The 142,281-nt window shown below is 39.1% G+C and overlaps 10 protein-coding genes across 22 annotated transcripts in view; 9 read left to right on the top strand and 1 right to left on the bottom strand.

Annotated features, from left to right (window-relative positions):
- The first annotated feature begins 1,190 nt into the window (after positions 1-1,190).
- On the top strand, positions 1,191-3,153 carry LOC131307215 (uncharacterized). Its single transcript, XM_058333650.1, has 2 exons — positions 1,191-1,796; positions 2,856-3,153. The coding sequence occupies exons 1-2, from the start codon at positions 1,261-1,263 to the stop codon at positions 2,866-2,868; spliced, it is 549 nt and encodes a 182-aa protein (XP_058189633.1). The 5' UTR covers positions 1,191-1,260; the 3' UTR covers positions 2,869-3,153.
- Positions 3,154-30,537: 27,384 nt separating this feature from the next.
- Positions 30,538-51,419, top strand: LOC131307293 (ubiquitin C-terminal hydrolase 12-like). Of its 10 annotated transcripts, none has more exons than XM_058334425.1 (32): positions 30,538-30,782; positions 31,034-31,106; positions 32,141-32,285; positions 32,371-32,528; positions 35,746-36,011; positions 36,108-36,326; positions 36,408-36,516; positions 36,612-36,727; positions 37,727-37,825; positions 39,406-39,515; positions 40,928-41,002; positions 41,865-41,943; positions 42,060-42,206; positions 42,304-42,384; positions 42,477-42,596; positions 43,827-43,949; positions 44,630-44,707; positions 44,790-44,878; positions 45,087-45,195; positions 46,346-46,414; positions 46,491-46,601; positions 46,917-46,972; positions 47,119-47,296; positions 47,372-47,473; positions 47,567-47,638; positions 47,834-47,899; positions 48,248-48,313; positions 49,841-49,927; positions 50,083-50,196; positions 50,310-50,384; positions 50,481-50,567; positions 50,907-51,419. In XM_058334425.1, the coding sequence occupies exons 1-32, from the start codon at positions 30,753-30,755 to the stop codon at positions 50,946-50,948; spliced, it is 3,351 nt and encodes a 1,116-aa protein (XP_058190408.1). In that variant the 5' UTR covers positions 30,538-30,752; the 3' UTR covers positions 50,949-51,419. The 10 variants fall into 10 exon arrangements, with proteins under 10 accessions (XP_058190408.1, XP_058189736.1, XP_058189811.1 ...); XM_058333753.1 differs by having other exon boundaries at positions 30,539-30,782; positions 32,135-32,285; positions 50,077-50,196; XM_058333828.1 differs by having other exon boundaries at positions 30,539-30,782; positions 32,135-32,285; positions 50,080-50,196.
- A 12,686-nt stretch (positions 51,420-64,105) lies between these two features.
- Positions 64,106-67,033, top strand: LOC131307808 (protein SPA, chloroplastic). Its single transcript, XM_058334540.1, has 4 exons — positions 64,106-64,514; positions 65,048-65,084; positions 66,214-66,297; positions 66,766-67,033. The coding sequence occupies exons 1-4, from the start codon at positions 64,176-64,178 to the stop codon at positions 66,816-66,818; spliced, it is 513 nt and encodes a 170-aa protein (XP_058190523.1). The 5' UTR covers positions 64,106-64,175; the 3' UTR covers positions 66,819-67,033.
- Positions 67,034-68,723: 1,690 nt separating this feature from the next.
- On the top strand, positions 68,724-79,970 carry LOC131307885 (kinesin-like protein KIN-12E). The gene is made up of 22 exons (XM_058334653.1): positions 68,724-69,205; positions 70,070-70,225; positions 70,303-70,386; positions 70,679-70,798; positions 71,381-71,494; positions 71,621-71,713; positions 72,437-72,526; positions 72,644-72,714; positions 72,832-72,906; positions 73,053-73,140; positions 73,278-73,336; positions 73,649-73,712; positions 74,043-74,108; positions 74,953-75,111; positions 75,190-75,294; positions 75,528-75,763; positions 75,994-76,063; positions 76,187-76,243; positions 76,355-76,417; positions 76,993-77,046; positions 77,158-77,237; positions 77,698-79,970. Exons 1-22 carry the CDS (start codon positions 68,978-68,980, stop codon positions 79,565-79,567), a joined length of 4,002 nt encoding a protein of 1,333 aa, XP_058190636.1. The 5' UTR covers positions 68,724-68,977; the 3' UTR covers positions 79,568-79,970.
- Positions 79,971-80,921: 951 nt separating this feature from the next.
- LOC131307959 (histidine biosynthesis bifunctional protein hisIE, chloroplastic-like) lies at positions 80,922-85,023 on the top strand. Its single transcript, XM_058334768.1, has 5 exons — positions 80,922-81,570; positions 83,622-83,867; positions 83,947-84,042; positions 84,146-84,297; positions 84,518-85,023. Exons 1-5 carry the CDS (start codon positions 81,397-81,399, stop codon positions 84,714-84,716), a joined length of 867 nt encoding a protein of 288 aa, XP_058190751.1. The 5' UTR covers positions 80,922-81,396; the 3' UTR covers positions 84,717-85,023.
- A 2,476-nt stretch (positions 85,024-87,499) lies between these two features.
- Positions 87,500-95,817, top strand: LOC131308043 (outer envelope protein 61-like). 2 transcript variants are annotated; one of them, XM_058334890.1, is made up of 11 exons: positions 87,500-87,741; positions 89,361-89,591; positions 90,561-90,617; positions 90,779-90,907; positions 91,123-91,200; positions 91,317-91,387; positions 92,108-92,172; positions 92,251-92,464; positions 93,706-94,291; positions 94,743-94,886; positions 95,404-95,817. In XM_058334890.1, exons 1-11 carry the CDS (start codon positions 87,658-87,660, stop codon positions 95,548-95,550), a joined length of 1,806 nt encoding a protein of 601 aa, XP_058190873.1. In that variant the 5' UTR covers positions 87,500-87,657; the 3' UTR covers positions 95,551-95,817. The 2 variants fall into 2 exon arrangements, with proteins under 2 accessions (XP_058190873.1, XP_058190928.1); XM_058334945.1 differs by having other exon boundaries at positions 87,501-87,741; positions 92,108-92,157.
- Positions 95,818-110,141: 14,324 nt separating this feature from the next.
- LOC131308171 (uncharacterized) lies at positions 110,142-111,899 on the top strand. Its single transcript, XM_058335035.1, has one exon. The coding sequence runs from the start codon at positions 110,790-110,792 to the stop codon at positions 111,288-111,290; it is 501 nt and encodes a 166-aa protein (XP_058191018.1). The 5' UTR covers positions 110,142-110,789; the 3' UTR covers positions 111,291-111,899.
- A 6,163-nt stretch (positions 111,900-118,062) lies between these two features.
- Positions 118,063-126,734, top strand: LOC131308378 (E3 ubiquitin-protein ligase RHF2A). 2 transcript variants are annotated; one of them, XM_058335328.1, is made up of 9 exons: positions 118,063-118,336; positions 121,021-121,161; positions 121,238-121,284; positions 121,754-121,816; positions 121,916-122,024; positions 122,127-122,515; positions 122,682-122,786; positions 122,893-123,278; positions 126,457-126,734. In XM_058335328.1, exons 1-8 carry the CDS (start codon positions 118,331-118,333, stop codon positions 123,236-123,238), a joined length of 1,206 nt encoding a protein of 401 aa, XP_058191311.1. In that variant the 5' UTR covers positions 118,063-118,330; the 3' UTR covers positions 123,239-123,278; positions 126,457-126,734. The 2 variants fall into 2 exon arrangements, with proteins under 2 accessions (XP_058191311.1, XP_058191379.1); XM_058335396.1 differs by having other exon boundaries at positions 126,461-126,734.
- Positions 126,735-126,867: 133 nt separating this feature from the next.
- LOC131308239 (F-box/FBD/LRR-repeat protein At1g13780-like) lies at positions 126,868-132,097 on the top strand. Of its 2 annotated transcripts, none has more exons than XM_058335142.1 (4): positions 126,868-127,971; positions 129,625-130,572; positions 131,314-131,475; positions 131,550-132,097. In XM_058335142.1, the coding sequence occupies exons 2-4, from the start codon at positions 129,643-129,645 to the stop codon at positions 131,847-131,849; spliced, it is 1,392 nt and encodes a 463-aa protein (XP_058191125.1). In that variant the 5' UTR covers positions 126,868-127,971; positions 129,625-129,642; the 3' UTR covers positions 131,850-132,097. The 2 variants fall into 2 exon arrangements, with proteins under 2 accessions (XP_058191125.1, XP_058191207.1); XM_058335224.1 differs by lacking the exon at positions 126,868-127,971 and adding an exon at positions 128,501-128,649.
- Positions 132,098-138,708: 6,611 nt separating this feature from the next.
- LOC131308513 (protein STRICTOSIDINE SYNTHASE-LIKE 3-like) overlaps positions 138,709-142,281 on the bottom strand; it is a 4,679-nt gene continuing 1,106 nt past the window's right edge. The window contains exons 2-4 of the mRNA XM_058335481.1: positions 140,944-141,219; positions 140,409-140,576; positions 138,709-139,398 (exon numbers count right to left, since the gene is read on the bottom strand). Coding sequence (XP_058191464.1) covers positions 138,999-139,398; positions 140,409-140,576; positions 140,944-141,219 — 844 coding nt within the window. The 3' untranslated portion in view covers positions 138,709-138,998. The remainder of the gene's footprint in view (positions 139,399-140,408; positions 140,577-140,943; positions 141,220-142,281) is intronic.

Raw genomic sequence — 142,281 nt, forward strand, 5'->3', positions numbered from 1 at the left:
ATGCCAATATGCGGTGGAAAAAATATTCTAAACCAAAACACCGTCACGTATGCTATAGGAGGAGTTAATAATTTTTCCATGTCAAAACCACCCAAGGGCAGCCTGATCATTCCCATGCAAATTTGAGCTCTTCTTCTATTTATTCGAATAAATGGCCTGTCGACCCCATTTACCTGGATAAATTTGTTGCTCCTGGAATGTTGCTCGAAATCCATATCAGTGTGTTTATGGAGGGCCCTTTGGACCACGCTCAATTAGGAGTAGTTAATAATCTCTTCGTGCAATAGATAGTGTTCGAATTTATTTAACATGATGGACTTAACCCATTATTTTCCAATGTTATGATTATGATAATGGTGGGTTGAATGTTAGGATGCTTTTAATTAGCGGACTTGAATCCTTGCTCTAATTGGTCATTCAACGTACGGGAGAAAAAGACAAGTGGCTTAAAAAACCAATTTCTATGGAGTATATTTTTTCACATATAAAAGACTTTGATTTGGAATCCAATCTTATATTGTTGTATAGTAATGCTAAATTTGATATAAAAACGAACCACAATTCTATGAAAGTGACTGATTTGACTTTATAGTAGATCATAATATTTTGTCGTTATATGTCCTGTCAATCTAACAAGTAAATCAAATTTAAAATCAAGGTTCATGCCAAATAGTCTTTCTTCTTCTTCTTCTTTTATCACCAGCAGTTTTCTTACAATTACATAAATTTGGACATTTCGAATAGTAATATAATCCAACATCTTTCATAAACACTAATAAATCCAACTAAACCAAATCCAACTCTAAATAAATAGACAAAGTATTCAAGCAGAAAATGCAAGAATCCAACCCTTAGACCTCATACTGAGGTGCAAGAACTCTAGAACTGAGCTTGCCTCACTCATTAAGTCATTATGCTCTTGGTGTTTACTGTTTACTTTTATTAATGTAGTCTTTGATACACTACCTACTACTTTCGGTTTTTTTACTTTTAGCAAAGCAATGTAGCCACTCGACATAAACAGTAATTACGCCCCCCAAAGTAGTTCCATTGCAATTATTATTTTATTGCCATGGCGCATTGTAAGTTTCATACTAGTAATACATTGTATCAATTCCCCGTATGCACTGGCACGGAATTAACTCATCCACTAAAAAGGTATTCACGGATTTCATTCATCGCACATAGCTCATTGTTTCCCTTTCAGTGCGTGTAAGATGCGGCTCCGGCTGTGATGCCCCAGGGCGGTATTGGGGCATCATGCCCCCGTTTTTCTTGAAGCGTTGGATATTCCTCATTCAATCTCAATCATTCATTACGCCCCCCTCTCTCTCTCTCCTATTATCTTCTATACCGGTTGAAAAGAGCATTCGAAAGCCCTCAATTTTTTGGCAACCTCTCTCTCTATCTTCTCCCGCCTCACCACTGCCTCTGCCACGGCAAACGGCGACATTCACCACGAAGGCCCCGCTGGCGAACACAACATCCTCTACCGACGACCCGCCCTCCGATCTGGAATTCCGATCGTCACTCGACGATGCATGGTACACCGCTCGGGTGGTGCTCGAAGAAAGTACCAACACGCTCGTCGTGGAGTTCGACAACTTCTACGATTGGAATGACAAGAGGTTCTCCGCCACGGGCTTTCCAAGCGCCAAGGCCGTGGACAAGTTCCTCGGGAGAGTGCGGCCGCTGTCGCAGCAGTTGCAAGATGACCAGTGCTCCAGGGTCTTTGAAGGGATGACTGTCTGTGCGTTGTTCAAGTTTGAAAATGATGAGACGCCGTTGTTGAAGCGGTGAGTGAGTAAGTATAGGGCCTTTTATTTTCCCCTCATTTGATAAAGTTATACGACACGATTGTTGAAGCAGTGAGTGAGTTTTTGGCTTTTTTTGTTTTCCTTCATCTGAAAAACTTCTACGACACCGTCGTTTTCCTCATTTGAATATAAATATTTTCCTTCTCCGGCGTTATCATGCTTATTTGAATTTTAAATTGCGCATAGAGACATTGATGATTACTTGAAAGGCTACGTAGTTGGGTTTGTAATATCTGTGAGATGAAAAATCAAAAGTGCCTAATTGGAATCTGTAATCGAGTCCCAAATTAGAAGAGGGGAATTTTATGTTTTAGTGTATCCAGGGGGAATAGGAATGAGGAAGTTAAACAGGTTGTTAATATCTTGTTGAGGTATATTATTTTAAAAACCCCAATTTTCGTTGGTCAGTTTGAGCCGGAGATGGGTGGTAAGGAGGGAAACTATGATGATTGTGAAAGGGGAATTGGGTGAAGGTGAAGGACCATTGAGGAATGTTCAGGTGATTTCGGTTGGGAAAGAGTTTTCTTTGGACGAGAGTTAAATACATACGGATAAGGAATTGGTGATCTCTTTTCCGTTTGATCATTGCATGTTTTGGCATCGATTTCTGTAGCTTTCCGTATTGATGAATGATAAATTTTATTTGCAAATTGGAACCTTACATAACCATTTTGGAGTAGTAGTTTCTATTGCAAAGTTTGGAATTCACTTCACTTTCGTATGGTTTCTTCTTCAGAGTGTCTTCAAAAACTCATTAGTTTAGGTACCAATTTTAACCTGGATCATTCTTAGTCAATAGTTCTTCGATTCACCAATTGAAGTGTTTTCTATCGAACAAAAATCATCATTTTCATCATCACTTAATTAGTGGTAAATATTTCCATAATGCAAACATATTATGTTCATTGTTATCTTAATAAGCCAAAAATGAAATTATTGAGATAAATGAGATGTTCTCTTGCAACTATGTACCTAGTTTTTTTGCTTGGGCTGCCTCTTAGGTTTTATCAATACTGATGGGTTTTTTTTGGTTTACAGATTGCTCCTTTAGCGGAGTATCCCGTGGTTCTGCTTTGGGTTATGGACTATCAAGATCAACGTTGAATTTTTATTGTGGATTCTCCGTGCTGCAAGTTGAACTTTTTGTTTGGTTATCCATTTGTTTGGATACAATTTGTTGTCCATTTCTTTGTATACCGTGCTTCAATTTTTGGTTTTTCCCCTTGGCCTTGTTGTGTTTAAAGCCGCTAATTGTGAAATCGGCTTGCGAATATTGGATGTCTTATCACAAATACTGAATGTACTTACCACGAATAATGGATGCACTTACTTAAAACTGGACATACTTACCACAGACTTTGGAAGAAAGTAATGCCAACTGTTGGAGGTATTTACTATGGAAATGAACATACTTACCATGAATAGTGGATTTACTTACTTAAAACTGGACATACTTACCACACACTTTGGAAGAAAATCAACAGCTAGAGGTACTTATTATGGAAATGAACATATTTTCCACGACTACAAAATGTTTTTACAAATTTTACTTAAAGATGGACATACTTGCCACAGATTTTGGATAAATTAAATACATGTGGCTCTTTTTTTGGATGTTAATTGCCTCTCTTTTTGTTATGTGGTTCACGGAAATAAAAAATAAAAAATAAATAGATGTGGCTCTTTCTGTTGGATGTAAATTGCAAATTGGCGCATTTTTATTTGTATGGCTCATGTAGATAATCAAACTTGACATGCCTCGGTGGCCTTTTCCTTTTTCTTTTTTCTTTTTTTTTACCATTATTGATGATTTCGTGCCTTTGGTAAAATTTGAGTCAAGAAGTAAGAGCACCTTACAAGTGGTCAAAAACATCTTACTACTTGCAGTGGTGTGTCCAGGATTTTCACCCAGCGGTGACTCAAAAACATCGTACTACTTGCAGTGGTGTGTCCAGGATTTTCACCCAGCGGTGACAAAAATACAAAACTAAGAAAAATTTAACCCTGCACAGATAACTCAACCCCGACAATACTAAGAAAAATTAAATTTATATATATAAAAAAAATTAGTACATTTTTCAAACCCCGAGGGTTCGCAACCCTCTGAACATCATGTGCATCGGCCCAGACTACATGGTCATTGTTTCCATCCAACAAGGTAAGTATTAGTTGAAAACGTGGTAAGTTTGCGTCGAGAAGTAATAGCCCCAATTTTATGATGAGTAAACTCTTAATTCATAGCCTTACATTTGTTGCTCAAACATCGACAGTTATGAGGGTAAGTATAATTAAGTTTTGTGGTATCAATAGCCTTATTCTATGGTAAGCATCGCATTAGTGGCATATGTGTCTACCACGATATATTTAGTGGTAACAACTTCCATATATGGTGGTAAGTATTTTCATATATAGTGTTAAAGCAATTCTTTAGATTTGTTGAACCTATGAAATTGGCAGAAAAGTCTAAATATATGGTAGGTGTATCCTTTAGAAAAGGTAAGTATTAACAGAAACTCTGGCATGTTCACATTATTAAGTAACATCTGAATGTAATGGTAGTAAAAATCATCAGGTGTCTGGTACGTCTAACCTTATTCTGTGGTAAGTATGGTATTAATATCGAGTAGATATGCATTTGTGTAATATAGTGAATCATCGTCAACCGATACTACTGTTAACTACTATATCTATTAATGACATTGATCACTATCAATTTACATTAACCAATTCATTTTAGCCAATTGTATTAATGCTTATTGAATAAGACATTATGAATGAATAATTAGTGATTACTCTTACATTGCCCAATTATATAAATCACTTATTGATCACCGTCAATCAACACTATGTTAACTACTATATCTACTGATGACATTAATCACTATTAACATACATTAACAAATTCATTTTAGCCAATTGTATTAATGCTTATTGAATAAGACATTATGAATCAATAATTAGTGGTTACTTTTACATTATCCAATTATATAAATCACTCATTGATCAACGTCAACCCACACTATAGTTAACATCTATATCTACTAATGACATTGATCACTACCAACATACATTAACCAATTCATTTAACCCCATTGTATTCATGCGTATTGAATAGAGAGACATAATGAATTAATAATTAGTGGTTTCTATTACATTGTCCAATTATATAAATCACTCATTAATTAATCACTGTCAACTCACACTATTATTAACTACTATATCTACTAATGATATTGATCACTATCAACTAATTGAAAAGTCTAATATCAATTTAAGATATTAATCGTTAAAATAAATGTTAATTGATTGCAAAAATTAATTTAATTTTTTTCAATACCTAAATCTATTTGAATACTCTAATTAAATTAAATACTTTATCTTAAATCTATAAAAGGTCTTATTAAAAAATTATTTAATATTTGGTAAATTCACTGATTTAATATTATTATTATAATTATTGTATTAGTATGTGTTTAAATATAAATATTAATTTTAAATATCAAAAATAATAAATACATATTAACATTTCTCATTCAATATTCATTGATTTAAATACCATAAAATTTATAGCTATTTAAAAATAAATTATTTTATTTTCTTAATATAATTTGGAGATTATTATAATTTCATGGTTTTTATTTTTTGTTTTTCAAAAATTGTTCTAAGAAATATATACACACAATTTAAAATTTTTAACTACATTTATATTTGCACCTCATTTTTTATGTGTCCATTACATAATAGCTTAGGTAAAAGACAATTCAGAGTGGATTTAGTAATTAAAAAGTGGTGTGGTGTTATAAAATCCCAAAAAGTAAGAATTTTCCCGCATAAATTATGTGACCTGCTACCGGAATGACCAATCGACCATATTTTGTGGTAAGTATTTCCATAGTTCATGGTAAGTATTCTCATATTTTGTGGTAAGTATTGCCATATTTTGTGGTAAGTAAAAGTGGCGGAAAAACAGCAAAACCACCACTTTTTTTTGCAAAACCACCTTACCTTTTTACTCCGGTTTTGATTCAATGGCTCAGATTTATTAATTTTTGATCTAATGACTTAGATTTCATGGGGGCATGATGCCCCAATACCACATTGGGGCATCATAGAAAAATTGGTAAGATGCAGGCTTCAAGCTTTTGACTATTTTGATACTTGTATTATCAATATTTGAATACTTTTTGTTATCAATTGAAAAAAAAAAAACGTGCACTCTTTTTTTCTTTTTTTTTTGTTATTATTGCAATTCAAAACAACTACAGTAATTAAAGAAACAACTATAGGAATTAAAACTTTGAATTCATTCAAAAGGGTAAATTTCATGGATACCCCCTGAGGTTTGCCTTAACAATTAACCCTCGGTGGGTTTTATCTATGTTTCACAAACGCCATGAATCAATAACTATTTGTCTAGACGCTTGACGAGATGAGCCAAAAGTATGTATCTAAAATTCACTCTTTTTGATAATATAATGTAATAAAAACTATCAACTCTCACGTATTTTGAACTAAAATACTTTTTTATCCACTATAGGAGTTGTTTTGATAATAAAAAAAAAAGGTATAAATTAATAATAACTACTTGTTTTTTGTACTACATTTGATCAAAAAGGGTAAATTTATTATTCTTGGATTAAAAAAATTGAGAATCGAGAATTTCTAGTGATTATTCTATTATTAAAAAAAGGGTGAACTTGTCAATATAAGCCATTTTTTGCTAATTCCAACATGTGTTTAGTCGATGAGTTGCTGGTTTGGTTGAATATCTGTGAAGTGAACAACAAAGTCACAAGGGGTTTATAGTCATTTCTCATACATGAGGGGAGTACTTGTCACCAGGGCAAACATCAAGGGTGTCGGTGAAATTGCCCTTAAAAAACATGCAAATGCATACTTGGTTTTATTAAATTTATTCGGATAATAACAAAATTTAAGAAAATTTAAACGTAGTACGAGGCACGGTAACTCAACATCTCTATTATAAAACAGAAGGGTATGGAGACAAGTTGTTACAATGACTCAAATTTGTTTGATCCAATGGTTAATGTGTGCTCTCCAACTCTCTTAAGAAAGTGCCCACAATCTTTCAAATATTTCACAAGAATGCCATCTCTTATTTTTACCCAGCTTTTGTCGCTATCATAATAAAAAAAATTTCAACTCCAGTAGTCTAGGTTCTCTCTCTCTCCTGTCATCTTTCGAAACCCCACAGAGGTTTACAAATTCCGTCGGAAACTAGACCAAGAAATATTTCTTTCGATTATCAAAAAAAAAAAAAAATTTCCTTTGGGATTTTTGATTTATTTCGGCTCCTGTAGTCTGGGTTCTCTCTCTCTCCTGTCATCTTTCGAAACCCCACCGAGGTTTACAAATCCCGTCGGAAGCTAGACCAAGAAATATTTCTTTCGATTATCAAAAAAAATTAATAAATTCCTTTGGGATTTTTGATTTATTCCGGCAAAATTGGTTGAAGAAAGCTGCGTGAAAACTGGGCCAAGAAAGCTCCGTGAAAGCAAAGGTAATGGGTCTAACAAAGACACCATTTTTTGAAAGTCGTGTGAAACATTCCTTTGGGATTTTTAATTTTTTTTTTAGAGTTTTTGGTGTCTGTTTCTTTCTAGGGTGCAAGTAATGTTTAAATTTCGATCTAGTTGTTGTTTCGGATGAAATTTGTGTCTGTTTCGAGTGTTCAATAAATTTGGGTGGTTTTTTTGGTGTGGGTGGGTGGGTGTGTTATTAAATGTTACACATAATCGAGTTTTGTTATTTTGACTCCTCTTGACGTTCCATTTTGAATGATAGTTTAGTAGTGTAGTCCGCGCCTAGGTCTATGTGTTTTCAAACCCTTCTTTTTCTTTTTCTCCCGTCCTTTTTCTGTTATCATCAGGTTGTCTGTGCCTACATAGGTAGAAATTGATGTAAGTCTTGGCAGAAATTGAACTTCAGAATAGTAACTCCATTGGTACATAATTTTCAGCAAATTGAGCTAATTTCAATAAGGGTAGGTAGTGTTGTAAGCACGGGCAAGCACTATGCCTCCGGTGATCGCTTACACTGAGGTATTTCAACCAAAACCTGAGCTATCTATAGCTTTTTTCGATAGCCTATTTTTTTCTCGCGGTCCGAACGAATTTTTTTTTTACTCTTTATATGGTTAGTTTTATGGCGTTTGATAACTATTAGTGATTGAAGTTACATAGAGGTTTTTGGTTTCTAGGTTCTAATGAGTTCTTTCATTTTTGCAAATGGGTTCAATGTATGTGGTGGGGATCCATAGTAGTGCTATTTTAGCTTTTTTACTTAGTATTTACTGGGATTCCATAAGCAAATTGATAGTTCTTTATAACTAGCTTAAAAGTTTAGTTGAGGAAGTGCCGTAAGCACAGATAATTCTCTTTCATGCCACTAAGAACAGGATCACATACTACACACTAATGAAGTGATTTAATGTTTGAGACACTAGCTAGCAAGTGCCATAGACACGAGCAATTCCAACTGGGGTGCATAGTGCCTATGGATAAACACTAGTATACATTAAAAAGCAAGAGATTTTTACCTACATAAAAGTGAAACTTAGTTCCCATTAAGAATGAAATACTTAATTATCACTAGGTCAATTTTTACAAAAATACATTTATCATTAATGGAAGTGTCACTCTAAGGTTTTAGGGTATCCTAGGGTTTTAGGGTATCCTAGGATTTTAGGATACCATAGTGGATACCTTAGTACCTTTGGGTACCCTAAAATCTTAGGATACCCTATGATTTTAGAGTTTTAGGATACCCTAGGATTTTAGGGTTTAAGCTACCCTAGGGTTTAGGTTTAGGCAATTTCATAGGGGTTTTAAGGTGCATTTTTCTATTATAGAGTTTTAATAGTTTAAACACATTCATAGGATACCCTAGGGGTTTAGGCATTTTTATATGGTACTATAGGGTTTAGGCATTTTTATAGGGTACCATAGGGTTTGGGCATTTTTTTGGGTTTAGAGTTTTAGGCACTTTCATAGGATTTCAACGTTTCATTAATTATCTTGTGGGAATTACTTTCTATTTTTTGGACTTAGAGATAAAAAGCCCAAAAAAGAAACATGAGATATAAAACAAATTTTGAAGAGATTTGTGAAAAAAAAAATGATATTGTAGGTGTTATGGGACTATTATGCATTTAGAATTGGATAGGGACTTTAGGGTCATTCATGGCATTTTGGTTCCGATTTTTTTTCCCTATGATTTGGACGGTTCATACTTTATAGCTCGTTGACAATATTAAGCATGCCAAAAATCATGTTTATTGAAGATCAATTTATATATTTTTGGAACATATTTATTTGAAGAAAAATAAAATGATAAACTCGGTCTTAAATAAAATGATAAACTCAATCTTAACTCACTTAATCTCGGAAAATTTTTTGTTTAAAAGTATATGTCCAATTAACATGATTTTTATATGATTAATAATATTATCGATAAGCTCTAGATACCAATCATCTTTTAGCAGTTTAGATCAACAAAAAATATAAGAAGAACCCACACAGTGCTCTTTGGATTAAAAAGTGAACAAAAAACTAATAAGCAATTACATAAACATAGCTGATTAAAAAAATTACATAAACATGACACTGATATTGAGATTTACAAAGTTTTGTGGAAAAATGAAGAATAATCACAACATATTATTTAGACCAAAATACCCTTATTTTACAAAACTATGTTTTGAGACAACTCCTATCCAATTGAGAGACAAATAGTAATGTTTACGCAGAGTTTAGTGTTTTCCATGAGAATTGATTAGACCTTTCTTGTGAAAAAACTAAATGTTGGGAGAAGTAGACAATATCTAACAATGACTAGACCAATCATTCTCATTAGGATGTTAGTTAATTATTCGATTGAAGGTTCAAGTACAAGGGGATTTAGTGTTTTTATCCAAAGGTGCAAGTCAAATTTGAACAATGCATTAGAATTTTATGGTTGCAAAAATGAATTTTTCGCGTGGTTGACATGACTTTACCCTAACCAAATCAATCATTCCCATTGAAGTGCTCATTATCGAAGGAGCAAATAACTGTTACAAGGGGAATTTGTTCTTCCATTCTAAGCTGCTAGTCATCTTTCAACAGTGCATCATCGGTCCTTGGTGGGAAAAGTTAGTAATATTGACAAACTTGACATTAACTAGCCTGGTAATTCTCATTTAGAAGCTATTTATCTGATTAATGGACTAAGTAATCTGCACATAGAGAGCTAGTTGTTTTACTACAAGGCGGAAGTCATATTTGGACAATGTAGTAGATCGACCCAGGTGAAAATAAGGAATTATAGTTGACAAGACGTAAAACTGACTTGCCGAGTGCATTAAGGTGCTAGTTATAATTGATTAAAGAATCAAATAATTTTCCAAGGAGTTTTGTTGTTTTTACCATAAGCAGTAAGAAATAGATTGGTGGGCTAGAATGATATGAACAAATTATATGCAGTTATTGTTCCGCTTTTCCTTAGCCTCACTAATTCTCGACCTCTATGACATGTCGATGTAATTATTAACTCCTTCTACCATTGAAATATAATTTTTCCAAAATAAAAGGCTTCACTAATTGAAAGAACCTATCTTTTCAACAGTCTCGTGTTGGACTATAAAGGAGTGTTTGCGATAACTATAGACAAAGATTTTAGATTTTAACTTCAGATTCTGTTATATATTTCAGATTTCGAATTTTCGTACGAGTTGAGAAACCAGTTTACCACTTTTATTGCATATGCGAAATTATGAAATTTTGATTCATTTTTTGAAAATTTGCGTTTTAGAAATCCAAAAGCTACCCAAATCCAGTTTTGAATTTTTTTTCGAGAATTTCATTCATTTTTAACATTTCAAAATCTGTAGAATCCGAGGAACTGTTAATATTAGATTTGTAGGAAAGGTCAATAGGCGCGACGATTGACCGTTTGACTAGCCAATGAGCATATGACACGTGCACTCGTCCTCGCGGGGTTGACGATTTGACCATCGAACCTAGCTTGCCACGTGGCGCCTCAGTCGCGCGACATGTGGCCCCGCGCGTGGGAGCCATGCGCTACCCATAGCTTTGCAGCGTCCATGTAAAGGTCGCGAGCCTGCATTCCTCCTTTAAGGAGAGAGTTATATTCATTCAGGTGAATGCTTGGCGCGGTCCCAATCTAACGGAGACGATAGCGAGGTATAACCAAGACACCAATGACTTGCCCAGACTCCTATGTCTGCTCCGGCCTTTAGGCAGGACCCGAGGGGTCCTTTGAAGCTTGGCAGTGGTATTGACGCGACTGAACAGGTCACGACCTTGCCCTACAGGAATGAAGGGGATCTAGTGGCTTGGTGGCTGTAAAAGAAGAAGAGGGTCATCGCGAATAAGAGGATACGCATACTGTCATACTCGCGGTCATCGCGAGGGTAGTGACACCTCTAGGGATGGCATTCGGGGCAAACGGGGCGGATATTGGGTATTCCGTACCCGATACCCGAAACCGAAGTACCACCCATATCCGCCCCGATAACCGAACGGGGAGGAAACTGGGTAACCATAACCGAACCGAATGGATATCGGGTAGTAACCGAACCGAACGGATAACCGAAATCAAGCAAAAATACTGAATCTTTTTAATGAAGAAAAAACCTAATCCTACCAAGTTTATAGTGAATAACACCTTTTAATCAAGCAAAAATAACCTTGTAAACGAATAATTGACCTTTTCTTGACAAAAATCAAAAGACTAATACACCGTTGACAAAAATCAACTAAAATATTTCATTTTAGTTGGTTTTTCCACCAGTGAACCATTTTATACTCCAACATTCTCAATAGATAATAGCTACCAACATTCACAACAAAACACCAACTACATGCTGCCTGATATCAGTCCACAAAACAAATACAAAGCAAAGTAAAACTAATACAAAGTTCAGTCAATCCAGTAATTCCAGTCACCACATGCACACCAATCAGTCCAGCCAAAGTTGAAATAATACAAAGTTCAGTCACCACATCGCACTACATCACAAATCTTGAAATAATACAAAGTTCCATTTGCAGAATTAAGAGATAGAAAAATAGAATCAATTTTGATTTCCATCTTGAAATGCCAACTTCCATTTGTCGAGTTCATAACTGTTAAATTGAAGGGCAAAAAAAATGAATTAATATCAACAAAAAAAATTCAATTAATATGAGCAATATGTAATGTTAAAACCACGAGAGATGTAGGAGAAATGCCAATTACCTCACGAGTCACGCACGAATCCCCCGTTTCCGCATCATCTAATATAGTGGCGTACCCTGATGTTGATTCACCTAACAAATATAAAGTAAAAAATTCATAAGTACTAGTTTTAGTTTACTAAAGTAGAAAAATGCAAGATACTAAATTCATTACCTTTCATTTCGGCAGCCCACAACCAACTTTGAGCACACATCAAGGCTTCCATCGTGTCGGGATGAAGTCTACTACGATGTGGACTCACCAACCTACCACTCGTGCTAAATGCGGACTCAGAAGCAACCGTCGATACCGGAATAGCTAACAGATCCCTAGCCATGGCTTGCAAAATTGGATACTTGGGTTGATGTGATTTCCACCAATTCAAGACATCAAATCCCACGGATTTTGGCAAGACATCTTCCGACAAATAATGATCCAACTCCAATTTTGCAGTATCGATTGTCCTACTTCTCTTCGACTCCCTAAGCATGTAGACATCATACTTTGATAGTGACTCTTCATCAATGGAACTTGATTGGGAAGAAGAGTCACCAATACCCTCCATCATTGAACTAGGACATTGATACTCCTTAAGCAATTTATAACAAAGTGCACGAACTTTCTCAACTTCTTCCTTATAACTTGTTGGAAACAATAATTTAAAGTAGAATTCCAACACGTTGATCTTATACCTAGGATCCAACACAGCAGAAACCCCCACAACACCATTTACCACAGACCAATACTTGTCAAATTTTTCCACCATTCTTTTGGCCATTTCCCTAATCACCTGATTCTCAGAACGGAGCCAATCTCTTAATTCAAGTCTAATCTCACATATATTTGGAAAGCATTGATTAGTAGTGGGGTATTTAGTTCCAGAAAACAACTCTGTCACCTTAAAAAAAAATTTGAGCTTCTGACAAACATCTTTAGCAAACCCCCACTCACGTTCACTCGGTAAGGAATTATATTGAGCATCCTGTTTGCTTAAGCGAATGAACACATCCTTATAAAGTAGGGCTGTTTGAAGCATCAAGAATGTTGAATTCCACCTAGTTGCACAATCAAGTCCTAATTTCTTAGTACTAGTCACATTCAATTGGCGTACTGTTTCTTCAAATTTTTCGTCTCTTTTTTGTGATGCTGTCCAATAAGCTACGCTGTCCCGAATTTTCTCAATACCCACCTTGATAACATCCAACCCATCTTTAACAATAAGATTAAGAATGTGCGCACAACAACGCATATGAAATAAATCCCCACCCAACATGAGCGACGCACTATCAAGTTTGTCCCACAAAAGATCAATCATAGCATCATTGGTAGAGCAATTATCAACCGTTATACTTGAAATCTTCCTATCAATGTTCCAATCCATCAAACAATTCAACAATTGGTCACATAGAACTTCTTTTGTATGTGGACATGGCACATATATGAACCTAACATGCAACATTGATATTTAATTAAAAATAGAAAAATGAAGATTTACATTGCATAAAGGAATAAATATAGCGATATAAGTTAGAAATACCTCAAAATGCGACTTTGCAAAGTCCAAGAATCATCAATAAAATGCGCTGTGACAGCCATGAAGCCTTTCTTTTGATTACTTGAAGTCCACATGTCCGTTGTGATAGCTAATCTACTTGCATTACTCACCACCAAACTCATTGTCTTCCCCCTCTGGTACTCATAAATCTTAAATATTTCAGCTTTCATTGTGTTCCTACACGGCACCTTAAATAAAGGTTGAAGAGCATTTGAATACCTCCTAAATCCAACATGGTCCACAATTGAAAGGGGATACTCGTGCATGATTATGGCACTTGCAAGTTCTTTCCGTGCTGTCTCATGATCAAAACTATATGAAGTTAGTAGCGGAGGACGGTCTTTGTTCATAAAATTGTTTGTTAGAACTTGTTGCCTCATGTTATCCTTCTTTTGGTGTTTCCTTAAATAGTGTTCTTTCAAATGCGAAGTTCCATTCCTTGTTTCTCCAGAAATTTTTGTTCCACAATACTTGCAAATGGCCTTGAAAACCCCGTTAATTTTCACCCTATTATAGTGAGCCCAATAAGGACTCCTTAACCTTTTTCCACCATCATCATCATCATCGGATTTTCCTGATACAACTTCAACTTCATCAGTAGGATTGTCACTTGGATGAGTAGGATTGTCACTTGCATGGTTATCAAGAGGGGATGATGATGGCGCGGGGCTACCACTTGGTTGTGATGGTCCAGAACCATCAACCGGATTTGTTGACTGAGCACTCGAACCGATAGGTGATTCAGACATAATTAATCTAATCCTAAGAAAACACCAGCAGATTAAGACATGATTCAAGCTACAATTACAGATTTAAGCTGCAATTATAATTCAAGCTACAATCAGATCACAAACTAGTTAAGCAGACTAGAGGGGCTATGCCGCCGCCTCGTTCTCAACACAATTCTATGGGGTTATGCCACCGCCACGTTATATAACTAAAAGCAATAAAAGGCAATTGATGCTCAATTTAGCTTCGTTACACCTCAAGTCGAATTGGTGGCTCAGTTAGAGGTATCCGCTAAATTGAGTTCAATGTACGCAAAGGGAGCCATAATCAAACAAAGGGAGCACAAACAATGACTATTCATAAGAGAAAAAAAATAATCTTGATTCATCAGAAGTTGAACAGGTAAGCAAATTTATGCTCTCCTAGTACAAGGATCAAAGCTTCTATTTCTATTAGCATCCTGTCCCGTGAAAGATCATGAGCTACCCAAAATCTGACTAAAATCCTAAACCCCAATATTATCCAAACCCCAACTTCCATTTTTACTTCCAGCCAACACAATTGACACTAATTTCACAACCATATACCCATTAAAATCCTAAAATCTAATTAATTCAATGCCACAACCAGATACCCATCAAAATCAAGAATCAAAAAATAATTGGCGTTCTTGTGATGTATGTTGCGACCCTAATTTTATTGTTTCAACTATTTATTGCTTTTATAACTTGATTTTAAATTTTATTGGCCATTATTGCTTTTGATGTTCATACAATCCCTCCATGGAGGAAGTGTTCTTTATGTTGATGCTCTGCGAAACAAAATCACACGCGTATATGGTCTTCCTCAAACAAATAATATACGCCTCCATCTTTTAACCTTAATCACATTTTCTCTTTTGCTTTGTTCGATTCCAAAAAAAAATAAACAGTGGGCTTTTTTCCTTTTTGATAGTTTCAACAACCTTCAAGATATGTATATATATGATCATAGAAACCCCCCATGGAGGAATCAATTTGAAATCTGAACGAAAAATTGATTCACAATAAACGTTGTCATTTTTTTTTGTTGCTCTCATTATCAGTTATACAATTGAGTATGGTTTACATTCCCACGACAATTGGGAGGCCAAACAGAGCGATATGGAGGAGACCTTAGAAATAAATCTAGTGAGGTTGGACCAAAAGACTGTTGCAGTTGAAGTTTTAGTTTAGGGTTTAAATTCTAATCACATATATACCTCTAAAACACACTTTTCAAGCATATATACTTTGCAATTGTGTGACTTTCACAACCTATGTGGTTTACATGTCCACAACAACTGGGAGGTAAAACAGAGCAATATGAAAAAATAATCTAGTGACATCGGACCAAAAGACTGTTGCAGTAAATTCAAGCATATAGATTTGAAGCAGATTATATTTTCGAGCACGAGAGAGAGAGAGAGAGAGATAAACCAATGATAGCAGTCGACTGCGTCAACTGGGCTCTGAAGACTGGCGACTGCGGAGTGCGGACTATCCGACTGCTGCAATTGATTTCCTGAAAAAACCGAGAGTTGAGAGACAAGATCGAGAGAGAGAGAGAGAGAGAGAGAGAGAGAGAGAGAGAGAGAGAGAGATCTCACGATCGAGTTACAGTCGGCTGAGTCAATAGATCGTCGTAGCCTGCAAAAATAGAGTTACAGAGACATGAGAGTGTGCAATAGAGATTAGAGAGTCCAGATTGAGAGAGAGACTAAGAGAGATCGAGCGAGAGAGAGAGAGAGAGAGATCTCACGGAGTAGTCATTGCTCTGGAGCTGTGGAGTCGAGTCTGGTCTGGAAAGGCTCGAGAGGAATCAGGAGTGGCCGAGTGAATAGAGATTAGAGAGAGAGAGTCCAGATTGAGGGAGAGATTAAGAGAGATCGAGATTCGAGAGAGAGAAAGATCGAACAGAGCAGTCACTGCTCTGGTGGAGCTCTGGAGGTGGAGGCGAGTCTGGCCTCTGGAGAGTGGAGACTGCCGAGTGAAATGAAACCCTAAGTGGGAACTGGGAAGTGTGTATATATATATACAAGGGTATTTTTGTAAATACACAGTTTCGGTTCGGTTCGGGGAACGGTTCGGTTATTAGCTCCACCGTAACCGAACCGAACCCGTTCGGTTATCTTCCAACCTCCACCATATCCGCACCAACGGGGAATTTTTCGGTTATGGTTCGGGGAAAAAAAGCGGTTTCGATTCGGGTACCCATCGGTTCGGCCGAGATTGCCATCCCTAGACACCTCGGCGGTTAAGGGGGACAGAAGGGACACGTGTCATTTTATCAGCGCGCCACTTGGTGCCCGAGCATTAGCTCGTGTGGTCTATAAATATGAATGTCTCTTCACTGAATCCCAAACAGAAGAAAGATAGAGCATATTTGTGAACATTCCCTAGAGAGAGAAATTTGGTGAGCACTGATTTTAAAGGAGGTCTTATCCCCTTTCAGCTCTATTGTCTTTCCTCATGGGGATCTCTGGATTTGGCTCTCCACTGCCTACCCTCTTTGTTCACCCCTGCTCTTCTTCTTCCCCCTTCTAGATCACTCATCTCATTCCTTTCCATAGGTTATTCTAACCTCTCCGGCACATCTATTCTCTAAGGGGATATTTATCCACTCAGATTTCGGACCTATCCTACATTGGCGACTCTGCTAGGGAGGTTGTTTAGTTTATGGTTAGCTTAAGAAATGGTCTAGAAACACCAGCTGTTCAACAACCTTCAGATCGCACATCGGCGGCCATGGCAGAAAATCTGCCCAATACCGGGCCGATCTTGGCCCAGGGTGATGGGTCCTCTACTCAGGGAGGAGACACAAACATGGAGGTCCTCCAAGCTATTCGAGATGGACAGAATCAAATGATTGCTGCTCAGACTGCCCTTAGAGAGGCTATTACAACAGCTCTGCCTACAGCACCGGCGGTACCACCGGCAGTGTCGCTCGCTGTAGCCCAGCCGTCTCCTTCAGCAGCAGCAGCAAACGCCGCAGCAGCAGCAAACACAACAGCGGCAGTAGCAGTAGCAAATCCAGCAAACCCTGTTCAGAACCATGTCCAAAATCCCCCAAACCCCCAAATCGGTGGACCAGCCCCCGTTACAGGTACTAGTTCAGTCCACCAGCAGCCTCTCCAGGCCGAGAACAATGGCCAGTCTCAAAATCAATTCTTCACCGCAGCTGATGTGCAAGCCCTCCTACTCAAAGAAAAAACCAAAGCCACTCTTCCCTCCCCACCCAACCTTGATATACAACCCCCATATCCCATAGCCATTCTCTCTCTACCTTATCCAGAAGGATATACCCCACCTAAGTTCATTAAATTTGACAGAAAAAAGGGCAGCGCCCAAGAGCATGTGGTTCGCTTCATCGAAACACTTGGGGCCCATTCCGGTGACCATAACCTTCGCCTCCGTGAGTTCTCAAAATCCCTTACCTCATGAGCATACACCTGGTATGTGAATCTTAAGCCTTATTCGATCAAAACTTGGGAAGAAATGGTAAACAAGTTTTACACTAAGTTCTTCCAAGTTCGCGAAAAGGTCACTACCTTGTCCCTCATGAAGGAAACTCAACGTAACGGAGAGGATATCATTGACTACATCAAGCACTTCCAAGACAAAGCTGTGGACTGCCACGAGCCAATGGGCGAGTCACACTTAGTTAAAATATGCATTGACGGTATTCTGCGTGACTATCGCGTCTTCTTGGTGAACATTAAGATCCCGACCTTCTCAGCTCTCCTTGAGGCAACTTACAACCTGCGCCATACAGTGAAACCACCTTCCAAGGACAATTGGAAGTCTAACCGCACTATCATAGTCGCTACTGCCTCTTCCGCCCCACAGTCGCACAAGAGGCAGTGGGGTGGTAGCGAAGGTGGCGGTCACAAAAAATGAAGGGATAGAGAGCCAGCTGAGGCCCCAGAATATCCTTACAGTGTGGAAGAAGTGAAGGCGTTGGTGGAACAATGGGTCACCGACGGTGTACTCTGGTTGCCCGAGGTGGAGCACAAACCATCGCGGTAGGATCGCGAGAGTCCGAGGTACTGTGTTTACCATAGGCACATGAAGCACCCAATAAGTGATTGTTGGACTCTGAGAAGAATCTTCAAAAGAAAGCTGGAAGCCAATCAGTTGAGAGTTGGGGTCGGTCGCCCTAATGACGTGCGCGAACATCCCTACCCTGAGCACGAGCAGACCGTCCATATGGCTGCATGTTACAATTTATTTGCTGAAGGAGATGAGTACACGGATAAAGGAGTTTGTATGACTTCCTGTTATGATCACTTGGATGAAATTGCCTCTCACGAGCAGCCAAGGGTCATCCCCGACCCTGACGCTACAGTCAAGGTGTTACAGGGAAGCACTAAGTTCAAAGCGTTCTATGACGCGCTGGGCTTCACAGCCGCGGCTAGAACAGAAATCACCAAATCCATTGTGAACATCGCGGAAGCGCACCAGCAGGCGTGCATGGCTGCGGATGGCTCAGTGCCGCGAGCCATCCGAGAAGGAGCCAACTCCATCACCTTCTCCGACGCGGATCATCGCGTCGCATTTTCCCACAACAGGCCACTTTATGTGACAGCCCATGTCAAGGGGGTCGAGTTGAAGCGGGCCTTCCTAGACGGAGGAGCATCCATCAACATCATGCCACTAGCTACCTTCAAGAAGCTTGGAATACCAGAGAACCGAATTATGAAATCCTCTGTCGCGATCACTGGGTTCGGAGGAGATAAGAAGGGATCTCTGGGTTACGTTGTGGTAGACCTCGCGGTAAGCGCCATCTACGCTGCAATGAAGTTTCACATCATCGATGCATGGACGAACTACCATATTATCCTAGGGAGGAGCTGGATGCACAAGTATGCTGTGGTCTCGTCAAGCTATCATCAATGCATGAAAGGAATCTGGGCAGGAAAGAAGGTCACGGTAGCTGTGTCGGAAAAGCCTTTTGACACGGATGAGACGCACCTGCCCAATGCAGTCTATTTCTCCGAGATGGAAGAAGAAGTGGTGTCGGCTAAGCCTATAGGCATCAAGGTCCCAAGGTGGGAGAACATAAAGAACAGGGAAGAAGGGGTCGCGACCAAGCGACCCGCTGCGAAGGTGGCGTCAACAGTCCCGAGGAAAGTTATTAAGATCCAAGAGGGTGGCAAGACGGTGTACTGCTTATGATGGTGAGCGGGGGTAACGGTCCCTCGTGGGGTCGCCAGCCCCCACACTGTGATAGCAGTAGAAGTCGAGCCAGACTTGGTGGATAAGCCAGAGCCGGCACCGGAATGTATGCAAGATGGTCCTAGGCCGCAGCAAGAGGCCTTGGAAGAGATAAACCTGAGAGAAGGCGAAGGATCCCCACGGCCTATGTTTATAAGCAAGGCGTTCAGAGGAGAAACTCGAGAGAAACTAATTGAGTTATTGAGAAAGTACGCGGATGTCTTCGTGTGGCACTATGAAGAAATGCCCGAGCTAGACGAAGGCCTGGTTTCACACCACTTGGACGTGTTCCCCAACTCTAAGGTTGTGAAGCAAGGGCAATGGAAGTACAACCCAGAGTTAGAAGAGAAAATAAAGGAAGAAGTTGAAAAGTTGAGAAAAACGGGTTTTATAAAACCGATTCAGTATCCCTCATGGCTTGCCAACATTGTACCGGTGAAGAAGAAGAACGGGCAGATTAGGGTTTGCGTGGACTTTCGCGACCTTAACAAGGCATGCCATAAAGATGAGTTCCCACTCCCGCACGTAGATACATTGGTCAACGCTACTTCAGGTCACCAAATGTTCTCGTTTATGGATGGTTTTAGCGGATACAACCAGATAAAAATGGCCCCCGAGGATGTAGAGAAGGCAGCCTTTCGCACCCCTCTCGAAAAGTTCTACTATGTGGTGATGCCTTTCGGTCTGAAAAATGCAAGCGCCACTTACCAGCGCGTCATGACTGCAATTTTTCATGACTTAATGCACCACATAGTAAAAGACTATGTGGATGATTTGGTGGTCAAGTCAAAAGAGAGCGCTGATCATTTGAAGCACTTAGAAGAAGTGTTCAAGAGATGTAGAAAGTTTAACATGAAATCCGCTGAAATGTGCCTTTGGTGTGACAGCAGGAAAGTTTTTGGGGTTCTTGGTGCACAGGCACGGGATTGACGCAGATGAGACAAAGATAAGGTCCATCGCGGAGATGCCCACGCCGCATTTGCAACGGTCCCTCAAGCGCTTTCTCGGGAAGGTTTCTTACTTGCAGAGGTTCATCCCTGCACTAGCAGATATAATTGCGCTGTTCAGTGACCTGTTGAAGGGGAAGGCAGAGTTCAAATGGAGTGGCGAGCATAAAAAAGCCTTCGATAGCGTCAAGGCTACCTTAGCCTCGCCTCAAACCGTTATTGCACCACAACTAGGGAAGCCTCTCATCCTGTACCTAACATTGATGCTAAAATCCATCGAGGCACTCCTTGCTCAAGAGATAGAGGGGGTGGAGCGACCGGTGTATTACATTAGCCGGAAGATTCAAGGAGCGGAGGAGAGATACACCCTCGTAGAGCGACATTGCCTGGCCCTTGTATTCACGGCTCAGAAGTTGAGGCACTACTTCCTGGCATTTCCAGTACAGCTCGTCACTAAGAGCGACCCGGTGAGATACTTACTATCGCGACCAGCTCTATCCAGGAGGATCGCGAAATGGCTCCTGGCCTTGGCAGAATTCGAGATCACATGTGTTACCCCCCGAGCCATCAAGTGTCAAGCCTTAGTAGATCTCCTTGCACAATTTCCAAGCGGATAGTGTGAACCATTGGAAGAGGCGTTGCCAAGAGACGGTTTCGAAGCTCTAGCGGCCAGTCCAAGTGAAGCGTCATGGACGCTGAGCTTCGACGGGGCAGTAGGAGGGACACATGGTGGCGCAGATATTGTCCTTCAAAGTGATGAAGGGAAAAGAGAATACTTATCCTACAAGCTAGGCTTTGCATGCTCCAATAATGAAGCTGAATATGAGGCTCTAATCCTGGGGCTTTTAGCAGCAAGTTTTAAAGGAATTTCACGGTTGAAAATTGTGGGGGATTCAAAACTCATTGTTCTCCAAACATCAGGGGAATATGCGCTGAAAGAGCCCACCCTCGCGCCCTATAGGGCGACCGTACAAAAGTTAATGGGAAGGTTTGAGGCAATGGACATAATCTACAGGCCAAGATCAGACAACAGATTCCCGGATGCCCTCGCAACGCTGGGGGCAAAGACAGAATTTGACGAAGAAAAAGTGACGATTGAGATCATTGGAAAGGCAGAGCCATCATTCATAGATGGGCTCGAGACACACAGCGAGGGAGACTGGCGTGATTCCATCTTGAAGCAGTTGGTTTCCGAAAAAGGGAACCTGCCCATCGCGGAGGTGGCCCATTTTACCGTCCTACGCAGTGAGCTATACTACCGCGGACCTCAGGGGTGATTAGCGAGATGCGTAGGCCCCAGCGAAGCGAAGACCAAATTGCGTCAGATCCATGACAAAACTTGTGGCGAGAACGAGATCTCCTTATACCGCAGAGTTCAAAGACAGGGTTATTACTGGCCCAGCATGAAAGGACGTCGCGAAAGTCCTCCGCACTAGCCAAAAGTGCATGCTATACGCGGTGGAAGCAGAGTGTTGCCTCATGGAAGAGTTAGACTGGAGACAGGAGTACATTGATTTCCTTCGTGAAGGAGCGCTGCCCTTAGATCCAAAAGAAGCCATGAGGGTTCAACGCTGCTCTCAGCGCTACTTCCTAGAAGGGGGGCAACTCTGCCGACGCCCTTTAGACGGGATTCCCCTACGCTGTTTGTCTCGCGAAAAAGCTGAAGAAGTGTTATAGAAAGTCCACGAGGTGGAACATCAGGGTTGGAGGAAACTATATGAGCACTTCATCCATCTTGGGTATTTCTGGCCTACAATGGAAGTAGACTCGAAATGGCACGTGCGCAGGTGTGTGGCTTGTCAGAAATTTGGGAACCTAGTCCATGTGCCATCTGTGGAACTCCATTCCATTCGCGCCCTTTATCCGTTCCATACTTGGGCGATGGACTTAATTGGTCCCATACACCCGTCATTCAGAGGAAATCAGTGGATCTTGGTCGCTACTGAGATAAGCACGAAATGGGTAGAAGTGGTGAGCTTGCGCAAAGCTACTTGTGCGGCAGTTGCGAACTTCATTAAAGAAAACACCATTTCCCGCTTCGGTATACCCAAAGTTATCCTTTCAGATAATGGCACTCCCTTCATCAACAAGAACGTGAAGAAACTTCTAAAGTCATACTCAGTGAGTCACCTCACGTCGACTCCATACTATCCCCAAGGCAACGGTCAAGCCGAGGCAACCAACAAAACCCTTATCTATATCATCAGCAAGCTGCTAGACGAAAAAGGGGGAACATGGGCTAACCACATGGCGGTAGCACTATGGGCTTACAGGACCTCTCATCGCAAAGCCACGTGGGCTAGTCCTTTCAGTTTAGTCTACAGGGCAGAAACTGTCTTCCCCACGGAGTTAAGCATGCCATCCGCGAGGCTAGCCCTCGCGGCGGAGGTGACACATGAAGAAAGAAGGGCAGACCTGGAGGCCATAAAAGAAAGGAGGAACACTACCGCGAGGCATTAAGAGAAGTACTGGGAATCGGTAGCCAAGTATCACAAAAGAGAGGTGGTACCGCGAGCGTTTCAAGTTGGAGACTTAGTGTGAAAGTCTACAACCGCGGTCATGAGGGACCTGGAGTAACCGAAATTCACTCCGAGGTGGGAAGGTCCGTACGAGGTAATCAAGGCCAGTAACAGCGGCCACTATGAGTTAGCAAGGGTTAGTGATGGTTTTAAAATTGGTCCCATCAATGCTAAGTTTATTAAAATGTACTACCTATGATATAAGGGTATTTCTCACATTTTCAGTTTGGTATCGTCCATGCTATCCTTAGTTCGTTTATGAACAGTTTCCCTGTAAAGGATGGCAGACGAATCATGTAATGGACAATTAGTGGAAAACAAAGCGGCAGTTGTAATATCATCTAACTATGTTCCTAAAACATAGGCATATTACACGTAAAAAACTACTGCGAACATCCGACATTGTCATTAGATCACCCAAAAGTTACGACAAAAGTTGCTGCAAATGTTTCCCAAAGTCATTTCATTACAATACCTAAAACAAACAAAATTATCAACCAAAGATCTTCTTTAAGAAATGATCAATGTCGCAAAGGGGCACGTCAATGAGCCTCTCTCCAAGACAGGCTTCCTCAACCATGTGCTCATAAATCCTCTTTCGTTCTTCCGCAATCTCCTCAGCCGCGATCACCGCGTTCTGTGCTCTAACAAGAGCAGCACGAGCCTCCTCCAGGGCTACCTTTGCCCCCTCGTAACGCCTCCACAGTTTCTAATTCTCACGCATGATCCTTGCAGCGTCGAGCTCCTTGTACACCCACCAGATGTTAAACCCCAATTTGTCAAAGTTTTGGACGGTGTGCTCGATATCCTCGATCTGATTGAGGTCGAAATCATACACTCTTATGTCCTTGATACTCTGCAAGAAATGGTAGAGGCACTCGAGCTGCAGTCGGCCCATGGTCAGACTGTAGAGATCGCAAACCTTAAGGAATGTATAAGAGAAGCGGTCCCGGACAAAGGAGAGGAAAGAAGTCACCTCGTGGTTGAAACTGTAATACCCGAAGAAGGCCTTGTTCGAAAGTTCCTCCACCTCGTTGACCATAGATGGTTCCACCACTTGTACTTCAGAATCATCATCGGCCGCCGCATGCCCGCGGCTAGTATCGACTTCGACTTGTTGCTGCAAAACAGACTCCCCAGCCAGTAAAGAGCTACCCTCACTGACGCTGCCAGTAACATACCCCGCCTGCAGAGTCCTAAGAGATACCAAAGAATCGTCCTGCAAGTTCGCGAAGACCTCCGCGAAAGTCAGATTCATAAGGGCCACTGCCGCATCATGTGCTTGAAAATGCGTGGTAAGGTCGCCAGTAGGAGGAACGTTGACACATCTGCTGAAAAGGTCCAAGGCAGCCTTTACCGCCTCTCGGCGAGAAGGTTACGGAATGACGGCCTTCGACGCCAACTGGTTGATGTCGGGAATCGAAAGGAGCCCCTCCGTTGGAATCCTCCGGCGGGGTATCAGACCTGAAGTATCATCATCCTCTTCGTCTTCCTCAATTATGGGGTGCATTGTGTCCACACCCAAGTTCTCACCATCATCTCTGCCGCCATCGTGACCTTCGTTGCCATCACCACCATTTTCATCCTCAACGCCATCGCCTTCTCCACCATTACCCAGGTTTCCATCACCATTGTCATCATTGCTGTGGTCTTCATCATCACTATCCCCATCACTTTGGCCTCCCTCATTGCCATCGGCGTCACTGTCCTTAACTCCCTCACTATCGCGATCATCACTGCTTTTGGTGTTGCTATTAACTTCATCAGATTCCCCTTCAGCTAGATCAACAACCACCCTCTTGCCTGCGGCAACGGACGTGCCGCTTGGACTGGGTTGAGAGGCGCGAGGTAGTTTAAAAGATTGATTGAGCGGAACAGTGTCATCTATGCTGCTGTCAGAACCCCCCTCGCGAGCCTCTTCATCTTCCCTCTTTCTCTTGAGCTTGCTCAAAGGGGTATGTGTCACGACCCTGACCCGCCCCATGAGGTCTTAATCATGACAAATGCCAGTTATTTCTCACTAAGGCCAAATCACAAATCAAATATCATCTAAGCAAGCGATAATCAAAAGGGGCTAAACATAACAGCGGAAGCAAAAGACGACTTTTATTGCTAACAAACCAAAGTCTTACTTAGGTTTTACAAACCAAAAGATAAACCTCTCAGAGCAATGCTTACTTACAAACTCAAAAGCTAACAAACCATGTACAAAGCTAAGTGTCTACAAGCATAACTTCCTTTCTACAAGTTTCCAAAAAATACAACACGTCCAAAAAGGAAACACCATGCCACCCTACTCATCGCTTCCTGAAAGGTGGAAAAGAAAATTCATAAGCCAAAGCTCGTGTGAATGATTAATACTTAACTCACATGTCTTCCATGGACAATGCAAAATAATTTGATAATATTTCAAAACAAAGCACTCAAAAACATAAGCCAAATATAATGCACATTCCGTTATTCAAAATTCAAAAGCTACCGGGCGTCCCCGGTAGTGGATAAGCCAGACGTCTATGCAATATCCGAAAACACACACCAACCTCAAACACCCTTGCTAGCCATTAAGCTGTCCCCTAGCAAGACCGGACGTTGGGAATGCCATTAAATAGATTCGCAAATATTTCACAAATAGGTCTACCTTTTATTGTTATCCATGGAGTACATAATTTATAAAACATGTTCAATCAAGCTCGATAGGGAAAACAAGTTCAAAACCATGTGTTTAGGTATTAAATCACTCACCTCGGCTCTACGAACCACCCGAGCTTCCTAAAATATTTAGGCAATAAAAACATGATTAGATGATGCTAAACAAGCCTATTTTTAAGGTCTTAAGGTAGACATGTGAAGTTAGATAGCTAGCCCAAGAAAATAATCTCAGAAACTGCAGTTCCATAAACTTTAACGCAAAACTGACTTTGTACAAGAATAACTAAGACATGATCTTCATGCATTTTTTTGGGTCTACGAGTGTGGGTTCAAAATCAGAAATCGGATCGCAATTTCATCGCCCGAGCTCAAAATTATGGCCGTTTCCCTAACACGTGTCTGTGCAGTCAGCACAGTCCAAAAACTGCGCGCTACATGGTCTCGAATTTTTATAGAATTCAATACTTCAAATCTGATCCTGAAATTTTTACCATAGATAAAGGACTCATAGAGGAACTCTCTATAAAAATCTCATAATTTTTGGAGTCTAGAAACTGCCTCAAAAAAAATTCACAAAATCAGGACAGATACCAAATTTCTCAATTCTGCAGTTTTCCAGAAAATTACCCACTGTTCTTCCTGCGATTTTCGACTCTTAAACCCATCCAAACTACTTCTAACTCACATCAAAACCTCACTAATCATGCTCAACCTCATAGATATTGAAGAGCTACTCCAAGTACATCAATTCATGCATCAAAACAAGTTTTAAACATCAAATTCCAAGAAACAAGTAGAGTTCTAACCCAAAGCCAAATTTATCTTGTTCCAATCATCTAGAATATGAATTCAACCCATATGATGTGAAATTTAACATACAAATTATGGAATCGAGTAGGAGATGTAAGAATTACCAAATTAAATCTTCAATTTCAAGCCAAATAAGGTTTCCCCTAATTTTTCCCTTCCTCTTCTTCTTCTCTTTTTCCACCAATTCTATTTTTTTTTCTCTCTCTTTTTATGTTTTGATGATAAGAACAAAGAAAAAGGATGTAGAGGACTTGTTTTGTTTTGCTAGGCTAGGAAAAATTATTGTGTGTGTGTGTGTGCCATATGCCAACTTATGCTCCAATTTCATTTACCTAGCAAATTAAGCCCAATTTCACATATTAAGCCTTAAACATATCACATAATTAACTTAAACCATAATTAAAGACTAGGGGTATTACAATATGCTCCCCCCCTTCATACCTGAACGAAGAACCCGCGAAGCGAAGAAGAACATGTCAGAAAACAGCAATGAGACAATGGGAAAGCCAAAAGGGGAAGAGAAGCAGATCTCACCGGCAGACGCGACACTCGCAGGGGTCTCTTTGGAGCGAGAAGTCCTTGCCGCTCGAACGGGGGCACCCTAAGGAAAGAAGTGAGTTCAGGGATTACAGCAAATACAAATAGCAAATATCACTAGGAAGAAATAGAGAAATGTTGTCCCCAAGGCATACCTTCCATAGCCACTTCAGCTGAGGGTCTTGCTGTTACGAGGAGGCTTTTCCTTTGCTTTCGCACGAGTCACCCTTTGCGGAATTACAGTCGAAATTAGCTCCGCAATGGTAATACCACGGCTAGTCGCGGATGTGGTGCTTGTCGGAGCCCAGTAACTTTTCTTGCCACGCCATCCAGGTTGCCTCGATTTCGAGGACCTTACGGACACATCACGATGGTAAACGTCTAAGAGAGCTGGGATCTCAGGAACACCGCGAACATAGTTGATGAAAGAGTCGAGGTTGCGACGCCAAGCCAAGCGACCGTTAGCTGTAAAGAAAGTCTCCCGGTCGTTTCGCGGGAGTGTCACAATATTATAGCCCTCAGTCAATTCTTCCACGTGAGCCCTAGTGAAGCGGCGAAAACTCTCGACATAACCTCTTAGTGGCGGTGCTTGACCCGACGCGCCCTGATCATAGCCGAACTGCCGCGCCACCCTGTCGGGATGATACAACATCGAGCGCGTCCCTTCTGCACATAATGTGGGAAGAGAACACGGGCAAGCAGCAACAAAGGCAGCAAGGGCGGAAGCAGGGACGGCAACACCCGCAGTTTGAAAATCCACAACACGGTCATTTTCTGAGAAGAAACCGGTGGGAAGGGCACCCTCGACAGGCTCGGTGTAGGGTCGCGGAAAGAAGGCTCCAGCATTGTTGATGCATTTACCCCAAGGCTTGGTCGAACTTACCTCGCTCCACCTCATGATCCTGGGTTGCGGCTCGTCGCCTCCGCTGATGTCTGCGGGGGAGGGAGCGAGACTCGGGAAATGTTCAAAGCAGAAAGCCATCAGAACTGCGTGTGCACCACTGACACTACATCGTAGCGTCCCATTGACCTCTCGCTGTCGGTATGAACTTGATCTAGACGGTGGAAAAAAGAACCCAGAAAGAGAGGACCAAGAGGAATAAAGTCCCCTCTCGCGAGACTTACCGCGAGAGGGAAAACAGTATGGTTCAGTCCCTCATAAGGAAAGTCACGGACAACAAATAAGGACAATCAGTAAATGAGGAAACCTGCGAGATGAAGATCAGAATCATACATCTTTCCGTAGAACTCAGCAGCCTGTCCTGCAGGAGATGTAACCCCAGGAGGAGGCAAGTCTTTGAAGAAGTATCGTAACCAACAACCCCAAGATGTTTTGCCGGATTTTGGAGGGGCCCGCACGCGTCCCTCTTGATCAAAGCGAGACCCGTACTTACCTGCCTCTGTATACGCTCTCCTCAAGCGATCCACTAGTCTTGCGTCTGCCGGAGAAAGGTTTGAGGGGTCGAAAGCCACTGCCCCCCTCGTGCTCAATCGCATAAGTGCGGCCGTGTCCTGTAGGGTAGGGCCATAATCTCCCCAAGGAAACACAAAGGTGTGGGTGTCTTTACTCCACCGCAAAATCATACGATCGACGTTGGCATTGTTCTTTCGGATGTTCAACTCCGCCGAAAGGTGGATGGGCTCAAGGGCACGAGAAGCCCTAAGCGCATGCAATGAGTCTGGGTTACTCAGAACTGACTCCACCCAGTGGCCCCAATGGACCGGCGCCTGGGAAACGGCCTCGTAGTTGGTAAAACAACAAGGGATGTCCTCTCTCTCCACTCGAAACCTCAAGACGGAAGAGGGAGGGATCAGGGACCAGGGAGAGGATCTCCTCCGGGATCTCCGTCTCTGGAACGAAGTCCTCCACTTTCCGCCAGAACGAATCGCTCGAGCCACTGAGGTACGGCGCCCGACGCCACTCGTCCGCCGGGAGTGCTCGGGATGGAGGTCTGCATGATAGCCCTACTCCTTTGCTCTACATCGTCTCTCACCATCTCTAACAGAGAAGTATAGGTTTGTGAAAAGGAGGGAGAAGAGAGAGAGTTGCAGTCCGGAGGAGGAGGAAGAAGAAAGTTGGGACTTTTTGGTGGAAGAGAAAGAAGAGAAAAGATTTGATCTTTTGGATAGTGGTGTGATTTATGGCTAAGTGTGGGTATTTATATCCCAAGAGGGTCCCTCAAATCTCGAGAAAGGGATGCTATAAATTAAAGGGGTGTGATGGTTGCATAAATCCGAACCGTCCCAACCGTTACACGCGCGCATGACAGCGCGTGAGGCATACGCGCGTGGGGGGCAATTGTAGGAAAGGTCAATAGGCGTGACGGTTGACCGTTTGACTAGCCAATGAGCATGTGGCACGTGCACTCGTCCTCGTGGGGTTGACGATTTGACCAGCGAACCCTAGCTTGCCACGTGGCGCCTCAGTCACGCGACATGTGGCCCCGTGCGTGGGAGCCACGCGCTACCCATAGCTTTGTAGTGTCCATGTAAGGGTCGCGAGCCTGCATTCCTCCTTTAAGGAGAGAGTTATATTCATTCAGGTGGATGCTTGGCGCAGTCCCAATCTAACGGAGACGATAACGCGGTATAATCAAGACACCAATGACTTGCCAAGACTCTTATGTCTGCTCCGGCCTTTAGGCAGGACCCAAGGGGCCCCTTGAGGCTTGGCAGCGGTATTGGCGCGAAAAAACAAGTCACGACTTTGCCCTACGGGAATAAAAGGGATCTAGTGGCTTGGTGGCTGTAAAAGAAGAAGAGGGTCTCCGTGAATAAGAGGATACGCATACCGTCATACTCGCGGTCATCGCGAGGGTAGCGACACCTCGGCGGTCAGGGAGGACAGAAGGGACACGTGTCATTTTATCAGTGCGCCACTTGGTGCCTGAGCATTAGCTCGTGCGGTCTGTAAATATGAACGTCTCTTCACTGAATCCCAGACAGAAGAGAGATAGAGCATATTTGTGAACATTCCCTAGAGAGACAAAGTTTGTGAGCACTGATTTTAAAGGAGGGCTTATCCTCTTTCAGGGGCTCTATTGTCTTTCCTCTTGGGGATCTTCGGGTTTGGCTCTCCACTGCCTACCCTCTCTGTTCGCTCCTCTTCTTCTTCTTCATCCTTCTAGATCACTTCTCTCATTCCTTTCCATAGGCTATTCTAACCTCTCCGGCACATCTATTCTCTAAGGGGATATTTGTCCACTCAGATTTCGGACCTATCCTACAAGATTCTTTGGCAAACTTTCCAAAACTGATTTTTTTGACAAACTTTCCAAATCTCGCAAACACATACATATGTTCATTCATGTGATATTCACCATTTAAAAGTGTTTTTAATAGTAGTTCAAATTGTATAAAAATAAATGGTTGAGATGTAAGGCAAGAGAACTTTCTGCGGGTCTTACTAGAATTTACGCTCCTATTGCCCTGCCCGTTTCCCAATTAGTATTCCGCAAATACCCTTCCACCGAAAAAAAAAAAAGAAAAAAAAGAAAAAAAGAAGAAGAGAGAGACCAAGACCTTCCTGTGCCGACCCGGTTTCTGGCGATCTCTTTTGCACTTTTGCAAAAGTTTCCAAACCCTCTCTCTCTCTCTCTACAAGAACACTCTTTCGCTCCAAATTATCCTCAGCGCCCTCATACCAGATTAAAACGGTCAGGGTACTCCTCCCTTCGATACTCAGCTCGGGACGAAACCCTAATTCCTCCCCACCCATGACTGTCATGACTCCCGCCCCAATCGACGTACGTCGCCCGCCTCCCTCTCTCTCTCTCTCTCTCTCTCTCTCTCTGTGCATACGTATAAACAATCGTGGTTTCTTTTGCGTGCGTGCATATTATTATATTATTGTACGTATTTCAGTTGCTTTCGGACTGAAACATGTTGCGTGGGGATTCTAGGGTGCGTGTGATTGTGATCGTTAGGGTTTGGTTTGCAATTGGATCCAGAACTGTTTGTGACTATTTTTCCCTTCTTTTTTTTTCTTTTCTGGCAGCAGCAGCAAGAAGACGAGGAGATGCTCGTCCCGCACACGGATTTGGTGGTGGAGGGCCCCCAGCCCATGGAAGGTGATTATGCCACTGGTTTTATGTACAGATGCATGGACTATTTAGTTAGTATTTATGGTTTCTTTATTTGTGGGATTAATAAACAGGATGGTCTATCAATGGGGTGCGAACGAGCCAATTGTTCTGGGCAAGTGCTCGTAGACTTATCTTGTGTAAATTAAGTTGATTGCCTAGAGAATTAAAGGAAGGGAATGACATCAATTCTTAGGGACATTAGAAATTTGAATTCGGGGCTAAACTGGGATTAAACTGGGCAGGGGCAAACTAGGATCTTTTTTATTTGCAGGATGATGTTTGGAAATTGATGTAGTCCTGACTCTTTAACGTAATCGGAGAATCTGACTTTTAGAAATTATTGAGAGTATTGAGACTCGACATCAATGACAAGTGACTCCAACTCCGCGTGCTTTGTTGTTATTGCATGAGATACAATGAGCCATTGATCATGCGGTATTGCTTTGCTCTACTTTCAGAATCACTTATTTTATATTGAAAAGTAAGAAATAATCGTTATTCAGAACTTCAATTCAAAACTTCATTCAGAAAGTGAAGTATGAAGAATGGAACGTAGTGTACTCAGAAGAGTGAATATAGTCCGTACATTTTAATACGTGTGAAACTCTACGTACTTATGGTTTTAACAAAATTGTAAAAAGGAATACTGTATATTGTATAAGTGTTGTTTTGTTTAGTCACTTATTGTTTCCGATTTTCCTGTTTGGAGCTTGAAGCCTAGTTACCATAACCGACTAACCGAATAAGATAATCTCGTTTAGTTGATTTTATTGTCAACCCATACTGATAAGTTGTCAAACATATGATATAGATTTTCCATTATGTTTTTATATGGTAACCATAATGGAAGGTAGTCTAGCTGCAACATACTAGCAGACCAAAAAGTTTGTTCCAAGTTAGTGGATTCTAGTTTGTAAAAAGAAAGCAAGTAAAACTACATTGGGTTGCTTTAATGCATAGTTGATAAGAAGCATTTTGGTATCTGATTGTTTTGTTTTTTCAATAATCCTTAGCTGTAGCACAAGCAGAGACAGGTAATGCTGTTGACAATCAGCAAGCGGAGGATCCCCAAACATCGAGATTCACATGGACGATTGAGAACTTTTCTAGGTTGAATACAAAGAAGCTCTATTCTGAAACCTTTGTCGTTGGTGGTTATAGATGGTATCTTCTATCTCCTCGCCCTAATTGGTTATATTGTGTTTTTTATTTTCTGGCATCAATTGATCTCTTCGCATTATTTGGTCAGGCGTATTCTTATCTTTCCGAAGGGAAACAACGTCGAGCATTTGTCCATGTATTTGGATGTTGCAGATTCAGCAAATTTACCCTATGGGTGGAGTAGATATGCACAATTTAGCTTGGCCATTGTAAATCAAGTTCAGACCAAGTACTCAGTGAGAAAAGGTACTTTATTCGCCTCTGTTCTGCACTTGTTTTGAGCCCAATATGCAAATCTACTTATACATTAATTAACATGAAAATTAAAGTTCTGGTAAGTGGAATAAGCATGTTATCTATGGACTATGGTGTTATCCAACAACCTTTATTTTTCTTAGTAAATACTTTCATGGTTGTGGGATTCTCTCTAGCAGTCAGAAGTTATTAACCGTTCTTATGTCTTAGATATTATTAGTACTAGAGGCCGGGCACACATGATGCGTGTGCAGGTTGAAGATTGGATAGTTTGTCAAAAATTGATGAAACAAACAATAAGGAGGAAGCTATTGCGCATTTTCGACTTGCATACGCATTGCGTGTGCCTCGGCCTCTAGTCATAATAAAAGCAAACATTATTTTAGTTATTCATTTAGTTCCTTTTGTGATATACTCCCTCCGTCCCATTTTGATAGCCCCCTACGAAAAACGTGCAATTTTCGGATAAAAAATAAAGTACTTCCGTTCATAATTGTTTGATTTTCTTCGCACCAAATTAAAGAACTAATCGAGATCTTTAATTTGGTCTGAAGATACTCGAAAAGTGATCTACGAAACTAGTTTATTTTTGCACGTCTTTTAGTAGGGGACTATCAAAATGGGATGGCGGGAGTAGTACCTTTGCTATTTACAATGTTGTTACAGTTCCTGATAGTAACAAAAGCAAACAATTTAGAGCTTTTTTTTTTTGAGTAGTATTATGCATTTTTGAATTTTTTTTTGATAAGTAAATAATTAAATATAAAAAGGGATTGCCACCCAAATACAAAAAGAGGCCACAATACAAAAAGGCCCTATGCACTCCCCAAAGAGTGGAAAAGCTCAAACCAGTCTAAAAATTAGTCAAGAGATGGGATTACATTCTCTCTTGTCCCAACAATACAAACTATTCACCAAAAAACGTTTTAATCTAAACATGGGCTTTTCTACCCCCTCGAAACATCTGTAATTCCTTTCTCGCCATATAAACTACATTAAGCAAAAGAGGAATCATTGTCCAGAAGGCTCGCTTCCTTCTCTTTCCCACTCTAGCACCTTTCCAAGCAATTAATAGTTCCATCACACTCCTAGGCATGGTCCACTGCATACCAAACCAAGTAAGTACCAAAGTCCATAACTCCCACGCCATCTGACAATGAATAAGAAGGTGATTGATGTCTACGCATCCCTTTTACACATACAACACCAGTTCACAATAATTTGCTGCCTTCGGATCAAATTATCTGAAGTAAGGATCTTTCCTTTAGCCACGCACCATACAAAAAAACTCACCTTTAATGGTGCCGCCGTCGTCCAAATTGCTTGCCACGGAAAGGAAGAAGTAACCCTTCTACAAAGAGTTTGATAGTAAGATTTCACCCTGAAAGATCCTGATTTAGACAAACTCCGACGCATCTCGTTCTCACCTTCACCTATTCTTTGAATACCATACACTCTTGAAAGCAAAGTAATCAAAGCAACCTCCTCCCAATCGCACACTTCCCTACGCAAACGAATATCCCAAACTGGGGCCCATGCTGAAAATAGAGATAATCAAAGACGCTTGCATCTCTATCACAAGCCAACAAATAAATACTCGCGAAAGCCTCTCTCAAACTGACATCCCCACACCACAAATGCTTCCAAAATTTCACCCTAATCCCATCGCCAACCACCATATGAATATTTTTTTCAAAAGCATCCCAACCATTCATAATACCCCTCCAAAGGGCAACCCCGTAAGGCAGTCTCACATTAAGGGATGACCAATCTCCCCACCCACTACCGTACTAGGCTACTACAACTGTTCTCCACCATCTCTCCCTTTCACACGCAAATCTCCAAAGCCATTTGCTCAACAATGCTTGATTGAACAACTTTAGACGCCTCACACCCCAAACCCCCTTCTCTAATCGGAGCACAAACCGTATTCCAATCAACTAAATGATACTTGAATTCTTCCCCACGCCTTTCCAAAGAAAATCTCTTTGAATCTTCTCTAACCTTTTTGCAACCGAAACCGGGATAACAAACAAGGACATGAAATAAGTGGGAAGTTATTTAGCCTTACTTGGAAAATAAGAAAAAGGGAAAATGTTCTTTTAGTTCTGTAACTGAAGCTACACTAAAACTTCACTAAAAACTAAAAACAGTATGACACATGTAGGAAGCATGTAGACTACACAATGATGCCACAGAGGAAAAAAGGAAGCATGAATTAGGTGAAGTAAGACACATGTAGACTACACACAATGATGCCAAAGAGAAAAAAAAATGAAGCATGAATTAGGAAGTAAGAGTACGAAAAGAGGTAAAGTAAAGACCTGGCAAAAGGATTCTGCGAGGCCTAAGCCAAGAGGAGAAAGTGACTGGTGACTACATATATATGGTGTGTATATAGATTCGTTACGGAAGTACGTAAAAAGGTAGGAAGCCATACCTGTGCAAAATAGAAATTCGCAGGGTTTGCAGTGGGCAAGTGACAGGTTTTGTGGGTGAACGGGAAATTTCTGGGGGGAATGTGGGGTAATGGCAGTTGGCCCTGAATGATTTGAAAAGAGTCAAAAGACTGGTGTCAACTTTCATCTTACTCGAAAACACCATTCTAGGAGACTCAATACCCATGCTAAACATTTGTTGTTTACTGTTTGTAATTGCATAGGAAGATATCATATATGTAGCCTAAATTTCATGTAAAATTACTTTTCCAGCAATATTGTTTCCAATGAATGTGCTTCCTTGTTCAGCTCAGGGTATACATTCTACGGATCAACTTTTGGTTAGAAATTTAATTGAGTAGTCGGGAAAAGTGGGTTTAGTGTGCTGTGGCTTTCGGCCATTGGTAATGCATCCTGATCTTTCCACAAGAACACAGCAGTTTGGGATGTGGTAAAGAAAGTTTTGAGAAAAGATTGGCCACGTGGAAGAGATTTTTCTAAATTGGCTGCTGCCGCTATAATATATAATGCTCTTTCTTGTCTACCAAATTGCTTGGTGAGTCTCTTCACTCTGCCCATTTATGTGGCAAGGAGGTTGGAGAAACTGACAAGAATTTATTTGGGAAGTATTGGGAAAGAGTTGGAACTGTTTTGCAGACTATCCCAGTTTGTAGCCAGGTGTCGACTTCTGATGCATCCATACTGACAAAAATAATCTTTCTTGGATTTGAGCGGAATTTTATTACAACCTTTCATTCTGCATTCTGCAGACACTCAACACCAGTTCAATGCCCGGGAAAGTGATTGGGGTTTCACATCTTTTATGCCTCTTGGTGAACTGTATGATCATGGAAGAGGTTATCTTGTGAATGATACATGCATAATTGAAGCCGAGGTTGCTGTTCGTAGAGTTGTTGACTATTGGTCATATGACTCAAAGAAGGAGACTGGTTTTGTGGGATTGAAAAACCAAGGAGCAACTTGTTACATGAACTCTCTCCTCCAGACGCAATATCACATTCCTTACTTTAGGAAGGTTAGTTGTTGTCCTCCAACTTTGCATATAGCTGATTATACGTTATTTGTGTGAAGTTATTGAGAAAAGAAGATAATAATTTGGATTGTGTTTCAGGCCGTGTATCACATGCCCACAACTGAGAATGATTTACCCTCTGCAAGCATCCCTCTGGCTCTACAGAGTTTATTTTACAAGCTCCAATACAGTGATAGCAGTGTTGCAACAAAGGAGCTTACCAAATCCTTCGGATGGGACACATATGACTCTTTCTTGCAGCATGACGTGCAAGAACTTAATAGGGTTCTCTGCGAAAAGCTTGAAGACAAAATGAAGGTATGAAGCTTGAGTCCTGTATTTGGTTTCCTCTGAATTCTGGCACTTATTTCAACTCTGATTCATTCGATACTGCGACAGGGAACTGTTGTGGAGGGTACTATACAGCAGTTATTTGAAGGGCACCATATGAACTACATAGAATGCATCAATGTGGACTACAAATCTACTAGAAAGGAGTCATTTTATGGTAGTATTTCATTGATTTGCCAGTATTAGGATAGATAGATTTATGGTTATTCTTGTGCTTGCATCTAACAAGTTTTGTATGCCTGTGGATGGTAGACCTTCAGCTTGATGTCAAAGGTTGCCGTGATGTTTATGCATCCTTCGATAAGTATGTTGAGGTTGAACGTCTTGAAGGTGACAACAAGTATCACGCGGAACATCATGGCTTGCAGGTAGGTTGACATCTCCTTTTTGCTGGGGAGGGGTGCACTTGTAGTTAAAGCAAGACCATTTTTTTTGGGGGGTTAAGCAATGTGTATATCAAAAAAGGCGTACAAGGAAAATTGAAGAAGCTACATTACCTATACCTCAATCTGCTCAATAGACTTGGCTAAGTCTAGAAATTGGTTAGCAAAATACCTCCCAAGAACCAACATTTAGACAAAAAATAAAAAACTGTCAGTGTAAAAATGGGCTATTCAAAGCCATCAAATGCCCTTCTGTGGCATTCTCCTATTTGGTCCACATCAAAGCCGAAGGAACAGAAAGCAACACTTTTCGCTTGTTATTCTGGATGCTCCTAGGGAGTGCCTGCATCACACCAAACAAGCATCTGTTCAGATACTGTAATCCCCAAGTCACCTTTTCATGGGATACTTGTTTTGAGTAGGTCTAGGTGGTTGTTTTTTAGGGAATCCATCATTGGTAGGCAAAACTTTTGGTTGAGTTCCTGCTGCTGCCCGTTTTGTTTTGTGTTTCCGAATTGAATAAATCCTTTTCTTTTGAATTGAGAATTGGAACATTCAATCTGCTTAAAAAAATGATGTGAAACCGCATGTATACATGTCATAATGTAATACAAGAATCTGGCATACTATGGGATAGTTGCTGTTCAGTGACGTGAATACGTCATCAAAGTGGGAAGACACGTTTGCCTGCAGGGCAAGAGATGTAGGTCAAAGTTCCACCAACCGTAACATAGGATCTGCTAAGTCCGTCTGTTTGGACATGACCGTGACACGTCACATCAATCCCACTTTGAAAATGTATTCACGTCACATCATTGGTTATTTGACCTACAGGCAAATGTGTCTGCAGGCATAACCGTCTGTTTGGACATTACCGTTTTATTTTTTTATTGGTTATTTGATGTTACATCATCTCAATTTTGTGCTGTCATTCTTTCCTTCATCTCGGCTGAGAGTATCTTGCGTGTTGTTTGACCATTTCAGGATGCTAAAAAGGGTGTCTTATTCATTGATTTCCCTCCTGTCCTTCAACTTCAGCTGAAGCGGTTTGAATATGATTTTATGCGGGACACTATGGTTAAGGTCAGCAGTTTGAAAACAATTACCGTCCTGTTGCTTGCTTTTGGGTTTCTGCAGACTTAGGTATATGCTGTCTGTATACATGGTCTAGAATGAGAATACAATAGATCTTAAAGCTAAAAGGATTCTAACCTCGAGATAGAGTTTACCTGCATGCAAGCGCTTCTATTTTCAGTTTCTGCTTCTTTCCCTTCCGTTTTGTTAAAGAAAACTTTGAACACATCATTGTTTCACCACTGTCATGAATCATGATAATGGTTCTTCTAGCCCTGAATATGACTGGTTTGGTAAAGCTAAGTTTGTTGGAGTCATGGAATTTGGTAATTATGCGTCAATATGTGCGGAAAATAACGACTCGTAGTAGTCACCTTGTTCTTTCTTCTATCTTTCAATGGCGAATAAGTGAATTGTGTTAACGACTGATATTGTGTTATGTTCTTAATATGCATGTACGCATATGAAACTTGGATACGTGGATACGGTAAAATATATTAAATGAAGGGCTGTTGTGGCGAGGATATATTTAGGAAATTAATTAAGACGCTTCCAATTATTAGTCTTGTATCAAGCATAGCTTCTATGAGTAACTTAGGCTTGAGGGAGAGGGAGAGGGAGGGAGAGTATTCTTTGTGAATAGTGAAGCTTGATTTTTCGTACTTTGAGAGTGGAAGCTTGATTCTTCGTCAGAATGGATTCTTCGTCAGAATGGATTCTTCGTCAGAATGGATTCTTCATTGCTGGGTGTTGATTTCTTCAAGAGATTGAGAGTCTTTCAGTAACAGAACTAATTTTGTAGCCATTTGAAAAAGAAATGAGGGTTTCAATGGGTAGTGCATGTGATGTAAAATAAAACAGTTATGTACAAATTTGAACAACCCCCTTCCCCCCTGACGGAGACCAAATGCAGTGAAGAGCTGAAGATGTCATTCCCATATCAATGGCGCTTCTAGAACAGTGAACGAAAGATGTAATTAATTCAGATACTTTTTCCTGTATCTGACAAGTATCCGGCCATATCAGAGCATATCCATGTCTGTGTGAATATAACTACGCTATGTTCCATCACGCTCTTATACAATAATTTACTCCTTTTTTTGCTTCATAAATCACAGCATTTTCAGCGTTTTTTGGGTTACAAATTCATCCTTATTCTGGGCATTATAACCTTTAAAAAAGCTGTTGCAGTTGCCTTGTGCAAGTCTCATGAACTTCTGTTACTCTGTTACCTGTCAAATGCATTACTCTGCGGAGTACTGATGCAGTCTCATTTTTGTTTGACTCCATGTGTTATCGATGCTGACATCAGTAGAATACTGGTGCTGTATCATTGTTGTTAGTAGATAGTTGTCTACTTACATTGGCATACACCTTTCGATTTGTAATTTTTAGCCATCATCTAGATGACCTAGTAAAATCTGAGTTATCAAGTTACTGGCTATTGCTTTATACAACTCACGAATCTCTATTGCTTTATACAACTCACACGTCTCTGTTTTTGAGAGAAACTTCGGTTAGGGAATGAAACTAAACGGTTGATTTAAGTAATTTGGTAGTCATCATGTCTATTGGCTTCATGTCTACAGATTAATGACCGTTATGAGTTCCCTCTGCAACTTGATCTTGACCGAGAGGATGGCAAATACTTGTCACCGGATGCCAATAGGAATGTTCGAAACCTTTACACGCTTCACAGGTAATACAAATGTTAGTTATGCCATCTACTTTATAGTCAATAAATCACCTAGCTTAACTTGATAGCGGTAATTACATCTGTATCTTGCGTAGGTAATAGTTGTCTTTGATATGCTGTTATGATCGGTAAGTTTGCATGTTTTTCTTTCAACAAGGTTGAACTGTGACTCTATAATACATGTACATACAGGGCTTATATAGAGACTCTTTTCATCCTTGGACTTGTGGCATGTACGTAGTCGATGGACTATTCATGGGGGCCATGACGCATCATTTTATTCTGGTCACCTGATAATATTTATAATTTCTGTTGAACATCTGAATTGAAGCTTTAGTGATTTCCTAGTTCATATTCTTGTTTATAGTATTGATTTTAACGTCATTATTGAAGCTTCAGAGTTTCCTTGTGTGTATACTCGTCAGGTTCGTCTGTATTTGCCTGTGTGATTGACTAAGAACACAATCTGTACAATGGTACCATGGGTGTTTAATCACCTAAGAAAGCGGTTGTGCAATTTTTACATGCCACGAGTCACATTTATGGCCTTAGATTTAAAGCTTGTAACTCAATGCTGTATTATTGATTTAATTGTGGCTCTGTGACTAAATTTACAGGGATGTTTAGTTTTTTAGCTTAAGGAGAGCTTTCCTTTCCTTCCCCCCCCAACCCCACCCTACTCTGCGAATTGCAGGTTCCTTCCAGTAGCGGTTGTTGGTGGTCTTTTTTTCACGCATGCGTGTTTTTTCTATTGTCATCAATGTTTTGAAAACCGGACCGGTGAGTGAACCAGAAAAGAGATCGGGCAGATGGGTCACTGGTCCAACCGCGGTCGAACCAGAATCGAACCGTGATGTCATAAATATATTTTTAAAATATTAAAAATATTTAATTAATTAGAATGAGCATATAGAAATCTGGACACTTTTGTTCTATCCCACATCGGTGGGTTTTCAAACTATGGGCAGCTCCTCCCCCTATAAAAGGTTTCATATTGCCACAACTTAGACGAAACTGACAGCCACGTGCTTGGGCTAGCGTGATCACGTGCTTGGAAGTCTTTTTTTAGTTGAAAAGTTTTCCGGTCTGGATCGACTGACCCAGTTCCGGTTCTTCCGGTTCAGCGGTTTAACCGGTAATTTTGAACGGTTTTGTCTTTAGGGACCGGTTTTTGAAATATGCTGGTTTCGGAGTAGAGCCAGGCCAGAGGAAGTGCTGGTTGAACCGGTTGAACCGGCCAGTCCGGTCCGGGTTTTAAAACATGATTGTCATTACTGTCGTTCAGCCAAAAGAAAAAATTCAACATGTGGCATACAAATCTGTACTTGATTACATGCATATCTATAATCTTACTGTCCTTTTGTCTATGAGCCCCTGAATTTTGTTTCGCTCTAACAAATTTGTGTTGTTTGCAGTGTTTTAGTACACAGCGGTGGGGTGCATGGTGGACATTATTATGCCTTTATAAGGCCAACTCTTACTGACCAATGGTATGCCTTCAATATTCAGATGCACACACACAGATGAACTATTCATATAAACCCTTATGTGTTTGTGATCTACTATATTTGAGCTTTTATGGGACTATCAGTCAGTCTCGGCTAGTGAGTTCCTGGCATAGATACTTGCATGCTTTTTTCTGGAAGAGGTAATGACATTATGAGTAATATTATTTCTTCTGGTTGGTTTGGTTGGGGATCAAGAATGTTCTAATTCTGTTTTCTATCTTCTCCATGTGTATCTCTCATCTATTTAAGTCCATAAGGCTTGTTTGCTAGATTCATGGTTTAAAGTTAACTTTGGTGCTGGCAATGGAGTAATTACTATTCCTAGTCTTCAGAGTTTGACTTTGGAACATAGTGCATGAGCAATAAGATCCATCCATTGTTTGCTGTGTTACACAACTTTACTTTGGAATCTGACCGGTGCACCACAACACTTCAGCTTGAATTCTTGAATCTCCTTTCTTGGTCTTGCTTTGATTTTTTTTTCCCTGAGCAATTAGCAAGTTTTGCCTGCAAAGATTAGTAGTTTGATGAGTAATTTGAGACCAGCTAATTGGTGGGCAGCTCAGCTGGTTGATTTTATGGTTTTGTACTACTAAATACGTAGACATCTGTTGTTCATGAAATTCTCAATCATCGTGTGAACCCTGTCAAATTGCATTCTTCTTGGTTTCCTAATAGCCCTAAATTATCTAAACATAATTTTTTGATTTTCTTGAGATTTATTAACTTGTGAAGTAATCATGGAAACTTAGAGAAAAAGTTTGCATGTTACATCACTTTTATGGTCGACCTTTTCATCTTCTGCAGTTTCTCATTGTACAGTAAATTCTGATTTGCTGTCCAGGTACAAGTTTGATGATGAACGTGTGACAAAAGAAGATATAAAGCGGGCTTTAGAGGAGCAGTATGGCGGTGAAGAAGAGGTCATATCTTGACTATATTTGGTGGCAGCTTTTTGGTCCTTATTCGTATCATGGATTTTCTCATATTTCTTAACTTTTTGTTCTTAACCTTTTCTTACCTGCTTTCATTATGACAGTTGCCTCAGACAAACCCTGGGTTCAATAATACTCCCTTTAAATTCACAAAGTACTCAAATGCATACATGTTGGTGTACATACGTGAAAGTGACAAGGACAAAATAGTTTGTAATGTGGATGAGAAGGATATTGCTGAACATCTTAGGGTAAGATGCTGGTATTATGTATACTCAATTTTATTTTATATAACGTGGCTTGGACACATTTAATCATGGCTTGGACGCATTTAATGGCACGTCTCAGGAAAGGTTGAAGAGAGAGCAAGAGGAAAAAGACGTCAAGAAAAAGGAAAAGGCCGAGGCTCACCTTTATACTATTATTAAGGTCGCTGCTACCAACCTTGTTTGAAAACAGCCTAATGTTTGGCGTTACTGTTAAATCCGATTCCTTACTGAACAGTTTTGTGATGCATTTAGGTTGCACGCGATGAAGACCTTGTAGAGCAGATTGGAAGGGATATATATTTTGATCTTGTGGATCATGACAAAGTTAGAAGTTTCAGGATTCAGAAGCAGATGCCTTTTGAACTTTTCAAGGTGCTAATTTGGTATATGATTTCGTCTATTTGTTGTGTTCTAGCTTTTTCTCTCTGGTTATGATTCTAGGAAGAGCATAAATCATGCAATATAATCCTAACTACCCACGAACTATTAACATTCTATTTGAAACTTCAAATTATTTCTTTGTCTGTCTTCTGAATTAGCAGATTTTAGTCGCAAAAAGTATATATCTTATGAATATGTGAATGTCAGATTTCTCCTCTAATGGTTTTCGTGACTTCCTTTAGCTTCTTCTATACATACTAGTTAATCCATCCCAGCACACTGCATTGGTAAGACCCATATTGCTGATGGGTTTTTTAGTGATCACTCCGCATTCATCGGTTTATGTACCATACTTATTTAATCTTGCTCTTGTCGCTTCAATATTAATATCTTTGTTATAGGAGTGCAGACCTGTTGTATGATTAGAAGCATCGACACCTCTAGAGGTCGAAGTATCGCAATGTCGGACATGGGGACATGTTTATAAGTTAATTTAATTTTTTTACGGGGACACGGCTGGGGACATGACAGGGGCCAAACTGTAATTTTTTTTAAAATTATGGGGCCAAAGTGTAATTTTTAAAAAATTGGGGGTCAAACTGTATTTTTTAAAAAATTCGGGGCCAAATTGTAATTTTTTAAAAATTTCTGGGTGTCAAACTATAATTATTTATTTATTTAAATAAATAAAGGGCGCCGCTATTCGCAGCCCTCTATTTACTCCCGTAGCCCACTACATTTCGGTAAATGATTGTTGAAAATCATAAATAACATTTCGGTAAATTGTTGTTGAAAACAAGATTATATTTCGGTAACTACATGTCGAAAATATGTTCAACTTTCGGTAAACAACTGCCGAACATGCATTTTCGGTAAACATCTGTTGAAAAAAATATTATATTTTGGTAATTGGATACCGAAAATATATCTCAATTTCGGTAACTAACTGTCGAGTATAATTGAAAATTTTTAACGGGCTATGAGAGTAAATAGAGGGCTGCGAATAGCAGCGCCCTAAATAAATATACATGTGACGTGTCCCCGCGGCCCCACCGTGTCCGTGTCCCTATTTTTTTAGAATTCCTGTGTCCGTGTCTGTGCATCATAATTGATTACTATTTTAATACTCGCTTTTATTGTTACCTAGTTTTCATGTTACCAAGTTAGAGCTGCGATATGCTTTTGTGTTTTTTCTGTGTCTAATTATGAATTTGCATGCAGGAGGAGGTTGCTAAAGAGTTTGGTGTACCTGTGCAATTTCAGCGTTTTTGGCTGTGGGCAAAGCGTCAAAACCATACATATCGTCCTAATCGACCTTTAACCCATGTAGAGGAAATGCAAACTGTAATTATCTTCTGTTCTTCCTATATTTCAAATGCTTGATAGTCATTATGGTGTTCGACCTTATTTGTTATAGGACTGTTGCCTCTACATTTGACCAACCAATCTCTTGATCCGTCCTTATAGCTCTACATGCATACACCCGAAACCTAATTATGCTCATCTCCAGTATATTTTCTTGCTCTATTGCTAGTTAGTATATGATCAATGACATTTGATTCAAAAGAATTCTTTGTTGAAGGCATTTCCACTTGGGGAGCAGCCGCACAAGATAATTTGTGACATTGGTTCTATATATATTAAAGGGTTTTGATCTGTTGTTTTATTTGAGTTTCACATCCTGTTGTGATGGAGGAAAGCTTCTTTCTTCTTGTTGAATTGGGTTCAATATTTCTTGGTTTTCCATTTTGTATTACTGGCATAAATACCATCGATCAAATTTCTTGTGAAGTCTTAAAAGTGTGAATAAAGATGCTAATGCTTGATGTACTGTTGGACTATATCCATTTATTACATTTTGGTTGCATAAAGATCTATCTAGGGCTTCTGTTTCCTTGTACCATGCAGTCCTTGTCATTTTGTCTAGAGACCTAGACAGTAGGGGGGTCATGCTGATACGTATTGTGGTCATTAGAAAATATATTGCCCTCCTCAATTCAAATATGCCTTGTGTTGTTTTGCAGGTGGGACAATTGAGGGAGGTATCCAATAAAGTTAATAATGCAGAACTAAAGTTGTTCCTAGAAGTGGAGCTTGGACTGGTAATGTTATTGCCCCCATATAGGTTTAATAGCTCCAAATTTTCCTCATCAAGTTTTACCAATGCTTTGCTTTATCATTCAGGATTTACGGCCTATTCCTCCTCCTGACAAGACAAGAGATGATATTTTGCTTTTTTTTAAGCTTTATGATCCTGAGAAAGAAGAGCTACGGTAGTTATTTGGTCATTTTCTTCAACAACAACAACATAACATAACCCATCTGGTCCCCAATCATTGGGGGTATGGGGGGATGATTGGAGACAGACCTAATCTTTGGCAATATATGCACAAAGTGGCTGCTCTCAAAATACCACTAAAATAGTGGCCCCCCTAAACCTCCCATGTCATTTGACCAATGTTTGTTTCTATGTTTTCCCAGTTACGTTGGGAGGCTTTTCGTGAAGTCTACGAGTAAGCCAGTGGAGATCTTAACGAAGCTAAATGAAATGGCTGGCTATGCTCCTGATGAAGAGATTGACCTTTATGAGGTTTGTTTTCCATCACACAATTGTTTCTTCTAATATCAGTTCCTAGTTCTGCTGTACGATGGTTATGGATCTTAATGAATCTAAATGAAATGTCTGGCTATGCTCCTGATGAAGAGATTTTGCGTTTACGAGCTTAATTTTCACCACACAATTACTTCTTTTGTAGTATCGTGCCTAGTCCTTGTTAGCATTGCACGTAAATTCTGAATCACTTTATGGTCTCTCTCTCTCTCTCTCCCCCCTTGCATGCGGGTCGGACAAGCTTAGTCATCCCAAATTGGGTGAATAGTTTGAACTCTAAACCATTTCATCACGTTTTAAGTATACTGGTTAGGGAGAGAAAGGAGGGGTATTTTTTTAGATGTCTGATGTTGGTAGTGATTGTACACTAGTCTGCCTCCTGGTGGTGTGGGGCAGCTTTAGGAAGCTTCAAACAGCGTTGCAAACTGCAAAGGAATGTTTTTTGAGTTGAATAAGGTTGAAGAGAGGTAGTTGCGGATTGTCTTTTAGGAGGGCTGCAATTTAGCTTGGTTTGCATGAGCTCGACCTCACTAGGGGTAAGCCAAATTTGACATGCATACATCGTCCAATTCTCACGAGCTTAATTCTTTGTTAATGGAGACATTATAGAGAGATCCTTATGGTACCTGCGTAAGGGGAATCACTCTAACTTGACAGTTCAAAATATTTGTACGGGACTTGTCAATTGAAACAAGGGAAGACCAACCAATCACTCAACGAAGAAACTAGGAGGATGATGACGGGTTAGCAAACCCTAAAGCACCGCATGTGTTTTAAGGATGAGACTGATATCTGGATATGAAATTAATATTTAGCAAAAACCAATTACAACCCTTCCAAAATTGCTAGAGTATCACCCATGGACTGCTATTTTATAGAAGCTCGTTAATTGACAACCAAGATATGGAACAAAAGTTTAAACCAAAAGCTAGTGACATGAATTCTGCTCGAAACCGAAAGCTGGTTTCCAAATTCCATTCTCATGTTGAACTTGCCGCTTGGGTGAAATTCTCAGTCTAAACCTACTCTTCATTCCATGCTTTGCATTGGCTACCCTTGTGCATAAAAATTTACATGTCCAGCATTGCTGTTTCCAAAAGCACCTTAACTCAGGCACTGTTCTGTTCAGGAGATAAAGTATGAGCCCCACGTCATGTGTGAACCAATTGACAGGAAATTCACATTCCGATCTTGCCAGGTATATGTCATCAAGATGTACTGCTCTACTCTATCGAGGTATTTTTTATTGACGCATCTGTAATGCTTGTGTGTAGCTTGAAGATGGGGATATAGTTTGTTTTCAAAAAACTCTTCCAGCTGAAAGTATGGATCAATTCCGCTATCAAGATGTTCCTGCATTTTTGGAATATGTACACAATCGCCAGGTATTCTTCTTTTAAATTCCTACAGAACTTATTGTATATTAAGATCTCGGTACAATTCAAAATTCATTTTTGCAGGTGGTTCAGTTATCATATATTAATATTTAGGCCCAATTCCATATCGATCCTCATTATATGATAGGAGTACTTCTACTTCTTGCAGTATAAACTGCAATGAAACCATTAGATCCATTTAGTAAAATATGGCAGTTATGCATGCTTGTTTATTGTGTTTCAGCTAGAATTCTTTTATAACCAACCAAAAATATCACAATGATAAGTTATGTCTTGCAATATTCACATGTTCATGTTTTGCAGGTGGTTCACTTTCGAGCCCTGGAAAAGCCAAGAGAGGATGATTTCTGTCTAGAGTTGTAAGTGAATAGTTGAAGTATTCACCCACAATCTTCTCATCTTTTTGTTTTTCTTTCCATTATATGGATATATCCATTAAACATAATCAGCCAATGAAAAAGTTAAGTTGGTCACTTTCTTACTCAAACAAATGATGAATGGCAAGGTCAAAGCTTCATACATACGATGATGTTGTGGAACAAGTAGCTCGCCATCTTGATTTGGAGGATCCATCTAAAATCAGGCTTACATCTCATAATTGTTACTCTCAGCAACCGAAACCCCAGCCTATTAAGTACCGCGGGGTGGACCATTTGTCAGATATGCTGGTCCACTACAATCAGGTAATTCGTAACTTGGTCCTGTGTATAATGGAGTGTGAGAACCTTGAATTTTAAACTTCTGTTGAATTTTGACAGACGTCTGATATATTGTACTATGAAGTGTTGGACATACCTCTGCCAGAGTTACAAGGTTTGAAAACACTTAAAGTAGCTTTTCACCATGCTACAAAAGAGGAAGTGAGTACGCAGAACAAATCATCCTTTTCATTTTATTACCTTCACTTTTTATTCCCCTTACCCAAACTTGCCATTGTTATCTTAATTTTTTAGGTGTCAGTTCATACCATTAGACTTCCAAAACAAAGCACCGTGGGTGATGTTATTAATGAGCTTAAGACAAAGGTAATACACTGGACTATAATCTTGCTATTGATTTTAACAAATAGGAGCTTCTAGCACCTGTTAGTTGTTGCAGTTCAAAAAAAAAAAAAAAAAGTTTTAATTCTTGAAAGTATATCGTGATGTAGTTATTCTACTCATTTGGTATTATTTAAGATGGGGTTGCTTGTATTTATTCCAGTTGCATTGTTTAAACAGGTTGAGTTGTCTCATCCGGATGCAGAACTCAGATTGCTTGAAGTTTTTTACCACAAGATTTATAAGGTTTAGCTTCATCTTTGCATGGCTATAGTGGGTCTCTTTTTCTTCTGTTTTTCTGGATGAATACAAATACAATTAAAGTGGAACTGTTGGCTTTGTTTGTCGTGTCATATCGTTTATGAGTTGTCATCTGAAGCTCTTCTCTGATACTTTATCACTGATCATTCCCACGACAATAATGTACTTAGATTTCAATATTTTGTAAAAAGTTCATAACTTTGAGGAGGGGGCAGCTTTGAGCTTTCTAAGCTCTCATTGACCTGCCTTGGTGTAATTGCAGTTCTGGCTTTCAGAGGCATCTTTAAGTCCATGCTGGTTTCGCATCTAATTTTGCCATCATTTTACTTGCAGATTTTTCCTGTCAATGAGAAGATAGAAAACATAAATGATCAGTATTGGACATTACGCGCAGAAGAGGTTCTCTCTCTCTCTCTCTCTCTCTCTCTCTCTCTCTCTCGTTTGGCAGACATCTGGAAGCGTATTAGCTTTATGCTCCTGCATCACAAGATTAAGTAGCACAGACATGGATCGAGATGTGATTTTTGAAAACTGCAGTAGACAATATGCCTGGGACACATTTATATATTCATAGGTTATGTTATATGTCCTATAAACGGTACTTGATTCAAGGATAGTGAATTATAATAATTTTGTTCACCCTCCTTTAAATTGGGTGAACATTACCCTCCGTAAAAATTGTGTAGGGTCCACAAAATCAACACACTTTTTGGTAATAATGAGTTAGTTTGTGGTGAGACTCACACAATTTTCATCAATCACAAGGAGGATAATCTTCACCCTCTTTAAAGGAGGGTGAACACACACAATACTAACTTAATGAAAAGGCATATAGCTAATACGCTTCCAGATGTCTGGGACACATTTATATATTCATAGGTTCTGTTGTATGTCCTATAAACGGTACTTGATTCAAGGATAGTGAAATATATACTACACAATACAAACTTAATGAAAAGGCATATATTTCACAAGTTATCATCAAGGTATCATTGACGTAACAACTTGCATTCTAAGTAGTCCAAAACAGTTGAACTTTTAACATGTGAATCATGTGATATATTCATGTTATAGAGGTTTTAAAAATATAGCTGCGTCCTTAAGAATGCAGAACATTATTATTCTGAACTGGTCTATCACATAGGACGTGTTTGGTAGCTTCACAAATTGATATGAATTCATTTGTTCGATTCATCACGCAATAAAGAGGTGTTGAACATGCTTTTGGGAGTGTTTGAGTGTAGTTGGTGTTCGACACAGCATGTTTCCAGAAGTGTTTGTGCTTCTTAGGCAGATGGTTAAACGTGCGGTGTTGTGTAGGGTAGACCTGACTGCCTCTAGTTTCGTTTCTCTAATGGACTGTGAACCCTGAATTGGTTAATTCAGTTGAAACAGCTGTTTTACCCGTGCAACCACTTAGAAATTTCTTGGACTTAATACTGCAAAACCCAATCCCCTCCCAACAAACAAAGGTGGATACCGAAACAAAGAAAAATGTTTATGTATGTTGAGCATGCCTTCATATATAGACATTTTGCAAGTTAATAGAACATTTGAATTCCTAACTCCCTGTTCCAGCTCCCACAACTTCCTTTTTGCTTCTTAAACCAAATCTGGTTCCATGGGTTGTAACTGATTACTAATTTGTTATCTGAAGTTCTTTTACAGTGTTACTAGGCGGTGAACTTGAGTTTGAGGCGCCACCATTGCGTATACCAAAAGGGTTTACCAGTCTAATGATATTGACCTTGCATTGGAGCTTATATGATTATTACTTGGGTGACATCAAGAAATAGTGTAAATCATAAAAAGGACCTTGCAAACTTGTCTACTATGCAAATTTATATTTTGGTTTAAAAAGCAATGTGCATCTGAATTTGCGTCCAACTTAGGTTATTTACCACCTTATGTTTCAACATTTTGCAGGTTCCAGAAGAAGAGAAAAACCTTGGTAATAATGATCGGTTAATTCATGTGTACCACTTCACGAAGGAGACCGCTCAAAATCAGATGGTAACTAATTTGTAAACAACCTTCTCATATAGGCACCCTGATCATTGTATTCTCTCTTTTTGCATCGCTGGATTAGTTTATGCTGTTGGCTGAACACTAACAAACTCATAGGACTTTATTTTCGTAGTGTTAATTTTCTCCTTGTTTAGCAGCAGATTCAGAACTTTGGGGAGCCTTTTTTCTTGGTTATCCATGAAGGTGAGACTTTAGCTGAGGTCAAAGTCCGAGTACAGAAGAAATTGCAGGTTCCAGATGAGGAATTTGCCAAGGTACATCTACTCCATGTGAACGGTCGCCCAAGTAATCCTAATCTACTATCTCTCTCTCTCTTTTGACTTACTTCTGCTGAAACCTTGCGTTCTTTGTAATTTCTCTTGGCCAGTGGAAATTTGCATTTCTCTCACTTGGTCGACCAGAGTATCTTGAAGATTCTGACGTGGTTTCTGGCCGGTTTCATGTGCGCATTTCTTCCCTTTCCTGTCTTCTTAAAGTTACCAATGTGGCTTGTTTATTAAAGCTGTATTGGATTGATATATGAATCATCTTTCCACAGAGAAGAGATGTTTATGGTGCTTGGGATCAGTATCTGGGATTGGAACACTCTGATAATACTCCTAAAAGGGCTTATGCAGCTAATCAGGTACTTGTGCCTTATCAATTTTTTTTTTTTGTCAACGTCCTATGAGTTTATTGTACCTCACTTTTGTTGCTGAGTTAACGTGATTGGCACTACAACTGCTGGTAAATACCATAATCTAAGTCGGGACATCAGGATGCCAACTTTTGGTTATATATTCCTCAAGAGCATTGTTTGGTTCCCCTTTTTTTTTTTTTTTCTTTTTTTTTACCTGTGGCAAGATATTAGTTTTAGGGTAAGTCATAAAGTTGAGATCTCTTGGAAGCCCCTTAAACTTCTGCAGTCCCTTGCTTTATGTGCATTAATCCATTTGCTTGATTTTGACATCATCCAATTTTTCAGAATCGTCACACATTTGAGAAGGCAGTGAAGATATACAACTAGGGTAGTAACTAAAGCCGCGCATTGCTCTGTACAAATGAAATGCCATTTTGGAAGTACCAAAGCTACTGTTGACATGGTGATGGTGTGTGTGGTACTAAGCACTCCCTCATCTTTTCTACCGTTTGTTCAACGGAGTTCCCTCTGTGGGTGATTGGTTGGTGGCATCCTATCTACAGTGTAGTAGTATTCCGACAGTACATAAACGAGATTTTGGACTAGGGAGTTAATACAGGGTATGGTTTGGGTGCATGCTTGCCATTTTCCCTCGTTCATATGTTTGGGAAATGTGGGGTTGCTTTCTGGGTATCCTCTTGGGATTTTGTAAAAGTTCATTTTGGTGGGCACCTCATTCCAAATTGTTATCGGAAGGGTCTGCTGATTCCGATTCTCATGTATGTAGGGAGTGTATTTGCATAGTTTTGTTTAGAATGCAATATATATATCCTTCACATTAGTTTTTACCCCCCTTCATTCCAAACTGTATCCCTTCGTCCAAATTTATTTTGGTTTCTTCATGATGAGAGATCAAATATCATCATATATTTTCACAGGGGTGCATTGCTGTAGGTGGTTGCAAGTAGTGGTTCAGGATTTCTTGTGGAAAAATGAAAGGAGTATGAAAAATGGAAGGGATAAAGCAAAATTTTCTGCTTTAGTGTGGTTGGGGTGCAAAAATGAACAGTCATTCCTAAGAAAGTTTCCCATTTCATGTGCATCAACAACGGAGAGTTAAACGACCCAACATTCTTTCATGTTTACCTCAACTTTACTTCTGACTCTCTTCTACCGACTGATTGTGATAGTTAAAACTCTGAAAACAGCGCTGCAAAAACAAAATGTCCGGATTGTAGGACTGAAATATCCGGATACAGATCGTGGCAAAGATATGTCCGTAGCCGTTCGATGTGCATGTGCCCCACATAACATAGAATTGCATCAACGCATTTTTTTATACTCTTAGGTCATGTGGCAGTGCCACTATTTTGTCTAGTCAAGAGCTGTATAAGTTTCTCTCTATTTTAACCAATTTTTACTGTGATCTCTTGCATTTTTACCAAAGCCCTACTATGTTCCCCCTAAAATCTCATTTGAGCTACATGCCGTTTCTGTTAGCTTCACTAACGCTAGATATGGCATTATCGTTATTGCTACTTGGTTGAAAGTGTAAGAGGTTGAATCTCAGGATTGAAGGTTTGCTCGGCTATCATTCGTTATTTGCAAAACACAAAGTAAGCAAAATAATCAGAATACGGGGGTGTTTGACAGGCAAATTTTCACATTTTGAGGTTTTTATTTTGAATTTCTGCACGTTTGGAAAGAGAACGCGGTAAACAATATAGTACTCCGTACTAGAATGTGTTCTTGTAATTGAGAGATAGGGACGTAGTTTCAGAATCTGGAGTAGTTTTTGCATTTTATTTTTAATTCTTCTTTTGCATACAACATAAAAAGACTACTGCAAGCATTTTTAAGAGATTATTATCCTTTGTAATTATTTGACAAATCCTAGGTGATTGCAATAGTATTTTTACCTAAAAAGAAACCCAATTACCCACTGTAGCGAGTCAAATCTCCTTATTATCAATGCTTTCCCCATAATTGAACTCTCTGTCTCCTGAAGATGAGTCTAAAGAATAATACTGAGGAGCCCCACGATGTCGTGAGTGGATGGGTTGGCCAAATCTAGAAGTGTCAATAGTCGGTGAGTTATGTACCACATGAGGCTTGATCGTACGTCACGTAGAATATCCACTCTTCAACCTCTCGTGGAGCATTTTTCAGAGATTCTATGGGAATGCTCACATGATCGCCATCCATGTGAGGGGAAGTTTGGGGGTGGCACAGATTGCGCATTCAAAGAGTTTTTGTGGGGTGAATCTCATGGCATACTTTCAAGGGTAAGTATTGGGTGCTTTCTTTGCAATACATGACAAATTTGTGGGTGCGGGATTTCTAGATTATTTTGTAGTAAGCAGATAATAGTGCAAAGATTAGGGGAAAAGATCGAGAAGTTGATCGAAGATGATCTATGGAGACAAGCAAATACAACTTGAAGATCAAAAGATGTAACCTATCAAAAGTGTTGCGATAAAGCCCAACAAGTCCAGAATGCCAATGTGTAGCTTCATCTTCTTCATCCATAGAAGCTCTCCGACGGTGAATCCGATCACTACCACAGCGCACCCAAACCCGCCCAAAACGTACACCAGCCTATTCTCGGCCACTTGCTCTAATGTGGCACTCGTGCATTCACACATCACGTTGAGAATGGTAAACAACAGATCGACCTTCAACCATGTCAAAAATTTGATAACCCGAAGCAAAATACTGGTGGGAGAGAGAGAGAGAGAGAGAGAGAGAGAGAGAGGGTTCTGATGAGAGGAGAGAGAGGGTTGGGAACTTGAGAGTTAATAAATTGTTTTGCTTGCAATAAAGACGGTGGATTGAAGTGGTTAGGTATTATTCCTAGAGTGGAAATGGTGTAAAATGCGTTGTCTAAAAATGTCAAAGCCAAAGCCGTTGGGGATGAAATCTTCCAATCAGGATCAATACTGATGTCGAAGGGGTAATGCGGTGGTGTCGGCGGAGACTGGTTCGGTGTCCGGGCCTCAGAGTGAGGGTGGGACGGCGGGCCACTGGAACTTGGGGCCGGCAAGGCGGTGGATCATGCCGACGTCAGCACAAAAGCCAAATACACAATGTAGATCGCCCCAAAAATGATCATGCCGATGCAAATATGACCAAAGGTACTCATGAACAGGTGATGTAGCATAGACGGTGAGTTCCCCGGCGGTGGCGGAACAACCAGTACACAACAACAACACTGAGGAATGGGGGGAGGTGGTGAACAAGCGGTCACCAGCATGTTCGGAAACGGCGGCAACAAGGGCCGTACTTTTTTTGTACCCGTGCTTTAATCGTTCCCGTGCTTTTTTTTTGTCTGTGCTTTTTTCGTGCCTGTGCTTTTTCCATGCCATTGCTGTGCCTGTGACATGCTTTTCAAAATAACATACCCACGTAAAAGTGAACCATAAACATAACTCCCTCGATTGAAACAATAAACATAGTTGTTGCTACCACTAGATAAAATAAAATACACGCTTGCAATTTCATGAAGAACATGTAGAAGAGGCATTTTTCTAGTAATGTTATACTCCCCCGCCCAAAATAAGTATTTGGTTCGCAAAATGAGAACTTAAAAATAGGAGTAACACAAAATTTTCCAAGAAAAATTCAAATTTCTTTCAACAATTTACTAGAAGATATCCATGAATTCTTTTAATTTATAAAAAAAAATCAATTTTTTTCCTTGTAGAAAAATGTATTATTTTTAAGTTCTTGTTTTTAGGACCGGACGCTTATTTTGAAACGGAGGGAGTAGTTTATCTTCATTTTGGATTAGGATTTATAATGAAACATATATATCTAGTGTAAACTATAACACTATTTTTACCTAAAAAGAAACCCAATTACCCACTGTAGCGAGTTAAATCTCCTTCTTATTATCAATGCTTTCCCCGTAACTTAACTCTCCGTCTCCCGAAGACTAGTCCGAAGAATAATACCGAGGAGCCCCACACTGTCGTGACGATTGGGTTGGCTAAATCCAGAAGTGTTAATAGTCAGTGAATCATGTACCATTGGTTTATCAGAATCTGATGTGGCTTGATCGTTCACCATGTAGAATATCCACTCTCCAACCTCTCGTGGAGCATATTTTAGAGATTCTATGGGAATGCTCACATGATTGCCATCCTTGTGGAGGGAAAGTTTGGGGGTGGCATAGATTGGGCATTTAAAGAGAGTTTTTGTGGGGTGAATCTCCTGGCACACTTTCAAGGGTAAGTAGTGGGTGTTTTTTTTGCAATACATGATAAATTTGTGGGTGCAGAATTTTCAGATTATTTTGTAGTAAGCAAATAATAGTGCAAAGATCAAAGAAAATACCGACAAGTTGATTGGAGATGATCTATGGAGACAAACAAAAAGAAGCTCATCTATTTGTTGAATATCAACTTGAAGATCAGAAGAAGATGTAACTTGTGAAAGTGCTGCGATAAAGCCCAACAAGTCTAGAATGCCAATGTGTAGCTTCATATTCTTCATCCATAGAAGCTCTCCGAAGATGTAATTTGAGGTACCGGGTAGTGTGCAATACATTCCTAGCTAAATTTCTTTGCAAAGAGTATTCTTTGATTCTCTCATATTTGTACTCATTTGATGTCTAAGCTTGTTGATTCAGTTATTGTTACTTCTTGTTTTCTGACAAAGAAAGTATTTGGCTGAAAGCCATGGAACAAATTGGTACATGTTTAAGCCCACCGGGTCACAGAGTTATGAAAGATGTATGATGGACTGCACCACGGGGAGTCCAGTATGTTTATGGGGCCCATGTGCCCAATACAAAGTTTTGACCTGGATAGTGCTTGGCATGTTATCGAAATGAGCCGGGTATGAGGCTATAAATGAAAAGTATTCAGAATGATCCTACTTGATTTGTTATCCTCGTTTATTGAGCATATTCTTATTGCTAGCCATGTTATTGTCCTCGTATTGCATATACTACCCGGGCGTTTTATATTTTTCAGGTGCAGAGAAAGTTAGTGGGGACCCGAGTTAAAGTATTTGAAGGATTAAGTTTTATAGAGATTGTTTAGAAAACCTGTATTATTTTGGAGGTTTTTAGGCCCACCATGTATATTTATCTTGAAGACTTGTAATTATTGGATATGTACTTATTTTGAGGCAATGTAAAAATTCGGGTCGTCACAGTACAATAACACTTTCTCTGCACCTGTAAAACTTAATCCTTCAAATACTTCAACTCGGGTCCCCACTAACTTTCTCTGCACCTGAAAAATATAAAACGCCCGGGTAGTATATGCAATACGAGGACAATAACATGGTTAGCAATAAGAATATGCTCAATAAACGAGAATAACAAATCAAGTAGGATCATTCTGAATGCTTTTCATTTGTAGCCTTGTACCCGGCTCATTTCGATAACATGCCAAGCACTACCCAGGTCAAAACTCTGTATTGGGCACATGGGCCCCATAAACATACTGGACTCCCCGTGGGGCAGTCCATCGTACATCTTTCATAACTTTGTGACCCGGTGGGCTTAAACATGTACCAATTTGTTCCATGGCTTTCAGCCAAATACTTTCTCTGTCACGAAACAAGAAGTGACAATAACTGAATCAACAAACTTAGACATCAAATGAGTACAAATATGAGAGAATTAAAGAATACTCTTTGCAAAGAGATTTAGCTAGGAATGTATTGCACACTACCCGGTACCTCAAATTATAATAACGGCTGTTGGATATGTGAATTACTGGACCAAAAAACCATAACTTTAAGTAATCTCAACGCAACTCCATCTCCACTGTCAGATGAGTCCTCCTAAATGGTGAAGAACAAGCCCAATAAGAACTTAATCCTTCAAATTGGGCATTCAACTCGGGTCCCCACTAATTGGGGGTGAATGCCCAAAGAATAAGAACATAGTTTGGGGGTGGCACAAATTGGGCATTCAAAGAGTTTTTGTAGGGTGAATCTCCTGGCATACTTTAAAGGTAAGTATTGGGTGCTTTCTTTGCAACACATGACAAATTTGTGGGTGCAGGATTTTCAGATTATTTTGTAGTAAGCAGATAATAGTGCAAAGATTAGGGGAAAAGACCGAGAAGTTGATCGAAGATGATCTATGGAGACAAGCAAATACAACTTGAAGATCAGAAGATGTAACTTGTCAAAAGTGTTGTGATAAAGCCCAAAAAGTCTAGAATGCCAATGTGTAGCTTCATCTTCTTCATCCATAGAAGCTCTCCGACGGTGAATCCGATCACTACCACAGCGCACCCAAACCCGCCCAAAACGTACACCAGCCTATTCTCGGCCACTTGTTCTAATGCAGTACTCGCGCATTCACACATCACGTTGAGAATGGTAAACACCAGATCGACCTTCAACCATGTCAAAAATTTGATAACCCAAAGAAAAATACTGGTCGGAGGGTGATTGAAGAGTAGCACCATGGTCGGAGAGAGAGAGAGAGAGAGAGAGAGAGAGAGAGAGAGAGAGAGAGAGAGAGAGAGAGAGAGAGAGAGAGAGAGAGAATGTGAATAAGGGTTCTGATGAGAGGAGAGAGAGGGTTGGGAACTCGAGAGTTAATAAATTGTTTTGCTTGCCATAAAGATGGTGGACTGAAGTGGTTAGGTATTATTCCTAGGGTGGAAGTGGAGTGTAAAAAAATGTCAAAGCCAAAGCCGTTGGGGATGAAATCTTCCAAACCAGGATCAATACCAATGTCGAAGGGGTAATGCAGTGGTGTCAGCGGAGACTAGTTCGGTGTTCGGGCCTCAGAGTGAGGATGGGATGGCGGGCCACTGGAACGTGGGGACTGGCGAGGCGGTGGATCACGCCGACATCAGCAAAAAGCCAAATACACAATGTAGATCGCCCCAGAATTGATCACGCCGATGCAAATATGACCAAAGGTACTCACGAACAGGCGATGTAGCATGGACGGTGCGTTCCCCAGTAGTGGCGGAGCAACTAGTACACAACAACACTGAGGAATGGGGGGAGGTGGTGAACAAGCGGTTACTGGCATGTCTGGAAACAGCGGCAACAAGGACCATACTTTTTTTGTACCCGTGCTTTAATCGGTCCCGTGCTTTTTTCGTGTAAATTCCAACACCAGATCAACCTTCAACCATGTCAAAAATTGATAAACTGAAGAAAAATACTGGCTGGAGGGTGATTGAAGAGTTGTGCCATGGCTAGAGAGAGAGAGTATGTGAATGGGGGTTCTAATAAGAGGGAGAGAGAGAGGTGGAAACCTGAGAGTTAACAAATTGTTTTGCTTGCAATAAAGACGGTGGACTGAAGTGGTTAGGTAGAATTCATAGAAGTGGAAATGGAGTGTAAAATGCATTGTCCAAAAATGGCAAAGCCAAAGCCGTTAGGGATGAAATCTCCCAAACAAGGATCAGTACCGATGTCGAACGGGTAATGCAATGGTGTTAACGGAGACTGATCCGTTGTCTAGGCCTCGGAGTGAGGGTGGGACGGCGGGCCTTTGGAACTTGGGGGCCGGCGAGGCGGTGGGTTACGCCGACATCAGCAAAAAGCCGAATACACAATGTAGATCGCCCCCGAAACAATCACGCCGATGCAAATGCGACCAAAGTTACTCACGAACAGGTGATGTAGCATGGACGGTGAGTTCCCCGACGGTGGCGGAGTAACCAGTACACAACAACAATACTGAGGAATGAGGGGGAGGTGGAGAACAAGTGGTCACCGGCATGTTCGGAAACAACGGCAACAAGGGCCATACTTTTTATTGTACCCGTGCTTTTATCGTGCCTGTGCTTTTTCCGTGCTTTTTTGTGTCTGTGCTTTTTCTGTGCCGTTGCCGTGCCCGTGACACGCTTTTCAAAAGAACATATCAACCATACCCACCTAAAGGTGAACCCAAAAATTTCCCAAAATGATAAGTCCGACCGAAGGTACTCAAGAACACGCGCTGTAGCATGGGCGATGAGTCCCCCGGCAGCAGCGAAGCAACCAGTGCACAACAGTAGCAGTGCAGAATGGGCGGGGGTGGTGGAGAACAAGAGGCCGTCACCGGCACGTCCGAAACCGACGGCAACAACAAAGGCTGTGGTGAGGAAATAGTGGGTGGTGGTGTACTCAACAAGAAGGTCATGTCTGGTGGTGAGGAGAGTGTGGGTGGGGAGGAGATCATGAGATGGCGGACTCTACATTGAGCCAGAGAAGGGAAAAAAACAAGGAGAACAAGTAGAACTACCAACATTGTGCTACACCGGTGGTAGTTCCTCAACCGTGCACCGTGCACCGTTGTCAACGACCTGTAGTTCCTCAGCCGGTGCTCCCCCCTGATGCTGAACCCGGTCACGCACAACCCGTCGTCGAGCACGTCCAGTCGCTCGGATCTGGTTCGGAGATGATGTTGACCTCGCGCGTGGACTCGGGGCTCATTTCAAAGCCCTCTCCCATGGCGCAGCTCTTGATGAAGTGCCTAGAGAGAGAGAGAGAGAGAGAGAGAGAGAGAGAGAGAGAGAGAGAGAGAGAGAGAGAGAGAGAGAGATTAAAATGTTCTATCTCAATGTTAACATCACTTTAACTTACCCAAAAAATGTTAACATCGGTAACGTCCACTGCGTAGAGCTCATCGATTACTACAAGTGTATGAAAAATTAACTCGATCAAATATCATTAAGTGCCTCATCGGAACATAAATAACTTGAAAAAAATGGATTCACTCCTAATAGATACGAAACACTGGATCAAAACCACTGAATCCATTCTCATTGGTTAAGTAGGGTCAGCTCACCCCATGGATTCACTCCTAATGGATACGCCACATGTGGAAGAGTGGGGTCAGCTCACCCGGCCCATGGGGGAAAGAGTTAGTGTTATCATGTTAATACTCCAAGTTTTCTCATTGGTTAAGTAGTTAATAATTGGCACCATTAAGAATATGTATATGGCCCCAATCCATGAGACAACACCACCTAATCAATTTTTCCTCTGGAATGCATTCCTGAACTCCACTTGGGATATGCACAGCAGCCAGTGCCTGCTCCGATATTTGGATTGCCCTAGTCCAATCTTATGTTTTGTTGCCCACATGCTTTTTAGTCATACAAAAAAAAAAAAAACCCATACAAGTTAAAAAAAAAAATTCAAAATTACATTGTTCTTTTAGCTTGAATAACATCAAAACGAATCAATATCAAAATGTAAACCTCCGGTTATAGTTCTTTATCAGTAGCACGATCTGATTCAAAGAAAAAAACTTCTCCTTGCGTTTTTCGAAGCAAAATTTTGAGTTATTGTACTTTACTTATCCAAAAACTCGAGCTCGTTCTGCTAACTTTTGATTTTTTAGCTGATATATGTGAGGAGAATGACCTATCTCGAAAAGCGTAAAAAGTTTAAAAAGTCCCAAAAAAGCGTAAAAAGTTAAAAAAAGTCCCAAATGCCCAAAATGCTCTTTGTGGAACAACACCTCATTTTTTATTGAAATCATAGCCAATCTCTTTAATCTCTCTTTCGAAACGATAGTTTGAAGGTAAAAATAAAAACCTTGTTAGCTCACTCGATTTATTTTAACTACGACTTTTTTTTAATCAAATGTAAGAACATATTAATTGTACATTATTGTTGTTGTGTTTGTTAAATCAAAAAATTTCAACAAAGTAATTTGATTTTCATAATATTGTGAATTGGGTGGAAAACAAAATGAGGTAAAATAAATGAAAAAGGGCGGTGGTGGGCCTGTGGATCGAACACTACTCCTCTGAAACATACTAGCTTGCATTGAGCCATTGACAACAACACCGAGAAAGCAGTTTACAATATCATGGGAAACTTTTTTAAATTTATATCTAAAATAATTTTTTTTTTGGTTGTCCCAACCCGAGGACTTGCGGGCTTACCCCGGGGTCGACCCTAACAGCAGCAGCTGGCAGACCATGATACGAAAGAAGTAGGAGTAACTTTAAAAACCTACTGTTCATGGATTGCATTTGGTAAAGAATCGACTGTAAATATCCTAATTTGAGAAAATCATGATTTGCTGCAATATTTGTTTAGGATTTGCATTCAATAAATTAAAACCACGGGCTTATATACTTTATGTTGTCAAGTATAACACATGATTTAGTTTGGAAACTACATGCTACTCGATCATTCATCTCATTTTGTTTGCTTTGTACGAAAAATCGTATCCTTTTTATCTTGAAAACAAACCCGTTCTTTTGAGAACTGCATGTGTCTTATTTCACTGTCTTAGGTAAATTCCATTTTTTTTTTGGTTTGGATCTAAGTCACGAGTTATATAACTCACGTGCGCGTGTGAGAGCAGGAGCACGAGTGTATAAAAATCCCAAACTACTAAACTTCGCGAAAGCGAGATTAGAGAGTGTTGACATAAAGAGTGTGAGCACAAAGCAAATTTCATCGTTTACTCTGTTTTTATCAATGATGAAAATATCAAAATAAAAATTTGTAGAAGCAGTCCATTTCTTGGAGTATTTCATAATTCCAATGGGCCAATGGCTACATTAATCATTCAGTTCCTAAATTAAACTGTTGACCATCCCAACTTCAAAATGGCACAAAGGCACATCTTTTTCTCCTTTTTAAAAAAAATTCAAATTGAGCATAAAAAAAAGTTTTTAGGAACAGGATCAATAGAGTGCCCGGGAAAAAAAAAAAAAAAAAAAAACAAAGATCACTAGAGATTCAGTAAACTTCCATGTATTTAACATTCCATTCCAAATATATATATATATATATACATACATATCGGGGTGGTTCCGTGGACAACTAATTAAACACCTAAAAAAACACCCCAACTCTCAATCTCATAGTTCCGATCAAATTTTTTATGATTCGAACCGTTCAATATGTACAGAATGTTATTTTAAAGGTGCCCGAGAGAAATTAGCAAAAATATGACCGGGAAGTGTTTGTTTTTAGCAGTTTTTAATTGAACCGTTCATCAAATCTAAGCAAAGTTGCTTAGATCAAGCCCTTCTCGGTCTTTTTTTTTCCGCTGATTTCTCACGGGTACCCTTAAAATCGCGTTCTGATCACATTGAGCGGCTCAGATCATCAAAATTTGATCGGAAACTATGAGGTGTTTTTTTGGGTGTTTCCGAAACCGCCCCGTGTGTGTGTATATATATATATATATACACACGGGGCGGTTCCGAGGATAGCTAATTAAGCACCTAAAAAAACACCTCATAGTTTCCGATCAAATTTTGATGATCGGAGCCGCTCAATGTGATCAGAACGCGATTTTAAAGGTACCCGTGAGAAATCAGCAAAAAAAATGACCGGGAAGGGCTTGATCCGAACAGTTTTGAACAGTTTTTTATTGAACGGTTCAAATAAAAATTGCTCAAATCAAACCTTTTTCTGTCATTTTTTTTGTTAATTTCTTGCGAGCACTCTTAAAATCACATTCTCCACACATTGAACGGTTCGGATTATAAAAATTTGATCGGGAACTATGAGATTGAGATTATGGGTGTTTTTTTAAGGTGTCTCTTGAACCGTCCCGATATATATATATATATGTATATATATGAAAATTTTAAAATTTAAAATTACTTGGATTAAATTTTAAAATTTAATTTTACTTGGATTACTAAGTATATGCTTAGCCCATTTTCATTTTCATTATTTAAATTTTCCAATGCTTTTATTTAATTTATCATAAAAGTAATACAAATAGATCCAAATAAAAGTTAATGTGGCAGGTACTATTAAAAATAAATATATAATAAATGGTTATTTAAAAGTAGGGGTGGCAAATTGAACTCAGACCCATTAACAAACCCAGACCCATCAACTAGAAAATAGACCCAACCCAACCCATTTATTAGTTGGGTAAGAATGGGTTCAAACCCAACTAACCCATTATTAATTGGGTCATAATTGGGCATTAATTGGGTCAACTTAAATGACCCAATGGGCAATGAAAGTAACCCACCAAATTCCATCTCTTAATTGGTCCCAAATTCCATCTCTCTCTCTCCCTCCCCCTGCCCCTCTCTCCCCCCCGCTCTCTCTCTCTCTCTCCCCCCTGCCCCCCCACCCCCCTCCCCTCTCTCTCTCTCTCTTTCCCCCCGCCCCTCTCTCTCTCTTTCTCTCTCCCCCCTCCCACCCCCCCCCCCCCCGGCTCTCTCTCTTTCCCCCCACAGGAGCATGGCCTTCTCCCTCTTTTATTCAATTGTTTTGTGCTACATCACACGGGTCCAAAAATATTTTGAATGGTCCGAATTAAAAATCAATTGTGACCGGTAACAATTATTTTGACCAGTCAAAATTGAAAACACATCTCATCCATTAATTGCACGAATGGACCCGTGAAATTGTGCTCCGCCGTGAATAAATTTCTCTCATGGTAGTCCCGCAAAGGGTTTGGATTAAAAAATTGACTTATTTTTTTGTCCTTATTCAATTTTTTTTTGCATTTTTTTTGTTTTGTGTCATATTTTTGTGACTTATTAATTTGTTTTGATGAGAGGAATCAGAAAAGTAAAAAAATTTGATCGAAATTTATAACTTTTTGAATAAAGACAAAAAAAAATCAATAAGACAAAAAAAATTACTTATTCTCGTCTTTTTGAAAAAAATTATGAGTTTCGATCATAATTTTTTTTTACTTTTCTAATTTTTTGATCATAATTTTTAGTTTATATATAATTGGGTTAATGGGCGGGTCGGGTTTGCTTTAAAATAAATGGGTCGGGTTGGGTATAGGTAATTAGACTCATAGTTAACGGGTCTAAATGGGTCAATGACCCATTAAAGACCCAACCCACTAACAACTTACCCAATTTGACCCAAACCCGCCCGTTTGCCACCCCTATTTAAAAGTAAGTTACTTAAAAGTAAATATATCTATAAGATAGTTTTTTCTTAATATTTAAAATTAAATTACTTAAATATATTTTTAATAAATGGTTATTTAAAAATAAATAAAATAAATACATTTATAATGTTATTTAGAAATTATGGAAAATATTTGTCAAATTTTTTACTTTTAGATAATTCTTCTAATTATATTATATCTTCATAACAAATTAAAATTATAAACTAGATTTATAATTGAACACCGTTTTTTAGGTTTTTCGCTACCCAATTCTTAGCAAAAAGGCAAAATATATGGTGTATATAGCTTAAAGTGGTGTGAATATATATATCCCCAAAATCTTCAAATTTTTTTGCCAAAAAATAGGGTACTTTTTTTTAAATTAATGGTAACTTGTTACCTGACCAACCAGTTGTTGTAAGTATTTCCTGTTTGTGTGGTAAGTTTTGCCTTATACGATGGTAAGTGTTGCCTATTTCTGTGATAAATAATCCTTCGTTTTTTTGGTTAAAAGTTCACAAAATCATCTCGTTTTTAATAAAACTACCTTACTTTTGATTTTTGATTTTGATCCAAGGGCTGTGATTTATCTATTTTTAATCCAATGATTTATATTCACTTGGAGTATGGTGCTCCCGAAACCGCTGGGAGCACCATAGCCGGAGCCCTAGTAATCGGTCCTGAAAGTGGGGATACCAAGTGAGATTCTAGTAAAAGTGAAGGGGTGCTTAGTATAATTAGCACCACCCGTGTAACCATAAGCTGAGCTCCACAAAAAATTCCCCTCTCTATCCTCCATGGCGACGCCGCTCTCTCACTCCTCCTCATTCCACCGGTTCCACTCTCTCTCCTCATTACCCACATCATCATCATCTTCATCTTCAACAACGCCTGTAATTCATTGCTCTCTCCCCTCCTTCGTCGCCTCTTTTATTCCGGTACAACTCCCAACGAAACCAGAAATTCCCTTCTTGTCCGCCTTTTCTTCTTTCAAAATCCTCCAACCGCCGATCCATATCCCTCTCCAACCAATTTTACTGTTCAGCGGCTTCGATAGGCCTGTGGACACTCAGACATTTCTCGCCACCATCAGCGTTTTGGCCGCCATTGCTCTCTCCCTCTTTTTGGGTCTCAAGGTACTGCTTGTTATTTTAGTTTTAGGATTTTTTTTAAGGGTCCAGCTAACATGAACCCATTGAGCGTGGGATAATACACTAAAGAGACAAAACAGTTATAACTCTAATATAACTTTTCACATATATCAATGCAGTTTGATGGATATCTATGCACTCTTTGTTAATATCAATATGCCTTTTTGCTATTGCCCAATAGGCTTTAGTTCACATTTTCCTTTTTTTATAATTAAGCTATTTGAGCCAACTTATGAGCACAGCGAAATTAATACTGGGGGATCAATTTTCCCGTCGGCTAACGGGCCCAATTGAAAGTCCAGGCAAAACTTGCATGGACCGGCCCAAGAGAGTTAGATATAACTTGGGAATTTTCGAACGTGGGAGCAAACTCCTAATTTTCAGGCCTTAAACGCCTTGGTGTTTATTTTAGTTGTTGTTTGGTTATAGAAATTGGTAAATTGGTCTTCTTTTTTCTTTTTTTTTTTGTGTGTTTCGTGTTCTGTGGTGAAAAATTGGTGTTTTTTGTTTGTTTGTAGGGTGACCCTGTTCCTTGTGAGAGGTGTGCTGGAAATGGTAATCTCTTTCTTCTTTGATTGGTGGTTTTATTTTTTAGTTAATGTATTTTTAGAGCATCTCCAACCCTTATACTTTACCCAAATTTGAGTAAAAGCTTCATTTGATATGAATGATTCCAATGGGCAAACCCAAATCTAATAAATTGAAGAAAAAGCTTCATTAATGGCATTGCTGTAAATAAAACTCAATTTGGTATAGGGTTGGGTATAGGAAACTAGGAGTGGTAGATGGTTGTGGGGGGTGCTGGGGGGCGGGTTGGTGGTGTTACTTGGATTTTGAGTTTGACCGTTTGAGTAAACAAAAGGGTAAGGAGTGGAGATGCTCTTATTTATCTTCAATCCTCACCCTGGATTTTACTAAAATTTTAAGTAAAAATCGAAAACTCTATTTAATATAAGTCAATCCAATAGACAAAACTCAAACAGCAAAAAAAAAAAAAAGGTACAAAACTCACGTTTGAATAATTGCTGTTTGCCAATTCTGAGGGGAAGGTATTATAGAAGTACAAAATTTGGTAAAAGATGGCGAGTGTCCTGATTGGGTTTGGATAATATTAGAGTGAATGAAACATGTCTAATTTGAAGTACTGTGTTAAACACTGTCGAGTGTGGATCTGAGTCATGGTTTGGGGATGGTTTTAAAGTGATTTCTCCTCAAATTTTCAGTTTGAAGGATAAGGGCTGGAGATGGCTTAAGGGAATGGTGACGAGATTTCAGACTTCTTTGATGCTTGCGCATTGAAAATAACCAGGAGAATGACGGAGAGTTTCATATGTATTAATGAACTTTGGCTTGCTCTTAGGCTATTCAAATGCCATATTTTAGTAACCTTGTCTAGGAGTAAACAAACAATTACAAGCCCCTAGATTTTGTAAAAAACTGGACCTACTCACTGTTGTACTCGGAAATCTTGATGCTCCTTAACTTTAACTTTATCCTTTCATCCCTTTTAAGGTTTGCGTAGTCTGAACATTAGTGACACCGACTGCTGCCTCCGTTTTGTAGTTAAAACTGAGTCTACCTGTGTGTCCCTCTTTTTATACGGTTGTACCAGTAACTAGTGATTATCTGAATGGATATCGAAGGAAACAGCAAATTACTGACAGTACTTTTTGCTAATGCGTAGGAGGGACTAAATGCGTCTTTTGTAATGATGGTAAGATGAAGGAAGAAACAGGAATGGTTGATTGCCGGGTGTGCAAGGGTGCAGGTATTTTCCGTTATCTTACCGCTTCAATGACCATTTTTTTCGTTTCCTTTTTTTCTAAAATCGTGTGAAATTGGAAGTGTTGCCATTGATCATTAAAGATCATCAAATTGTAATTCTACGGAGATTAACAGATAATCTCATACTATTGTACTCCGTAAGATAGTACTGATTTGTTATGTTTACTACAAATCTACGTCAATTCACATTTAAGCACATTGGAATAACTTTATTTCGCTTTTGAAATCCAGACTTACGTCGGGTCTGACACAGTTGAACCAAATGGATTTTAAAGTGTTTGCCTAATTAATAGTTGTGGTAAAGTTTAGACTTTGGAGTATATTGTTTGGTTCTGGAACCTGAACCTAATACCTTCTTTCGATCTTAAAGCTATTAGCTCGGTACCCTAAAAACCATAGTGATGTCCAGCAATTCATAGGTATATCTCATCTGTCTATTTTGTCCCTGCAGGATTGATACTTTGCAAGAAGTGTGCAGGTTCTGGATACTCGAGACGTCTTTGAGTTAGACGAGTAAATTTTGCATTGCTATGTGTTGATCCCCTGTATTTTTCAGCCCAGAAGATGGTTTACTGGAAGCTAATCCTTAGAAAGGGAAGATAGGGAAAGTAGATTCTTTTCTGTATATCCATGCTTTCTTTTGAGTTCTCATTTCTTCAATTACAACCATTTCAGTTCATCTTAGGGTTGCTTAATGTGATCCACTATTAAATGCCTCATGAGTCCAACTCTCTAGTTTGCTCTTACCTCCCAAGTGCTATCAATTATTGTGAGTCGGTGAGTATATATGCATATAATGTTTTGTCTTGACTTTAATAGGGCCTTGCTAGTGAACGATGCAATTGATTTTCCATAAATCAAAGTTTTGAGTTGTCCACGAGCTGACTCGGACGCTATGAATTATCGAAAAGATAAGTTATCCTAGTACTTGAATGGATTTTTTTTTCATGCATATGATTAATAGGGCTACCTAAATCAACAAAATATATTTTGTTTTCAATTTCACGAAAAAGATTGTTACACGGAAACTTGACAACTTAGTTATGTATGTTTTAGGCATAACTAATCGTGAGATTTAGATTTACTAGGTTGCACGTTCGAGGCGTGCGGATGATGCCTCCTGTGACTCGCAACCCTATTGGAATGGTTTTGACCCACTAGCCTTTTGTGGGGCGATAAAAACTCATGACTAATTGGTCCCTCCCAGGCTCATCGTGAGTTTGGAATTTTTGTTTCATTATCAGAAAAAATTGCTATAACTAGTCATCCATTCTTCCACCTTTTTACCGAGCAAAAAATTCATGACATTTGTGGTCGGAACTATTCCTTGTTTTTCCTTTATCAATAATATGAAGGTCTTTTCAGTTCATTTCGCTGAATAATGTGATCTTGCTAGTAAAGTATATGAAATCCATGAAAATTTGAGTAATTTTTGCAAGGGCCCAAAAGTTACTTTCGAAAAGTTGAAATCTGAACCCAACTCTTCCTATTTTTATTTCTACTAGTAAAAGTTTAAAACCACCCATACTAGGTCCCGTTCCAGAAATCTTTTTAAAAAATAAGAAGCTTATTTCACATTTTCAAACTCAAAAATAATATAAATGAAAAATATTTTTTCAATTTTTTTTGCATCATATAAAAAATCTCATCGAGATCTTTCAAACAAGATCCATATTGCATATTTTAAAATTTCAATAAGGCCATAATTTTTTAGCTTGAAATTGCCTTCTTAAAAAATAAGGATTTTTTTCTCTTTTCGGAACGGGCTCTACCTTTGATGGGAAAAGAAGAAAATCTCGGCAAAAATGTACTCTACTGGTAATCGAAAAATTATTCAATGCCCTTGGTGAGAGATCTAAAATAAGTGTGTAATGTGTGATTAAAAAAGGCTTGCGGCACCACGTGGCGGTGCCATAGTGCATGAAATTATCTCTCTTAGAGCATCTCCAATCCATCTCCATTTCTTCCAAAATAGAGGATGGATGTAACACATTGATGAGAGATTTTGTAATTTATTCCATTTTTTCTTCACTTTTTGTACTTTTTGGGAGAATCTTTGAGGGACGCATCGTCTTTTTTAGAGTTTGGAGGAATTTTGTACTCCAAATTTACTTTTGGTCCTTCATTTTTAGAGGACCAAACTCTAAAAAGGACGGTGGGTCCCTCAAAAATTCTCCCAAAAAATACAAAAAGTGAAGAAAAAAAAAAAATTATAAAATCTCCTCTCAATGTGTCACATCCATCCTCTATTTTGGAGAAATAGAGGTGGATTGAAGATGCTCTTAACAAAGCAGATCTAAAATAAGTGTGTAATATGTGATTAAAAAGTGCTTACGGCACCACGTGGCGGTGCCATAGTGCAGCAAATTATTTCTCTTAACAAAGCTTCACGGACACGTGATTGAAGGGGTATATCAGTAATTTCGAACACCCGCACACAGAATTTTTAAATCGCACTCCCAAACGGTCCCCAAAATTTGAATTCCAAAACCTCATCACGGTCGATCCCCCTTCCTCAAAATCTCTCTTCCCCTTCATTCAAACAACCCTTCTCTCTCTCTCTCTCTTCCTGCAAATCCACGCTCTATTTTCCTTCACGTCCATCTTCACTAAGTTCCTCCTCAAAACCCTAGACCTCGACACAGTCCACACAGCCCCAAACAATGCCGTTCATTACGGAGGCCGCGAGTGCGATCAAGAACCGGCTCGGCTTCCAAGACCAGTCTTCGGAATCCTCGATGCCCTCGGTCCGGAGCTCCCCGGACCTCCTCTTCAAGTCGGCCTCAGCGGTCCGGATCGCAGGGGAGAGGGATGAAAACGGCGAGGGGACTGTGAACCGGAGTTTCGAACTGAGCGAAGACCCGTCTTTCTGGAAAGACCACAATGTTCAGGTACAGCGAACATCTTTCACTATTATTGAGAGCGAGTATTTGTTTCCTCTGCATCTTGTTAGCATCGGTGTCAAAAATGTGAAGAAATTTCTGTATACAAAATAAAGATATTTATTTTGATTTAAAATTTATTGGGCCTAGTTTGTTTTGTTTCATTGAGCTATATTGTCTGGTTACTCACAAATTTAAGCACTTTTTCATTTACTTTGGCTACGGATGAATTATTTAGTGCCGACTATATTAAAGAAAATATATATATTATACGTAAAAAAAAGTGCAAAATTATAGTTTGAACCCCTCAACACATGGTGTAGCTGCCCTTGCTTGTTAGATTGCTCAGAAAATATCGATAGAGATAATGTAGGAGGAGTTACTTATAGGTCTGTTCAGTGAAAAACAATTATTGATGTTTGCCACCTAAGAGGTCACAAGGTTGGATCTCACAGAGGCCAATCATTCCAAACCTTGGGGCAACTAGAGGTTTATCTGGTTGTTAATTTCATGGTCTCGGGATTAGTCAAGGTGCACGTAAGCTGCCCCAGACACTAGGTGTTTTAAAAAATTAGTAGCTTGGTTTTAGGAGGTAGACGTTTATTTAAAGTGGTCCAGTAAAAGTTATGGATTTGACAATTAAGAACTATGATTCATATGGTATAGTATGCTTTGTCATATAACGTTCTCTCATCAAGCATGACTGGAATTGCACATATGTAATATGTTTGCTTCTAATTTGGAAGAATTTGGTAGCTCCTTAGTAATTTTTTTGTTTAGGTTTCATGGTCTGAAGAATTTGTCACAATTTGAACCAAAGTAATTCAATCTTGTTGATTTTTTACTCGATTGATGTACTTGTTTGATTTGCAGGTTATAATAAGAATACGTCCCTTGAGTAGTGCTGAGATATCAGTGCAAGGATACAGCAGATGTGTTAGACAAGATAGCTGCCAGACAATTACTTGGACTGGGCATCCGGAATCGCGTTTTACCTTTGATCTTGTTGCAGATGAGAATGTTAGCCAGGTAAACTCTAATTGCCTTTATTCTTTTTTAGTTGGTGAACTTTATATTTCACAGGCTTCATTTTTATGATTTATCAGGAGATGCTATTTAAATTGGCTGGTGTGCCTATGGTGGAGAACTGCATGGGAGGTTACAATAGCTGCATGTTTGCCTATGGCCAAGTCAGTGACCTCACTTATCTCTTTATTTCTTATTGGTTTTTCATTTAGTCTTATTTTTATTCTTCGTATGGTCAAGGGACTCTTTATATATGTTGAAATTTCCTCTATCGAGTTGAGTTTGGAAGTGGATTTTTTCTTTGCGATAGTCGGGGTATTTTGAGCGTGGTCTTGTTGCTTTGGTTATCTTTGTTTAGTGTATTATTTCTCTCGTTTATTGACAATACATTTTTCACATCATCACTTATTTGATGAGTAGCATTCTGACGCTCCATTGTTTATTGTTTTACTGTAGACTGGAAGTGGAAAGACTCACACAATGCTTGGGGACATTGAGGGAGGCACCGGAAGGCACAGCGTCAATTGTGGGATGACACCCCGAGTCTTTGAATACTTGTTTTCTAGTATTCAAAAGGTATGTGTTGCTTGGATTGAAAATACACTTCAAATTTGAAACGGATAAAAAATCTGAGTGTCTTATGGGAAGAAATATTTCTTTAGAATGGTGTTTTTCTAATTGTTATCCTCTTCTTGGTTGTTGTGAAGAAGAAACCTTGAGATTTAGATCGAAATTAATATTAAGTAGTTCTCCATTGTGGGGAATAATTTTCTGATGATACATTCATCCTGGTGTTATGAGGATGCATAGGGACTATACCTCTCCCATGATAGAGAAGATATCTTTCCCTCTATCTCCTAAAGTATTTTTGTTAAGTTTGGTGGTATCCCTTGGCATAAATCTGTTACATCTGTCTTCCACTCCTAGACCAGGCCTTTAGAAAGTCTAAATAAAAGGCTTTTGAATACGGCACATATGGCTATATGCGCGTGGAGACTTTTGGATGGCACATTAATAGTAATTTTCAAACAAAGTACCATTTTTTCAACCCATCTTTCACCTTTTGAGGCCTTTAAATCAAGGTAACTGCTCAAGCTTCTATATGTTTTATGCCAAGATTTTATTGCCAACTTTCACATTTCCATTGTTTTGTAACAGGAAAAGGAGGCACGCAGGGAAGAAAAGTTAAAATTCACGTGCAAATGTTCTTTCTTAGAAATATATAATGAACACATTCTCGATCTTTTAGATCCATCATCCACCAATTTACAGGTACTAATCACTAAACTGTGGAGATTTTCTTCTGTTTCTTTGTAATTTTCTTTCTATTGCTCTACATGCACATACTATGTTTTCTGTTCATGGAAATGACAACTCGAAATTCTCTCTCCACCATAGATAAGAGAAGACACCAAGAAAGGGGTTTATGTGGATAATCTCACCGAGGTTGAAGTTTCAAGGGCTCGAGATGTGATTCAACAACTTGTACAAGTATGCAATTAGCATCATTTATTTTGCTCTTCCATTCATGCATGACTCCAACAAGTCATTAACTTTTTTTCCTCCATCTTACCAATTACTTTATCTGGGGTAGTAGGGATACTTATAGCCTCTGGCTATAGTTTCTACCATACAATGAAATGAAATCTGATGCTTTAGAGGATTTGCAGCATCTTGACCTGGCCGTATGTCATTGATCATCTATCTACATCTGGTCTCTTGTTCATTTTTTAAGGACTGATTAGAATGAAAAGTCTGCTGGAGCTCATTACGGTCTGTCTTCAAGCAGATAAGAGCTTAGGGTGGACAGCCAAATTGACTATCACTCTTGAGGTTGCCTTAGCTGCTTGTTGGAAAACAAAATCAGGTGGAGGAAAGCCAAAAAAAACTTGTTTCCTAACCTTTGCAAGAATAAAGGTGGCTAATGTTTGATTGGTTCGCTCTTAAACAGGAATGTCCTAAGGTGAAGTTGATTTCAAAAACAGTGAGCTGAAATTAAATTCTAGGCTCTCTTTATATCTCGATATAATATGTTGACTATCAACTTTTGTCATCACAAGCCCCCCCTGAAGTTTACTAAACTTAAAACGCTCTTCATTTTCAAGTTTATTTTTTCTTGTGGATGTTCCACATGCTGTTGGACTAACTTTGTAGTATTATATCTGTCTTTCAAGGAACAAACAATCCTCATGCTATAATACAATCATGTTTCAGGGTGCAGCAAACAGGAAGGTGGCTGCAACTAACATGAATCATGCAAGTAGTCGTTCTCATAGTGTGTTTACATGCATCATTGAAAGTAAGGTGAGCAATCATCATCTCCCTTATTTCCTCTCTGTAATGTCCAAGATTCTCGATGTCCCTATTTCTTCAATGGGTTTTCCTTGGATGTTGTGGTTCTAATCAACATTTCTTGTTTAGTGGGAATCTCAGGGCGTAACTCATCATAGGTTTGCTCGGCTTAATCTTGTGGACTTAGCCGGTTCTGAAAGGTAACAACACTGAATAAAGTGGGTTAACTAATTGAGAATAAAGCATTCGTGGTTGACAACTTGATTGAATCATATACAGTTGGTTAACAAAATCGTCAACCTTTTGTAAAATCACAGGCAGAAAAGTTCTGGTGCTGAAGGGGAACGTCTAAAGGAAGCTACAAATATCAATAAGTCTCTTTCAACATTAGGGTTTGTTCTCCGTCCTTTTCATTAATACTCTTTGAAGTTGATTTAAAGTAAATCATGTGTCTTTTTGAATGTTGATGTTGAATTTCAGCCTAATTGATTTTTTCCCCTTAAATTGTGTCTTACTGTTCTCATTCTGGGATCTGTAGGCTTGTTATTATGAACCTTGTGAATATGTCTAATGGGAAATCACTCCATGTTCCCTACCGCGATTCAAAGCTTACATTTTTGCTTCAGGTGAATAAATGAAACTTGTCCTAGATAATCTTGTCAGTATTAAACTTGCTTGTTTTACTTAGGAAGTATACGATCATCAGATGTGGCATGGGTCGTGAGGCTATTTCAGAAACAATAACTTCTTGTTTTCGTTTCAGGATTCTCTGGGAGGGAACTCAAAAACAAGTATAATTGCAAATATTAGTCCATCTACTTGGTCAGTGTTTCCTGTTTTATATTGCTTCTTTTTTTCTGCCTCTGGCTTTGCTATCCATCCAAATGGTACAAGCAATTTTTTATGGATGAATTGTTTGACCTCATATGCTTAATTGGTTCATTTTCTTAAACCTCTGTAAACTTCTGCTGACTCAATCTAAAACTTTAGACTCTAAAGGAATTGTAGTTTTGCCAAAATTGTAAACTTGGCAAGCCTCATTTACAACCATATCTTTTGTTTTCAGAAGTTCGGTTCTTCCTTTATTGGTGCGATAACCACATACCTAATGAGCTATTACTTGGGTCCTTGCAGCTGTTCGTTAGAGACTCTAAGCACATTGAAGTTTGCACAACGGGCTAAATTCATCAAGAACCATGTATGTTATTTCTACCAGTTCATTTTATATCCACTTGTTTCACTTACCATCTCAAGATTGGATGGAAAGTTACTTGGCCCTACAAAAATAATACCTGTCTGAGTGGATACATGAACTTAACTTAACCCCTTGAACATGTATTTCAGGTCCAATTTTTGATTCCTCTGTTTTGTTGAGGTTTGGATCTCAGTTGTGATTGATTGTGAACTTTTGGCTTACAGGAGAATGCTTTTGGTCTTCTAACTATATTGCCTTCGCAACTGTTGATTATTTATTCCTCTACTTATTTTTGTGGAGCTATAACAAATTAAGATTTGCTTTCTCTTTTAGGCTATTGTGAATGAAGATGCTTCTGGTGATGTACTTGCCATGCGGGTGCAGATCCAACAACTTAAGGTATTATGCAGTCTGACTTTTCCATGTAACCTTTATTAAGATACAATGCTTAAATAAACTGTTTGATCAAATCTTGCAAATTGGCCAATGAGGTACATTAACAATCTACCGAAAGCAACATAATATCTAAATTTCCTTCAAAACGTGGGATTTGTTTCAATTTTTCTGTACATGACATTTACATCTCGAGTGGTTTGCATGTTAGCCACATTCCATCGCTCAAATGCCATGTTATGCCCATGTTTTGTGTCCAAGACAAACCTAAGTCGCATAATGCGCGTGCGCATGAGTGAATGCTTCTTTCAAAAACATCCCAAACTACTAAAATTTGCAAGAGCATCGGTTGATAGCGTGATCTCAAAGCGAGGATTGAAGGTGAGAGCGGAGGGTCTACTGAAGGATTATGTGACTAAGAGACAAACATCATACACATAGATTTTGATGTAACCTGAGTTTTGTACATCTGCAGCTTTCTAGTGATATTTCCATGCTCAAACTACTGTAAATATGATTTTGCATGGTTATTTGTCAAAGTCTTGACATGATTTTGCATGCTAGATCTTTAATTTCTTATGATGCTACTGGAAGTGCTTATCACAATGCCCAATGACGTTTATTCAAGATTTATTTCATGAGTCAGATTTTGTCCACAACAGAAAGTTATAGTGTCAGATTTTAGAGCTGATAAAAAAGTTATAGCCAACTTCAAAAGCTTTTATCTTATACCGTTTCTACTGATTTGAAGATTTCTACTGATTTGAAGATGTTTGTTTATCACTTTTATCTTATACCATTTCTACTGATTTGAAGATGTTTGTTTATCCTTGATCTGTGTTATCTGCAGAAAGAAGTATCTCGGCTGAGAGGTCTAGCCAACGGTGAAGTTGAAAACCATGAAAGTGAAGCCTTGACAGTATCCTTTCCAGGTTCTCCAGGATCCTTTAAGTGGGAAGGCCTACATGGATCACTCAGTCCTCTTATTTCTGATAAACGGGTGTCACAGGTATATACTGTCCTTTGTCAAGATTGAGGAAACATTTCTGACATGTTGGGTATAAAAAGTTTTCTTTACCTTTTCCAGAAGAAGGAATATGAAGTAGCCCTTGTTGGTGCTTTTCGAAGGGAGAAGGATAAAGACACTGCTTTGCAAGCTTTGGCTGCTCAACATCAGGCAGCTATGCAGTTGGTACGTCCAAAAGAATTGACACTTCATGTTTCAAGACATAATTCAACTCAAAGAATTTAATATGTGACAGAAAGATCTTGGTACTTCTTTCTTTAGGAGAAATAATTGGCTCATACACGTGTATCATGCAGCCATCCGCCATCTTAGTTTTTATTTTTGCTTACACAGCATGCGGCATTAGAACATGACAATCTTCCTTTTCCACATTTTTTTTTTCCCCGTTTCCAAATCAGGCCAAACAGCGAGAAGATGAGATACAAGGTTTAAAAATGAGATTGCGGTTTCGAGAATCTGGGATAAAGAGGCTTGAGGCAGTTGCTTCCGGAAAGATATCGGCTGAGACACATTTGTTAAAAGAAAAGGAGGAGCACTTGAAGGAAATAGAGGTCCTACGTTCCCAGGTAGACAGGAACCAGGAAGTGACCAGATTTGCCATGGAAAATTTGCGGCTAAAAGAAGAAATCAAAAGGCATGTAATTTTAGTTCTCATATTAGTTTTCTTCCAAGAATTATATGATACAACCATGAAATCACACCCATCGCTACACTTGGAGACACCTAACACAACAAGGTCTTGATTTGGTGTGTTTTAATGAACCCATTGATGGTATCACTAGTATAATCATTAATGGGCTCACATTAGCTTGAAAATGTGAAACGTTTATACTGTCTAATTCAAATTCATGAGCCAACATGCAGAGTGAAGTCTTTTTATGAAGAAGGTGAACGGGAGAGGATGAATGAGCAGATCATGATATTACAGAATAAGGTGTCGAAATTGATAAAACAACATTCCTTTCCCTGCTCCTGTTTTCACCTCAAACTTGTTTCTCATTAGTTATATGGCCATGGTTTTTGCTTACGAAGCTTACATATAGAGTTAATTTTGCAGTTGCTAGAAGCCCTCGATTGGAAACTTATGCATGAATCAGAGCCCTCCATCATTCAGGTTCTTCCCAAGCTCTTTTAGATACCGAGAAGATGGATCTTTATCTAATTTTGGCGAAGTTTGTATGTTGTTTATCAATTATCATTGTTTATCGACATTTTCTGGCTGTAGAAAGGAAATTCAAACATGGCAACTGATATGCATGGAGATGGTAACTTACTGGTATCCTCACAGGTAATTCAGTTATTAAGTATCAACAAATAACAGAAACAGTCAAGAAAACTCAGAAGACAGACTGAATTAATTTTGGTTTCCCATCCATCCAGTAGCCATTGCCAATAATTTTGAATTGTAGTGATCAAAAGACAGACTGTGTGATGAAAACAGGAACACAATGTCGTTAAGAGTCTAAATCGAAGAAAATTAGGTTCATTTTTATTTTCTTTTGGATGGATGAGAAACCAAAGAATATTGAATAGATTGAAACTATCTAGATAAACATTGCGTAGACATATGTCTAAAGAATAGGGTGTGTGAAACTGCAGGTTAAAGGAGTGCCATGTGTCAACATGATTGGCAGATTATCATTTGAATTTGGATTTTGACTGTAATATGATTATTGACCTACATTACTTCTAATTGCTACATTATCATGTGGATGCAGGCTTCAATTTTAGCTTGTTTTCACAATATTATCATTCGCCTTTGTTTTTACTTCACTGTCGATGGGCATCAATATTGATTACTTGTCAAGTTTAAGTACTCTCAATTGTTCTCTTTTCATTTTATTATTTGTTTATATTGAACAGGGGGCAGGATCACCTTGGCGCCTGAATGACGAAAATGAGTTCCTCCGCATGCAGGTAATCTGCTTTGAACCAAAGTTATGTTTGTTTACAACTTTGAACATGGTTGTATATTAGTTGTCTCACCGACGACAAACTTCGTTTACAATCGTTGGAGCTCCATTACAGGCTATTCAAAACCAATCAGAGATTGACATGCTACGGAAGAAACTGGGCTTCTGCCTTGAAGAGAAAGACAATTTGGAAAGGTAATAGTTCCCATTTATTTGGAATCTTCCGAGTTTCAATCTTTGAATGATTATTCTACCTGTTCTCCCTCTGTCTCTTTTGCGTAAATTCGGTATCCGTAACTGCTGGGGATGCAATTCTAAGTTTCTGACTGTCAGATTCAACCGAGTCTCCTGTTTAAAACGCAAGTCAAATGCTTAGGTATAGTGAACTGGACTAGTGAGTCATATTTCAGAACCTTGATTAGTGTCGGAATTAGTGTCGTGTCTGACACGAATAAGTAACAAATTTGGAAGAGTCTCTGTAATATAGATTTGCCTTTTATTCCTAAACTCGATGATGCTTCCCTATTAAGACCGAAAATAGTTTTATCAAGAAAAGGAAATGTTGGGTTCTTTCTTTAGTTTTCTATGGATTTACAATACATGAAATGATCCGTCTCTTCATGGCCGCCACGTTCTCTAACTAAGAAACTTGCAGGAATGTTAACGACCTGGTAACAAAACTAGAAGCAGAGAAATCTTCAAAACCGCAGGAGGACGATACACAAAAATCGCAATTTGAGCTTCCCAATATTGCTCCGAATGATCACATAGAGCTTCAGACGATGGTTGATGCCATTTCAGGTGCAAGCCAAAGAGAAGCAGAAGCTCATGAAACAGCAATTATCTTGGCCAAAGAAAATGAAGAATTGCGGATGAAGCTTAAGGTCTTAATTGAGGACAACAACAAACTGATAGAACTGTATGAACACGCAGTTTCTGAGAGAGCTGACAAAGGCATGGATGAAGTTCAGAACAGTCAGGAATACAAGGAAGATCACTGTAATCATTTCGGTGAATTTGCTGAAGAGAAGGAGCTAGGGGGGAAAAGAGAAGTTGAGAACTTAGAGCATCAACTTATGGAAATGCATGAAGAGAATGAGAAATTATTGGCACTGTATGAGAAAGCCATGCAAGAACGGGATGAATTCAAAAGAATGTTTTCTTCTGGAGGACAAAATATCGTTGAAACTAAAGGAGAATTCAGCTGCCCTGAAAAGCTTGTTGAAGTGGATGGAGGCAGAACTCTTGAGTTAGAGAAAACCAACACATCAGATGAACGTGAAATGCAGGAAACAGATTTCCCCAACTTGGATGCACAGGATGGGTCCCACCCATGCAATGAAGATCCTCGGGAAGATACAGAGAATGATCTTATGGACGTTGAAGATGATTCTGACTCAGAAAAGAAGTCCCTGGAAATCAATATGACAAAGGTGTCTGAAGATTTGGGTTTGGTTAGAATGAAGCTGGACATAGCCCAAGAGAAACTTCTAAATTCCGCAGAAACTCTCAGTTCATTTGTGTCACTTGAGAAGACAATTGCTGAGGTTGATGATCTATCTAAAGAAATTGAAGTTATAGAAGATGCCATTCAGACGAAGCAGCAGGAATATGCATCCCTCAAACTTATTTCTTGTGATACGCACGAAAGAAGAGATCTAATTGATAGAAAATTGATGGCTCTCAAATACTCATTATCGAGCTTTTCTTCTTCAGTTGGTTACTTTGAGCAGCGTGAAGTTCAAACAAGGGAAAGATTCAATGCCTCTTTGTCTTACTTGGATCGCAAGAAAGAGGAATTAGCTTGTCTTCAATCGCGTAAGAATGAAATTGAGGATGCTAAGAAAAAGTTCCGACAGCTTGAAGATGAATTGACAAACAACATTGCGCATTTGAATTCAAAAATAGAAGAGGAGAACCTAAAACGAGAAAATGAAAAGGTTCTTTTTGCAATTGATAATCTTGAGAAAACAGCTGTTATCCAGTCTCAAAGAAACTGGCATTTGAGTGGTAAGGCTACTGAGTTACTCAAGTCTGAGGAAGAGAAGACCAAGGCACAAATTGAGATGATACAAGCGCGAGAAAAGCTTGGAATCATGAGAAAGGAAAGTGAAGACTTGAACAGGAAATTTAAGAAAGTGGAGAGTGAAATGCAGGTTGTTGAAACGGAGGTACAAAAGGGTTTGAATTCTGTGGAGGAGATGGAGCACAAGCTTCAGACCGTCGTTCAAGAAAAAGAGATGGTGTTGGAGATGAAGGAGAATGGAAGCAGTGAAGCTGAAAATATGATTCTTGAGTACCATCAAAGGACATTTGAAGCAGATTTGAAAGAGGAAGAGGTAAAGATCTTGGATGAAGAATTGCAGCGAGAACTTGACCGAGTAACAAAGTTACAGAAAGCAAAGGCTGAAGCTAATGAGAAGAAGAGCCAACTCTTGGGGTTCGTGAGGTGCGAGTCATGCTTGGAAGAGATCCAAGATATTAGGATGTCAATTCAGGAGTTGAAGTCATTACTTGGGACCTGAAATGTTGAAACTTTGGTTTTCGCTGTCTTCACCCAGTGAGCCAAACTGGGTAGTTTCTGCATTCTTCTTAAGAATGCCATGCACTGATGAGCTGGGCAATGTAACTTCTTTTTGATGTAGATGGGTAAATTCTCCTCTGCCATTTTTTGGATTCTTATCATATTGATAAGAAGAGGGAAATAACATTTTAGACAAGGTGATCTGATGTTTATAAGCGTACCTGAACCTTCTGTTCATGGTTTATGTAGCTTTTGTGGTGTAACTATTCCGTGGTCATTGCGTCATCTTTTTTTTGTCAACACGTGTATTATTATTAGTTTTTTGATAACTCAGGTGTCTAGGTCACCAACCACACACCTATCTCAAAAGCCTTTCTTTGAAGAGTGAATTTTCACCGATGAAAGACCTACTCCTCCATCTCCCTACAACAGCTTTGACCCCGTTTTGCGTTCATTTTGATGATCAGATTCATTCACATAACAAACTTCGTCACGCAAAAAAACCCACTTAATCGGATATTGATTAATATGTGGTGAAAGCAGATTTATATAGAAACAAAATGGGTTGACACACTAACTTACAACTTGGAGAGCACATCTTTTCAATTTCCCATTCTTCCTTTTTTCTTTTTCTTTTTTGCCCTTTTTGTTTTTGTGTGTTTTGTTCATATTTTTTGAATTGTTATTATATTTGTGTCTTATTTTTTTGGATTAAATTACCCGTCTCAACGAGAGAAGTTTAGAAAGTAAAAAATTATGATCGAAATCAAAAAAAATTCCAGAAGACCAAAAAATATCCAAGTCTTTTTTGTCTGAAGTGACATCTTTGATTTTTTTCAATATCAATTTTCATTTTTATATTTTTAAATTTATCTCGTTGAGACGAATGATTAATTCTAAAATTATGACCATGAGCTAAACAAAAAGTCTGCCAAAAAGTAAAAATAAAAAATAAAAAATAAAATACCAGAAATATACTAGAGTCGGGAAGAATGGAGCCTTCTTGCGCTCCGATTAAGTCAAAATCCAAAACAAATATAGAAGGCACCAAGGCACATGACACACGACAGACGTGAGCTTTGTCAAAACGGCGTTGACCGGAAGTTTCCCAAAAACGACGTCGCTCGTACTAAATAATAATTTGCATCTTAAACCTGCGAGGTCTATTGAAAATGTGATTTTGTCAAATTGCGAGCTCGTTACGGTTTATATTTATGATCACAACTGTTCATGTTGCATAGATTATTAAGAAGATAAATCTTGTGAAAATATTATTTGAATCAAGTTCTGATTGACATATAATCGGACACGATAAAAGCGAATTTGTTTTTGCAAAAATAAACTTGGCCACACAGTATCAACCCCGTTCGGCTAGAGGGAGACGGAGAGAGAAAGGTGGTTTAGGAGAAAACGATGTCCCCCGTGTTTATCCGGAACTGCAACGGGAATTCGTCAAAATTGTGATCTGGTTTCGATTTTTCCCTATGATCGAAATTGTTTTAGTTTTAGAGCTTGTCAAGAAGATAAAGAATGTCAAAGATCATTTGAATCGAATGCCGATTGATACATAATCAGAGACGATCAAAGTGAATTTGTTTTTATGAAAATAGATTCTGCCTCACTGTGTCAAACCCTTTTTGACTGTCTCTCCAAGCTGAAGGACAGAGACAGAAACCGAGTAGAGGGGGCTTAGCGTTGAACCCCCCCCCACCCCACCGTCGTCGTCGCCGCCGCCGCCGCTCACGGTCATCATCACCCTCCGGTGAATCAGATTTGGGCTGCGACCACTTTGGAGAAGATTTAGGATTGTATTTGTTACGAATTTGCATAATGGCTTCTTTCATGCATTCCCCCTCCCTCCAATCTCTCAAAGTTTATCCGGGAGGCCATTCTTTCTCCTCCGGGAGGGTGTACCGGACTCGAATCCTCGAAAAGAACACACCTTGCATCGTCTCTGCTTGTACTCCGAAATTGCATAAAGATCTTCCCCTTGCATCACCTGAGGTACTCGATTCTTAATTTTTGCTACCATCTCTTTTTCTTTATAAGCTTTCTGTTATGCATTCAGTAATTATTTGGCAACTCTCTACAAATCCGATGGGTACCCGCCCCGCCTATTTGGAGGTGGATATTACCCAAATTTTTATCCACTAGTAGCGGATATGGTGGAACTTAAAAAATCCCCGCTCGAATATGGGGCGGGTATGATTGTGTGATACCCATCTCCGAATACCCGTATCCGCCCCATTTCCGATAACATATGTGTATCAGTGGATGTAGATTGTACACATATGTAATGTGTGTATATACTTAGAGGTGAAAAAAATATTCATGGATGGTATTTGTTTGTGAATGGTTTTTTTTTTTTTTTTTTGCGACCTTCTATTCTTTTTTAAATTTAAGTAGTACTTTTATGTTCTTGTAGCACACATGAATTGTTTTTTTTTTTTTTTTTCAAATCCTATCATTCTTTCTTGTTGAAGTAGTTTGGATACGTGTTACCCGAATATACCCGATCTTCCTTCGGAGACGGGTATGGTGGATTGTCCACTGTCCCTTTTGGGTATGGAGGTGGGGATGGGGAAGAGTTCTCACATTGGGGATCGAAGGTGGAATAGGGTCCCCCGACCCATACGTACCCGTTGCCATCCGTAATTTTTTGATAGTCATGTGTCCAGGTCAGCTTACGCGCATCTCAACTAATCCTGGGGATCATAAACCCACCGTCCACTAGCCGGGGCCTCACTTGGAGCCAGAGCAAATGCTCCATATGGATTCGTCCCGAAGGAGTTGATAGCACCTGAGAGGTTTCGAACTTGAGACATTAGGAGGGAGCAAACCCCTAAGTTCTGGGCCTTGACCACTAGGCCAACCCATTGGGTTATATGCATTGAGTAATTTGCTGCTGGATTCTAGCCCCTTTGGATTGAGTGATTTGGTAAAAAAAAGAACAGAAAGAGTAGATATTCTCACCACACCAGATTTGAGTGATTTGGTGAGAAATGCAAAAAAAAGAAGAAGAAGATATTTTTTGATTGCCTCATTTTCCTTTGTCGTCGAAATGGTGAGGTTTTGGTGAGAAAGGGATTGCTTTACTAATCACACCCTTTCTCACAATCCGAAGTGGATGTTAAAGTTACAGGTATGTTGAGAATAAGATGTTGATTGTATGATAGTCGGAAACATTTGAAGCTATAGAATTGTTAAGGGATGCACTTGAGATATCGGACCTATACATACTGTGTGATTGATACAAGTTGAGGAATATCTGATCTACTGCGTAGCTTGAGTTAATATGCATTGGAAGATGCAGTTGCTGGTAATACAATGGTGTATCGTGGATAAACCCAAATACTTACATTGCTAGATGGCATGATCCTGTCATCATATACAATGAATTTAACGGATTCTACGAGATGTATGACTTTGAAATTTATCTTGCATAAAATCGTTCCGAATACAAACACGAGTTTAGAAAATGGTATGTCATTCGCTTTTGGCATGAGAGGACAAAGTCATTACTTTGTCTGGATGCATTTGAGCTGGGTAATGAATTTAGGGTTTCAATTTGGCCCATCTTTCTGTGTCCTGACACCATAGCATACAGATGGTCCATTTAGCATTTGTCTTTCTTTTTGGGAGAAGGGTGGTTATGAATTGGAGCCTAGAAATTCATTCTCTAGGGTTTCGGTTGCTTGTTTCCATTCTAGTAGTACCCTTACGTGATCATTAACCTTTTCTGCATTTTGTTGAAAGTCGTGAAGTAATTGGAAGGTTTGTCTATATTTTGCACCTATATCTTCTGTTTAATGCCTAATCGAGAAGCTTATATGATGTTTGTTGGCCAGTTTTTGGTTGTTTCAATTATTGCTGTTTGATCATATCACCACCCGACTTCACCAAGAAAGGCTTATCACGAAGTCTTCTTGGCATCATATTTGAGAGTTTATGACCAATCGTTGTTGCTTTCGTTCTCCTTTGTTTTTTTTCCCTTGTCAGATGACTCGACTTTTCTTTTTTTAAATGGATGAAATATCTAACAAATTCAATTCTAGGTTGGTATGTTGTTAGACAATGTGAAGTGGGATGACAAAGGTTTGGCAGTTGCAATAGCCCAAAATGTTGACACAGGAGCCATCTTAATGCAAGGCTTTGTGAACAGGGATGCACTAGCAACAACCATATCTTCTCGGAAAGCTACATTCTACAGCAGGTCACGGTCACAATTATGGACAAAGGGGGAGAGTTCTATGAATTTCATTAATATTCATGATGTCTTCCTTGATTGCGACCGTGACTCTGTAAGTTCTGATCACTTCCAGTAAAACTTATTATCACCTGTATTTATATTATTTCGTCTCATTTGGAACTTATTGTCAGATAATATACCTTGGGACGCCTGATGGCCCTACTTGCCACACCGGAGCAGAAACTTGCTATTACACATCAGCTTTTGATTTCTTGAAAAATTCACAGGTTTTCTTTTGTTTTACTTTCTTTTACCCGGATTTCGTAATTTCAAGTAATTGATGGGTTCTATATTTTCTGATTAAATTTTGATTTCCATTGGGTATAGTAGGTCGGGGAAAGCAAGATGGCTTTAACAACTTTGTACTCGTTGGAATCTACAATCTCCCAACGGAAAGCAGAACTAGCAGAACCACAAATAGGGAAACCATCGTGGACAAAACGACTTTTGACTGACGACAAGTTGCTGTGCTCAAAAATCCGGTATCATGACTGATATATGACATTTAAATCAGTTTTTCCCTACTCCAGTTTTTTTTTTTTGTCAGAAGCCGTACATTTTTTCTAGAAAGAAGACAGTTATTAGAGCAAATATGGTACTAATAAAAGTCATCTTGTAAAATTCTTTAGTAGCTTTTATGAGTTCTGTCTTCTGGGTGAGATTCAACTTTATATGATTACAAGTCTGAAATATTCTTCACAGGGAGGAGGCGGATGAGTTGTGCCGAACACTGGAGGAAAAGGAGGACAAGTCAAGGACGGCCTCAGAAATGGCAGATGTGCTTTATCATGCCATGGTTCTGTTGGGGCTCAGAGGTGTTAAAGCAGAAGAGGTTTTGCAAGTCCTTAGACAAAGATTTTCACAATCAGGAGTTGAGGAGAAGGAAAGTCGCAAACCATAATTTTAAGCATTGAACTTATCACAAGTTGAATCGTTCATTGGGCCACCAGATTTTGCACTTTTAAGCCAATCATGGTAATTTCAAATCAAACTGGCTATATTGTGTTCGTAATCCTGCTTATTGACAGCAATTTAGTAACATCTCAATTTACTTGTGTTATCCTTAGTCTATGACTCTATGCTAACGTTCAATCCTACTCTTGTAGTGATGCATTAAAAATAATGTTGTAGTGATTTGTATACTTAAAATCACCTTCACTTAATTTCAAGTGGCTTGGAGCCTCATCATTTTGGTACGTGGCCTTAAACCCTTTTGCATTGTTGGAAAACTGTATTAAGGTGGAATTTTTTTTGCACTCTTGATACTCAAATTTTCTTATATGGTTTATGTGGATTCTAGATTTTATCTTGTCAGCTGTTTATGTGTATTCTATGTTGTTCTTGCACCTGTATAAGTTGTTTCCAAAGTAGGATTTGTTCATGTTTTGTTACTTTTTTTCTTAGAGAGTTGGTTTTGTTTTGTTTGAGGCCTAAGGGCACCAACCGGTACATGGATGATAGAAGGTGTACATCCACTGTAGTACATAAATCCTGTTGTTGCTAGGGTAAACAAGCCCGACGTGGGCTAGCCTCTAGTAATACCATTTGATTGATGGGTTTGGAGTGGCAGCTTGGTTGCAACGCAGTTGCCCAATTGACCTATGTTATGAGAACCACATTGTGCCAAGCATGGTCCTCTATAAAAAGATTTCTGTGGGTTCGCAATGCACTGGACATAAAACTACTTCTTGCCTGCGCCCGACCACACATAGCTCCAACTCCTTCTGTCTTTCCGTGGAATGGCAAGGATCGGATATTTGAAGGTTATGTTCCTTCAAGGCCCCTTGCCTCCACACCTGCCATCAGTGCGCTGCTCCAAGGCTCCATACCAACTTGTGCAATCGACTTGTCTCTCTGACCCATTGGTCTAATAATGTTAAGGCCGAAACAACAGACTCTCTCTTAAGGGGTTTTCTGATGGAGTATGATGTGGTGGTTTGTTTGCTCGGCATAAAAGGATAAACGACGAGATCTCGTAACATTGAAAGAGGGGTGGGGAAGGAAAGCTTCTTTTGAAATAACTACTCCTGCCAAAACTCGAGAAGAAAGTGTGGGCTGGCTGCTGCTGCTCTCTCTCCGACATTGCTATGGTTGCCCACTATAAGTACTTTTTATGCTTAACAGCATTGCCAATTTTGTGGTGACTTAAGATTGCCATGACTTCTTTCACAAATAATATGGTTCAAGATTGTAGCAGATGATAAGGATCAAGATTTGATGTAGCACGAGTTTCTTTGAGCCAAATATACTCGTCACTACTGGTCTGAAACTCTCCAATCTCTCTGGATTTCGGGAATAGATATTAAGCATTTAGCACGGAGCTTCTCGAGTCGTGGAGATTTCTTTAGTATGATCCAAATCTTTACATATTGTGTTAGTAGCTTGAGACTGAATGTGTGGCTTGTTGTACTTTTGCAAGAAACGGATCCAAGTACCAGCCCTATCGGAGGTAACCTCCGACATGGCTCTGCCCCTGGGCCCTGCCCTTTGTGTCAAAACTGGTACAGGTTTAATTTTTGTTGCAGAATCGTAGTTGGAATTTGGGGTGGATCTGCGGATGTTTTTGCATGTGGCCGCATTTGTCTGGTCGGTGAATTAGTTGACGAATAAATTTCAAGATGGCCGGAGTTTTGCTTGTTCTCAGCTCAGGGGTAAATGGCATACCCGCCACCTTCATATATATGCAAACGATGTGCTCTATCTCCACTCATTTACTAGATACGTAACGGGACTATATGTCTTTTTTTTTTACGAAAGTTGGCAGACTGCTTTTCTCAATTTGAATTTGTGCATGTTTCACTTGGCGGCGAGCTTTGAAATATGAACGGCTCAAACCATCTCACACAGAGTCCGTAAGAGAGAAACTGAACCGTGTAGTCCCATTTTTTAGATGGCAAAGAAGTTGCCTACTTAGGTGATAATTGTGAAAGAAAAATGATTTTTGGACTCTTTTTTTAGTTGATAATTGTGAAAGAAAAATGATTTTTGGACTCTCCCTTTCACTTAATAAACTTTTTTTTTTTTTTTTCCATACGTAGGCCACGTTGTGCCAAGGGAAATAAGATCTTATTTAATTATACATGTTTATTTTTTTAATTAAAGATGATGTATTGTGAGAGAACGACCTCTCGTAAAACGAAAAATAAGTATTTAAAAAACAAGAACCTTCGCAGAACTGGGCCTTATGCATCTAAAAAATAAATACCTATGGTGTGTTCCGCCGAAGCGTTGGGTTGTATGCTCCTCGTGTTCTTTATATGGGAATTCAAGGCAAAAATAAAAATTGCAGATAATTCTATTTCTACTAATATTTCCGATTAGTAATCTTTAAGGGTATAAAGTTGGATTACAACAAGAAGCTCTAAAACTGTTTGGATATAATGTGGAAAAATAGTTTTTTTCCGACAAGTCAGGGTTCCGGCCAGCTTACGTCCTAAACTTATTCCATTTCATGTCTGGTCAAAGACAGATCATCCATCCCGAAATTAGAGAATTTGCAAGAAATTACTTATTTGTGGCCTAACTCTAAGAAACGAACCCAAATCAATTGTTTGGGGAGCAAACCCATCCACCGCCCAGATTAATCCTGGGAGCGGTGCAAAATACATTTTACAAAGGTTTAAAAGTGAAAATTTGTCTGGCATTAGAAATATTGCGAAACATTGCACGTGCGGTGTACGTATATATCCATCTGTATCCGTTGCCCCATGCAATAAACCCTCTCTCTCTCTCTCTCTCTCTCTCAAACTCGAGAAACTTTCTGATTCCTCGATTATATAAACCCTAAACGATCGGCAGAACTAAGTCTTCTGTTTGAAAGTGTCTGTTAATTTTCTAGCGGCATGATGAATCCTGAGTTGATCAAACTCGCTCAAGAGCAGATGAGTCGCATGTCGCCCGATGATTTGGCCAGGATTCAGCAACAGGTTTCCGACTGGTCTTCTTTGTGATAATTTCGATTTCAATTACGCTTGGAAATATTAACTGTTGGGAGAATCCATGGGCAATTGAACGTAGTAGTTATGTCAAGTGTATGCTCTGTTATTTGGTGGTTTTAGCTCATAACTTGGTTAAAGATGGGTTGCTTTGGCGCGTTATTTGGGTTGTTTTTGTGCATAATTTGATATGGCTGCATTCGAAGCAACTCAGGTATTATACCCTTGTTTTCCATTGGCGTTCCATTTATCTTTAATTTTGTAGTTTCCTAAGATGCCAGGATCCTTATTTAGGATTCGGTTTGGCTAACCTCAAACCTCTGGCAGTAGAATCCACACTTAATGCCAAAAAAGTTAGAGTTTCAATATACTTTTCTCACAGATATCAATTCACTTTTTTGGATATCTATACACATTCCACATATATCAATGCACTTTTCCCTTATGATTAGGTTCCAGAAACTTTATTTCACTAGGTATGGCTTTAGGACCGGATGATATCTGTATGGAGGCCTGAAAATGTCTAGTTGAGAAGGTTGGTGTCTGGAAATATATTTAATAACACATATTGTAAGAATAGAGGTATTATGTTTTTCAGAGTCTTAGACATACGATCAATATGTTTGGAGGAGTAATTGAGCTTCATTTCACACTTGCTACAACAACGTCGAATCAATTGAGTTATGCCTGGTTTTCAAATGTATATGTAGGATATAGAGAAGTGCCAAGGGTGCGAAATAAGTATGACTGAACTGAATTTGTAGAAGTGACCTTAGTTACAATATAAGTGGATGTTTGGGAGAAGATTAAGAATAAGAGATACCTGCTGTTCAAAAAATTAGATAAGAGATACCCCAAATCGAATAGTTTCATTATGGCTTGATTATTAATAATGATGGAGAGGTGGGAGACTGTAATCTATAGTTTGATTTAACAGGTATTGGCAAAATTAGAAGGATGATGTTGGAGATGGTGTTTGGGCTACTTACACTTTACGGTAGAGACATAATGTAGCTGAGATCAGGATGTGCAGATGAATGTGTAATTAAATTGTAGAATTAAGAAGGATACCATTCATCAAAAGGTAGGTGTAGAATAAGTTGAAAGAGAACATCTTGGGACGGTGTTCTTCATCTACAAGATGCAATGGTATGAAAAAGTGATATGGTCACCAGTAGTGGAAATCCTAGAGAGTTGGGGAACCTAAATATTGCAGTAAAATGTTATATTCGTTTAAATATTAATAGTCACCATTTCTGTGATCCAATCTTAGGAAGTTGATAACTGTGGGTTCTACCCAGCAAGCAACAACTTTAGGTTCTTTTAGTTTGTTAGTTCTTATGGCCCATACTTTACAGAGTGACTAAACCTCGATAATTCGTTTTAAATCTTCCGGAGGAAAATATTGGGTAAGTGGTTATGGGAATTGAACCTTGAAACTTTGTCAAACTTGTGTTCTCAATTAGCCTCCATGCATCAATTAAGCATGGAATATATATGCCAAGTTTTATTTTAGCATTATGTTGATTCGGCCATGTTTTGATCCTTGTGCATTCTATCTAAATAGAAACTTTGTTTCTGATGGTCTTGTTGCACTGCTGAGATTTCAGATTATGTCTAATCCTGAGTTGATGAGAATGGCTTCTGAAAGCATGAAAAACACGAGGCCTGAAGACTTAAGGAGTGCTGCTGAGCAGCTGAAGTATGCTCACCCGGAGCAAATGACTGAAATTGGTGAGAAGATGGCTAATTCCACCCCAGAAGAGATAGCTGCAATGCGTGCACATGTTCATGCACAAAGCACTTATGAAATTAATGCAGCTCAGATGCTGAAGAAGCAGGTATGCTATCACCATCTAAAGTATCGCCCACATGATATATATTTTTAAAGCACGTTCTCTAATGCACCTTTACAATGATCTAATCATACTACAAACTGCTATATGCAATTGATACCGTCATAGGGTGGTGATATTGTCGTACTTTATTTACTTGTTTTTTCTCCATGCCTATTTTGCTATGGCTTTGGAAGTTAATGATTTTTAATGTGTGTGAATTAGTTGACCAATGTCTACTGCACTCGTCTTCTAGGTATTCAAGCTTGCATACTTGTTTCTTGAGTTTTTCTTTTCTACTTTTAATTCTTGTAAGCCTCGGAAATACAAAACAGCAGAGTTAGAAACTTGTTAGAGCCCCTTGATGGTAGGTAGTGGTTTAATGAAATCGAAGTTCAAAAGCTACGATAAGATGTGGATTAATACGAGCTCATATATTTGTGGTCAGAGCTCAGAACTGAACACTAAATGGGGAAAAGATTCTAAGATTAGAAAAACGGCAGCTATAAATCCAGTAATTTGAGCTGTATTCATATAAGGATTTAAAGAAAACAGAGTAAGCACGAAGTACACAGGGATAAAAGGGTTGAGTTTGAGTTGATGGTTTGTGAACAGGTTTATGAGCTTCAAACAGGTTGAGTTTGGGACATTACTCACAACAATTGAAAACAGATGCACATGTTAAAAATGTTCAGACACTGAGTACAGATAAATAAGAGAATGTAAAAAAGAGGATTCAATTGGAATGCGCTAATAGATGTTACTTTTGATGTTGACTTTTTGCGCCAAAGCAACAAGTGCTCATCCCAAACCATCCGCCTCATATCTTTCTTTGGTGCCTTCTCTAATTAAGTTTCACTTGAGTTATCATATGATCATCTAGACCTAGGTATTGGTGTACTATTGTAAATAAGTCTGTTTGCTAGGTGTATTGACATGTACCATGTCTTTATACGTCCTTTCTCATTATGGCAGGGGAATGAGCTTCACAACCAGGGCATGTACAATGATGCCTTGCAGAAATACTTGCTTGTAAGTGCAGCATTTGTGCTGTTTCCATTATATATTTCAGTTGTCAGTTTGTGCGGAAAAAATACAAGAAAACTCATTTCTTAGTTTACATCTTAGAGTTCTACAACCATTAAGTTTTAGTTCCTCTATTATTATGTTATTTGGTTTGTAAACATCTTTAGGCAAAGAAGAACCTGAAAGATGCTCCATCCTCCGAAGGCAGAACCATTTTGTTGGCATGCTCGCGTAACATGATGTCATGTTATTTGAAAACAAGGCAGTATGAGGAGTGCATAAAAGAAGGAACTGAGGTATTGGCAGTCTATTTGAGTTCTGGTGCCATTACGAGTGTGATCTACTTTGTCAGATCTTGATGTCTCAACTTAATTGTTTTTTTATATAAAAAAAAATTTGGGCAGGGTTTCCAGTGTGAAACCACACATAGTTAAATTCTTTTGTTGATTATCAGTGCAATTGTTTTCTATCTCTTGAGAAACGAATCAGCTACGTGTCTCAATGATTACAGGTCTTGGCACATGATGCAAACAATGTCAAAGCTCTTTACCGGAGGGGTCAAGCTTATAAAGAACTAGGGTTATCAGAAGTGAGTATCCATGCACCAGTGTGACTGTTTGGAGTGGTTTCATAGTTCTGCTTCTTTCTGCTGTTCTGCAATTATCTGCATGTTGCGGTATCTTATGAATTGATGGAATACACTAGGCTGCGGTCTCGGACTTCAGTAGAGCACATAAAGTTTCCCCTGATGATGAAACTATTGCCGATGTCTTGAGGTAGGGAAATTGTATTTGGTGCCTCTGCGGAATTTCTAATTTTTCTGTAACGACGGCATCTGAGGCTTTGTCCTGACTCCCAACTAATCCCCTGGATTCATGCATCCCTCGGCCCCACACATACTGGGTAATTACCGGGCGTAGGCCAGGGTATTCCCATTTGAACCTGTGACCTGCATCCTGAGGTGCTTATACAGCTCAACTTGCCACTGGCCCAACTGCTTGGGGAAGTTCTTACTCTGTCGTGCCCTGTCATAGATATGTGGCACGTATGTTGGGGTCTCTTTCGTTTGAGCCAGCGTATTACTGCTTCAATAAATTACTTGGATGATCCTTTGTGGACTGTTTTCCCATTGCTTTCTTTTGTTGCTTTTGAAGCAGTGAAGGTCTGTATTCATCGGTTAAAAGTGGAGTATTCAGCTTGTGAGTCTATCACCTATTATTTATCCTAGTTTTCATAGTGGATTAAGCATTTTTTGCTATTTTTCTGTTCTAAAGTTCTCTGATCGGATTAGTGTGTTAACATTAAGGATATCCAGACGGATCACACCCACTTATTTTTTATTTTATACTTCAAAGTGCCTTGTTTGTGTTATATCTCTACAAGACTCGCCTTCCCTTGTTTAGGCTCGGGCCACTGTCATAATTCTGACTCTTATATCAAGTACGAGACTAGGTTTTTCATTTGGCATGTTGTGTTAATGCCTTCAAATTATACAGGGATGCCAAGGAAAGATTTGAGAGAGAAGGGGGAGGTAGTACATCAAGAAGTATGTTGAATTTACGTTGAATCTTTTCCCAGAACAGCATAATTGTGAAACCTCCAGCTATCCTAGTCTTTTACTCTCTTTTTTTTCTCTCAGGAGAATTGGCTATTGAAGAAATAACTGAAGAAGAGCATGCATTATCATCAGATAATTATGAAAGATCAACTGGAGAATGTTCCATGTCACAAGACTCACAACCACAAGAAAACAGTTGCAGCTCTAACGATCAGCCCGACATCAGCACTGAGCCCCCTTCAATAACAAATTCACAGTATGTCCAGGTTATGAAGGATGATCCGGAAGCTCTCAGGTTCGTTTGCAATCAATGCTAGAATTCTTCAAAAGTTCAAGTAGTAAATCCTTTTACCATGCTGTTATATTTCATTTCTCGTGCCACCTTTTCTGGTACCTTGTCCTTTCTTCTGCTACATCGAGATGTCATCCAAAAGTTGCCTGAGTTTGTTAGGTTACTGCTTTTATTCCACTTCTTTTTTTGTCTTTTTATTACTAATTTTGAGTCTCCAATTATAACATCTATGGTTTTCTTAAGATGCATGCATAAGCATGAGCAGAAGGTAGGAAGATAGGGTTTCAATGTCCTCTTTGAAGAAGTGTTGAGTGGTTATGAATATCCTTCACCTTTATAGCATGGATTGGGTTTTGTTCCAACTGCGTACTCGGAAACTGTTTAAGAAACTTGGCATCAGTGTGCATATGTCACATTCTGAGCCCTTCATCCAGCTGTTGAGAATTCGATCCTTCGTATTCCACTTAAGGTTCTTAAATCATTGAAGTGTTATGGGACGATGAAATTTGAAAGTCGTAGTGAAATATTTGTTACTGTAGTGATATAGTATTACGTCAATGAGAGGGTTTTGATACACATAGGATAACCTGAGTCTGAGAGTGTATTATGTTACCGCAAATTTTATGAATTCTGCAAACAAATTATTATTTTTTGAAATCCTACTCCCTGACTACAATGTTAGTTTTTGTTGGGAGTTCCAACTTTTGAAGGGGATGTGCATTTGCTCAAATTTAAATGTAACGGTTTTGGATTCCAACATTGCCCCCACTTTTAGAAGTATCTACAGCCTTATGGAAATATATTTGGGAAATCGAAAAGTTGTATGCTGAATTTTCAAATGAGGCATGTATGTTAGACATCCCAAATTGGAAAGATGGACACTCACAATGGGATGGAAGGAGAAGTATTTTGTTTCTGACATGTGAATAGTGAAAGAAAAAGTCTTTTTAGACCGTTGCCTAATATGGAATTAGAAGATCATGGTGTTTTTTTTGGGTAAATAATTTGAAGATCGTGGTTGCACCATGGAGCCTGCAATTTGTAAGTGCTTTTTTTTTTTGTGATGATGTCAAAATTGTAAGTAGCTTTCCTATTCTGTTTTTTAGTTTGTCTTTGGTACCTGTTCTCCACTTTCCCTGCTCGTCTTTTTATTTCCACTTTGTCTTTTCATTTTGTTCGACGGTTGTTGCGCCATAAAGTACTTTTGTCAAGCCTAATTGCCAAACTATTGTTTGTGGCCATAGATTCTTCCAAAGCTTCATGTCTGATACTGATCCTGAAACTCTAGCTGCTATGAGCGGTCGAAAGGCTGATGGGGTATCACCTGATATGATTAAGACTGCCTCAAATGTGATAGGCAATATTTCTCCTGAAGAACTTCAAAGAATGCTCCAATTGGCTTCCTCATTCCACGGGGAGAACTCATATCTGAACAGAGATTGGTCAGACTCTGATTCCAACAGTTTCAGACTGGGGCCTATTCCCCCTGATGTAACCCCTGACATGCTTAAAATGGCGAGTGAGATGATGAGTAACATGCCAGCAGAAGAGCTTCAGAAAATGTTTCAAATGGCAACATTTTCATTGAGGAATGATTCAGAGTCGATGACAGCGGCATCAGATCCTAGCGGATTTGGTTCAGACAATGAATCAAAACCTGCTGAAACTTCAGAAAAGTATGCTGATAAGAGAGATAATGCTGGTGAAAGTAGTTCTGCTCATGGGTTTTCAAATTCAAGAATTACCCCTCAATCAAGCTCCGCTAACCCAGTTGCTGAATTTGAAGAACAAATGAGAAACCAAATGAATGATCCAGCCATGCGGCGGCAGGTATATTAACTACTTGTTTGGACAAGCTTGTGTTCCTGTTATCATTCTGTTTTTCTTATCCACATTAACCAAGCTGAAATAAGTTTCTCAGAGAACATCATGTTTGTGTCACTTGTAGGACAAATTAAGTCACTCAAGAAACCTAATTAGGTATTGAGAAGGAAAAGAAAAAGAAAAAGAAATCACATGATTTAACTAATATATGGTTATTTCTAGTGATGATTCCATCAGTCATTGTGACTTTCTATCCATCATCCCACTGCTTCTAACTTTCAGTGATGGGCCATATTTTAGTAATGACTCTAGCTTCGGTTACAATATTTAACCCTTATAAAAAAAGATGGAATTGTGCAAAAAAAGATGGAATTGTGCTTCATTTTTCGCTTAACATGTGGTGAATGGATCTTTATCTATACCTGTCCTTGAATCTTTAAATGCTTCCAATTGCCAGATGTACACTTCAATGCTTGGAAACCTGACCCCAGAAATAGTGGAAAACATGACCGAACAATTTCGATCAAAGCTTTCTCAGGAGGATGTACAAAATGCTCGACAAGCCATGTCGTCCTTGTCACCAGGTGACCTGGATGAAATGGTACGTTCTTGCCCTAATTATGCTTCATGTGACTTGGAGACTTGTGACTAGTTCAGTTGTTCATAGTGGTTAATATTATCTTCTCAACTTTCTGATGAACAGAAAATTAGATCATTGATTACTCATTTTCTCGCCCATTTCTAAAGTTGATGGATTTAGAATAGGCTTCCTCCCTTTACTTTAAATGGGTTTGTACATCCATTTCTATACAACTTTTTGAAGTTTGATTGTCCTATACTGAATAGTTGTTGGAATTCACATATCAACCAAAGCTGCACAATGCCTATTCCAGCCCTTAAGAAGAGCTCTTCTTCCCACTTTCTTCATAGTAAATAAAATGTTTCTGTTACAATGGATGTACTTGGTCTTGAGGTAATTTGGAATCCAACGCTTGATGACCGCATCTGCGAGGGATGAATATTTGCTTGATGACTTCTTGCTTCCAGTTTCTGTTTAGATCTATGTAATCAGACTATGATCTTTTCTTTGTTCGTCTTCAAAATAAATGGTGTTGCAGATGCGATGGGCAGATAGGATTCAGAGAGGATTGGATTATGTGAGGAAGACGAAAGATTGTCTTCTGGGGAAACCTGGCATGGTTTTGGCAGTGCTTATGATCCTTCTAGCAATCCTCCTTCACTGGCTAGGCTACATTGGAAGCTAGAGCGGGAGCAGTGAGCGAACCCTTGGGCGCTTGAATCAAGTTCAACCTCCGGCTGAGAAAGATGTACTACGATAAATGTTTGAAACAAGTTCGAGTTCGAATCGAACCTAGGCAAAGCTCGTTCTAGCTCAAGCTTGAGTTGCAAAAAATAAAGAACGAACCTGAACTTTCTAAAGCTCAATCAACTCGTTTGCAACCCTATTTAGAAGGTGATGTAAAGTAATTTCTAAATTTTCAATATCTTTTAAAAAATCAATTATACACGTACATAATCTAGGCGTCACATAGACTACTTCAGTACCAGGTAGATAATACAAATAGATTGATATGAAACCACCTTAATCCTTAAAAATTAAAGTCGTAGCTCTAAGTTATGAAACGCTTCCAATCATGCATCACGTTCGTAATATTATTAATTATTTCATTGGTTAGTGGGGATCTATGACGCAAGGCCCTGCAAGGCACCCTGTATGGTGCGCATGGGCGATCGATATTGAAAATGAATGGTTGAGATGTGATTTTTAATTATGACCAGTAAGAATCATTTATTATTGGTCATAATTGATTTTTAATGTAAACTGTTGATTGATGAAATCGACGGCTGTGTGCTACCTTGTGCACTACATGGGGTGCACTACAGCACCCTTGGATCCTGAAGCATATCCTCCTAGTTAGTCCACTTACAGTGAAACAATCATTTTAAATGAGAGATATACCATTTGCCTAAACTATCTCTTCAAATGGGAAAAAAAAATAGTCTGAATTTTCATTTACGTAGATTTGGAAGGGGGCTGCTGTGCGCTATTTGCGCACAGCGCATCTGTGCCTTATTTTATTGTCCGTCTTGGCATTTTATGGTTTGGATTTTAAAAAAAAAAAAAACTCTTTTAGAGTTGAGTTGAACTCTTTTTCGGAATAGTTCTTTTAAAATTTGGACCGTTAAAAATACTTTTAGACGGTAAGATTATACACTATTGTATTTTGCTCATAGTAGCCCCGCTTCCCGTAGATTTGTTGAATTTAGGTTTGCATTGTGCCGGCCTAATTAAAGAATGCTCAATGATTGGCTTAACATTTCAAAATCCGTGCAATAATAATCATATAAAAATCCTTAAATAACTTTTATTTCTGGTAGGCTCAACTGGACAATAGGGGTCTGCTGTGTACTTGGGTTTAATTAAGGGCGTATTGTGCAATTAATATCGGGTCTTCTCTAAGCCGGATTATTTAATCTGGGCCATTTAATTTGAGTAGCACTATTGGTACCGACGGGGTCGGTACCGAAATAGTAGGGATGGCCGCGCCGGGCCGTCTCTGGCTACCGGACGGCCAATCTGAGCTGTCCAAAAATTCTAAAAAAAAAAAACGAGAAGGCTTTGCGCAGGAATTAACGGCATCCGAAGTGTGTAGAGTGCTTGATCCGAGCACCCCCTTTTTCGTGTATATATGTATAATCAAGCACCCTACATACTTCGAATGTCGTTGATTCCCGCGAGGGCCCCCTCGGTTTTTTTTTTTAGAATTTTTGGACGGCTCGGATCGGCAGTCCGGTGGCCGGAGATGGCCTAGCGCGGCCATCCCTACGATTTCGGTACCGACGACCAATATCATTTTCGTTTTAATTTTTCTTCTCGTCGAGCAGGTGTTTTCATTAAATTTTTTTCTCGTCAAGCAGGTGATTTAGGTGATTCATTTTCGAAAACATTCTATCTAGCTTGGTTTTTTTGCAAAACAAATTTGTTTTGATCCCATAGCTACTGATAATTACTCAATTTGAGTTTTTACACGATTTACCTATTAGACAATTAAAGAAAATGAATAGTTTAAATCAAACAACTAGTCTCAAAGTGGGTCGCACAACAATCTTGGCATTATCACATACTCTTGTTCCAAGCTCATAAACTAACAGTGATGAGATTAATAACAACGTACATTCAATAAAAGAGGTAGATGTCCGATAGATGTTTTATTCAACCCGTAAAAATTTTAACTAAGCACTGCCACTAAATTTGTGGTTCTCTTGAAATATAACAATTCGATGGCCGATCAAAATAAAAAATAAAAAATTATACTGTACCAATTTGATGTCCGTATCTCTAAACCCAAAAAGGGACTCCACCAGTAATTAAAAAAAAGAAGAAAGTTAATGGAAGTTGATTTGTATTTGACTGGATGATAGCCGTGTTGAATTCTTCTTGGTTTTTTTAACAAATTAAGTCAACAAAAGTATTTAAGCACGGCGCTTATGACACTAAAGCACGATAACTAAAGCAATTTGAGTTTATCTTTGATAAATAAAGCACGATAAACTTGTATTTCAAACATCCATAAAAACGATCAAACAAACTGACAATACCCCATAATTTTTAAAAAATTCAAAATTCATCTTGACCAAGAAACTATTACTTACAAGTTACAACACAATAAGTTTTGTCAATGACCATTTCTTTTATTTCTTTTTTTTGAAGTTATAAATGGGAAACTTTATCTCCAACATTGTAATAAAAATAGAAATAATAGGCGCACTTTCATAGGGTTTTTGGGGTGTACTTTCCTATTATAGGATAGAGTACCCTAGGATTTAGACATTTTTATAGGGTTTTATGGTGCACTTTCCTATTATAGTGTTTTAGTGATTTAAACACTTTCATAGGGTACCCTTGGATTTAGGTTGGTGGACTTGTGGGCTTTCAAAACTAATAGGTGAACTTGTAGGCTTATGAAATCTCTATAGTGTAGTCTAAATGACTATACCCCATTTTGGAGACCAAAATCTTTAAAGAACAATAGGTTTCTCCAAAATTCTTCCAAAAAGTGCAAAAAGCGAATAAAAGAGGGCATAAATTATAAAATATTCCCTCAATATGTCACATTCATTTTCTATTTTGAAGAAATATAGATGGGTTGGAGATGCTCTTAAAGAGCCAGTTGGATTTGTAAATAGTGTGTTTGAGTACACATTTTCCCTACAAGGTTGAAATAGAGAGCCTATTATTAGTGCATCTCCAATTCATAGTTTCAAATCCTACGTCAAGTAGAAACGGTAGCTTTTGGCATTCTTCATTGATCCATCCGTGATGCCAAACGAAGTGTCAAATCTAACGTGAATTTGGCTGCACATCGTTTGCTTCAAATTTGACTCATCGTGCCAAATTTATTTTTGGCCTTTTGAAAATTAAAAAATAGGTGTTTGTACAAAGTGCATTTAATTTGACATTAATGTTTGGAGATAAAGGTTTATTGGTGTCAAATTTGGAGATGTCAAATCATGCTAAAAAGAAGAGGGCCATATGGTGATTTTTGAAGAGAATCCGTCAAACCCTAGAATATGTTGCATGAAATGTTTTTAAACAAACAAAAATTGCACCCAAGAAAGAAAACAAGAAAACACATACAGAAGCGAATGAACGGATCTATAGAAAGAAGCAAGCAGCTTGTATTCTTCGTATAATAAGAAGAATGCGGTGCTTCTTGCTTTTAGAAAAGTAAGGCACTACAAGTATTGGATTCTGCTTGCACTCTGTGTTGCATGTGTATGTCCCAGGCGACGGCGGGTTTCATTTCCTGTCCTACTGAAGCCGCTAAAAAAAAAGGGATGCCAAAAAGAAATACCCAAATAATAAAGCTTTTTTTAACAACGGGGTTTGGGTATAATATTGTGTTAAAAAGGCACGTAAATATGTCACTGCGAAGATTTTTTCACCAGCCGATACCGGTCAGTATTTGTCAATACTTGGATAGTACATTATTACTTCTAAATTTATTTTTCTCATGCACTGTCGGTAAACACTAGACAGTATTGGTGATTTATTTAATTTTTTTTCTCATCGAGAGGGTGATTTATTTTTATTTTTTTTCTCGTCGAGCGGCTGATTTAGGTGATTCATTTTCAAAAGCATTCTATCCAGCTTGTTTTTTTTTGCAAAACAAATTTGTTTTGATCCCATAGGTACTGATAATTACTCAATTTGAATTTTTACACGATTTACCTATTGGACAATTAATAGTTTAAATCAAACAACCGGTCCCAAAATAGAACGCATGACAATCTTAGCAATTCAATAAAAGAGGTAGATGTCCGATAGATGTTTTATTCAACCCATAAGAATTTTAACGAAGTACTACTACTAAAAGAAATGGTCATTGACAAAACTGATCATTATGTTGTAACTTGTAAGTAATAGTTTCTTGGTCAAAATGATTTTTTAAAAAATTATGGGGGTATTGTCAGTTTGTTTGATCGTTTATATGGAGTTTGAAATACACGTTTATCGTGCTTTAGTTATCAAAGTTAAACTCAAATTGCGTCATAAGTATCGTGCTTAAGTATTTTTGTTGACTTAGGCCCTGTTCTAGAATGCAAAAAAAAAAAATCTTTATTTTTTAAAAAAATAATTTTAAATTCAAAAATTATGGACTTATTGAAATCTAAAAATATGCAATATGGATCTTGTTTGAAAGATCTCGATGAGATCTTTTACACGATGCAAAAAAAAAATGAAAAATTATTTTTCATTTACATTATTTTTTAGTTTGAAAATGTGAAATAAGCTGCTTAATTTGTAAAAAACCAAAAAGAATTCAACACGGCTGTCAGGCAGTCAAATACAAATCAACTTCCATTAACTTTCATAAATTTTTTTTTTTTAAACGGCGGAGTCCGTTTTTGGGTTAGATACGGACGTCGAATTGGCATAATTTCAAACTCCATATAAACGATCAAAGAAACTGACACTACCCCATAATTTTTTAAAAATTCAAAACTCATCTTGACCAAGTTTGAAAATTACAAATAAGTATTTATTTTTTTAAAAACTCTTAGCGGAACACAATAACCTGAATGAAACATTGGACAATTGGATCAAGAACTTACATTTATCCGAGAGGTGAAATTTTTCACAATTGATCGGTCTCCTTCCAGTCGGTACCTCAAAGTTCATGCACTTTATGTGAATATGTATAATAAGGGGGGGTTTTCCACTAACAAAAAAAACACTACAAACTTAACACATTTTACCATCTCGTTCCTAATAACAAAAAAGTTTCAGCATTTTATCATCTTGTTTTCACTAACAAAAAAGTTGTCAACAAAAATTATTTTTCCTACAGTAACTCTAACTCACAAATCCATCAACAACTTATTCACTATCAAAAACAATTTGATATTTCTCAATAACTTATTTACTACTGAAAATATCTAACTTCTCAACCACAAATAAAAGTCTATAAATTTTTCACTATCGGGAATATCCCCAAAGAATGTTGAGTAAAAACTCTAGTAAAAAAGGAAAATGCTACAAACACAACAACTCCCACACAACAACTCACACAACCGCCAACGTCAACTCAAAACGACGTCGTTTTGATAATTTAAAAAAAAAAAAAAAGGTCGCGGAACAGATCAGTCGCTCTTCCCCTTTTCACGATCAGAATACAGATAAGAGGTGTGAAAGAGGGGCTCCCACCACCAGCAGTAGCGACCAACACAACCCGAACCCCATCGCCGGCGACCAACAGCACCACCGGCCTCTGGTTACCTCCACCACGAAGGTGTTCTCTCTCTCAAGACCGTTGTTACACTTTCTCCAACAAAATCGAATCGAATGAAACTTGAAGAGGTAAAAATCTCGAAGTTATAAATCACTCATTTTTTCCTACTAATCTTCCCCATTTTGTGTTTCTTCCTGAGACTTCTTTGATTTTAATACAAATCAGTTTGCCGCAATTTTTCAAAAAAATCCTTTGCTCTGATATTAGGGTTGCTCGAAAATTAGGGCTTTGAAAACCTGGAAAGGAAATTGATGAAGGTATTGTCATATCCTATCTGAAACAAGGACAAAGAGAAAGGGAGGGAGAGAGAGACAGACCTCGTGGTGGAAGCAACAGCGTCGGGTGCCCAGAAGCCGGTGGTGGTGGCAGTTGCCGGCTATGGGGGAGCACTGGGGTTGGGTGATGGTCGCTGGTGGTGGTGGTGGTCGGAGCCCGTCTCTTCTTCTCTGGTCTGTATTCTTCTTTTCTCTGGTCTGTATTTTGATCGTGAGAAGGGAGAAAGGGGAAGGGGAAAGGGAATGGAAAGGGAAAGCACTGTTCCGCGACTTTCTTTTTTTATTTTTTTTTAAATTATCAAAACGACGTCGTTTTGAGCTGACGTCATCATAGCGTCAGCGGTTGTGTGAGTTGTTGTGTGGGAGTTATTGTGTTTGTAGTAGCATTTTTGAGTAAAAAATACACCGTGTGATGTAACGGTGGAAGGTGGTCCATAGCATAGCCACATTGGAACAAAATTTGGATTTTCAAATGTCACCTCACCACTTTAATGCCTCTTCTTTGAATTTCACACGAAAGAAACTCTCAAGTATATATCGTGGGTTCGCACATTTCATTGTAGGCCATATCCCATATATGGCCTGGTCGACTCTATTTTCACCCAAGCACACAGATAATAGTGCAGATATTTTGCAAAGATTTTGTTATGTGGTCCATTTCGGGTCTCGTAAAAATAATCTGAGTCGTTCATTAAATGTAAAATATTTTTTCAAGGGTTTCCGCAAAAAATTAGCTCAATCCGATAACTATAAGTACTCGATCTAATCATCTAACTTTTCATTCAGATTTTCAAATCATGAAAAGTTAGATGATTAAATCAAGTACCTCTAAGAGCATCTACAATGTAATAATCAAAATCAAAAGATTGTTAAAGTTAGCAACGTGTGTTTAAAAAAGTGCTCAAATTGTAATAATCAAAATTAGCAACTTCCTAACCAATAATCAAATTTAGGCATTTGAATAATCAAAAGTAACAATGTGGAAATTCATATTGCTAACTTTAGCAACCCTCTAAATGAATAATCAAAAGTTGACATGGCAAGTTCTTATTATTTACTTTTGATTATTACATTGCGGATGCTCTAAGTATCGGATTGAGCTAATGTTTTATGAAAACCCTTAAAAAAATGATTCACATTTAATGAACAACTTGAATCATTTGTGTGGGACTCTTGGTGGGCCACACAACAGAATTTGTGCACAATCTGTGCACTATTTGTCTGTGTGGACAAACTTACTCTTTCACCTAATACTTAGGCTCCGTTCAGTTGTCGAGAAAGTTGCGTGGAAAATTGGTTCCCAGAAAAAGTGAAGTGAGGTGAAGTAAAAGAAAAAAAAATTATTTTCCTGTGAGTGTTCATTTGACAAAAGAATTTTGCAAGAATAATTAAGGTTTAGTTGTTCATTTGTCAGGCAAAAAAAACTTTCGGGAAAATTTTGTGAGTGTTCACTCATTTTTCTTTTCCCGCGACGCAAAATCCTGTGTTTTTTGCAGGATCACTTTTGCAAGAAAGTAATTCCTGCAGGAAAATTTAAAAACATGTTTCCCACTACTTTCCTGCCAACTGAACACTACAAAAATCATAGGTAAGTTGATTTTTCCATCCTTTCATGTACTTTCCTAGCAACTGAACGGGGCCTAAGGTGGCGCTCCGCTAAGAGATTTTTTAATTTTTTTTGTTTTAGTTCTTAATTAATTATTATTATTTTAGCATTTGTTAGTTTGCGAAAAAAAATTGTGAATTATTGATTTGTTTCAATGAGAGGAATCAAAAAAGTAAAAAATCATGATTTTTACTCAAATATTTTGAAATAATATTCAAGATAAAGCCAAAAAAATCCCAAAAAACTCAAAAAGCCGGCTTTGTCTTTGATATTTCAAAAAATATTTTGGTAAAAGTCATAATTTTTTACTTTCGATTAATCTTGGAAAACCACAAAAATTAGGCTCAAAATTAACAAACGCGATTTTTTTTTGAATAAAAACAAATTTCCTAAATTAAGCGAAGTGGCCTACAAACGCAATTTTTATATATGGCCATATATATGTGGCCTGGCCGCCTCTATTTTCACCTAATATTTAGATTGAGTTCTGTTTAACTTTTAGGATTTTTGGAAAAATTTGTCCTTATTTAAAAAAAATTGTATTTGTTAGTTTTGCGCCAAATTTTTGTAGGTTATTAATTCATCTTGACGAGAGGAATCGAAAAACCCTCAAAAATTACTTTTTCACATATATTTTCACAAATATCCACTTTTAAGATAAAGAATGGTGCAAAATTAATAAACATGAAAAAAATGAATGAGGTCAAAACTCATTTTTTGCTTATTGGAACTCAATGTTACAACGAATCTCACACGATCATTCACACTTTTTCTCATGCACTGTCGGTAAACAGTGGACAATATTGGTGATTTATTTAAATTTTTTTCTCATTGAGAGGGTGATTTATTTAATTTTTTTTTCCTCATCAAGCGAGGGATTTAGGTGATACATTTTCAAAAACATTCTATCTAGCTTGGTTTTTTTTGCAAAACAAATTTGTTTTGATCCCATAGCTACTGATAATTACTCAATTTGATTTTTTACACGATTTACCTATTGGACAATTAATAGTTCAAATCAAACAATCAGTCCCAAAGTGGAACGCACGACAATCTTAGCAATTCAATAAAAGAGGTAGATGTCCGATAGATGTTTTATTCAACCCGTAAGAATTTTAACGAAGTACTACACGTTTATCGTGCTTTAGTTATCAAAGTTAAACTCAAAAAATTGTTTAGTGTTAAGTATCGTGCTTAAGTACTTTTGTTGACTTAATTTGTAAAAAACCAAGAAGAATTCAACACGGCTGTGATCAGGCAGTCAAAATACAAACAAACTTCCATTAACTTTTATAATAATTATTTTTTTCTGGCGCAGTCCGTTTTTGGGTTAGATACGGACATCGAATTGGAATAATTTCAAACTCCATATAAACGATCAAAGCAACTGACAATACCCCATAATTTTTAAAAAATTCAAAACTCATCTTGACCAAGTAACTATTACTTACGAGTTGCAACATAAATCAGTTTTGTCAATGACCATTTCTCTTATTCTTTTTTGAAGGTATCAATGATAAACTTTAGAGTATCTCCAACACTCTAATGAAAATTCAGATTATTTTATTTGGAGGCTCGGAAGTAGGGGTGATTTCGGTTTGGTTTGGGGTGAAATTTCCGAAGATCTCTTCGGTTTGGTCAAAATATTTCCAGGATCAATCCCGACTGGAGTTGAGTTCGGTTCGGTTCGGGGTGGGATCGGTTCGGTCGGGAATTTCAGTCCGCCAGCAATTTAAATTTTTTATTTATTTTAAAGTATATATATGTAAAATAGATATATTAATATTTTATATTTTTTAAGATAATATATATATATAATATAAAATATATAGTCGATCAGTTCGGTTTAGTTAAATCCGGCAAAAATTTCAGGAAACCGAGACTGAAAAAATCGGTTCGATCCTGTCCAGTCCGAAAAAATTCCGCCATCACCCCAACCGAAAACTGAACCGATCGGTCGGTTTTTTCCAGGGGGTTTTCGGTCCTTCAGGTTTTGTAACACTTCTACTTGGAGGGACCCATCGTTCTTTTTAGGAATTTTGGTCCCCAAAATGGGGTGTAGTCTTCAAATTTAGAGACTGCATCCCATTTTGGAGACCAAATCTCTAAAAGAACGATGGATTCCTCCAAAATTCACCCAAAAAAATGCAAAAAGTGAATCAAAGAGGGCGTAAATTATGAAATATTCCATAAATATGTCACATTCATTTTCTATTTTGAAGAAATATAGATGGATGCTCTTAAATAGCCGGTTGGATTTGTAAATAGTGTGTTTGAGTACACATTTTGCCTAGAAGGCTTAAATAGAGAGCCTATTATTGTATCTCTAATCCATGGTATCAAATCTTACGTCAAGTAGAAACGGTAACTTTTGGCATTCTTCGTTGATCCACCCCTAATACCAGACGAAATGTCAAATCTTACATGAATTTGGTTGCACATCATTTGCTTCAAATTTGACTCATCGTGCCAAATTTAATTTTGGCCTTTTTAAAATTAAAAAATAGATGTTTGTAAGAAGTATGTTTAATTTGACATTAATGTAGGTGTCAAATTTGGAGATGTCAAATCATGCTAAAAAGAAGAGGGCCATATGGTGATTTTTGAAGAGAATCCGTCAAACCCTAGAATATGTTGCATGAAATGTTTTTAAACAAACAAAAATTGCACCCAAGAAAGAAAACACATACAGAAGCGAATGATCGGATCTATAGAAAGAAAGAAATTGTCTCGGTTCCTCGCGCGTGTAAGATAGCTCCTTTCATCTGAGTCCTCCGGTTGCCAATGAGTCGAAGAAAGAAGCAAGCAGCTTGTATTCGTATCATAAGAAGAATGCGGTGCTTCCAGCTTTTAGAAAAGTAAGGCACTACAAGTATTGGATTCCGCTTGCACTCTGTGTTGTGTATGTCCCAGGCGACGGCGGGTCTCATTTCCTATCTTACTGTATAAGCCTATGCAAAAAATCCGTTCACCCGCGGGGTCCGATCGGACCGGAAGGGTCTCAGGCAGGGTTGAACATGTGGTTCGGTCAGGTACGGGTTCACTTTCTATTAAAAATCAAATTTCGGTTCGGGGTTCGGGGTGGTGCGTTTCTTACCCGACCAGACCAATTCATAAAGATTAAATTCGGTTTTTGGTCGAACCTGACCAGACGTAAAAAATAGGGTTCGCGGACGGTTCTTATCCCTTGTTTGGGTTCGGGTTCGGGGCCTAAAATAATGTTACCCAACATGTCGGATCCGGGTCAAGCCCGACCCACCCGACCCGTGCACACTCCTACTATTGAAGCAGCTAAAAAAAAAGAAATGCAAAAAAAATAAAAAAAATAATACCCAGATAATAAAGCTTTCTCAGCTGGACAACGATTCTTCCCGTGCGCTGATCCTGGATAAGACACTAAGAAGAAAAGATGACACGAAAATGGAAAAGTCATTCTCCTTGTTTTTCATAAAATATAATTTGGGGTGTCAATTATCGAACCTACGAGCGCAAGAAGAATTAAAAATCTGTAATTTGGCACCAACACAGTATTATACCCAAACCCCATCATGAAAAAAGCACGTAAATATGTAGCTGTGAAGATTTATTCACCAATCGATACCGATCAGTATTTATTAATACTAGATAGTACATGATTACTTCTAAATTTATTTTTCTCATGCGCTGTCGGTAAGTACTGGACAGTATTGGTCCGTACCGATCAATACCGAACTACTTTAATTTTTTTTAATAAATATATATGTACTAAAGTTTTTGATGTGAGAAAATAACACTAATAGCGATAAATTCAAATTGATAGCTAGTATCCTACTGATACTAGTACGTACTATACAATTTAAAAAATCGATTCTCTAACCCGTACAATATTCAGAACCTTTCACCAAAACCACCTGAATAATTATTCGTCAGCCGGGCATTAGCCACAGCTGATTCGCGATGGTCCTGGAAGATCGGATGGGAACAAAAGTTGGAGATGCACCTATCCTCACCCGTCGGACTATGGGTACCCACGGGGTTCAATTTAATTTTGGGGTCCACTTCAAAATCCACGTAAATGTGTAAATGATTCAAACCGTTAATTGTAGTTTAAATTTTTTTTCAACTAGCCCTAGAAAATTTCAGTTCTATTGAATAATTCTAAGGCTCCGTTCCAGAACACCTTTTTAAAAAATAAGTATTTATTTTATATTTTCAAACTCAAAAATAAAATAAATAAAAATTAATTTTTGAATTTTTTTTTGCACCGTATTAAAGATCTCAATGAAATTTATCAAACAAGATCCATAGTGATAGGAAAATTATTTGCGTAAACACATGATTTTTGAGCTTCAAATTGCCTTCTTAAAAAATAAGTATTTATTTATCGTTCCGGAACGGGGCCTAAGTACTTGGATCTAACATTTATTTTTCTTTCAGAGTTTAGGATCTTGAATTTTAAATGAAAAAGAAAAATTGGATCAAGAACTTACATTTTATCTTAGAGGTGAAAATTTTCAAGGGTACCCAAAAAAATATTTAAAAAACTAATGAACGATTTAAATCATTTACGTGAAAACGAGCCCCACAATTGATTGGTCCTCTTCTTGTCGGTACCCGTACGATCCCGTTCGTTTAAGGATTTTGAATTTTAGATTTTAATCATTACCTTATTTTTCTCTAATTATTACTCTCATTTTTCTCTCAATCTCTTTCCAATTATTACTCATATTTTTAATCATTACTCTATTACTCTCTATACTCATTACCTACAAATCTAAATCTAAAATCCCAAAACGAAAGTGTTGTGTTTTGATATCCTCAAAGTTCATGACCTTTATGTGAATATATATATGCATAATAAGAAGGGTAAATTTCTGTTTGACGCCTCATGGTTTGGGCCGGGTGCGGATACACCCCTTCCCCTTTGAATATCATCACATAACACCATGTGGTTTATGGACTGATGTGCACATCTAACTCTGTTAACAGAACTTGTAAAATGATTATAATGCCCTTGTCTTCTTCCTCATCCCACTAGTACCCCAGCTCTCTCTCTCTCTCTCTCTCCTCAACTCAGTCTGCTCCTCCGATCCACACCACTGTCTCAATTTCTTGAATTCAACAGATCACTCTCTTCATCACCATCATCATCTCCTGACCCAACCCTTCAACGGGCAGCCATGGATTCCACCATTTTTTTTGTATTTTTCTAACCCAAATCGTCAGTAGAAGGTACCAATCTTCAAACTCTAACCCAAACAAATACCATTCATTCAAAAGCCCTCTTCTCGGATCAAAAATTTAACAGTAGAAGCCATAATAACAACGAGACGCAGAATTCTTACACATCCTGTCCTGCCTTTCCACAACTTTCTTGAGCTTCATCTCTAGAGTGATTATATATTCCATTTAGTCAGAAAAGAAAGGACTAACCAAACCAAAAAAGGTGAAGAGGGTTCTCGAGCTGTTTTCTTTGAGCTTGAATCACTTCTCACGAAAGTGATAGTAAACAGAGACGGTGAAGAACAGGATAGCGGAGCGGAATGTTGGTTTGATTTGATGGTGGATTAAGGGGTTATGTGACTGTTTGATAGTAGATGAAGGGATTGTGAGTAAAGGCGCTGGCAAAGGGTTTCAATCGGTCAAATATAGTGGTTGGGGTTTAATAATTAGCAGGGTCAATGGTCGAGTGGGTCGGCTTCAAGTCGAGGACGAGAGAAATTATCTTTTTACCCGTAGAGAGGTTGCTGAGGGTTTCACAAATTAAGATTTGATTCCTGGTGGATGTTGGTCCATGGGGGCAAGGGTTTGGGTTTACACCGGTTTAGATGAAAAAGATGGAGGTGGGTAGGATGGCACTTGTGTAATTTTGGGGATAGGTTAGGGTGTTTTGTTTTAAAATTATTGTCATACTTACAATCACTCTCAAAATAGGCGAGTGAATCACACCTCCCGTTAAATTAGATGGGAACTCTAACTGTGCATATCAGTCCACAAACCACTGGGTGTTATGTGGTGATATTCAAAGGGGGAGGGGTGTATCTGTATCCGGCCCAAACCACGAGGGGTCAAACTGAAATTTACCCTAATAAGAAATGAAAATTCGTAAAAAAAAAAAAAAAAAAAAAACCATGTGATGTGACGGTGGAAGGTGGTCCATAGCATAGCCGCATCGGAACAAAATTTGGATTTTCGAATGTCACCTCACCACTTTAAATGCCTCTTCTTCGAATTTCACGCGTACGAAACTCTGAAGTACATATAGTGGGTTCGCACGTTTCATCGTAGGCCATATCCCATATGTGGCCTGGCTGACTCTGAGTCCGTTTCAGAACACATTTTTAAAAAATAAATATTTATTTATATTTTTAAATTTAAAAATAATATAAATAAAAAATAATTTTTTAATTTTTATTTTACCGTATTAAAAATCTCAATGACATTTTTCAAACAAGATTCATATTGCATATTTTTAGATTTTAATAAACTCATTATTTTTGAGCTTGAAATTGTTTTCTTAAAAAATAAATACTTATTTAGCGTTGCGGAACGGAACCTCTATTTTCACCCAACCACACAGTTAATAGTGTAGAGATTTTGCAAAGATTATGTTATGTGGTCCATTGCGCGTCTCATAAAAATAATTCGAGTCGTTCATTAAATGTAAAATATTTTTTCAAGCGTCTTTGCGAAAAATCAGCTAAATCCGATAACTATAAATACTCAATTTATGTATATATATATATATATATATATGTATGTATATGTAGAAATGAAAATTCGTACAAAATTGTTCATTTCTTATATCTGATCAAGTGTATCCGATCAAGTTTATTTTTTTCATGCATACACTATTATGTAGGATCTACAAGATGAACAGTTCAGATTAAACAATTAACACACAGTAAGATCGGAAAAGATGGTGGTAAAAAAATGGTATTTCCTACCGCCTGAAAAGAATTTAATTTCATTGGAAAAAAACTCACGTCCCCTGTGAAAGCTAGACCAGTCAAATCAATTTCCGTCCCACCATAGATTTTTTCCGATTTTTTGTACCCAGAAAATCTCTCTGCGACAAACTGATGACGCGTGTCTCGTCATTGACACGTCCTCCTCCACTCGTCGTTGAGCGTTTCGTTTCCCTTTCTTCTTCCCCTGGACAAGAGAAAAATACTACTCTACACTGCACATCATCATCATATATATGTGTGTGTGTACACGCACACCCACATCGGTTTTTTTATCTCCATTTTAAACGGAAATTCAGTTTCCGTGTTCCGCTTCCGCCATTTACGGCATCCACAAGCACCTCTCCTCCTCCTCCTAAATCTCTCTCTCTCTCTCTCTCTCTCTCTCTCTCTCTCTCTCTCTCTTCCTCACCAGTTAGGGCTTTTTCGAATACCATTCGAAATTGAAGGATCCCGTGAATTGATCAAAGGAGATAAAGAGCCGATCAACCGCTTTTCCCCGTGATTCCCTATCGGAATCGTTGACAATTTCGTCTCCTCGAAGTCCCCACACATTAAAAATCCTAAAGAATCCCAATCTCCCCCCTCAAAAGTCAAATCAAAACGCTCCATCCGTACATAGTTCTTCCCCGAAATTTCACCTCGGATTGCAATCATCAGAGTTTTCAATCGCGCGGTATCGAAAAAACATAATGGTATTGTTATCTGTCAGGCTGTATTGGTCTTAGGCAAATACCGGTATCGGAGGTCGAAAATTTCATTGGCTCGTACCATACGCAGTGGTCTTTATTAACGGTATTGGTCGAAAAGCTCAATAGCTGATACGATACGCAGCGGGCTTTATTTAAAACCCTGGAGCGGATGACGCGGCAGATAGTGCTGGAGAAGCCAGTCAGCGGGAGCCGGAGGCAGCCGCTTCTGGGGGAGAAGATAACGCCGATGGCGACAGCGGGGAAGGAGGACAGGCGGGGGGTAGGGGAGGTGGCGGGAGGGACGGCGGCGGAGTGCGCGGCGATCTGCTGCTGCTGTCCGTGCGCGGTTATGGACCTGCTCCTGCTCGCCGTGTACAAGGTCCCCACGGGGCTGTGCAAGAAGGCCTGGAGGAAGCAGCAGCGGCAGAGGATGAAGAAGAAGAAGGCGGCGGCCTTGTTGCAGCAGCCGCCGCAGCAACAAGGGCGGCCGCTGGAAGCGACGACGTCGTCGTCGTCCAAGGGCGGGACCTGGTCGAGCTTCGACGACTCGGAGGTCGGGCTATCGGACGGCGACGACAGGGACGGTTCGGCGGCCGATTTCGAGACGGAGATGTTGGACCGGTTCTACGGGGGCGGGTTCTGGAGGAGTACTTCGCAGAAGGAGGCGTGATTTGTTAGAGTAATTATTCCATGCCCCTGGTGCACCGCTGATTTGGATTTGGGAGTGTTGTAGTGACCAATCGGGCCGTCCATACCGGCAAGACAGGTCGGATTTTAATTCAAAGAGTGGACAGATCAAATCTGCACGCCCTTGATCAAATCCGCATTGTCCATGCCGAAATGAAAGTCCGATTGGCCACACATAACATTGCTCCAAACTCGGTGCCCCAAGGATATTGAATAATTTTCCGATTTGTTGCGTGGGAATTTTATGGTGCGATAACAGGAGAGGGTGCGGTGACGCTTTGGGCAAGAGTTGAGTGCGCTCTCGGATTTGTGGCAGCGGGGTCCACTAGCAGGCGAAATGGTGTATATATTGTTTTGGTTTTGGTTTGATTTTGGATGTGACAATTGAATGATTCTGATGACACGTTTGGTGCCCCAGTTGGATTGGTGGGTACTTTTACCAGTTGATGATAGCGAAAAATGAGAAAGATTTTGCCGGAAATGGCTCAGGGATTTGTACTTTGGAGGCCATCATTTTGTTTCTTGCTTGGTGTAAGGTCTGTTATTACCTGGACATTTTGGACCAAGATTTATAGAATGAAGAATTTGCAAACACTTTTATCCATGTGTATTTCTTTAAGCCATCGTTTTGTCGTGTTCCGTCTTTTTATGAGATAGGTCATTCTCTCACAATACATTACTTGTTTTCCTTAGCAGAACGGAGCCTTAATATTCTTTTTATGTTGTGTTTGGATCATGGGTATGGAGAGAATATTTTTTGTTTTTTATGTCAATCAAGCAGTATGTCAAGTGTAGCCCCACTCCTAAAGCGCTCCTAAGGCGAAGAGGCCGGGGAAGGAAAATGAATTCCCATGTTTGGAAAGAAATGAAAAAAAAGGGAGTTTTTTTTATTTTTTTCTTATTCTTTCCCTAGGTTCCAAGCGATTGTGTAAGAAAAATTCATCAAAAAGTTGAAAAAAAAGAGAGTAAAGGCCAATTTTTCTACGCCAGTTTATTCATCTTACATTTTGTTGGTACTTTGTCTAAGGTGTTGTAAAAAGGGTGGAACATGGGCAGGAGGGAAGAACCGATGAAGCTCAACACTATTGGAAGTTCAAGGACCAGTAAATGAAAATAGATTGGGTCAGTAAATGTTCAAAGTGAAATACCGTTGTGTTCGTCCTTGCCTCTTTGATTAGTCTATGGGCAGTGTCATTGTCACGAATGGAATGGTTGATAATTTTTATTTTTCTTGGCACAAAGTGATATATTCAGACTTGAGTGATCACGGTGGTACCCACACATGGTGGTACGGGGTTAGTACACTACGTGACGGTTTTAACAATTCTCGAACGTTAAACGGTGGTGTGCCAAAAAAAAAACTAATAATTTTCTGAAGAGAATTGATAATGCCAAAACTCTTTTTGTTCCTGCCAAAACTCACAAATGTTCTTGCCAAAACTCAAAGTGTACAATTCATTACATGACTTAATTGCCCTCCACTACACCACTTACTTTATAAAAATGCCCCTTCAAATCCCATGGGCTGATAAAATGCTTCAGATAACCAATTAATAATAAGAAGGAAAAAAATAACAACGTACATTACATCTGCAGCAAACCAAATTCTCCCAACAATCAACCTTCAAATCCCATAAAATCCCATAAGTGCAAAGCAACTTATCCCAAACAACGGGCAATTGAAGCCATGTAAAGTAAAGTTGAAATACCAAATGGAATTGGGAAAATTTCAAAATGGCACCTGAACTTTGTATCAAATGTCACAGAGACACCTGAACTTAAGTTTATTTCAATTAAACACCTGTACTGACAAAATCTCCAAATTTAGACACCTGAACTTAAGTTTATTTCAATTAAACACCTGTATTAACAAAATCTCCAAATTTAGACCCCCGCTGTTATACTGCGTCCCAAAAATTACTGATATGGCATCTACAACCCGTTTAAGTTGCCCCATTGCACGTGTTTCCAACAGGGGACGATGCACCCAAGCGAAACCCATCATTAGAAGTATGCCGAGCAGAAAGAAGAACTGGGTTTGGGCAAAAAAATATGGTTTGGAGGGAAAATAACCTTAACCTAATTGATTTCCCTCCATTTCTCTCTCCAGAAGTCTGCCTATTGTTTCACCATCTCCCTCACTTCAACCCTAGACCTGAAGTCTGCCTATGGGTTTCGCTTGGGTGCATTGTCCCTTGTTAGAAACATGTGCAATAAGGCAACTTAAACGGGTTAGAGATACCATGTCAGCAATTTTTGGGACGGAGTATAACGGCGGGGGTCTAAATTTGGAAATTTTGTTAGCACAGGTGTTTAATTGAAATAAACTTAAGTTCAGGTGTCTCATTTTGAAATTTTCCCAATGGAACCACATGATTCTCGTTTTCTGCGAAGATTTTTCTCCCTAATATAAGTTGTGAGTTGTAGAGTGAATAGAACAGGCAAAGTGCATAACCTTGTCCAATGAATATTTTTTAGATCTCAATCTCTTGTACAGTGTGAACTTTCGAGATCCTATATCCAAATTTACCAATTGATCGTTGCCTTGTAAAATTTCCTGATGCTGTTTCTATTCTTTCTGATTTGAATATGAGAGCTATACAATTCCAATCTTCTTTTAGGTTGTACCCCATCAAATGGGAGGTGAACAACGGAGGTGTAATGCCTTGGAATTTGAAAGAGCATTTTTGTAAAGCAAGTGGTGTAATTGAGGAAAATTAAGTCATGCAATCAAAAGTACATTTTGAGTTTTGATAGGAACAAAAAGAATTTTGACAGAAACAAAAAGGATTTTGACATTATCAGCACCCCTTTTCTGAATGTCCAAGTACGGAAGCTGAAGTATGGGGTACCCTCAAAGGAGATGCTCCATTATTCCTAACTTTTTCTGCCTAGTAGTATTTTATTTTTTGATATTTTTTTTACTTTTTGTCTAGTTTTTCGTCTACGTCTCGACAAAAAGTGTCAGAAAAGTATAAAAATAAAAACCGACATTGAAAAAAGTTTATATAAGACGAGCTCTTTAGTGTTTTTTTTTTTTCTTCTGAAACTCCTCTCGTCAAGACGAATAATTAATCATAAACATATAACACGAATATAACAAAAAATTTAAAAAATGAATAAAACTATACTCCAAAACGAAAAAGATCAAAAAGTTGGGGAGAATGAGCCTTAATTCCCTCCGTAATTGGACAGTAGTCGTGCAACATTAAATGCGTCGTTCCGGTCTTGCGGAGGAACAATATTCAATGTAAACGTGAATGGTGAGAGTCAAAGAGTGTAAATTAACCTAATCTAAAGGGGACCACCACCCACCCCCACTTGCATGGCTCAAGAGACCCTGGTAGATGATGCATGAATCTGCGGAGGGAAATTTTAAGGTGACAGAGCAGGTATAGTGCACGTGGTAGCTGGCGTGATGCCAGCCGTCCAAACGTATTTTGGACGGTCAAAATTTTAGAGAAAGAAAAATAAAAGAGAGAGCAGTCGGGGGAGGGGAGAGAGAGGGTAGAAATATGGGTCGTTCAAAACATGTTTAGACGATTGAAATGCGTGCAAGGTACCGCCAGTCCACCACGTGCTAACCACTCGGCACCCAAAAAATTCTCCTGCTTTACGCGCAACTGCAGAATTAGCCGTACGGATGAGACAATTAGACGATCCAACGCTGCTAACCACACAGACAATCATACATAGATTGTGCATAAATTTATTGTGGGGTGGGCCCCACAAAAACGATTCGAGCCGTTCATTAAAATGTAAAACATCTTTTGAAGGGTCTTCGGAAAAATATAGCTCAATCCGATACCTATAGACGCTCGATCCAATAATCTAACTTTTCATTCAGATTTTCGAATAATGAAAAGTTAGATGATTTGATCAAACACTTATAAGCATCGGATTGGGCTAATTTTTTTCAGAAACTCTTGAAAAATGTTTTACATTTAATGAACGGTTCAAATCGTTTGTGTGAAATCCGTGATGGGCCCCATAACAAAATCTCTGCACAATTTGTGCGCTATTTGTCTGTGTGGACAGACTTACTGTAGACAATTATATGGCTACAGGGTTTAGATTATAACAAAAAAATTGGTTTAGGAACACAATTTCCAGACATAATTGTATTCGGAGCCGTTCGATTTAATTGGATTCACGTTCATCAAACGACCTCGAATGCAGTTCTATTCAAAATTGTGTTTCCAGCAGTGCTACTCGTACAAATTTAATATCTGTACCAGCGCGTACAAATCCTTTTTGGGTCTGTTTTGGGTCTAAAAAAATAATTTGAGCCACTCATTTTGTTTATGGTCCTTGCAAAAAATAGGCTCAATCCGGTATTTGTAAGGGCGTTTACAAAACATCCAATTTTGTCACAGAATTCATGCCTGAATTTCTAAAGGAAAGTTGGATGTTTGTAAATGCTCTTATTGATATCAGATTGAGCTTATATTTTGCAAATAACATAAAACAACGTGTTTTAAATAAAATGAGTGGCTCCGATCATTTTTTTAAAATCCAAAACAGGCCAAAAAAGAATTTGTACGCGCTGGTACAGATTTTATGTATGTACCGTTATGATCATTTCTGTTTTATTGATGGATACATAGCAAAAACATTCCTAAAGGTGGGAATGAGCCTTGAAATCTATGCATTGTAGTACTAGTAGTAATACTTTAATTCGATCCACGAGGCTTGACAACACAAAAACAAAAGGTCCCTATAAATTATAATTAACAAATGACAAAACAAAACAAAACAAGAAAAGTTTACCTGCACGACAACAGAAGGCATATCGTCGATTGGTTCTACGTGCTATTATCCTATGGTAACCTTATAAATACTATCTCCTAAACGCGAGATGAAGTGTTACTGGTGCTTAAAGAATTAGTCAAGACGAAATTTTCAAGGAGGTCATTCTTCTCAGCGTCTCCAAATTGGTTCCTTCTTGAGAGGTGCTTCGTCTAATATGGGATATTCGGAATCTGGGTCTTTCATGCGGTTCGAAGTTCATTTGGGTTTGCCGTATAGGGGGAACAAGCTGGCTCACTCTGCTAAAAAAAAAAAAAAAAAAAAAAAACCCGGCTCACTCAGTAGCAGCCTTTGCTTGTAGAGGACTTCTTCCTATTAACTGGGTGTCTCTTACCCCTTCTTTACCATCACACATATTTTTTGTAAGCATGAGGGCAGTTTTGGAAGATTAAAAATCAGGACGAAATTTTCAAGTCGAGGTAAATATTGGAGGAAAAATTACATGTATCATTTATATGATTAGTGGAGACGTGGGGTTTGGCATAGCTTTTTTGTAGATCTGCGTTAAATTTTTGTGAATCATTAATTTAGCTAAATAAAATAAATTTAAAAAATAAAAAATTATACTGAAAACTTAGTAAAGTTTGGTAGAACTCGTTAGGCCAAACCTAGTTGAAGTTACGAAAATGGGGGAGAGACGGAGAGAATTATTTGGTGCTCTATTGGAGTACCTCCAACCAAGAATGTTAGATGTGACATGTCATGTCAAGTGAAATTGACATGTAAAACAATTCCAACAAAAATGTCAAATGCATATGTTTATTTGGCATCCACTCTCTCATGTCAAATTTGATATTCGACGTCAAAATTTTTCTTCCATTACTTTACTCCTATTTCCTAAAATTATAAATTTAATAACATGTCGATTGAAGTACTGGACACTTTGAAAATGTCAAATTGCCACGTAAGCCTTCAAAAAAAAATTGACATGCATTCTCAAATTTGAAGTAAGTGTTGGGTGAAAATATTGAGAAAGGATGTAAAAATTAATATTTTTGAAACTTTAATTTCTACTGGAAAACTTTTTTTCTCAAAAGCAGATTCGGAAAGAAAAGTATTTATTTATTTTTTAACTTATATTTATCAACAAAGGACATACGAATAATTCATTGGTTATACTTCAGGAAAGAATACGCTGTAGTAACAATCTTGACAACCGAATCGATTCTCGAATTGAGAATTAAGCCTACTTTAGCTAAATGAGACAAACTGTTTTTTTAATCTTTGTTCAATTTTTTTTGAGATAGACCTTATCGATAACCGTTGGAATTGATTTTTTAAGAATTAGAATTCACCCTTTGATTTTTGAGAAAGCCCTTACCGATTTCATTGGAACTGATTTTTTATAGAAACCTTCCAAAAAATATTTTAAAAGAAATGAGCAGTTCGAATTACTTTATGGGACCCCGATATAGACCCCTCAAATATAAATATGTATGTGCAAGATTTGTGAAAAACATACGCGTGAAAATCATTATCGATAATTTCCAACCTGAGCTACGGTTGTTCTGGACAGAGGGAGCGTGCTGTGCAGCTTCGTGCTGCACAGCGTGCTGCACGGCCTCCGGCGAGGCTTTTCCGGCATCGGTCCGACGATCGGAGACGTTCACCGCGTAGAGCTTGTCGAGTTCTACATGTGCACCAAAAATCAGCTCGATCAAATATTGTTAAGGTCCTCATCCGAACATATATAACTTGAAAAAAATGAATTTAGTAGTTTTGATCCAGTGTTTCGTATCCATTAGGATTCATTTTTTTTCAAGTTATATATGTTCGGATGAGGCCCTTAACGATATTTGATCAAGCTGATTTTTGGTCCACATGTAGAACTCGACGAACTCTACGCGGTGAACGTCTTCGATCGTCGGACCGATGCCGGAAAAGCCTCGCCGGAGACTGTGCAGCACGCTGTGCAGCACAAGCTGCACAGCACGCTCCCTCTGTCCGGTTGTTCTGCGTGGGCTCACCGTCCAAAAAAAAAAAAAAGCACTGGAAAAAGAAAAAGAAGAAAGACAAACTGCAAAGACGAAAGTCTTCTCTCTCTCCAACATTAATATCAGCGTCATCGTCTTTGCAGCCTAGGGTTTCTTCCTCACCTTTCCTCTCTTATCTTCCTCTCCATCCATCCATCCATCCTTCACTCTCTCTCTCTCTCGCTCTCTCCTCTAATCGCAGCATCTGTCAGAATTAACCTAAGATCGTTGTGCAATTTCCATGGAGGTAAAATCCAAAATCTTTTTTCCGATTAATTTCAAGCTCTGCGTATATGCACACATATGTAATTACACGGGCGTGTTCCTTTTTTGTTTAATACCGATTTTTGGTTCCCTGAAATTGGGCTGATTTTAGGGAATTGTTCACCGTTCGTTTCTGCCTTTCTGGGTACGACTTAATTTGCCGATTATGTAGGGTTTTATTTCTTCGCTCAAGTTTTTTTTTTTTTTTTTATTATAAAAAAAGTTGCTCGGCAGCTAAACTTCAATTTTTTTGGGGTGTTATGTTATCCGCAAATGGCTGATTTTGGTAAATTATGCTATTGAACTCTTAAAGCTATGGGTAGGGTTTTTGCTCCTGTAAAAATGGGTAATTTGTTCCAGAAATAAGCTGTGGTTGATTACCGTAATGTATCCAGTGATGGACTGATACAATCCTATTAAAGGTCGGGATATGTTCGAAATATGTTGTGTTGTTTGCTTAAAATTTCCCCATTTTGATGATTGATTCTTCCCCCTTTTGTAGTTCCTGTCTTCCTGATGCATGGTTTATTTGCTATTTCAGCTAGAATTCGAAATCCAGTCCCTAGGTTTCAAGGACGTTTTTGAAAAATGAGTTGTTTTATTAGGTAGATTTAGCGACACGAGCTATGCTATGAGGGCTGTAGATTCATAGGGTCAGCAAATCAAACAGTGTCCGTGTGTGTTGCAATTAGCAAGTAGCACTTCTTCAAGCTTCATGTGCGAAAATATTGACATTCACTGCTAATTGCTTTCTTATAAAGGATTTCAACTAATAGAGCCAGCATATCATATTTGCTAATGACATGTTCGTATTGTCTGGTGCTGATCATAATTCATTTTCCCTCGTGAGTGATTTGATTTAAAAAGTTCAAGGTAACTGTGACCTTGAGGCTTAAGCCTAATCTTCAAAAAAAGTTCAATTTACTTTGCTGGGTGATACCTTGTGTGAAGGAGTTGCAGGCTACTTTACAAAATCCAGAAGGCACTCATAAATTAGAATATTTAGACTCGCCTTTGATCACCACCAAATGGAATGCTGGTATTTATGGTGAATTCGTGAACAAAAAATCTTCTTTCCTATTGTGGAAGATGTTGGGTGGGAAAGGATTCAAAATTACGTCAAAAGCACAAATCAATTTTATTAATCACGTGCTATAGAAACATGAATTGCACAATAAACGTGTCTGGATTTACATGAAATCACTCTATCCGTCACTAAATTGTTCTTATCCACTGTAGTATTCTAAATGGTGCTTGGCGGTAGTCGGGCAGAGACCCACCTCCAAGCGCCAAGCAATTCGGCAGTTTTTTTTTTTTAACAAACCATTATCCAATCAATCTACATTCCATGAATCCATAATGCAAAGTTTAATGTTCAAACTTCCAAGTACAAACCCAAATGAAATTAAGTAGTAGCAAATAAGTTGAATAAGTAACATTTTTTTTTTCCCCAGTCCGCACTACAAAATTCCAACTTTCAACTAAATGGGGTTCCAAATTTCCAACTTCCAAGTGAGAGAGAGGAGAGGCGGACGCGAAAGAGAGCAGAGCAGAGAGAGAGAAGAGAGACGCGAGAGAGAAAACAGAGACACGAGAGGGAGAGAAGAGATACGCGCGCGCGAGAGAGAAGAGAGACAAGAGAGAGACATACCGGCGAACTCCGGCGACGTGACGGAGAGAGGAGTTCGAAGAACTTCTCGCTGCCTGGTAGAGTTAGGGCTTCGATCGTGGAAGCCGAATGGAACTGAGCCCTTTGAAATGAGGTATAATGTATAATTGTAGAGTGTGTGTGTGTGTATATATATATATATCATTTTGTAAAATTACATATTAAGCCCTCTTATTTAAAAAATCACATTTAGTCCCCGCCAAGGGCACCTAGGTGGCCGCCAAATCCGGCCAAGCCTCCCATGGCGCCAAATAAAATGCCTAGGGGTACAGTCATGGTGGTAGGGCACCTCCAAGCGCCTAGGTGCCGGGCGGCCGCCATTTAGAACACTGATCCATTGGGTGGGTGGAACCCCACATGGGGTCTCCCCCCACCCCCCACTCTCTCTCTCTCTCTCCCCCTCTCTCCACCACACTAGACATCAACAAACACATACATATATGTATGTAACACTCAACTAACTGAATTTGCTTATCAATGCTCCACACAATTAGTTTACTCCCACACCACAAATTTTCTGACCTAATTAGGTAGCCTTGTATGGACTGTGTTCTGAAAAGTTTTTTACTTCTTATTTAGAAAGCTAACCTCCTATGCTTGTGAATTCTACATGAGAAACTGTAAGATTACATCTTGACCTATATCTGAACTCGCTAGTTTCATAAATGAGATGCTGATAAGTTAGTGAATTATTTGAACTCGCTAGTTTCTAAAGAGAGCAGTTCCATCCATGGTTCTAGATGGACCTGCTTTGGTCATGTAATATTTGGTAAAATTAAGTACCGTCTGTGATATATTATGTGGGGCTGTTACGGACTATCAAATGTCACGAAACCAATGTACTACCATTTAAATAACTGTCCTATTGTACACGCCATTGTCTCGCCTTAGCTATGGATCCATCTTTTTCTCATTGTGGCACATATAATTATTTGGAATTTAGTTGCTTGGGATCATGTGAAAGTTTGTTGTAGTGAACTTTATTCTTCTTATTGAAGGTTGAAAAGATGGAAGAGGGCGTAAAGTCCGAGAACCATTTGACATCGGCTGCAGCTTTTGTGGAAGGTGGAATTCAAGAAGCCTGTGATGATTCTTGCAGCATATGCCTTGAAGCATTTTGTGAAAGTGAACCATCGACGGTATACACGTTGGAGACTGTCTTTTTCATGGATTGAATTAGTTTCCCCATAGCTAACTGCATCTTTCCTCTTGCAGGTGACTTGTTGCAAGCATGAGTTTCACCTTCAGTGCATTCTTGAATGGTAGTCTTGTAATTCTTGTTTTAAAATGAATAATGTTTGCGTCCAACGTACTATATTATAGAACTTTTTATTGTAAAAATGGTCTGCCATATTTGTGCTGATATGCGGCATGATAATTTGAGTGGACGGCAGAGGGAGACTAAGGGCCTGTTTGTTTGATGGATATAAGGAGGGGATAAGGAGGTTGACCGGATACAAAAAACACAGTGCCCATGTGTTGCCCCTGCTTTTTTTATCCGTTGCTTGTTTGTTCGTGCAGGGCCTTAGATTGTCATATGGGATATGATACCCCTGAAAAGGAGAGGGTCGGGGGGTGGAGATATGTAATACCAGCCCCCATGATGTTACATATTGCCACCACGGGCTATGGGAATATCTTCATAGTATGGTTATGAGTAAGCTTGGACGGCATAGGACCTATTATCGCTTGTTCAGTTGTCCACGGTACTGATGAAACTTAATGCTTTAGGTGTCAGAGAAGCTCCCAGTGCCCAATGTGTTGGCAACCCATCAGCTTGAAGGATCCCAGCAGGTTACATTTCTTTATTTCCACCTTTTTTTATTTTCTGTTTTCTCTTAATCGCTTGATATTTGATTTCGCGAGAGTTGTTAACGTTAGTCGTACTGGCAGCCAGGAATTGCTTGACGCTATAGAACAGGAAAAGAGCTTTAGAGCCAATGCACGTAGAAATACCACGATATTTCATCATCCGACCCTGGGGGATTTCGAATTACAGCATGTTCGTAATCTACTTATCCTAGATTTTCTCATGAGTATATTGTATACCCCTTGAATGTTGTAATTGTGATACGGGTAAGCCACTTTTTGCCTCCCACTACAGTTACCAGTTGGCGGAACTGATGCTGAACTCGAAGAGCGTATTATTCAGCACTTAGCTGCCGCTGCTGCCATGGGGAGGACCCGCCATATTGCTAGGAGGGAAGGTCAGAGGAATAGATCATCAGCTCAGGGTCGTCCCCATTATCTCGTGTTCTCAACTCATTCCAATGGTCCGCCTGTTGCTTCTGTGTCTTCTTCTCCGACTCAGAGCATTGAAAGTGATTCAGCTTCTTCAGCAGCAGTAGCTGAGCCGACTTCTCTTATAACTGTCGGAGAAGATTCCACACAAATTGTTCCTCCACGTTCTAGTCAAGCTGATCAGATTTATGCCTCTGCATCTAGATCAACTGTTCTTGCTTCCAATCACCATGGAACTTCCTCGCACAATCAGTATTTACCTTTCTTGACCTTTAGTCTATTTATTTTCTCAGTTGATTACCTTCACAGGAGGTGTTTCTTTTTGGCACAGGGAAAGGTTTTTTACGCCTCACCTTTTTTTATCCTTCAGTTGCTTTTACTCTGTTTATTTACATTTTATATGATTGTTATCATATAGGTCTCCTACTCAGTCTCCCACTGATAGTCATGATAAGGCAGGACCATCTGAGTTCCAATCCATTTCAGAATCTCTAAAATCCCGATTTAATGCAATGTCAATGAGGTATACGGAAGCTGTGGTATATAATGTATATTGGTTATGTACATCAGGGAATGCCTCATTTCAACATGTTCATTTATTCATGATTTCCTCTTGTCGTTTTGTAAAGATATAAAGAGTCGATTACAAAGAGCACAAGGGGTTGGAAGGAGAAACTTTTCTCCCGCAACACTAACATGACGGATATTGGTTCTGAAGTAAAGGGAGAGGGCAATTCAGGAATTTCTACTGTATCAGGCATGATGGAGCGTCTTGAGACAAGAGACAATAGCAGAACCAACACTGATTCTGGATCAAGTAGTTCGCAGGAAGCCAACACTGCTGATGAATCTACTAGTTTACATGATGTCTCAGTTCCAGATCTGGTCAACCAGCAGATTCCGGTGACTGATTGTAACAATGTTGTGAATGAGGGTACACAAACTTCATGTGCCACAGGATCTGCTGCAAACTAGGCGCTTTTTGAGGAACCATGCTGAGTTTTCTTAGTTAAAGGTTAGTCTTGACCTTAAATTGTTACTGCATCTAAAATTTACTTGTGGATTTTTGTGTCTGAACCTCATTGGTTCTGTTGGAACAATATCTCGCTCTTCATGGCTAGATTTGGAAATTTGTTCGTGTGTTACTTATTACCCACAACCAAGCCTTATGCAACTCATTGACACTGGTGGCATTTGTCTCTATCTCCTTTTCTAAAGGAGAGTTCTTGGTCTATCCCAAAGATCCACATCACAATTCCATGTGCAATGTCGGTCAACCATACACCCTCCGCAGGAATATCCCCATTCATAGGTCCAAGATCTTGGGTCTAACCCATATCTGGTGAATCGGTGATTAATCAATCAATCAATTGATGATCAATTAAAAATAGAAACTCTACCAATCGATTCCTATTTGGCTTGACTTCCACACGCGATTTGATTAAGAAGGAATACCTTTTCTTAGGCAAAGAGAGGAAATATTTGTATTTCATGCAAAGGAAGACAGGTACTTAATATCCAATAGTCTTATTGGCAATCAATGATCAACTTCCTTTCTCATGTGTGACAAGGTTGTGTCTGAATGGTGAATACCAACTCCTTGGGCTGAGCTAATTTGGTCCTTGTGTGGGTCTGGATGTGTTTGGGCTAGCACAGGGACTATTGGAACAAAATTCTTGTGTGGCTGAATGGTACCTGTCCTGCCATGCCCGCAGCTTAGCCCTACTCCCAAGACCACATGTTACAGTCTCGGTTTATTGATTGAAAATAAAGTACATCTACCGGGTAAATAGAAGGAGACCTCGAGTAAGAAACAAAAATGATACATGGCAATATCTGTTGGCCTGTAATGATTTAAAGAAAACTGCAAATTCATGACCTTGGTAATTGATTTCTGGAATACATTTATTGGTACTCTTCATATGATCACGTCACTTGGGAACTCGACATCGAAACAATACAGTCTACTGCTGTAGACTGCTTCTCTAGAATTTGACAGCCTTACATTCATCATTCTAGCAAATAATGGCCTCTCTTGCATTGGAACCAACTGATATTTTTGGGAGTTAATTGGAGTGTAGATATAGTTGTGAAATGTGAAGATAAAGACTTCTTAAATTGGACTATTATTTCTCAATTTATTGCTATCGTTAGTTGGTTCATGCCTGTGCTTATAGAGTTGGGTTGGGGGAGAGGCTTGAGACGATGCTGCACTGTGAACTAGCCTCAGTCTTACTGGTATATTTTGTACATTTATAAGCTAGGCTGCCAAGTGGGGGTTCCAAGGCCAGAAACTTGTCTACGCATTAACTTGTTAAGTGAATAGATATCAGTCATACTTATCCAAAAAAAAGAAAAGAAAAAAGAACAGATATGAGTCATCGTTTAAGAACGACTTTATCGTAGAAAATGGAAGGAGGGCATTAAGAAATATAAAATCTACCGTCCTGGTGTACTTGGACAGTGAAATGTGAAGAATTGAATACTTAAATATTTACATACACCCAAATACCCCTATCCAGTTCCATGCAACAAAGATTGTACATCATTACATATGGCACCATTGATGTGTGGGAATAATGGTAACAGCTGAAGAAGATTAATTGTGGGGCATGCTGTTTTGAGAATCGAAGTTGAGTTGAGTCTGCTTGTCAATTTCTTATGAATCGGATTTTTAATGTAGTTCCTGCATTGGAAGTCATAGAATTGAGTTTATTCATCTATTCCATGCCCCTAGAATTACCATACTGGGCCCTTAAGCCAGAAAACATTTCTATTGCTGTTCAAGGAGGCTATGATTATCTAATAGGATGGTGTCTCTATATTCCACATAACAACTCAGAAGTTGCCTGATACCTCTTAGGGTGAATGTGAGTGAATTGAGGGCGTACCATTGTTCGAAGGAGTGGCTAGGTTACTATAGTCAATCTTTGTGAATTGTGATTTCCATGTTAAATTATCACCTTTTTAAGTTTTGCCGTTCTTTGCTTCGACTCCTTCAATTGTTATTTGAGTGAGAACCTTAGTTGTAGGAAACTTCAACTATGCCTACGTTTCTTCGACGGAAACGCGTTTCCGCGTTCCTGTCAAATGAAACTCCAAGAAACCCGTCCCAATGACGACGGGAACTCGTTCCTTACCTATACGGGAACTTTCACCCAAAAAACGGTTGAGAGACTTACGATTCAAGTTGCAATTGGTCCTTTTAAAGTTGTTTTGATCTTGTTGGTGAGCACATCTGATATTAACCTTCTAGAGTCATATTAATGCCTTTAACTTTTACGCCTACTTAATATGCACAAGAGCTCTATTGTGTAATCATATGCTACAATAAAAATGTTGAAATATAACTAGAAACTTATAATTTTAATAGTAATATTTGATGTGGTAGAATAATATTTTTATATTGACATTTAACAATATAAAATTCCAAAATATATTTATAGTTTTAATAATTTTTCCTAACCGCTCCCAATGGCGCTCCCACACTTCTGTGATCATCCGCTCCCCCGTCCCCGCCCCTACTCCCGCTTCGTGTGACTAAGGTGAGAACTACACAATCAGAGCATGAAACTAGCTGTTGGTTTTGCTGTAGATATTTTTAGTTGTCATGAACTTTGAAAGGAGACTATGAAGATGGCTATGCCTTCCTCTCTTCCCTTTTCAAAAAGAATTTTTCAAAAGATACCCCCTAGATTCCCCCTACTTTCAACATTTATCTCTCTATCTCTCTCCACTTATTACCCCTACTATTTTTCAAAAAAAATTTCAAACACCAATCCAAAGAACCCAATTATAAATGTGCTTGTGACTACCATAGTCTGGAAACAATCCCTTTTTTCCAGCTTAAGGATTGTATTTTTATTGAGCATTTTGGGTGTTTTGTAGAGATTACCGCAGCTTATATGTAGAAGTAATGGATGCACAAATATGGAGACGTTGGTTTTAGGTCCATTTAGTGCACGATCCATTTTTGTGACCAAGAGATGTTGGGGGTAGTATCATGGTGTGACTAATAGAGTTCAGTTTTTGAAAATTATTTCAAATTTCTTTGATCGAGAAAGTCGTTACGTTTTCTGGTTCATTCGGTTATTGGGTTTTACTTGCTATTATCGTTTGTTTATGATGTTTTAGTATTGCTAAATACCGATATGAAAGCACTTACCAGAGGAAAATTGTTTCTTTGATGCCAGGTAGACTCTTTCTTCAGCTGTATGGATGCTTTACTTCTCTCCTGGGCCGGTTGTTTCACTTTTTACATGTGGAAATTGTTATGTTATACAGAATAAATGGAGTAGAGAGAGACAGGCGCTCTAAATTTGGATATCTAAACAGCGACCTCACTATTGAATATAAATCTGTTTATATCTCATGAAGTTATTCGTACACATAGTTATGTAATTATATATACCTGCTTTTGTATGCTAGTTGAGTAATCGTACTTTAATAGATCTGTCTGTTTGATTGGTCATGAGAACATTTCTGTTTCATGAAATTTCATGTATTTTTTGTGAACTGGTAATATTTCACACGAGACTTAGGTTTCATTTTCCAGAACATTTGGAGTAAAGATCTAGGCTTTGGTGCATTTGCAGTTCTAGTTTCAGTAATGTGTCATTCGAGTTGTTAATGCCAATATATCCAGGTTTAGGAAGTATTTTTGCTTCAAGTTTCAGTTGATGCTTGGTTTGGATCTAAGTTATACATGGATCTTGTGCAAGTATCTGACACTTATTCCCTTGATAGTAAAGTATCTGATACGGCTACCTCATATACAGTCGGAGTCTGTAGAACATAAATACTAATAAGAAACTACCTAGCATATTTTACGGCTGATGTTGGCATTGGCCATAATTGCACTCTAAAATACTACAAATCATTTTGTTGAACATTGTTTGTAATGTGATAGTAAGCGTATGGGCAGAATAACGAGTTCCAGTAGTTCTGGCCCCTTCCTAAACAGAATGCATCTTTGGTAGTAACACCAGATTTCCATTTATTGGCTCAGTTGCACTCTCATACATCCGCAAAACTCAACCATGATTATTGATATACTAAGAAACAAAGGCGACTCCCTTTGGCAAAACCATACCCGAAGGCCCACAACGAACAAGTGAAATCAGATCTCTCAGTGACAAAACTGAATCTTATTGCAGCAGAAGGGAGCAAAGTTTAACTAGCATTCTACATCAGGAAGGCTCGCCGCTCCGGCGTCCAATGCAAGAACCAAATCGACACCCTCAAGAAGAAGCACAAGATCGAGAAAAACGTCTAGTGCGACTGGCCCTTCTTTCTCCAACTCGACCGGCTCATTGGTCCCTCCTACAAACCCTCGCTGCCCCAACTGCCGGAGGAGCTGCCTCACTAGACGGTTCCCGTGGTCCCTGGTCGAAGCGGCCGGTGTTGGCGCTGTCTTTGGCGATTGTGAGGAGGAATTTCTTGGCACCAGCGGCTGTGGCAGCGGCCTGAGGCGGAGGGGGAAGGATCGGAGACGATAGAGAAGGGTGGAGGAGGCGAGGCAGAGGCAGATGGTGGAGCTGGAGAAACTGAGGATGCGCAGGTAGCAGGGGAGAAGGGGGTGGGATTGAGTGTGGCATGATCTTTTGGTTTGTGGTAAGAGGGGCACGTGTCGTCTTTTGAGGTTGGGACAGAGAGCTGGAACAGTGGGTTTGGGGCAGAGGATCTGAGTCCTTTCCCAACTGCTACTTGTGAGTCCGATCGTACGTTTATGATAATCATTTGAACTGTTTATTTTATAAAATCCTTATAAAATCCCCAATGCAATATATTCACGCAAAAAATAAGTTTTATTAGACATGAATCAATATGTCAAAAATACTAAAATTTTGATTTATGAGATGGACGCCGTGGACAATTGAACTAACTTTAAAATGATCGATCATTCATTTTATAAAAAAATTAAGCTGATTTTCTTTTGAAATATACTATTTGATGGACCCTATAAAATAATTATAAAAACAAATGTAATTGATGAATGCCACACCTCTGGCGATCGCGACAGCGGGTGGCGAAAAAACACTATTGTTTCTGGTTCCACGGATAGAATTTAATGCTGAGAAATATGAAAGAACATATCCCTCCCCATGTTTACCACACTTTTACATGCCACCTTATTAATGGAATGATCCGATTCGAAAAAAGCTTAATGGAATGATCCGACGGCCCAGATTAAATCGTAGCCCCAAGTGTTAAGTCACAATGTCCGTTTTATCGTTTCTCTATCCTAGGGAGAAATCTAGTGCTCCTATCGTACTACCCATGTTTATTGACGATGGAGAGGACAAGCCCCACCACTCCTCTTCAGCTTTTGATGATTCAACCTAGGTTTTTCTGAATCTCATCATCAACCTCAAAAGACGGACCAGGTTCTTTACTAATACTACTACAGTATTTTTCTAGCTTTCTACTATGTCGTCGTTTCGATCCAACATTAGCATTTACAACTAACTTCTTGCGTACTAGAGGTTTAGGCACACACGCAATGCATGTGATAAAACCACCATGCGAACTAACTGATCGCATATTAATCTGCTGCTTAATCCATAGAGGAAAAAACGAGTAAGTGTGTAGACAAAGAAAGAGGAAAGACTTGGATAAGATCACTTAGGCTTAGGGTTGTTGAGAAATCGGCCAAACCAACAAACACATGCCGCGAAGAATAATCAAGAACAGAAAAACAAGGAAGCAAGACGCGGTTTTTGACACGATTTCCCAACTGTGGAGTTGACTAGTTGAGTACATGCACCACTCACACCAGCTCCTTTACTATGTATCGAATGAGGAGAGAGTGCCAAGTTAAATCGGCTGTTGCTTATTGCAAATATTTAAAAACTAGGGTTTACATCACCGATTGCCCTAATACCCATGTCTAGGTTTTGGGTGCAGCGCCTCCGAACCCTGCTCAACTCAAATCAGGCTTCACAAGCCTAACAACGTTAGACTATCGAATCAAATTTCTTGTAATCACGTTCTCATTCCAGTGTTGCCTGAATTAGTAGTACAAACCTAGAACATTGCATGTTCCTGGTAATCGGAGTTTCCGTCCATACTCTTTTGGTGGTAGTTGATTATGATTCGTTTAACCGTTCGTAATTTTCCATTATTCCTTAAAGTGATATCACTTCTTGATCTTATGTGAGTAGAGTTGCAATATCAGTGTTATCTAATTTGCACAGGATTGTACTCGGATACATGCTTTCATTTCAGTCTCAAAATTAAACAGCAATGGGATTTGGAGAGCTTGGATTACGATTTTGTTTTCTAATGTTTTCGCCGGCAACCAAACACAGAAAAGATTACCGAGCCTGTAATCCTTTTGTAACATTGTGCAACATCTACAGGTACGAGCAAAGAATGCAATGACTTCAACCTCAAACTATGGGAAATTGTTTAGGGGGAAACAACATTGCATGAGAGGAGATAGGATCACTATCTTGCCTGACTCCGTGTTAATTCACATTCTCTCTTTCCTTCCAACAAAATACGCAGTTAGAACCTGCATTCTCTCGACAAGGTGGAAGCACATCTGGGTTTCTGTACCCAATCTGCACTTTTTCTTCAAGGATTGGCATTGTTCTGTATTCTCAGACTTCATTGATCGCGTGCTTTTCTTTCACGAATTGCCACGTATTCAGAGATTCTCTCTAGAATGTGCTGGAGTTGATCTGAACCGTCTGAACACTTGGGTAAGTGTTGCTGTCAGACGTGGAGTTCAAGAACTTTGTATCAATGTTCAGTACACCAGTGATTGCATAATCTTGCCGCCGACTCTATTTACTTGCACCACACTGGTGGTCTTCAAACTACGTTCTGTGGTTCAAATGAAAATCCCTGGCCTAGTTCGTTTTCCGAATCTTAGGGTCCTCCACGTGTCCCTTCAGTTCCCGTTTGGAGACATGATTCAAAAGCTCTTCTGTAGTTGCCCTGTTCTTGAAGATTTTTCCATCGGAGGATACATTGATAATAGCGAAGCCCTGGCTTTCAACATCTCCACGGTTGCTCTAAAGAAGTTAGAGATAGATTTCAATGAAGTTCAGGGTTTTGAATTTTCAGACAATGAGTTTGTTATCAATGCCCCAATTCTTGAACATGTTACACTCCGAGATAATTACTTTGCTCTATATCGGCTAAAGAATTTGTCTTCATTATTCAGAGCAGACATTGATGTTGGGGTTGAGGTTGGCTGCACAGAAATTGATGGATGGAAAGAACGTGCAAATCAAGTATACGAGCTCCTCAAAGGAATCTCCAATGTGGAGTATCTTACTCTAGGTGCCCGTACCATGTGGGTAAGCTTGCCTTTCATGTTGACTGTTGGGTATCAGGTATCACAAACACATAGAAACAAGTATTTAACTTGGTTTGTCCAGAACTTAGTTGCAGGGAGCTCCTAAAGTGGTGCCGCTCCCACCTTGAGAGCGCGCTTTTGTGCTTCCAACTTAGGAGCTTGACGGGAGCCGGCTCCTATCGAGATGCGAGCTCGCTCTTGACGAAGATGAGAGCTTTTGTATAGGAAAACAGGGACTTATCACTTGGTTTTAATAATTGTCTTTGACGAACTCATATATAAAGCATAAGTCGTGATATCTTGAAAAGAAAGCCATACATTGTAACACTAGCCCATTTCTTACACTTGTAGAGGACTTGGCCCAAATTTTTACTTTCTAAAATGATTGTACTTTTAAAGTGGATACTCTATGCTACATTATTTTCAAAATATATGTACACACTCCCAACCTTGGGAGCTTCTGTATTCCCCTGCTCCCCCTTTCCCCGTCTCCCGCCCCTGCTTCCGCTCTCGCACCCACTCCCGCTTCGTGCAACCAAGGTCCAGAATGCCCGCTCCGTGGAGAAAAACAATCAATATCGATGAAAATATTGAAGGAGTTACACAAACAGAAATTCAAAATTCTCTCTCTCTCTCTCTCTCTCTCTCTCTCTCTCTCTCTCTCTCACTCTCTCATTTTCCCTCCTTGATTTATTGAATATGGATTATTTGATTTCTATGCTTGTAATCCAATCTCTTTCAGGCCCTTGACTATGCCGATGATAATAACCTGCCTTTGCTGCTCCCTAATATAACCCATTTGAAGCTACGTGTTGGCAATTCATCTAGCTGGAAACGGCTTACTTACTTGCTCAGTTGCATGCCAAATTTGGAAAATCTGGTATTGGAAGTGAGCGCTAAGAAGGTGAGTTCAAAAGTAACATATACATGTCCGTGGTTCTTTTTCATTTTTCTGACCTGTTTGATTTACTTCTCCAGGAATTTGAACTTCACAACCATCTAAATCTCGCTGCGGAACCAAATTGGATTGATCCAGTTCCAGAACAGACACCAGCTTGTTTGTTGCTCCACCTTAAAGAAATAGGACTCACAGGATTTACGAGCCAGATTTATCATCTAAATCTAATTAAGTATCTACTGGAAAATGCAAAAGTGTTGATCAAGATGGCTATTAGTACTTGCAATTTAGCTGTGGAAGAAGACGTTGAGTTTCTCAGGCATCTTGTAACATGCCGAAGGGGTGCCCTGGCATGTACCATTGAACTTTCTCGAAAATAGATTGTCCTCGCATAATGCTGGCCTTTTTGACGTTACAACTCTAGTTTCTGTCAAGCAAGTACTAGCTTGGTAGCTTCTTTATCTTCGTTTCTCTTTTGCCTATTGCACTTTTAGTACCTTTGTTGATGGATGTCAATTTTTTTGTTCAAAACCAATCTCTTAGTTTACGTCTATGATTGCCTGATGTAGTTGCCGGTTTTGAAATACGATTATCACATAAATGTGCATTACTATGGATTTGGAATCCCTTAATGTATCTTCCTATGCTATCTTTCTTTCAGTTTGTGGTCCTTATAACACACATGGTCTGTAGCCTGTTGCATCAGGTACATAAAAGTCCTAAAAATGCTATTTTTGGAACTTGTCTCTCAATAAAGGGCCGTGTAGTGCACGAAGCTCCCATTTATGTGGGATGCGGCGGAAGTTGGATGAACTTAGTCTCACCCAAATGGCTGTTTTCAAAAATCGAACCATGACCTTCAGACTACAATACCGCAGCTTCACCTCTGCGCCAAGTGAAGCTGCGCCAAGTTTGCTCTTCAATAAAGCCGGAACTTGTATCTCTGAATAAGGCCGACACCTCAAGAACCATAAAAAAATCTTCATTCAGAGAATTTTCATTGCCCTTTAGAAGTGAGATCATTTTTTATTTTTTGGAAAGTCATTTAAACACGTAGCATAAATTTCTCAGCCTCTATTGCAAAAGGACTGCAACATACTGCTTAGTTTTGCTTCCCAAAGGATGAGTTCTGAAGTCTGTTTTTTGCAAAGGCACTCACGTCAATTCGAAAATTGTCTCTCATTTCATGTGGCCTCAAATCCTTATGCTATTGCAGATTCGGTCATGACTTTTCAGAGGCTTAAAGCGAAAATCAAAGATGAGACCCTTTTGTCGGACTATTATTAAGGGGTAAAAGAGTATGATGGGCCCTTGAAATTCAACATTTTTCGGAGGTCTAAAGTGGCCGCAACACAAGCTTTAGCTCAGGACCGGCTTTGCGCTATTGCTACTATGAAGACAATTTCGAAACCAGAACTGAAATCAAAACCAAAGTGAAACAACACGGAAAAAAAATAAAATAAAATTACACTCAGAGCAAATACCACAACTGCAATGATGTTTTTGGATTTTTGATTTGTGGTGGGAACGAAGAACAATAGAGTAAAGGGCCTAGAGGCATCACATGAAGATGAAGGGGAAGAAGATGAAAGTATTTAGTATTTACTATCATTTGATGAATTGGAATAAATAATCCAAGTTCTCGTTTGTGCTCATTTGTGCTCATGCACAAAAGTATGCTACTCCATTTGATTCAAACTTTTCTGCTTTTTTCCTTAACAAATCCAAATCCAAGTTCTCGTTTTTGTTTTCAGTTTACATTCTTTCCGGATGAGCTGGAAAATGGGGGTTTTCCGCCACCCCGTGGGCTCCCTTTGCGCATTTTCTTGAATAATCTAAATCGTGCATCTCGTTGGGCCCGTAAAATAACGTATCCAAGCAAAAAATTAGCTTGTCCGGATATCGATAGGTATATCAAAAGTTGAGTTTTTAGATGGAAAAATGAACGGCTGTAGACAGTTTAACTAAAAAAAACAGTTGATGGTAGGGTACAAAGCACATAGATAAGCGTGCATTGTGCGATGCAAATGGATTGCTACCCAGAATTCACCCTTTTCGGTTGTTCTGATGTTGTTCGCGAATCCAGGGAGGATGGCCATGACTTCTGCTGTTCCTGCCTTTTCGCCTCTCAACCATTACTTCAGTAATCTGCATCAAACTGAAACGAAATTTGAGCCTTGATTTCAACGGGTTAAGGAAAGCTAGTAACCTTGCCAAGGCACTATCGCCCTTTACTTATCAGTAGGGCTTGAAAGGCTGGACTTTTCTCCCCGAAGATTGCACGAGAGTGTACTCAGAACATGCTTTCGTTTCAGTCTCAGATGAAGTATCTTCTGACCATCGTTTGACTTCCATTAATATTCACAATTCACAAACCCAAACAAAATTAAACTGTAATGAGATTTGGGGGGCTTGGATTGGGATTTTGATTTCTAAAGTTTTCGCCAGCAAACTAACACAGAAAAGATTCCCGAGCCTGTAATCCTTCTGTAACATTGTGCAACATCTACAGGTACAAGCAAAGAATGCATCAGTGGGAACAATGACTTCAACTCAAATTATGGGAAATTGTTGAAGAATGCGAAACAACAACATCGCATGAGAGGAGATAGGATCACTAGCTTGCCGGACTTGGTTTTAATAAACATTCTCTCTTTCCTTCCAACAAAAGATGCAGTTAGAACCTGCATTCTCTCGACTACGTGGAAGCACATCTGGGCTTCTGTACCCAATCTGCTTTTTTTCTTCAGGGATCGGCATGATTACTAGTTCGCAGACTTCATTGATCGCGTGCTTTTCTTTCACGAATTGCCACGTATTCAGAGATTCTTTCTAGAAAGTGACAAAGTTGATATGAACCGTCTGAACACTTGGGTAAATGTTGCTATCAAACGTGGGGTTCGAGAACTTCATATCGATCTTCGGTTCACCAGCGATTGCGTTATCTTGCCGCCGACTCTATTTACTAGCAACACACTGGTGGTCTTAAAACTGTATTGTTGGCTTCAAATGGATATCACTCGCTTAGTTCGCTTTTCTGAATCTTAGGGTCCTCCATGTGTTAGCTCATTACCCAGATGAAGAAGAGGTACATAAGCTCTTCTGTAGTTGCCCTGTTCTTGTAGATTTCTCCACAGGAGGAATTATAGGTAATAGGGAATCCAAGGCTCCACTCTTTCCCTAAAGAAGTTAGAGATAGCTTTCTTTGAATATCAGGGTACGTATTGAGTAGTCAGAGAGTGAGTTTGTTATCAATGCACCAATTCTTGAACATCGATCTTACACTCAAAGATGATTACTTTGCTCTATATATATCGGCTAAAGAATTTCCTCATTAGTCAGAGCAGACATTGATGCTGGGCTTTCTTGCATAGAAGATTATGGATTGGAACAACGTGCAAATCAAGTATACGATCGAGCTTCTCAAAGGAATCTCCAACGTGGAATCTCCAACTGGAGTCTAGTAGGTGATGAAGTGACTGCTGCTGTGGTTCACTTCTTTCAAACAGGCTGTCTCCTTAAAGATGTTAATGCCACAGCCCTTACTTTGGTTCCCAAGACTCATTGCCCTCAGACAATGAAAGAGTTTCGACCTATTGCCTGTTGCAATGCCTTGTATAAAACCATTACTAAGGTGTTAGCAAACAGACTTCAACCTGTCCTTCCTCTCATTATCAACAAAGCTCAAGCTGCCTTTGTTAGAGGGAGATCAATCTCAGATAATATTCTTTTAATGCATGAGTTAGTGAGGAACTATCAGAGAGATTGTGGCCATCCAAGATGTGCCATAAAGATAGATCTAATGAAAGCTTTTGATTTGGTTGACTGGGATTTCCTTTTTGATGTCATGGTAGCTTTGGAGTTTCCCTCTCAATTTATCATGGGGATCAAGACTTGCATTTCATCTGCAATGTATTCAGTTGTCATTAATGGGGAACTTGAGGGCTTCTTCAAAGGAGAAAAAGGGCTAAGACAAGGAGACCCAATCTCCCCTTACCTCTTTCTTTTGGTAATGGAAGGGTTTTATGCCATCGTACAAAAGAAGATATCTCAAGGCCAGTTCACTTTCCATCCTAAGTGCAATGATCTTTCCATCTCTTATTTGGCCTTCGCTGGATGGACGTTTGCTCTCCAAAATCTGAAGGTGGTCTTGGCTTCAAGTCTCTAAAACTTTGGAACAAGACCTCCATGATGCGTCACCTTTGGGCATTGAGTAAAAAGGAGGACACCCTTTGGGTCCAATGGATTCATAGCTACATCATAAAAAAGCAGCAATCTTTGGTACATGCCAATCCCTCATGACTGTTCTTGGACAATTAGAAAGTTGCTGAAATTAAGGCCTTTCGCGCAGAACTTCGTTAGACATACCTTAGGTAATGGGCAAGCTACCTTCTTATGGCTTGACAATTGGCATCCAAGTGGGCCCCTATACAAACTCTTTGATGACAGGATTATATCAAGCCTTGGATCCTCTTTATATGATAAAGTCAGCTCTTGCATTTTGAATGGTGTTTGGCACTGGCCAAGACCTAGGAATAGGATTATACAACGCATTCAGGCCTCTACCCCTCCATCTCTTTTAACTTTAGGGGATAGTGAAGACGTGATATCCTAGACAATCTCTCCCACAGATTCTTACTCAACAAAACATACTTGGGAAGCAATTCGGAACAAATATCCCAAGGTTCAATGGTCTTCTCTTGTTTGGTTCACTAATAACGTTCCTAAGTGGGCATTTATACTTTGGATTGTCTGTCTTAAGAAGCTTTCGACAAAAGATAGACTCATGAAATGGGGCATGCAAATAGACCCTCTCTGCATTCTTTGCTCGCAGAAAGAGGAAACTGTTTCTCACCTATTTTTTGGCTGCATTTATTCTAGACAAATATGGGAATCTATTCTCAACAAATTTCAGATTCTTAGACCAGCTTGTGAATGGGAGAATGAGCTGAATTATGCCATTAGCCTCTGCAAAGGGAATTCATTCCGTGCTCTTGTGTTCAAGCTTTCACTTGCTGCTGGGATATATTTCATCTGGCTTGAGAGGAACTCTCGTGTTTTTGGAGGGAACCCAAAGAATCCAGATCGTATTTTAGCTTGTATAACAGAAAATATGAGACTTAGAATTTGTACAAGGAGGAACATCCCTAAAACTGTAACGAACCAAAGATTATGTGATCTTTGGCGCATTTCTACTAGTTTGCTAGATTGATTGATTCTTGTAGTGTGTAGTAGGTTCTCTTTGTAAAGATTGTTTGTATAAGGGGTTCTCCCCTGAGATTCTTGTTTGGTTGGCTATAAAACGCATCATTTACCAAAAAAAATGTGGAGTATCTTACTCTAGGATCCCGTACCATGGGGGTAAGCTTGCCTTTCATTTTGACTGTTGGGTATCAGGGATTCCACAGACATAGAAACGAGTTCTTAACTTGGTTTGTTCAGAATGCCCGCTCCACCGAGAGAAAACCATCACTATCACTGAAAATATTGAAGGAGTTACACACAGAAACTCAACTCTCTCTCTCTCTCTCTCTTAAATTCTACCAAGTATACTGTCATTACCATATACCTCCTTGATTTATCAAATATGGATTAGATGATTACTATGCTTATAATCCAATCTCTTTCAGGCAAGACTATGCCGATGATAATAACGTGCCTTTCTTGTTCCCCAATATAACCCGTTTGGAGCTACGTGTTCACAATTCATTTTGCTGGAAACGGCTAACTTACTTGCTCAGTTGCATTAAGAAGGTGAGTTCAAACGTAACAGGTATTAAGGTATATGTGTATATGTAGTTGCGTCTTTTTCTCTTATTTCTGAACTGTTTTGATTTATTTCTCCAGGACGTTGAACTTGACAACCATGGTCTCACTGCGGAACCAAATTGGATCGAACCAGATCCAGAAGGGACACCAACTTGTTTGTTGCTCCACATTAAAGAAATAGGACTCTCAGGATTTACGAGCAAGATTTATCATTTAAATCTAATTAAGTATCTATTGGAAAATGCAAAGGTGTTGATCAAGATGGCAATTAGCACTTGCAATTTAGCTGCATGTGGAAGAAGAGGTTGAGTTTCTCAGGCATCTCGTAACATGCCCAAGGGGTGCCCAGGCATGTACCATTGAACTTTCTCGGAAATAGATTGTCCTTGCGTAATGTTGGCCTTTTGACGTTACAACTCTCGTTTCTATCAAGAAAGTAGTAGCTTGGTAGCTTCTTTTCTCGTTTCTCTTTTGCCTGTTGCACTTTTAGTACGTTTGTCGACGGATCACGGATATGTTAATTTTTGGTTGAAAACCAATCTCTGAGTTTGTGCATTACTTAGATTTGGGATCCCGTATATGTGGCATCCGGAGAAAGGTTGATGAACTTAGTCTTACCCTATAAGAGGCTGTGATCAAGAACTGAACCCTGAGACCACAATATGGCAGCTTTACTGCTGCGCCAGGTTTGCTCTTCAATAGAGCCAGAACTTGTCTCTTTGATAGCCTCAAGAACCCTAAAAAAAATGTCCCTGTTTAGAGGAATTTTTCATTGCCCTTTAGGAGTGATGTCATTTTTAATTTTTAATTTTTTTTACGAAAAGTCATTGTTACGCAGAACATAAATTTCTCAGCCTCGCTTGCAAAAGGACTTCAACATAATTATTTTTGCTTCGCAAGGATGAGTTCCAAACTCTTTTTTGCAAAGACACTAATAGCAATTCAAAAAAAAAAAACTGGCTCTCACTTCATGTGGCCTCAAATGTCCTTCTGCTACTACGAAATATTTTCAGAAACAAGAGTAAAAAAAAAAAACTGAAAAAAAAAAAAAAATCAAAACGAAACAACACGAAAGAAAACAATCATCTTCGAAGTAAATACCAAAACTCCAACGACGTGTTTGGATTTTTCATTTGTGGTGGGAATGAAAAACAATAGAGCAAAGACATGCCACGAAGAAGCAGGGGAAGAAGCTAAAAGTATTTTTCATTTTTTGAATTGGAATAAATGAAATAAAATGACGGGTAAGAATCTCTCTGGAATTTCATGGTTTTCTTTGGCTTCAGTGAAAAAATGTTTATGCATAGAAGTATAACTAATTTCATTCCCATTTACCCCAAAAAAAGAAAAAACTAATTTCTTGCCAACTTTTTACTTTTTCCCTTCACAAATTCAAGTTTGTTTTTTTACAAAAACAAAAAAACACAAAAAACCCCCCTTTCACGAGTCCAATATCAAAACACAGAATTCCAGTGAAGGAAACCAGTTACTAGTGGTATTATTATAGAGCACGTTATTATAACGTTTACTACAAGTTAGTAAACGGTTCAAGTCACAGCTCCCGAAATAGACTCAACATGATCAGAATGTGAAAGGAGCAGCCGCCGAAAAGAAAAAGGGCAAATCCAATGCACAGGGCCGTGCTAGAGCAAGGTCTGGGGATGGCAAAATGTACACAGCCCTACCCTAATTCCGGAGAGGTACTATCGGAGATTCAAATGCGTGCCACTTGAAATGCTGACACACAGCCCTCAACCCTATTATAATTGGTAAACAGCAACAAAAGGCATCAACACACTTCCCATCCACAGCTTCCCATCCTTCTCTTCCACTTCGCTCACCGCTTTAACAACCTTCCCACCACTGTCTTCTAATATCTGCAACAGCTTACCCTCTGGGCTGTACTTAATCACTACTGCATGGAGTCGCCCTCCGATTTGGAGCAGGTAATGAATCTTTGCCGAGATAGGAAGCTTAAGCAATAATTTCCTTATTTTAGGGTATAAACCACATAGATAAGCGTGCATTGTGCGGCGACAATGGATAGCCACCCAGAATTCACCCTTTTCGTTTGTTCTCACGTTGTCTGGGAATCCAGGGAGGATGGCCATGACTTCCGCTGTCCCTGCCTTTTCGCCTTTCAACCAGTACTTCAGCAATCTGCATCAGCAGAAATAAGGTAAAGAAAGATTCCCAGAGGCTATTTCAAGCAAGGAGCAAAATTTCGTTCCGGTTTCCATCGAAATGGTAGAAACGTTTCCGTTTCCTAAGAGACTGAATCGAAACACCAGCGGAATAATGCGCTCTTATTTTCCATTGATATGCAACATAATTTTATGAAAAACCTCAAAACACGAGGACACAACATTAAAAAGAATCATTTGAAGTACTCGAGCGAAATGTATTTACTATCTTACGGAAGTTCAAAAATTGATTTTGTTGGGATTTTATGCACTTGGAAAGTTACATACTCTTGTATGTGATAAGAAAAGGTACTTGATGCCACCAAACAAATTTTGATTTGTTGTAAACACAATTGTTCCTTCATGTAATTTAGTGTATTGATCTAAAAATGTTTCCCTTCATGTGCAAGCTGGAACAACAAACTGAAACGAAAATTTGATTCTTGATTTCAAGTGGTTAAGAAAAGTCTGTAACTCTGCCAAGGCACAATGGTCCTTTACTTAGTAGGGTGAAAGCCTGGACTTGTCTTCCTGAGGATTTGTGTCAGAAAGAGATGCTTTCAAGCATGTGAAATTAATGGAAGATTTGAGTCCCAATGATTGTGTTGGGCATTCCTCGAATGATTTTGGGATAGTTTTTGCAAAGCCGATAAGAGAGTGTACTCTTGTTTTATCCACCGTCCAATTGCCAGCTGCATCTTGAAACGATGGATAGATTTGGCTTTCTCCAATTACATATCCATTTCAACTTACCACCGGATACTATTTCCCTACTTATATCTATATGTTGGTAACTGAACTGAGACAAGAAAATAGGTTGCGCATAAACTTTTTTTAGATACAAAATTAAAAAGAATAAAACCAATAAGCATGACAAAATAGGAATCCAGGTTGATTTTTCCGCAGGACTTACAGCTATATATGTAACAAGTAATGTTAGCTTGTTGGGTGCCTACACAGAAGTTGAAATAAACAGCAGAGTTTTACCTGCCACGACACCCTTCGGCGAACACAAAAAAGGAGCCATCCTTGCTAAGCGACACACCGTTTGGGAATTGGACATTCCGAACAAGGACAGTGGTTTCTTTTGTCTCAGGATTGTATTTCAATACCCTCCCACTATCTTCCCCAGAGAAAACTAACTGCATGAAGTTCCTGAAAACAAGTAGCGCATTAAAAGTAGGAGAACGTGTTCAGCTATTCGCAATAAAGCAGTAGCATCCAACAGCAGTTGCGTACTAAACAACTACTTGAAATGACCTAATTATTTATTAAGGGCAGCGCTCTGAAATTTGCAGGTATCAAGTTGAATGGTTGAATTCACGGGTATCAACTCTGCATACAAAAATACGGTCAAGGACCAAGTCCACAGGAGCAGAGCAAGATGCTTGTATAGTGGGCCAAACGTGCACAACCATATGTCAATAAGCGTCAGAAAAACTTGGGCAAATATCATTTGCAAATTGAACATTTTTGTGTTTATGATCTGCAACCAAAATGGTGGAACGTAAGTGAAACCTACCGCCTTTGGAATTTGGTGCTGCTATCCGTGAAATAAATATTTCCTTCATCATCAATGTCGAGATCATTAGTGAACCTCAATGGAACCCCTTCTGCCTCATTTGTAAGTAATGTAGCCAGTCCGCCTTGAGGCCCAACCTTCATCAGCCCAAAATATGCATCTGCGATATACAAGTCACCTGTTCCCTTATCAAATCGAAGGCCCAAAGGTCTTCCACATATGTGCTCATTCTTTAGGTAGCTCAGAGGTGATGGTTTTGGGTCACATAGTTCCGACCTGCATTCCAAATAATATATAGAAAACGACGAGAGTACTGTCAGAGAAGGATTATCAATGGGATAGCTTCAGCAAATGAAGAAAGCACTTACCAACAACAGATCAGTTTCAAATCTTTTCACATGCAGAAAATTAAGGATTCTCCTTGATCTCAATTTGTTCACTTCCCGCCATTTTCTCATATCTCATTCCAGCATGTAATTGGTAGGTGAAGCACGTTACTAACTATTCTCAACTTTCTTTGTTTGTGATGGCATGTTGTATCCCATTAACTAATGCAGTTTGTCCACTGCAGCATTTTACACAAGATTTTATTAAAAGTATAGCAAAAGCTTGAATAAGCACCGGAGATGGCATTGTATCCTAAGTTATCTTCCTCAAACTGTTTCTAAAAGTAATATAAATCAATACTTTTATCTGAATCAATACTTTTATCTGTAGCTTTGCCCGGGGTTTTCCTAGTCGTTCAAAGACCCTCCTAGTTATATGATCAACGGGATCAGTCGGCCACAGAGCGGGGCTCTTCTTCTTCCGTTAAGATGTACGAACTCAAGAACGTTGTTTTGATATGTTCAGGGTGGGTTGCCTCCATACCCAATCAAATCCGCGAGCAAAGCTGCATTTACTGATTTCAGCTTACATTCACAGAAGAACAACAAGGGCAAGACAAAGAAGGATCCAAACAAAGGAAGAACCAAACCAATAACAGCCGGAAGCTGTAGCTAAAGAACAAGAGAAACACATCCTTTAAAAGAAAAGAGAATGAATCGGACCCAGAACGGCGTAAGGGAAAATTACATCACTGGTCTTCATAGTTTTAGCAAGATTCCTCTCTAGTCCCTATAGCTCCAGTTTCGTCAGTTTTAACCTTCGTTTTCATCTCCGTCAAATAGCATGCATTGCAAAAGAAGTTTTTGGTGCAATTACAACTTTTCTCAACAACAATGAGTCCAAGAAAAAATGATAAGTGATTCCTATAATTTCAATAATCTCCACATTGATCTCCCTAGCGAGCTCTAAGTTAGAAAGTAGAGGTGCACACACGCGGTGCCGAGTTTTAGG

This window comes from Rhododendron vialii, chromosome 1a (assembly GCF_030253575.1).
Source record: "Rhododendron vialii isolate Sample 1 chromosome 1a, ASM3025357v1".
Classification (NCBI taxonomy): domain Eukaryota; kingdom Viridiplantae; phylum Streptophyta; class Magnoliopsida; order Ericales; family Ericaceae; genus Rhododendron; species Rhododendron vialii.

Excerpts from the sequence above, each read along its gene's own strand:
- LOC131308378 (XM_058335328.1), top strand. Across the intron at positions 121,285-121,753 it reads CTTCAGTGCATTCTTGAATG|GTGTCAGAGAAGCTCCCAGT; the intron begins GTAGTCTTGTAA and ends TTAATGCTTTAG. Across the intron at positions 121,817-121,915 it reads AGCTTGAAGGATCCCAGCAG|CCAGGAATTGCTTGACGCTA; the intron begins GTTACATTTCTT and ends TCGTACTGGCAG.
- LOC131307215 (XM_058333650.1), top strand. The coding sequence starts at position 1,261 with ATGCCCCCGTTTTTCTTGAAGCGTTGGATATTCCTCATTCAATCTCAA.
- LOC131307959 (XM_058334768.1), top strand. The coding sequence starts at position 81,397 with ATGGCTTCTTTCATGCATTCCCCCTCCCTCCAATCTCTCAAAGTTTAT. Across the intron at positions 81,571-83,621 it reads TTCCCCTTGCATCACCTGAG|GTTGGTATGTTGTTAGACAA; the intron begins GTACTCGATTCT and ends ATTCAATTCTAG. Across the intron at positions 84,043-84,145 it reads ATTTCTTGAAAAATTCACAG|GTCGGGGAAAGCAAGATGGC; the intron begins GTTTTCTTTTGT and ends TGGGTATAGTAG.
- LOC131308239 (XM_058335142.1), top strand. The coding sequence starts at position 129,643 with ATGACTTCAACCTCAAACTATGGGAAATTGTTTAGGGGGAAACAACAT. Across the intron at positions 130,573-131,313 it reads TAGGTGCCCGTACCATGTGG|GCCCTTGACTATGCCGATGA; the intron begins GTAAGCTTGCCT and ends AATCTCTTTCAG. Across the intron at positions 131,476-131,549 it reads TGGAAGTGAGCGCTAAGAAG|GAATTTGAACTTCACAACCA; the intron begins GTGAGTTCAAAA and ends TTACTTCTCCAG.
- LOC131307808 (XM_058334540.1), top strand. The coding sequence starts at position 64,176 with ATGGCGACGCCGCTCTCTCACTCCTCCTCATTCCACCGGTTCCACTCT. Across the intron at positions 64,515-65,047 it reads CCCTCTTTTTGGGTCTCAAG|GGTGACCCTGTTCCTTGTGA; the intron begins GTACTGCTTGTT and ends GTTTGTTTGTAG. Across the intron at positions 66,298-66,765 it reads CCGGGTGTGCAAGGGTGCAG|GATTGATACTTTGCAAGAAG; the intron begins GTATTTTCCGTT and ends TTGTCCCTGCAG.
- LOC131307885 (XM_058334653.1), top strand. The coding sequence starts at position 68,978 with ATGCCGTTCATTACGGAGGCCGCGAGTGCGATCAAGAACCGGCTCGGC. Across the intron at positions 71,495-71,620 it reads CATCATCCACCAATTTACAG|ATAAGAGAAGACACCAAGAA; the intron begins GTACTAATCACT and ends TCTCCACCATAG. Across the intron at positions 71,714-72,436 it reads TGATTCAACAACTTGTACAA|GGTGCAGCAAACAGGAAGGT; the intron begins GTATGCAATTAG and ends ATCATGTTTCAG.
- LOC131307293 (XM_058333753.1), top strand. The coding sequence starts at position 30,753 with ATGACTGTCATGACTCCCGCCCCAATCGAC. Across the intron at positions 32,286-32,370 it reads GTCGTTGGTGGTTATAGATG|GCGTATTCTTATCTTTCCGA; the intron begins GTATCTTCTATC and ends TTATTTGGTCAG. Across the intron at positions 47,474-47,566 it reads ACCATGCTACAAAAGAGGAA|GTGTCAGTTCATACCATTAG; the intron begins GTGAGTACGCAG and ends TTAATTTTTTAG.
- LOC131308171 (XM_058335035.1), top strand. The coding sequence starts at position 110,790 with ATGACGCGGCAGATAGTGCTGGAGAAGCCAGTCAGCGGGAGCCGGAGG.
- LOC131308043 (XM_058334890.1), top strand. The coding sequence starts at position 87,658 with ATGATGAATCCTGAGTTGATCAAACTCGCTCAAGAGCAGATGAGTCGC. Across the intron at positions 89,592-90,560 it reads CTCAGATGCTGAAGAAGCAG|GGGAATGAGCTTCACAACCA; the intron begins GTATGCTATCAC and ends TCATTATGGCAG. Across the intron at positions 90,908-91,122 it reads GCATAAAAGAAGGAACTGAG|GTCTTGGCACATGATGCAAA; the intron begins GTATTGGCAGTC and ends CAATGATTACAG.